Raw genomic sequence first — 110369 nt, forward strand, 5'->3', positions numbered from 1 at the left:
GTTATCACACATATCTGCAGGGTTAGAACACTCCTCAACCAGTCGGATTGTGAACTAACTGTTGTATAATTGGCGAATAATCATTTAGTGTTAGAAGGGGAGGGATAACTGTGAATTTTGATTAGACATAAATTTAAGTAGATTTCTCGATGGGACCAATTAGGTTTACAAATTTATATGTAATTCATTGGCCCTTTGGCGAGCTACTCGGAAAGGGGTGGCGAGCTACTGGTAGCTCGCGAGCGACGTGTTGGAGACCCCTGGTGTAGATGTATGACTAGGTGTAGAAGGTGTAGATGACTGACTAGGTGTAGAAGATGTAGATGTATGACTAGGTGTAGAAGGTGTAGATGTATGACTAGGTGTAGAAGATGTAGATGTATGACTAGGTGTAGAAGGTGTAGATGTATGACTAGGTGTAGAAGGTGTAGATGTATGACTAGATGTAGATGTATGACTAGTTGTAGAAGGTGTAGATGTATGACTAGGTGGAGAAGGTGTAGATGTATGACTAGGTGTAGAAGATGTAGATCTATGACTAGGTGTAGAAGATGTAGATGTATGACTAGGTGTAGAAGGTGTAGATGTATGACTAGGTGTAGAATGTGTAGGTGTAGAATGTGTAGATGTATGACTAGGTGTAGAAGGTGTAGATGTATGACTAGGTGTAGATGGTGTAGATGTATGACTAGGTGTAGAAGGTGTAGATCAGGGGTCTCCAACCTTTTTGAAACTGGGAGCTACTTTTCGGATACCAATTATTGCACCAGATTAGATCAATTGAACGAAAGTTGTTGAGCGGGGGGGGGGGGGGGGGGGGGGGTGGCGAACGAAAGTTGCATGTGTGAGTGTCAGTTGCTAAGCGGGAAGACCGCTAGCAACCGTGGACAATCTATAATAGTAGCAAAAACATAAACGATGCAGCGCTTTGGTGCATGGCACTATAGTGAGCTATTTTTAAAACAAGCCCGCGGGCGACTCATGACGTGGGTGACCCCTGGTTTATTCAATATTGACGGCAGCCTAACTTTTTGATTGACAGCTAATTGAGCAATAGAACACGAGAGGGAGTGTGTTATCGTGAATATATATATGCCGTTACTTGACAACGCGTCCGCGGAGTGATACAGAGAATGAGAATACCGTGCTGTTATCACACATATCTGCAGGGTTAGAACACTCCTCAACCAGTCGGATTGTGAACTAACTGTTGTATAATTGGCGAATAATCATTTAGTGTTAGAAGGGGAGGGATAACTGTGAATTTTGATTAGACATAAATTTAAGTAGATTTCTCGATGGGACCAATTAGGTTTACAAATTTATATGTAATTCATTGGCCCTTTGGCGAGCTACTCGGAAAGGGGTGGCGAGCTACTGGTAGCTCGCGAGCGACGTGTTGGAGACTCCTGGTGTAGATGTATGACTAGGTGTAGAAGGTGTAGATGACTGACTAGGTGTAGAAGATGTAGATGTATGACTAGGTGTAGAAGGTGTAGATGTATGACTAGGTGTAGAAGATGTAGATGTATGACTAGGTGTAGAAGGTGTAGATGTATGACTAGATGTAGATGTATGACTAGTTGTAGAAGGTGTAGATGTATGACTAGGTGTAGAAGGTGTAGATGTATGACTAGGTGTAGAAGATGTAGATGTATGACTAGGTGTAGAAGGTGTAGATGTATGACTAGGTGTAGAAGGTGTAGATGTATGACTAGATGTAGATGTATGACTAGTTGTAGAAGGTGTAGATGTATGACTAGGTGTAGATGGTGTAGATATATGACTAGGTGTAGAAGATGTAAACGTATGACTAGGTGTAGAAGGTGTAGATGTATGACTAGGTGTAGAAGGTGTAGATCCATGACTAGGTGTAGAATGTGTAGATGTATGACTAGGTGTAGAAGGTGTAGATGTATGACTAGGTGTAGAAGGTGTAGATGTATGACTAGATGTAGAAGATGTAGATGTATGACTAGGTGTAGAAGATGTAGATGTAAGACTGGTGTAGAAGATGTAGATGTATGACTAGGTGTAGCTGTATGACTAGGTGTAGATGTATGACTAGGTGTAGAAGGTGTAGATGTATGACTAGGTGTAGAAGGTGTAGATGTATGACTAGGTGTAGATGGTGTAGATGTATGACTAGGTGGAGAAGGTGTAGATGTATGACTAGGTATAGAAGATGTAGATCTATGACTAGGTGTAGAAGATGTAGATGTATGACTAGGTGTAGAAGGTGTAGATGTATGACTAGGTGTAGAATGTGTAGGTGTAGAATGTGTAGATGTATGACTAGGTGTAGAAGGTGTAGATGTATGACTAGGTGTAGATGGTGTAGATGTATGACTAGGTGTAGATGGTGTAGATGTATGACTAGGTGTAGAAGGTGTAGATCAGGGGTCTCCAACCTTTTTGAAACTGGGAGCTACTTTTCGGATGCCAATTATTGCGGAGAGCTACCAGATTAGTGCGCATCAAGCGAACAAAAGTTGCGTGTGCGAGTGTCAGTTGCTAAGCGGGAACCGCGGACAATCTATAATAGTAGCAAAAACATGACGTGGCGACTCATGACGTGGGTGACCCCTGGTTTATTCAATATTGACGGCAGCCTAACTTTTTGATTGACAGCTAATTGAGCAATAGAACACGAGAGGGAGTGTGTTATCGTGAATATGTGCATATGCCGTTACTTGACAACGCGTCCGCGGAGTGATACAGAGAATGAGAATACCGTGCTGTTATCACACATATCTGCAGGGTTAGAACACTTCTCAACCAGTCGGATTGTGAACTAACTGTTGTATAATTGGCAAATAATCATTTAGTTTTAGAAGGGGAGGGATAACTGTGAATTTTGATTAGACATAAATTTAAGTAGATTTCTCGATGGGACCAATTAGGTTTACAAATTTATATGTAATTCATTGGCCCTTTGGCGAGCTACTCGGAAAGGGGTGGCGAGCTACTGGTAGCTCGCGAGCGACGTGTTGGAGACCCCTGGTGTAGATGTATGACTAGGTGTAGAAGGTGTAGATGACTGACTAGGTGTAGAAGGTGTAGATGTATGACTAGATGTAGATGTATGACTAGTTGTAGAAGATGTAGATGTATGACTAGGTGTAGATGGTGTAGATATATGACTAGGTGTAGAAGGTGTAGATGTATGACTAGGTGTAGAAGGTGTAGATGTATGACTAGGTGTAGAAGGTGTAGATGTATGACTAGGTGTAGATGGTGTAGATGTATGACTAGGTGTAGGTGTAGATGTATGACTAGGTGTAGAAGGTGTAGATGTATGACTAGGTGTAGAAGATGTAGATGTATGACTAGGTGTAGAAGGTGTAGATGTATGACTAGGTGTAGAAGGTGTAGATGTATGACTAGATGTAGATGTATGACTAGTTGTAGAAGGTGTAGATGTATGACTAGGTGTAGATGGTGTAGATATATGACTAGGTGTAGAAGATGTAGATGTATGACTAGGTGTAGAAGGTGTAGATGTATGACTAGGTGTAGATGGTGTAGATATATGACTAGGTGTAGAAGGTGTAGATGTATGACTAGGTGTAGAAGGTGTAGATGTATGACTAGGTGTAGATGGTGTAGATGTATGACTAGGTGTAGAAGGTGTAGATGTATGACTAGGTGTAGAAGGTGTAGATGTATGACTAGATGTAGATGTATGACTAGTTGTAGAAGGTGTAGATGTATGACTAGGTGTAGATGGTGTAGATATATGACTAGGTGTAGAAGATGTAGATGTATGACTAGGTGTAGAAGGTGTAGATGTATGACTAGGTGTAGAAGGTGTAGATCCATGACTAGGTGTAGAATGTGTAGATGTATGACTAGGTGTAGAAGGTGTAGATGTATGACTAGGTGTAAAAGGTGTAGATGTATGACTAGATGTAGAAGATGTAGATGTATGACTAGGTGTAGAAGATGTAGATGTAAGACTGGTGTAGAAGATGTAGATGTATGACTAGGTGTAGATGGTGTAGATGTATGACTAGGTGTAGAAGACGTAGATGTATGACTAGGTGTAGAAGGTGTAGATGTATGACTAGGTGTAGAAGACGTAGATGTATGACTAGGTGTAGAAGGTGTAGATGTATGACTAGGTGTAGATGGTGTAGATGTATGACTAGGTGTAGAAGATGTAGATGTATGACTAGGTGTAGAAGGTGTAGATGTATGACTAGGTGTAGATGGTGTAGATGTATGACTAGGTGTAGAAGATGTAGATGTATGACTAGGTGTAGAATGTGTAGATGTATGACTAGGTGTAGAAGATGTAGATGTATGACTAGGTGTAGAAGGTGTAGATGTATGACTAGGTGTAGAAGACATAGATGTATGACTAGGTGTAGAAGGTGTAGATGTATGACTAGGTGTAGAAGGTGTAGATGTATGACTAGGTGTAGAAGGTGTAGATGTATGACTACGTGTAGAAGATGTAGATGTATGACTAGGTGTAGAATGTGTAGATGTATGACTAGGTGTAGAAGGTGTAGATGTTTGACTTCATAGATGTATGAAGGTGTGTGTGTGTGTGTGTGTGTACCTACAGTACCACCCCCTCCTTTCAGTTGTCTCTTTAACTGAAAAGGCTAGCAGGAATCTAATGGCGCATTTCCACTAGGGCCTGCTTGGCGCGGTACGGTTCGATACGGGTCGATTCGCAACGGAACGGTACGGTCGCGTTGTGTTTCCATTACAATGGTGGACCAACACAATGTGGGTGGAGTCGCTGTTGGCGCGCGGGTTGTAGTGTCGTGACATCATTTGTATGCGACCACAACACCGGTCGATGCCCCTTAACACATAGCATTATTTTATCTTATTTATCTTTATCTTCATTATTGTATGTGGTTGCTCTAATTATTGATAATAATTTGGTATTACTCAAACAGGCTGAACACACCCTGCATAAAAAGCATCAGTCATACAATCAAATGAAATCACTTTATTATGAAATATAGATATTTAAAGTACAACATATGTAAATATAGTTATAGTTCAAAAACGTGCAAAAGCAAATATATACGTATAGCTTTATATGAAATAAATATTTATAGTACTACAAGCAACATTTTGTGTGCTTTTACTGGCGTCTGTCTCGCATGATGTTCACAAGTTCGCCAAGCACCCGAGGAAAGCCCGGTTGAAGGAAACATTTTCCGCCAACTCCGCTCGCCTCGTCAGTGGAAGGGGAATCTTGAACGTAAAAAATAACAAATATTAAACACAAGCATTCCCGTGAAAGCAACAACGATATAGCGTAACTGCACAAACTGTGTAGCACGTCATCGCTGCTTATGCTGTGTTTATGGCTACAGCTAACTAGCAACTAGCAAGGCTAAGAGCTAGCTATTGTACAGTAGTGACTGTAGTGGTAACATTAACTACAAACACAGCTCTAAATTCCTGCGTTTACAATAGATGTGTTCATATTACGTTCATATTACATCTTTTACGAGCCTAGTAAAACTGAAATCACAATACACTCACCATTCTCCGTGGCCTCCAGCACCGACATTGTGGTGTCCAGCACGTTTTCTCTTCCGTTACTGGCTGGCCGGTGACCGTATATGGCATCCATTTGCTGGAACCATTTCCAGTCTTTGCGGTTTGCTCCGCTGCGTCCGTTATGGTCCTTCACCACCCGGTAATTGCTTTTAAGCTTTTTTAGCTTGGACCGACCGGCACTGCTGAACGGACCGCTGGTAGCCATGAGTGGCCATTAGCGCGGAAACCTCGCTAAAAACCTTTACATTTCTAGTGGCCCCGTCCAGTTCGCCCTGGATTTTTTGATCGCTGATTATTAACAGAAAGCTTTGTACCTCGGCGTTTGACCAGGGAACAGACTTCGCTCCTTGGGTTTTAAAAATGGCTGAGGAGTCCATAGCATAGCGGAGGAGTCGGTCTCCTGACGCAACCTGTGACGACACTCCCTGGCCAATCAGTGTCATGCTGTTCCTCCACGTCACAGAACTGTACCGCTTCGGAACGGTTAGAACCTCGAGCGAGCAGGTACGAAAATAGTACCCGAAAGTACCGGCTTAGTGGGACCTGGTACTAATGGAAACACTCACAAACCGTCGCGAATCGAACCGTACCGCACCAAGCAGGCCCTAGTGGAAATGCGCCATAAATGCTTCAAGATACTGCCATTTGGCATTGTGATGTATTGTGTGTGTGTGTGTGTGTGTGTGTGTGTGTGTGTGTGTGTGTGTGTGTGTCAGTGGGGAACCGTCAGGGCCCTCTACGCCCTCTCAGAGGGCCTAAAATATTCATAAAATATAAATATATAATATATAATTTTTTTTTTATATTTAAAAAATGTTATCTACTTACAGTTTGACAATCAACATCTAATTACAGAAATATAAGCAAATAAATTATTCACCCGTGTCTATTCAATCTGTGTTGGAAGGTGAGGGGTTAAGTGGAAGCCTGTGAGCCTGTGTCTCCCCCTATCAGGACTGTAACGCCCCCTTTTCGTTTACAGAGGGCATTCAGCGGAATACCAGTTTCAAATGACAGCAAAATTGACCAATCATATATTCCCTCTTAGTGGGTGGGCTTAACTGTATGATAATTTCCGCCCGCTGTGGCGACTGTCGTTAGCGTACCACCGCTAGCTAGTTTCGATTCATTCCTTTGATGTCCTCGTGCGCGTTGTTTACATACGGAGCTGTGAACCTTATTTTGTTGGAACCTTATATTGCTTAAGAGATATTATTGTTTATTGCGTTTCTAAAGCTGTACTGTCGTCTCAGTTTTTTATTTTTTATTTATTGCAGTTAATTAGGAAAGGAAACAATTTTTTTTCCGGGGGGGGGGGGGGGGGGTGTTGCGGGCCCAGGTTTAACGGTCACGGTTCACTACTGGTGTGTGTGTGTGTGTGTGTGTGTGTGTGTGTGTGTGCGTAATGTCCCATTTACTCCATTTATTATATAATGGTATTTTTATGAGCTAATGGGGGTTTGAATCTTATTGTGATGACTGGATTAGTTTCATCTGACTGTAACATAATCCAGTTGTGATGTAAAGATGAAGCAGTGAAATTATATTCTATAATAGTTCAACAGTACAGATGATAATACACAATAATAATGTTGCGTTAGCAGCTGTAGAATAAATACTCAGTACCACCATAATGGATATTAACAAATGTACATGTATTTCCCCCCCAATATCCAATCAATCTCCTGTACTTCATTCATCACCCCAAACCCTCTCTCCCCTCCTCTCTCACTCACTCTCTCTCTCCCCCTCTCCCCCCTTTCTCTCTCTCAAGACTAAACCATGATAATCTGAGGGGGACCAGCGGCGTTAGCTGAGGAGTTTCATTATTACTCATAATCCTACAGCTGGATTAACACAGCACATGGTCCGCTGAGCAGGACTGAAGCACGTGAGCCTCACGACAGCGCGGGGGGGGGAGCGTCCTGCCCTGTGTCTCCCCGCGGCTCCCTCACGACTCCCCTCAAAGCCAGTGAGCCTGCCTGAGACGGAACCCGAACAAAGCAGTGAGGGAGAGCAAGAGAGGGTGAGGGATAGTGATGGGATTTTCGGCTCTATTTTGAGATGCGGTTCTAATGGCTCTTCTTACTGTGGAGAGCCGGCTCTTTCTGCTCCCAAACGGCTCCCCATATATATTTTACATTATTAATTAATTGATAGCTTAAACCTAATTTTATAACATTTTGTTTTATTATTGACATTGTTAAGCACTTGTGATGAGTAAAAATACTGCATAACAATGCTTTATAAATAAAACTTTTATTATAACCAATTATTAAATTATCACAAAATAGCACCAAAATAGAACACAATACAGCTTGGCGAATTGCCTGCCTGTTTCCACAAAAAAAGTGGATATAACCTTTTTTCTCAGTGTTTTACATTATTAATTGAAAGCTGCGTGTGATTGTTCAGATGTGTGGAGCAGATGCGTGGTTTTCACGCCAAATTGGGCTTGTTTGAAAATCCAGCCTCGGGTAAAAATTCTGGGGTGGCGGGGTGTGTTTTTTGGGGTGGGTTTTTTGGGTGGGGTTCTATTTAGTTGGGCTACCGCGGGAGTTACAAGTCAAACGTGTACAAGTCAACACTAAGAACCAGGAGAACATAACGACATAAGGGAGGACAGTGTGAAATGGAGGGAGGGAGGGAGAGAGAGAAAGCAAGCAAATATGGTATGGGGGAATATTTCATGTCATATTTAATTTAAAACACATTACTTGTGTTTCTGTTACACTAGGACTCCCAGCATTTTAATTCCAAACTTTTTCTACCTGGCCTCCACCAGGGGGCAGTTCTGGGGACATTTGCATCCCATTAGGCCACCCTTTGTTATGCACATGCAGCCACTTATAGGTAGACGGGGAGTGGGTGATGGTGTGAAATATGTGGATTCATTGACTCAGATGTAGAGAAGAAAAAACCCTGGCCTCCCCTTGAGGAGACTGAAAAAAAAGCCAAACACAATCACCGACTACAACAGCCTAAAATGTGGTGTGGATATCATGGACCAGATGGTAGGAAAGTACACTGTATGTTCAGGAACACGGCGTTGGCCGGTCGCTGTGTTTTATAACATGATTAACATTTCATGCCTGAATGGATATATGCATTTTCATGCATGCACTGGGGTAAAAGGGAGACGGGCGGACTTCTTGGTGAAGCTTGCAAGAGAGCTTGCACAGGCTCATTTGGCAGCCAAGGAGGTGTGTAAGGAAAACGTTCAGCAGCAACCACCCACACCTGACACAGGGGAAAGGGCGTTGTGCCAGGTTAAGTGTTGCTGCAAGGGTAACCGTGCCACTAATCGTTGTGTTTCTTGTAGTAAGTTCACATGTGGCAAGTGGAGAAAGGAGATGATGTGGCAGTGCCAGGTGTGCTTAGAGAATTTATAAATGTGCTGAGTCTATTGACTGTATGTACATAAGCTTATAGTTTATGATTCTGTGATATTGTTATGTTTCTTGTTATATTGTTGCAGTGGCTGACCATGAACACTGAACACTGACCCTCTTTTTTCTCCTCCTCTTTTCTCTGTATGGCCCACCTAACCCCAATTATTTTTATCACTATTGTACAGTATTTTACAGAATTGTTTTCTTTTGATTCTTACATAAAATAAAGTTGTCCTCCAAAGATGGGGGGGGGGGCAAAAAAAGAGAGTAGTGACTGAAATCTCTTCTGGTAAGATGTCCTAAATGTCCTATTTTTGTTTGCCGGTTATGGCTGTTGTGTTTTTGGAAGAGACACACTGTAAAAAGTTCCATCTTGATAAGTAAAAATTGCTCAAGATTATAATTCTATTTCAAGTAGCTGAGGGTTCTTTGTATAAATATATGTAAAAATATCTTTACCTATTGGCAGTTTTTCAAAAGACAAAAACTACTGAAAATAAGGTTAAAAAATTCAGTGCCATTTTGAATAATCAATATGCCACTGTGATGATGTAGACCTATACACCTACACATCACCAATAGACATGGTTATGATTATGATTGTGATTATGATTTATAAGTATACTTACCTGTGACCAGTCTGTATCCATCCGACTAAAAGAGTAGGAGTGTAAAAATCAGGCTTTTACTTACCTGGGCAGGTGCAACCTCTGCAGAAGAGGAGGGATGAACTTAAAACTGTATGGAGGTGATTGCATATGCATGTGCACATGTGAAGTGAAACTATGTAAAATGGAACAATGTCATAACATGAAAAGATGTGACTAAAGCTGTTTATTCAATCGTATGTTGATAGCAATTAGAATGTTTTATATTCTTTGTCCCCGTTGTACCGGTAGCAGGAATGGAATGTTCTGTGGGAGGGGCTTATAGAATATAATGCGGTGTAATTAGTAGAGTAGGAAAACGAGCCCGGGAGAGCAGGCTCGAAATGTATGTGATGACGGGATCGATGTGACTTTGCAGTCACCGATCTGTAGACTCTGATTAAGAGGACTCAATTTAATATTGTTTTATTTCTTTCCATGAACGCGCGTTGTAAATATGTATATAGCTGTAGGCGTCTAAAATAAATGTGCAAAGGAAAAAGGCAAAGTTTCGACCTCTTGTACGGATCTATTCCAGGCCACAAGGCCCTCGCCCGACACTACCCATAGAGTGCAACCCCCTCCTCCTACACACCTGAGGGGTTCAGGGTCACGCTTTATCACAGCCACTTATATGCCACTATAATTCAAATATTACGTTTGTGACTTCTGACTTTGTGACTTCTTGCAAGAGAGCTTGCAGTCTCTTGTGGCAGGCATCCAAAGGTGTGTATTGAAGCAGCAACCACCCAGACCTGAGACACGCCTCATTTACATAACACTGGAGGTAAGAAGGGCTTATCACACCTGCCAACCTCTGCCTTTTAGAAATGCTTTGGTACGTGGCAGGTATGACTGCATTTTGGCAAAGGTTGGGCCACTCCAGTGTCCAGTTGTGAATTTAGGCCCTGATTGTCCACTAGATGTCACTGTGGCATGTAATGATTCGAACGTTTCACAAGATTGAATCATTTTCCGAATCAATTGGTTCATATGATTCGATCTCCCAAAAGTCCCACTTTTGCCATCACTAATCTCTAGTGGTGTCAAACTCAAAATGCGAAATCGAACTGAATCGATTCATTTGAATCACGGTATTTCGAAACATTGTTTCGAAGTCTGTATCAAAAGGGGAAAGTCACTTGACTGTTCCAAAAACAGGTTTCGTTATGTCACGCAGTTTTGAAACGTTTCAAATCTTTTCCCGTTTTAGTCCGCATTTAAGTTCAAGCAGCTGGTCTGAGATCAGAATGTTTACTAATTACTTGTAATCAGTTGTGATTACAACTGAATACTTGTAATGTTTAATAAATAAAGGATTACACAAGCATTTCCGTACCTTGCAATGTAAAATGAATAATGTCAGCTATATCAATCCACTGACTAACAGTGTATCATTATGAAAAATACATCTTAATGACATAATTAAAACAACCCTCTTTTCATGACTAAAATTTATTTAGGAACACAATATGCTTTGGGGGAATATTTCATGTCAATTTTCATTAAAAAACACATTACTTCTGTTTCTGTTATGATGTTGTGGATTTAGGCCCTGGTTGCCCACTAGATGTCACTGTGGCGTGTGATGATTCGAACGTTTCACAAGATCGAATCATTTTCCGAATCAATTGGTTCATTTGATTCGATCTCCCAAAAGCCCCACTTTTGCCATCACTACTAATCTCCCCCATACGCCTGACTAGGCTTTTTATACTTATAGCCCCGCCCCCGGCTAAACCAACTTCCCTCACAAGGGACGTCCTATAGACTAGACATAAAACACATTTCACAGATACAGATACATACATACATATATAGTGTCCCCAACCACTATCCCAAAACAATAATGTGTTTTAATGATATTTAAAAAGCTTTATATAAAAATATAAAAAGCGCTATACAAATATATTTGATTTGACTTTACTATTTACTAGGGACTCTCGTCACCCCTGCAGGTGGATCCATCCCTGCTGGGATAAGTAACTCCCTCTATATCAGCAGTTCTGTTTTGTGTCCATGGTTCAGTGATGGGCTAACTTGCACCATCACACAAACCCAAGAACCTGCGCACACAAAGCAAAGAATAGAAACCTCCACCAAAATGGCTGCCTTCATTAAATAAGGGACAGACAGACAGCTGCAGGTCACCACTGCAGATTGCCAGCCCTGTCAAGATCAATAAGTTGAACATAACTCTGATTAGTTTTTAGACAGAACCTGGGGTAGAGGGGTTTAGTGAATTTATCATAGATTTTCTGGAGGAGCTCTATGTTGTTAGAGACACTGTAAAAGGCCAGAATTCCTGCCTTGTGATCCAGATATACTCCTATTCTAGAGGACTGAACAGAGGAACATAGCATCCAAAAGCGATCCTTTATGCTGGTTCCAATTCCAAGATTGGCAAAAATGTTCCAGTTATTGTCATACGAGAGCATTACTGAAACATCCCCATTTATCTCAACCTCCCAGTAACAACGTTCAGACAGACCCTCATTACATATGACCTCATACTGGTACTGTTGCTTTAAGCCATGATATAACTGAGGTGTTACTGATGCTCTCTTGTAGTGATTTGATATCGTAAGTTCTCCTCTTCTCGTATCTGGGTTTAATGTGAGATTACAGGAATCTGAAGGGGGGGAGATACAACCATGTTAATGATTTTAGTACAATTTCCTTCTTTTTTGCAGGTTATGCCTTCAGTTATGTTTGTTACAGGAATAGTGGATGGAGGTGCTTTGTGAACCTGGCCAAGAGTTCTGGGAAGCCTAGCCAGACAGGGTGAGCAATGAGAAAAGGAAGACTTGGGGTGTGAAATACTGTTGCAAAGAAAGGGAGAGGGTTTGAGTGTCTCGGGAGCGGACAGGGAAGAGTATCTTGGGAGTGGAGAGGGTTTGAATGTCAGATGTGACAGAAATGACATTTCTTTTTTTAAATCAATAACTATTTAACAAAGATTTTATCTTTGTAACAAAAGCCAGTGAGCTGGCTCTTTAGTCTAGTTATCAGAAAACATATTAAGTGCCTGGAAGACTAAGGTTTGAACCTGGGGTGTGGTGGTTGCAATCAGCCTTCATTCAAATTATTTCAGAAGTGGGATAGTATCAAGAGGACACCAAGTTTGGCCATGTTTAAAGGAAATCCCCCTGCCGTGAGAGGATGGTGTGGTTGCTGCCTTCACCATCTGTTTCTTATGTATTCATAATCCAAATATGTTTTCAGAATTTCTGTGACCCAAAGTTTATTATTCCATTACTAGAATGTCATGTATAAAAGAAGGAAGTGCGAACAAACTTTTTCTGCATGCTAAAAGAGATGAAAGGGATGTTCCTTTAGGAAAAGTGTTGGTGAAATTCACCTGTACATTTTATAAATAGGTTTGTTCATAAATGTATTTACATGTAATATATAATTACTGTTAAATGAATTGCTCTATCATATTATCTATGCATTCATATTGAATGTAAAATGTATTAGGAAGTCCACCTATATTAGTTTGTGCATTCCTAGTACTCACATTTCAAAAACTCCTCTCTGGTCTTTGGTTCCCATGGTGAGATAACGTGAACTATTGAATGAAAAATTAAAATACTTAAATCTTCTTATTTGCTCCCCTCCTGCTTTTTGTTGCCAAAAATATAATAATCCCGCACTATTCATTTACACTTCATTTATGAAAATGATACAGGAGCATCTTTACAACAAATAAATGTGTTAAGGCTTTTTGTCATACCTTGACCTGTGTTTTTGACCAGATCCAATTTGTTCAGTTTATTAACACATCCGATGAACTCAGTGCCAATTTTCTTCACAAATTCTAAATAAAATGTGGGCTTGGTGTTGATAATGGATATATCTACAGGAACCACAGAAACGGCAGAGGGGAAGCTCTGTAGATAGATGAGACAACCAGCAAATGAGAAGATTAGTGAAGAGGAGCTCCGTTTCAGAAGGAAGAACATACAGTAAGTGAATGTTACCTGGAGGAAGAGGATGTCATCATCTGTAAGTGATAGCTTCTCCAGCTCAGCGTCTCTCCTCCTCAGATCAGTGATCTCCTGCTCCACGTTCCTCACAAGTTCTTCAATGTGATTCAATTCAGTTATTTCCTGAGCTCTGATCAGCTCTTTCACCTGTGACTGTATTTTCTTAACTGACTCAATCAGCTCAGTAAACAGCTTCTCACTCTCCTCCACTGCTGTCTGCGCTGAGCACTGTTAGGAGACACAGAAACACAGAGAGAGAAATACTCAGACATGGAGCATCTCACTACCTGACAGGAGAAAAGATCTGAATGATTCTGTCTGGAAAAGCCACCAGTTCCCCAGCAACCAGCTTTCCTCTTTATTCTGTAGTCACCTGGAGAAATGTCATAGCTTCTTTTAACATCTTTGTTTTTCGCTCTCCCTGCTTGATTCTTGCTGTGTTGTCCTGTTGCATTTTCTGCAACTTTGTCTAGACAAACAAGGCAGATGTTAAATTCACTTCACAATCAAGTATATATATATTTCCACCAGTCTACTACATAGACCAATAGATGAGTGCAGAAAACAGAGCAACACTGGAAACACTTTCAGAACACTGGAAATTCTTTAATTTTGGAAGCTTTGCTCAGGATATTGGAAGAATAAGAAGAACTGAAGTAAATCAGAAGATGTTTTTAATACCATTTAAGATGGTAGACTTTTTCTTTAATTCCCCAGGCCTCTGCCACAGCCATTGTAATGTAATATATATATATATATATATATATATATATATATATATATATATATATATATATATATATATTTTTTTTTTTTTTTTTTTTTTTTGTGAAGATGTTACTTTGACATGCACCAACTCCCTACAAATTATTACAATCCAAGTGTGTATTGTGACGTCTCAGACGCGGAGACAGAGGCGGCCGGAGGCGAGGGTTGAAACTGAGGAAGTTTATTATCCATAGGATTTATAGAAAAGGCAAACAAAAACAGCACTGCAAACAGACAGTTTTAGCACTTCTTTAAGCAAAGGACAAGCACGCAAAGGTAGCGGCAGCGGAGAGAGGTCCAGCGTGGATACTCCAGTGGGGCAATGTGCAGCAAGAGACCGAACAACCTGCGGGAATTAAAAGGGTGCACAACCTAATGGGGAACAGGTGCTAGTACTCAGGTGAACGGGACGGTAGGAGTGGTTTAGTGCTCGGGGGCGTGTGTTGTGAGTGATGACGAACGGGAACACGCGCCCTCTGGTGGCGACCCGGCCTCCCGACCGTGACATGTATGACAATTACATTCCCTATGGCAGTGACTTTCGGCAAGTATATGCACCACACTACAAATATTGTTCGAGTAAGGCAGGGATGGCCAACACGCGGCTCGCGAGCCGCATGCGGCTCTTTGCCTGGTTTCATGCGGCTCCCCAGACGGTCCGCGGGCTCACCTGCACTAAAAGGGCGACACACTGCTACATCTTCGTGGTGCGCGGTTTGTTTACAAGCCTAGCGAGCCGCTAATACTTTTAAAACCGGCATAGTGGAAAACACGCATTTGACTGTCTTCACAGCTAATAATTTACACTCGCCCCCCCCACCCCCCCCGCTCAACAGATTACACTCGCCCATGTACGATGTGGCTCTTTGCCGTAACACAGTAAGAAAAGTGGCTCTTGGTCTATGACGGGTTGGCCACCCCTGGAGTAACGTAATGGTTCAAAGTTGACTTGGCTTCCAAATTCCATAGATCTCAATCTGATAAAGCATGGATGCCCCGCCTTGTAACTTAAATGACTCAAAGACATAAAGGATCTACTCCTAACATCTTGGTGCCAGATACCATAGGGCACCATCAGGGACTTTGTGGAGTCAGTCCCTTGATAAATCAGCTGTTTTCGTGGTGTGAGAGGGACCTGCACAATATAAGGCAGCTGGTTCTAATGTTATAACTTGTCATAACGTAATGGATCTGGGACACTACATGTCAATAGTAGCTATTGGAGGTGTTATGAGCTTAATTCAGCAGAATCCAGATGATGGGAGGTGCCCATGGTTTGGTGTCTAATGGTTTGACCCAAGGGTTTTGATATCTCATCTTATATCTATTTACATTTGTTTAAAAAATAATGTTTTTTCTAAATGCAATATGAAGACTTCAGACATTTCTTGTCTAATTGTCATACAGCCCTACCAAGAAGACTACAGCCCCCAGAATGCCCAGCATCACCTCACTATCTCCTCCTCCCGTGAGTATTGACTTACAAATGTTTCATCACGTCATGTATTTAAACTGCCAACCCTCCTTGCAAAGTATTGCCTACCATTGTTGGACGGCATTCCGAGCGGGCTTTTCCTTTCTGCTTTCCCTTTATGGTTTTGTGCACTGTTTTCCTTTCTCAGATTAGCCCCTCTGTACGTTTGCCCTGTTTCTACTGCTACTTGTTTAATCCTGACCCGGACCGTATCGACACTGAGTCTGAATTGTGTATTTCTCCCTGTTCCCCAGGAGCTACTTTCTAATAAACCTCACAGGTTTACATCTGTCTGCTATCCTCTGCTTCCCATCATGTACACAACACACTGATCCTTATATTTGCTCTGCTGAATGTGTTGATTTGTGCCATTACCATATTGTAACAAATCAACTCTAGTAAACAGATTGATAATCCATTAATTTTTTGTAAATAAATGTTTTTGTAGATAAATTTCACTGCGCTTTTGAGCTGCTTTAGGATTAACCATGCGAGCTTAGATGTGAAGCCCAACATTATCCTGTTTAGTACAGTAACGTTTAGCTCCGCCCCCTTTGTGGGTATTCTGCCTTCGTTCCCTCCTTAGTTTTCCTTTGGTTGAATTGTTATGATTTGTCACTCCCCTGTTGTTAATCCCTGCCCAATGTTATTCCTATCAGCTGTTTTAAGTTATTTGGGTTGTGATTAGTTTGTAATATAGTCTGTGTGAGTTCATGCTTTCCTTGTGGGTCTATTTTGTTAGGTTGGTTCATGTCTGTTATTTTGTTCTTCTGCCTCCTTGTTATTCCAGTTTCTAGGCCTTCCATGATCAGTCTTGTTTTGAGTTGTCAAGATCTGTTTGAACTTCTAGTTTGTATCTCTGTGTCATCCTTGTCTATTCAGGTTGTTTGTTGAATTTCTTATGTTGGTATAAGTAAATGCTTTTATAGTCTGGTCTATGCTGTTTACTTATCCTCCGTATGTATTATGTCTTTTTTTGGTTTAGTTGTAATGTGTCTTCAGTCTCGCCTGTGTTGTTTGGTTGTTCTTTCTGTATGATACTTATACTTAAGCTTTTGCGATGTTCTCCGTATGTCTTGCTTGTCAGTTGTTAGACATTGTGATCTGAATTTGTTACTTTTCTATTACTGTTGTCTGAGTGGTTATTGCTGTCCTTGGGTCAGTGTGTGTGATTCTGTGTAGGATTTTGTGTGAATGTTTGATCAATATGCCATGCTGAACTCATGAGATATGTGTTGGTAAGGTTGAGGTCACAGGAGTTGGCCCCGCCTCTGATTTAAATAAATGTAGTTCTCTGCAGTGATTGTGTACGCCTCCTGACTCTGCATCATTACAAGTACTTAATCAGTTAGTTTTGATCTTTGGTTAAATTGTAATGTTATGTTTTTAATTGAAAAATCAGTAAACTTTTCAAAGATCGCCAGTGGTTCACAAAGTCATTCATCGTAGTTCCTCAGTTCTTACCTGCTTTGCATTTCGTTCTGCTTTAGCTGAGACCACCTCATGATTAGTGTGAGAGTCCATGCACAGAAGACACATGAGCTTCTTATCTCTACGACAGAAGACCTCCAGGAGTCTGTCATGTTGAGCACAGATCTTTTCCTGGAGATTCATCGAGGCCTCAATCAGTTTGTGTTTCTTGTACGCAGGAGATTCATAATGATTCTGAACATGTGCTTCACAGAAGGACAGCAGACATGTCAGGCAGGACTTGACAGCTTTGCGTTTTCTCTCAGTGCAGACGTCACACTCCACATCTCCAGGTCCAACAGAAGAGTCAACAGGCACAACATCTTGGAGTTTCGTCTTCCTCAGTTTGTCAGTCAGTTCAGCCAGCATGGTGTTCTTGTTGAGAACAGGTCTTGGTGTGAAGCTGTGTCTGCACTGGGGGCAGCTGTAGGATCCCTTCTGATCATCCTGATCCCAGCAGTCATTGATACATCCCCGACAGAAACTGTGTCCACAGGGAATAGTCACCGGATCCGTCAGCAAATCCAGACAGACTGGGCAGTTGAACAAATCCTGAGTTGTGAGGATAGCTTCTGCCATTTTAATGCACTCAAAGGCTGGATAGACAGAGAAAACGAAAGAGTGTGAGTGAGAAAAAACATTTGGACTTTCGTTTTTCCAGAACTGTAAGTGTTCTCTCTAAGGGAGTGGCTATGACTCACTGTAGGAATTCAGAACACCCATTTGCATACACACCACCTTTCCCCATTCCTGGTTCTGTTCTCCCCTACATTAAGTTCACAGGTGTCTGCATCGGATGCTGTACTTTGGTTGAGTCTCACTGCTGAGTCTGTGCTATGAGTACGTGCTCCTGGTATGCTGCTTTCAGCTTTAGCGGTTCAGCCTGCTCGTCACTGCTTTGTTTCCTGTTGGAGTTCATTATGGAGAACTAAGAAACTCCCATTGCAGTCATCTCTCTCCCTCCATTCTGGAATCACACTCAGGGTTGCCAACTCTCACGCATTGAGAGTGAGACACATGCAATTGACCGTCTTCACACGCTCACACGCCACACATCCGATTTCTCACGTCGAAAAAAAAAACTATTTATGAACCTCTGATCCATATCTATGATTCAGTGAGTTACTAGTTAGCTCTGGCGACAACCACCGGCGATCGATCGACCGCGAAGCGGAATCTGTTTACTAACAAACACTGTCCAGTTCTAGCTCCCCTAAGAAGTTAGCGGGGATAGCTTGGAGTGTCTCCATATTGTTGTCCAGTGGTAGATCACAGGAGTTCCAGAAAAAATCCCGATTGACTCGATTTATTGTAATAGTCCATGTTTATATTCTGCATGTTGGTGTTCATGATGTATAATTTGCTAACTTGTTTGTTTCCTACAACTAAAATAATTATGATGTTTATCACCTTTTTTTGTAGAGATACCTGCTGTTAGCTGGAGGAAGTGGCCTGGAACCTGCACCATTTTCTGGCCTGTGCTGGATAGATAATGTAAAGAAAAGCCCAGCAAGTTACAGACCAAGAAGTAGAGTGATGTTAGCAAAATCATTTCATATATACACCAGAAATCAGTGGTGGACAGTAGCAAATTCGTTATTGTACTTAAGTTGTACTTTTTAAACTACTTTTACTTCACTACATTATGCGAAATCTGTCGTTACAAAGTAACGTCAAAACAAAAGAAATACAAAGCAAAAGCACGTGCACCAGTCAACGTTCGATTCAACAGCGCTGCAAGCGCACTAGCTTACAGTTCAACGGTAACGTAACAACATACCTATTTGAAAAAAAAAACCTACTTAAAAAATAGATTAATCTACTGATTGTAACGCGCCACACAATCCATGGCCTTATTTGAGCAATTTTTTTGAAGTAGTCGAGGTTTTCAAGTGCATTTTGAAAAAAAAATTATTTCTTCCTCCAAAAATTCCCCATCCAATTTAAGGAAGCATGTAGAGGCAAGAATTGCATAGGCAGACTGGTTTTATCTGACACACGAACTTTTAATCTTAAAACCAATTTGAGATTTAACTAACTTAATAATGTTTCCTTTAAGTATCACCTTTAAATCATGTGTTCTAAATAAATTATTTTCCTAACAAATAAATTCTCAACAATTGTATACATGGTGTAAGGGAATTTGTGATTTACTGTCTGTGACCCTCAGACAGAACACTATGACATTCAGTCCACTCCCTTATCTGTGTGTCTGCTCCTCAGTTAGAACCTCACTCTGTCTCACTCTCCCCCTGTATTTTTCCACTACCCCTATCTACTGTGCCTCCTCTTCTGTTAAGGAGAACACCAATCATACATATGTTTTATTATTCTTACCCAATTGTGTTGACACATCTTTTTATTGTATACATTTATTGTATTTATTGTAGTGTTTTGTTGTGAGATTGCTCCATGCTGCATATTTTGTACATTGTACTGTTACCCTGCCGCACTTTATGTTGTCTGTTGTACTGTTGATCTGTGTTGTAAATTTCGCTACACTGTGTACCTGTACTGAGATGTAACGACAATAAAAAGCCACTTGACTTGACTTGAGGGGTTGAGCTGAATATGTCAACAAACGAGTGCCAGTAGTGTGAAGCAGTCGAGGTTCACACATGGTCACGTGGACACTAGTGAACCTGTGTGCTTCTGTGGTCAGCTGGCCGTGACGTTCTTCATGAGGCAACAACAATACAGATTTCAATGTTAGAAATGCTAGAAAAGACTGAGTTTGAACTCGACACTAGTAGTTTAAAGAAAGTTTTCAGGAATTGGCAGTGGTTAGGAGAAAAACCTCAGAAGTACCAGACCAACATAGAACAGAATAGTTACAGACCAGGCACAGACTAGCTCCACCATCTGGCTGAATCAAATATGACAAAATAGAAGAAAGTTCCTATGACTCAGTGGTAGTTTGAACAAAATATCCACAAGTTACAGTGGCGCTTAATGGTGTGAATTGGGTGAGCGTGACCACAGCTGAAACGGTCACGCAGACCAGAGCAAATGTCCGCTGGAAGTGTCCTGGGATCTACAGCAGTGTTTACCTGCTTCTCCACTCTCTCTCCTGCAGCTGAGACTATCTATTACTGCTGTGCTCATCCATTACACATGAGTAACAAATGAACATCTGATCAGCGCAGTAAAGAATCTCCAGGAGCTCGTTGTTGGGGTCAGATCTTCTCAGGGAGATTCATGGAGACCTCAGACAGCTTGTGCGTCTTGTAGGCAGGGAACTTGTAGAGAACTTTGTGACTGAGTTTAGATATGGTGTGGGAAAACAGCTGTTTTCCTTCCTGTAGATACCTAGACTACTTCAGCAAGCGCTTAAGTGTTTTCTTGGTGATTATCATCTTGTTTACTGCTTGTATGCCTTATCATAATGACATAACAACCCCCTGACATTACATAATGACATAATGAGACATAACTCTTCTCCTAGTCACCCATGTCTGTACTGTTAGGGCACTGGAATGAGGGTCAACACAAAGTCATCAAAGAGGTAGCAGATCGAACGTTAATCTTGCCAAGACCTGTCAATCAGGTGCATCATATGACTCTGTAAAGGTCAGAGGTCAGTGCAGATTTCCACATTTCAAAGCATAGTGGTTATAGTGCACAACAGATGAGTATGACTGAAATATGAACATACTGTATAATTCCCACGATAGTGTAAAAGAGTGTTGGAATCATTGGCTAACACACACAGAAGCAGAACAAAAAGCACAATACTCTTTTTCCTAGCAAGTTAATGTTAATGAACGTAAATGCATTCATTAAAATACATACATGTATATTAAGAAACATACATGTAGGCCTATTAAGCGCAGGTGTTAAGTTTATGCAGTAAGGCATGAACAAACAGTACGACTGGCAGGCTAATCTTATAGCCTACTATAAATGGCACGATTCATTTGCATTTATATAAAAATATAATCTGGAAACTAACCGTTAATCTATGATTTCAAAAGGTATGTAATAAGCAAAAATGCAGTACCCATTCAAAACAAAGCTGATAAAAACCATACAAAGGTGCTCACAGCAGACTTGTTTCTATAAATAAATAAAAGATATATCAGCACCATTTTCAAACCGCAGCAGATTTCAAACGTATATCGAACATTTTAAACTGCCCGAGAAGAAGTCAAATTTAGCCTTGCAAATCGACACATGGAGTTAGTTCAGAGTGCGCTGCAATGACAGTGCATGTGTCTGTAACTGAATCGTTTGTGCTTCAACCTCGATCACAGGCCGTTGAAAGGTTCAGGGACCTGGTGCTTCCAGCAGGGGGCGCACCAGAATGCATTTCTTGTGGGACATTACAGCATATATACTGCATAAAGTTTAAACGATATGTCTGTAATAATGTAACCATCATAATTTCATATATTTCTAAAAACACGTACAGTATATCTTAGCCCACGTTATTGTTCTATACATGTATGTGAAATATTACTCCTGCTTATCGCTTCCTACATCAAAATATCATATGAAATGTTTCATAAAACACTGAAAATGTATTTTATATGGACGAATTTACAACCGAATTATTTGTTTAATTAAAAAAACTAAAAACTACAGCACACTACCCGTCCTCGATCAAAAAAAAAAAAAAAAAAAAAAAAAACCCCAAGGCTGCCCGCTGACGTCAGGACGTATTGAGGACTACAATGACCAGATATGCTGCGTGGACGTTGTAGTCCACTCCGGCTTCGGATCACTGTCGATCATTATTACTTCGATATTTTCATAGTGCAGTCTAGTCGTTTTCCATATGCTGCAGCACTGCATCTGACGGTTTGGTGATCGTTATAAGAGAAAGCAAGGCGAGCCATATGCTTTGTCGCCAGTTTCTAGAGAGCCTGCATTTCCTGGTTTTTGGGTCGTGCGTGTCCGTCTGTATTTTCTTGAGGATCATAGACGAATCAATGACGGAGGGATAACATCCACTCTGGAGACGTGAGGCACCAACCGTGGATGCAAGTCAGGACAGTTAATGGTTATACTAGACGTTTTAATAACGAATCGTGAGCAGTCTGTGAACGGCAGCAGTGTTATGTCTCAGCAGTGTTAAGTTGAGATCGTTGGCAGAGATCGTTTGCTTGCAAGTGACTTCAATGAAGACCTTCTGCTCCCTAATTTACTGAAGACTTGGAGAGATCGCATGGCTTCCCCTGTACCAGTAAACACAGTATTGACACCAACGCCTCTTCTACGTGTTGTCTTTATCGGATCTCCAGGATATCTGCTCGCTGGGCCCCTAAATAACGAGGCGAGCGATGTTTGGACTCGTGACTCGCCCAAGAAGTAGACCAGCCACACGGACCGCTCTGCAAACGCCGCCACCTAAATAGCGAAGAGTTGAACATCTGGAGCGGTCTGTTCGTTTGACTGTCTCAGCAGACCGTCTCAGTTTGTTTCACGGACCTGTCATTTTCTCACATTGATCCAGCGGTATTTATTATTTAGCTACTGCGTGAACTTGACAGCTGCTCTCCATTAGAGCTGGAGATCTTCACCACACTCTTCTGCGCCGCACCTTCAGTGCATGTCCTCCGACTTTGAATTAGCGCCGTCTTTAAAACTGGTGGATGTTGCGCGGATCCTCGGGCTTGTGATTCATGTTATATAACTGATATAAACTGTCCCGTACGAGTGACGATGAAGAAGTTTTTCGATTCTCGACGGGAAATGGTGAGTTCGGGGCCCGGTTCGGGAGTTGGTGGAGGTAGCACGGGTTCGTCCAGCGGTGGTTCCTTCATTGGGAAGGTTTTCACCATCGGCCGGTATCAAGTAACCGTGGAGGAAACGGTAGCGGAAGGTAAGATGTGTAGATTTCAAAATAATAATAACATTCTGTTGTGTGTGTGTGTGTGTGTGTGTTTATGGACCAAATGTTACATTAAAAAGTAATAACTCGAGTACAGTCTAAAAGGAGACAGCTGTACATTGTGCTAATCTGGTCATAAGTAATTTTGTTTTATTTTAAGCTGTTTTACCAACAGCCATGTTTATTGCTAGTATAGGCACACCCCTGATTAACCGTGACGTGTGTGTGATAGATGGCTGTCGCGTTGGGTTGGGGAGCAGCAGTTGACTGGTTTTGTCATCAGTCTATGAGGAGTCCAAATGAGACGCCTTCAGCTGCGCTGCTATCTGTGTGTGAGCAGAATTTTTCGCCATGACTCACGGCCTGTGTCTGAGGTTTTAAGGAACCGTGTGTAAATTTTATAGAGTGAAAAAGAATTTGTGTCGAATTTTGATGTCGTCTAATGTCTGAATGGAAGAAGAATCGGAGAATGACATTTCTACTCAAGGACAGCTCATTTATTGCAAGGTGAAGTCTTTAAACAGACAAACAAACAGAAAAGAAAACTGTTCTGTGGAGGAAATGGTGGGAAGATAACAAAAGATAAAATGAAAATATGTGACTGTGACTAAAACATTCCAAAGTCTCATAAACTGCAGAAGAGACAACTGCACAGACCATATACAGCAAACTCAACAGCTGAGCAGCTATAGCTAAAACATCTACAGGGGGCCGTGTCCCCTCAGGGCTGTGTCCCCTCAGGGCTGTGTCCTTGCCCTGACCGCCACAACGGTCTGTCTGTTTGGTGATCTAGTCAGCTACAGTCTCTCTTTCTCGTGCCAGTGCAGGTCAAGCCAGTGGTTGGTGCAGTGTGGACACCCCACAGGGATCTGATGTACCACTTCACCCGGGAGATCCCCCATGACACAGGGACCCTCTCTTAGTGAAATGAGTCTGGAAGAGACTGTACATTCGAACACTAATAAGGCAGAGGAGAGACACAGCTGCACAACTCCTACGTTTAAAGCATTACATGTGCACTAAATAAATATGCGAGGTACACAGCGTTCTGGCCACAATGTGTTCCTCTCCGCTCCCTCAACAATGGGCCAGCAGCCCGAGGTCCGTGCCAGACATTCTTTAATGTGTGTTAATCCACACAAGTTTGGGTTTCCCCCGCATTAAAGAGCTTTAGAGGCCTCTGCACGTGTGACGTTCTCATTAATGTGTTTATCGGATTCCTTTATCTGATGCACCTTGCACCAAAATGAAAAAAACGTGAGATGCAAAAACACACACCGGGCACAGGAGTCACTTTCGTTACCATAAAGTCTCCAGCAGCTGATGAGATGAGAGGGTGATGGGACATACCGCTGCTTCAGTTCCAGTCCCATGTTCATCTGTTCTGGCTAATTATTCAACCTTGTACTTAGGGAAGCCGTAAATATAGTGGTAGGTTGTGTCATTAGGAATCCATATTGTGTCATTAGGAATTCGTATTGCCGTTAGGAATTCTTATTGTGTCGTTAGGAATTCTTATTGTGTCATTAGGAATTCGTAAGACAGGCACGGAGGTTTCAGGATCTCGATGACTTCACTGGAATTCTTAGGTGTCGTGACTGTAGCAGATGTGTTGGCCTCACTGTGCGGACAGACCAAACTCAAAACTCTTGTTAACGCAAGCCTCCCGTCAGACTGCTTTGCTAGTCAGATGTAACTCTGTTGTTAACATTGACCTCTTGGGCCTCCAGAGCAGGAGGGTCGCGGTGACGTGTTCAAAAGCGAGTGATATTTGACCTGTTTTAGCTCATAGAGAAGATGGACACCCAGCTTCAGGGTGATGCATCCTGCTGTTAATCCCTCCTCAGGAGTCATGGGCTTCACATCACTGGTGTCCTCACATGTACATTTTACACAACTGGCGTTCAGCAGGAATTCTTATATGGAGAGACGTACAAAAGTGCTTCAGTTGGCTACTCGGTGATTCCTTAGCTAGCACAAATAGGCTAGAGCCCAAAAATACCCTTAACCCAGACACTGAGCATGTATCAGTAACCGTAAGTATCAGTGCTGAAACTTACAATGTGAGATGCACTACGAGACTCGAATGCAACACAACGTGAGGGGAATTAATAAATAAAATGTTCAGTTGATTTTGGATTATTAAGTTTAGTTTAATGTGTCCCATACTGTACAGATTATTTTGCATCAAGAGCCAGAATTGTTTAAAAACAAAAGGTTGAGAAGTGCCATGTCCTTGGGCAGACCATAAATGTCTTATAAAGTGATCTTGAGCTATAAATAATACAAGAACCTGACCCGCCTAATATAAAATCATATATAGCATGTGAACGGTTCCAGGAAGAGGCAGATATCAGCTCATCAGGTTAAAACTTCAGTTTGGATTCTCTTTTTAAGTTTGTGTGTGTGTGTGTGTGTGTGTGTGTGTGTGTGTGTGTGTGTGTGTGTGTTTTGATGCTTTGCTTATCCGTTGCACCTTTAGTAATGACTACACAGGCTAATTGCAGGGTGGATGGCCATGGTTTTCTAGGCTCTGGCCACAGGAGAACCACATGCCTCCTGTGATGGAATGGGGCGGAGATGTGGCTGAACGTCACGGTGCTTCTAACGGTCTCTGGACTCTGTGCCCAACAGCTGCAAGTGTGCAAGCGTGCAAGTGTGGTGGCTTTGACCACTTGCCCAGCGAGGAAGATGATCTCTTGGCCATGCTGTTCTTGTGTGGCCATCAGGAATTTATGTAGCTCATTTTACACACCCACGCGTGCGCGCGCACACACACACACACACACACACACACACACACACACACACACACATACGTGCTCCTATTCTCCTCCAGGCAATCTCTGTTGCATTATAGTGGCTATTCATAGCCGTAATAAAGGTACCAGGCAGAATGTTCGTGGTGTTCTCCCAGGATGAATGATGCGGATCAGATTTCATAGACCTCTCTGTACCTTTACTTTGTAGCTCTCTTCTTGTGTGTGTGTGTCTCTCTCTCTCTCTCTCTCTCTCTCTCTCTCTCTCTCTCTCTCTCTCTCTCTCTCTCTCTCTCACACACACACACACACACACACACACACACAGTCAGTGTAAGCAAGGCCTACTTTTCCTCCTTGACTGTACTGTAACAGTAGCGAATAGTGTGAGACTGCTAGTTACTCGCCTAGCTAGTGTGAAACTCAGCAGAGGACAGCCAGCTGGCCCGTGTGGTTCTGTTCAGCTAGGTGACACCCTGGTCTGTGTGGTTCTGTTCAGCTAGGTGACACGCTGGCCCATGTGGTTCTGTTCAGCTAGGTGACACGCTGGTCTGTGTGGTTCTGTTCAGCTAGGTGACACCCTGGTCTGTGTGGTTCTGTTCAGCTAGGTGACACGCTGGTCTGTGTGGTTCTGTTCAGCTAGGTGACACGCTGGACTGTGTGGTTCTGTTCAGCTAGGTGACACCCTGGTCTGTGTGGTTCTGTTCAGCTAGGTGACACGCTGGCCCGTGTGGTTCTGTTCAGCTAGGTGACACGCTGGCCCGTGTGGTTCTGTTCAGAACATATAGTGCTTCCTCTCTGAGCTTCAGCTGCACTGTGATCTGACCAGTCATGGTCTGACCCCTACCTGCACACCTGACCCCTCAGAGTCTGACCCTACCTGCACACCTGACCCCTCAGGGTCTGACCCCTACCTGCACACCTGACCCTTGACCCCTGACCTCTACCTGCACACCGGACCCCTCAGGGTCCCTGCCCTATCTGCATACTACATGGCAAAATCTTAAATGTTACCATAAAAAGAGCTCTTCTGCTTATCCACTATTAAATACATTTCCCATTACTATTAGTAGTAGTAGAATTGTTAGTATTGTATTGTAATACCGTGGGCATTTTTCATAAACGATTACCATAGCAACAGTATAGAAGTCTAAACAGCTGGCTAATCTTCTCCCAAGGCATTCTGAAGTTAAGTAGATTAAAGGTAAAGGTAGATTATGATGAAGAGGAGGAGGAGGAGGAGGAGTAGGAGGAGGAGGAGATGGATTACCCTTCTGACCCCTGTGGCTGTAAACATGTATCATGTGTCTCTTGGTACTTTTTAATATGATGGTGGCTGTGTGTGATGATAGCAGGGGCCCATGTTAGACCGAAAGTCCCGAGACCCGCACAGCTCCACATGATACCACACGGGCCTTCAGGACCTCTGCTCCGCTCCGAACCCGCTCTACACAGTACAGCTGCCTCACTGAAGTATTTTGTCCTGAGATGATTTCATTTGTAAATTAGCGTCAAGCCTAATGGATAGGGCAGGTTTTGTGAAGAACAAATGAAGTGTGTGTGTGTGTGTGTGTGTGTGTGTGTGTGTGTGTGTGTGTGTGTGTGTGTGTGTGTGTGTGTGTGTGTGTGTGTGTGTGTATGTGTGTGTGTGTGTGTGTGTGTGAATAATAGATGGTCAACAACTGATTTATTCATTACTGTCTGTCACTGATGGCCACCATCTGTCAGTCCCCAACCTGTGTGTGTATGTGCGTGTTTAGTCCTGAAGCATAGCGAGGAGCTGTGGAGGAAAATAATGGTACAGTCATGCAGGTTTTATTGGAAACCCTCCTCAGATTGCAGTAGTATACTGAATGACCAAATGACAAGAAAATGACAGCAGCAAGGAAAGATCATGTTGTGATGTTATTCCAGACTCTCCTACGAAGGCATTGTAAAGGAAAGGATTGTCCTGTCGATTTCGGAAGCTCTTATGTAAAGCTCTCTCATCCTATTGGTTAGCACTCCACATGATGTCATAAAGGAGCAGTGAAGAGGAGGAGGGGTTTGACCGGAGCCCTCCCTCCTCTGACTGGGATTACCTTACACGCAGTGAAGTTAGGTGGGCCTGTGTGCCCACTGAGGTGTGTAACATCCCTGGTGCTCAGAGGTTGCTATTAACTTTCACTGTTAGCAGGTGGCTCGCCTTGCAACTTGAGGGTGGTGCTGCTGAAACAGACTTTAAACTGTACTTTAAAACACACACACACACACAGGAGGAGTGTGAGTGAAAGAAAGGAAGTGATATCTCCTCTCCAGTAGGGCAGACAGTTCAAATTTAACTAAGTCCCAGAGGGATCCGAGTCACTGTGTGTGTGTGTGTGTGTGTGTGTGTGTGTGTACAAACACACCGTTCAGATTTTGTTGGATTTTATCTTATAGTTCCCACTGTAAGGCTGTAAATATCTTTATCTGTTGACTTCTGTTGGTGCTCTTTCACTGAGGATTGCTGACTGGGGTTGCTCAGTGCTCACTGGATCATGTGGTGACTGAAGTAAATCCTGGTTTGTGTCGTTCCTTGATTGGCTAGATGTGAGTGATTGACATTGTAAGTCTCCTGCTTCCTCTTACTGTCACCTGGAAATGTGGGTGGAGTCTGCTAGAAATTGTCTTCGCTCCCATCCACTCAGCATGACACCACTAAGAAGGACACACACACACACACACACACACACACGTCTGTACACAGTAACAGGAGGCTCTTAGGGCTTCTTTGTATGAAGCCATATAAACAAGCCATGAGCTGATATTTATAGACTATTACATAAGTCTTCTCACCATGATGATAAATTTACTTCACACCGTTGTGTGTGTGTGTGTGTGTTGTGCATGCGTGCGTGCGTGCGTTGGGGTGGTGTGTGTGTGTGTGTGTGTTTGTGTTTGCTTGTGTAAGCAGACCAGGTCTTAATGTGACTCATTGCCCAGGGCTGCACACTACTCTCATTGCTCTCTGAAAAAAGAACATGGATGCCCTTCCTCTGTGTGTGTGTGTGTGTGTGTGTGTGTGTGTGTGTGTGTGTGTGTGTGTGTGTGTGTGTGTGTGTGTGTGTGTGTGTGTGTGTGTGTGTGTGTGTGTGTGTGTGTGTGTGTGTGTGTGTGTGTGTGTGTGTGTGTGTGAATGTAATTTATGATGCCCTAGACAAGTCCTAGTATAATTTTAAATCTCAAAGGTGATCATACAAAATGTGATGTGATCATACACACACACACGTGCACAGACCAATGGCTGGTGTGTAGATGTACCCCAGGTTGTATGATGGACACACACTGACTACATGGACTACGTTTCACATGGGATCGCTGGGGATGTCGGAGACTTCACCTTTGAACCTGAGGTTCACCCGGGACTGGGATATGCATAGTTAGTGTGTGTGTGTGTGTGTGTGTGTGTGTGTGAGGAGGGGGGAGGGAGGTGGTGTAGTTTGAGGCGAGGGTACTGCTGGACTGTGAGAACAGACAGGGCCGGGACAGGGATCACATGGAGCTGGACGCAAATGCATCTGGATGGAGAGACGGAGACAGAAGGACAGGAGAGCCGGAGGGGACGGCAGAGGCCTTGACCAGGCATGTCTGACCGAAGAGGAGACACGGGGGACGTTACTGCAGGAGGAGCTTGACCTGGAACTTGTCCTCCGTTTATGTGTTTTCTCTGTTTAGGTGTTCTCTCCCCCCCACTTGTTCTTCAACATAATAATAAAGTAAAGTAAATACTCATAAATCCTGAGTTCAGGGCACAGTGAGTAAGCAATGCTTAACTGGCCGATTTCTGACCTCGCTGGGATGTTCAGATATTTTCGTGACTCAGGCTCGCGTGGACAGCTCAGGGGCAGGCAGGTGGGTGGGGCAACGAGTGGGCGGGCAGGTGGGCGTGTCCTCCAAAACACCCGCCTCTCACGAGCATTCAGCACTTGTCAAGCCTGCATGTTACCCTCCGTGGCTCCGTCACCACGGCCTCTCATGCCTCACTTTACATCATCCCGGATCGGTGGCTATGGCAACAAGGACAAAAATGCAGCGACGTCATGTTTTTGTTACAACAATAACATGCCTGTTAACTGTAATCGACTGTTTTTAAGCCTCCTGAATAGTAGCCTCTGCAGTACAAAGTACGAAGGAGACCATTTAATTATCTCTACTCCCTTACCTACTCAGTCCTGCTCCTTGATATTATGGTGATGTTTGTGTATGTGTCCGTCTGGGTGCAGCCCCGTTTCTTCGCTTCTGATCAGGATCTGAGCTTGTTCAAGGCATCGTGACTGAGGGAGGTGGCGTTGTGGGAGGGGCTGTGGGAGGAGCTGGGAGGTGATTGGGTTTCTTGACTCACTCTCTGTGGAATGCTCACACAGCTGGTAAGAGTGGCCCAAAAAGTATTTTTCTCCATATATGACATTTGTCATTTGAATGTCAGTAGGAGAATCTTCAGTTCTCAGTTTTAGTTCTGGTTTTGGGTCACTGGTACTGAAATCTGATATGCATGTGATATGTGGCAATGCGACTCAACAGCCAGATGGGAATTCATGACTTGTGTGTCAGTCCAGCTCAACATTTGTTATAATGTTGTACTGTGGGGAAGGTGTGACAGCAGTGAGATGAGCTTTCAGTGAGGCGAGCTTTCAGTGAGACGAGCTTTCAGTGAGGCGAGCTTTCAGGGGCAGGACAGTGAGCTAACAGGCCTCATGGTCATTTGGCGGGTGAAATGACGCCATCATTAAGATCTTGGCGTTCTTCTCTCTTGTGTTTCCTTCCTCTCATGTTTGATTTTGAATTTGCAGTCAGCCTTCACTGCACATCGAGTTTGCGTTAGTTGTGTGTTTGTCACTGTTGACTTATTTTGATTGTTTACATTTTGATCTGGATGAGCGCGCCCCATGTGAAGCGTTGTTCTTTTAGGATTTAGGATTACGAGTGTGATCTGTTCAGATTAGTGTGTGATTACAACAATCTTGTGAACAGCCTGACACAAAATTTGGATTTTACCAAAAATAATCTGATTTGGGCCACGTTTCCCTGCTGTGTGAACGCAGTGTAGGGGGATGTGAAGCTAAGATCTCCTGCTTCTCTTTCCCCAGGTGGCTTCGCCATTGTGTTCCTGGTACGTACCCATCAGGGCTCGCGGTGCGCTCTGAAGAGGATGTACGTGAACAACGAATACGACCTTCAAGTCTGCCAGAGAGAGATCCACATCATGGTGAGAACTTCACATGTTCACTCTGTGTGTGTGTGTGTGTGTGTGTGTGTGTGTGTGTGTGTGTGTGTGTGTGTGTGTGTGTGTGCTTGCGCACTCTGCCTGAAGGACGTCTCATTGTGGGGACGGAGGAGCTGATGGGGGGGGGGGTCCTCAGCGGCCATGGATGCACAGAATTACTCATCATTAACTCTCGAAGGAGTCTTCCTGTCAGTCAGAGCAATGCCAGCCAATCACAGATGCCCGTTGGGTCACATGACCAGAACTTTGTAGTTAGTTTACTAACGATGTTGTGTGATTGACAGCCTAGAAAGACACAGTGATTTCCCCACTCCTTATACAAGGGAAGACCCACCTCATGGGTCAAAATTAGCAACACACATATCTGAGGAGATGGCGGGGGGGGATGAAGAATAAAGATTTAAAACAAACAAAACAAATAGCTCACCGCTTCTGGGGCAACTGATTTGGAAGTAGTACTCGCGCTGAATGAAATGGCTTCTTTTATTTGCACTAAATCAAACACGTAGTAGCACAGAGTGTGAGTGAGTTACTGGGACCCTGTTCACAGACACCAGTTGTCCGGTAAGAACAGCAGTAGTCAGTGGCGAGAGAAAGAGGCTGTTGTTTGGCGTTGTAAGGAGCCGCATCTGGGGACCCTCGCTCGTCCGTAACAGAGACGCCTTCTTTTCACACTCTTTTGGAACACTGGTTCGGTTTTCCCGCTACGTGTCCTCACAACCCCTCCCCCCTCTCCTCCCCAACCACCCCCCCCCCCCCCCCCCTCACCTCCGCCCTTCACCCCCCATCACACCCCATCGTAGGGAGGCTGCAGCCATGGTGGGAGAGGGCAGGTGGGCGTGGCTGGTGGGAGAGGGCAGGTGGGCGTGGCTGGTGGGAGAGGGCAGGTGGGCGTGGCTGGTGGGAGAGGGGGAGGTGGGCGTGGCTGGTGGGAGAGGGGGAGGTGGGCGTGGCTGGTGGGAGAGGGGAGGTGGGTGTGGCCGGTGGGAGAGGGGGAGGTGGGCATGGCCAGTGGGAGAGGGGAGGTAGGCGTCGCGGGTGGGGAGGGGTGGTGGGCGTAGCTAGTGGGAAAGGGGAGGTGGTCGTGGCTGGTTGGCGTGGCCGGTGGGAGAGGGGTGGTGGGCGTGGCCGGTGGGAGAGGGGAGGTGGGCGTTGTGGGTGGAGCTTGGCGTCGGGTGTAGCTGCTCCAGCAAGTTACAGCCGGTGCCGCTGCAACCATGACAACTCAGCACTTTCAGCTGTTTAATCCTGCGGCAGTCCTGTAGGTCGTTAGTGCTGAGCTACGCTGTGTGTGTGTGTGTGTGTGTGTGTGTGTGTGTGTGTGTGTGTGTGTGTGTGTGTGTGTGTGTGTGTGTGTGTGTGTGTGTGTGTGTGTGTGTGTGTGTCTATCTGTCTGTCTTTCTACAGAGGGATCTGGCGGGCCACAAAAACATAGTGGCCTTCCTGGACGCTACCATCACAGCAGTAGGTTCAGGGGACGTTTGGGAGGTTCTTATCCTGATGGATTTCTGCAGAGGTACACAGCCTCCTCCCCACAGCAGCCTCCTTCTGTCTTATTCACACCGCGTCTCCTGAATCATCCTCTCGTAATAAGTCCTCTCAGCGTAGTCTCCGCCACTCTAGTGTCTTCCATTACAGAAATGATCTAGTGCACTGGGACTCTTATCCCTTAATGATACGCCACAGTGTCCTGCAAGACGTATGCCCTAATCAGAGGGGCATGTCCCAGAATGCATTGCAGAGCACATCAACTGACAAATTCATTTAGAGTGCTTCACGGCATACAGACCTAAGGGTGCTTTATTCCCAGTGTTTTGGTAATAAATCATCGTGTGTGTGTGTGTGTGTGTGTATGTGTGTATGTGTGTGTGTGTGCGCGCACGTGCGTTCCCCCCCAGGTGGTCAGGTGGTGAACCTGATGAACCAGCGTCTGCAGACGGGCTTCAGTGAGCAGGAGGTTCTGCACATCTTCTGTGACGTGTGTGAGGCAGTGGCACGACTCCACCAGCGCAAATCTCCCATCATCCACCGTGACCTCAAAGTATGAGGGACACTGCCCCCCAACACACACACACACACACACACAGCTTCGATTCATCACCCCATCTCTCCTGTCTGTCTCTCTCTCTCTCTCTCTCTCTCTCTCTCTCTCTTGTGCTCTTAAATAAGCTGTGAGTCTTTTATTCCTACATGGAAGGAGGCAGTGAGTGACCTCTGACCCACAGTGCAGTGGACCGTTAGCACTGCTTGGGATTGAACATTCTTGGATCTTTGTATGAAATTAAAGTGTTGGCTGTTCTTTATTTGTGACAAGGGCATAAGAACAGCAATACAGCAGACACACACACACACACACACACACACACACACACACACACATATCTCGCATTTCTCTGCTGTCTCTACACACTCTGACATTTCTCGTTCTTGACATTCTTAATGGATCTCCCAGTATGCCCATGTGTGTGAGTGTGAGTGTGTGTGTGTGTGTGTGTTTGACTTCTACAGACATGGTCTCTCCCTCTCTATCCACCACCACCTCTTCTCCACCCTTCATCCTTCTCTGTCTGCTCTCACCTGTCCAGGTGGAGAACATTCTGGTGCATGACCAAGGTCACTACGTCCTGTGTGATTTTGGCAGTGCCACAAACCGCTTCCAGGACCCTCAGGCGGAGGGAGTGGCTACTGTGGAGGAGGAGATTAAGAAGTGAGCTTCCATTCCTTAAGACCATTTAGAGTTACATCATTTGATAATGTTTGTGTATGTGCCCTTATTTACGTATTCCTGTGCTGTGTGTGTGTGTGTGTGTGTGTGTGTGTGTGTGTGTGTGTGAATGCAAACAGGTACACCACACTCTCATACAGGTCTCCAGAGATGGTGAACCTGTACAGTGGGAAGGTGATCACCCCTAAAGCAGATATCTGGGTGAGCTGCAGAGGACGATACATTATGTCATGTCAGATTTAACGTACCTGAGACCTCAGTGCAGTTCCGCCAGGTCCCATGTAGGGGGCACTGCTGTATGGGTTCCACTCTTTGGCCTAGTGAGTCTCACAAGCACTAGGCCAGCACTTTAAACTGCTGTATATGCAGCAGGGCTAAAGCCGATACGATACGTTTACGCTGATGTGATATCTTGATTTATTTATTTCATATGAAAAATTGCGGAGTGAGCAGAGATGAGGAAGTCTAAAGGTGTGATGTGTATTTAATAGTGCAAGTGTGTGTGTGTCACCTCTCCCTGCAGGCTCTGGGATGTTTGCTCTATAAGCTGTGCTTCTTCACGCTGCCGTTTGGAGAGAGTCAGGTCGCCATCTGCGACGGCAGCTTCACGATTCCGGACACATCCCGCTACTCTCACGACCTTCACTGCCTCATACGTGAGTCGTATCTCACTCCCACGACCTTCACTGCCTCATAAGTGAGTCGTATCTCACTCCCACGATGTGCACTGCCTCATACGTGAGTCGTATCTCACTCCCACGACATGCACTGCCTCATACGTGAGTCGTATCTCACTCCCACGACGTGCACTGCCTCATACGTGAGTCGTATCTCACTCCCACGACGTGCACTGCCTCATACGTGAGTCGTATCTCACTCCCACGACGTGCACTGCCTCATACGTGAGTCATATCTCACTCCCACGACGTGCACTGCCTCATACGTGAGTCGTATCTCACTCCCACGACGTGCACTGCCTCATACGTGAGTCGTATCTCACTCCCACGATGTGCACTGCCTCATACGTGAGTCGTATCTCACTCCCACGACGTGCACTGCCTCATACGTGAGTTGTATCTCACTCCCACGACGTGCACTGCCTCATACGTGAGTCATATCTCACTCCCACGACGTGCACTGCCTCATGTGAGTGTATATCACTCCCACGACGTGCACTGCCTCATACGTGAGTCGTATCTCACTCCCATGACGTGCACTGCCTCATACGTGAGTGTATATCACTCCCACGACGTGCACTGCCTCATGCGTGAGTCGTATCTCACTCCCACGACGTGCACTGCCTCATACGTGAGTCATATCTCACTCCCACGACGTGCACTGCCTCATACGTGAGTGTATATCACTCCCACGACATGCACTGCCTCATACGTGAGTCGTATCTCACTCCCACGACGTGCACTGCCTCATACGTGAGTCGTATCTCACTCCCACGACGTGCACTGCCTCATACGTGAGTGTATATCACTCCCACGACGTGCACTGCCTCATGCGTGAGTCGTATCTCACTCCCACGACGTGCACTGCCTCATACGTGAGTCATATCTCACTCCCACGAAGTGCACTGCCTCATACGTGAGTGTGTATCAACCCCACGACATGCACTGCCTCATACGTGAGTCGTATCTCACTCCCACGACGTGCACTGCCTCATACGTGAGTGTATATCACTCCCACGACATGCACTGCCTCATGCGTGAGTCGTATCTCACTCCCACGACGTGCACTGCCTCATACGTGAGTCGTATCTCACTCTGACGACGTGCACTGCCTCATGCGTGAGTCGTATCTCACTCCCACGACGTGCACTGCCTCATACGTGAGTCGTATCTCACTCTGACGACGTGCACTGCCTCATACGTGAGTGTATATCACTCCCACGACGTGCACTGCCTCATGCGTGAGTCGTATCTCACTCCCACGACGTGCACTGCCTCATACGTGAGTCGTATCTCACTCTGACGACGTGCACTGCCTCATACGTGAGTCATATCTCACTCCCACGACATGCACTGCCTCATACGTGAGTCATATCTCACTCCCACGACGTGCACTGCCTCATACGTGAGTGTATATCACTCCCACGACATGCACTGCCTCATACGTGAGTCATATCTCACTCCCACGACATGCACTGCCTCATACGTGAGTCATATCTCACTCCCACGACGTGCACTGCCTCATACGTGAGTCATATCTCACTCCCACGACGTGCACTGCCTCATACGTGAGTCGTATCTCACTCCCACGACGTGCACTGCCTCATACGTGAGTCGTATCTCACTCCCACGACGTGCACTGCCTCATACTTGAGTCGTATCTCACTCCCACAACGTGCACTGCCTCATACGTGAGTCGTATCTCACTCCCACGACGTGCACTGCCTCATACGTGAGTTGTATCTCACTCCCACAACGTGCACTGCCTCATACGTGAGTCGTATCTCACTCCCACGACGTGCACTGCCTCATACGTGAGTCGTATCTCACTCCCACGACGTGCACTGCCTCATACGTTAGTCATATCTCACTCTCACAATCTATTCATTTCATTCGTTTAACAATTAGGTATTAACTCTGTGCACATGGAAATACCCATACCTTATTCAGCAAATCTGTCTTTCTGTCTCTCTCTCTCTCTGTCTCACTCTCTGTCTGTCTGTCTGTACCGTTGTTTTCTTTGGGCTAAGGTTACATGCTGGAGCCAGATCCCGACCTGAGACCAGACATCTATCTGGTGTCACATTTCTCCTTCAAGCTGGTGCGCAAAGACTGCCCCGTCCAGAACGTTCATGTGAGTGTGTGTGAGTGTGTGTGTGCTTTATGGCAGTGAGTGGTCTGCACTTTCGCATTGTCACTAATCACAACCAGAATGTGTGGAAAGACACAGCAACAACCACAGCGATGTGGTTTTTATGGTATCGTGTCACGCTATGTCTGAAAAACCCACATATACCATGTACAATGCACTATATGTGTGTATATATGTGTATATAGTGCATTGTTATAGCGCCCCCTACAGATCACTCCTTGCATGTTCACTGCACTCCATAGCCACCCATATCCTTTCTCAAAGTTACTCTTAATCTTAATTGTACAGTCTACATCAAGAGTGGGATACTGATTGGCTGCTGATTGGCTGTGCTCTCGCAGGCCCCTCCCCCTAGCAGTTGTATTTTGTTAGCACAGCACGTTGTGACCCGCTGCGGTTGCTAATCGCTGTCGGTGCTAGTGCTGTGAACATTTAGGTGCAGATACGACCTCCGAGTGCAAGTTTGCACATGTAAATATTTGCTTACTAAAGTTTTGTGCTTGGGATATTGCTACTGTTCTATGATCTGTTTATGTTTTCTGCGTTCTTATTCCTGCCCAAACAGAACTCGCCCATCCCTGCGAAGCTTCCTGAGCCAATCAGAGCAAGCGAGGCCGTAGCCAAGAAGAGTCAGACTAAAGCCAGGTGAGGGCATACAGTGGCTTACTACATTACCCACAATGCAGTTTTGAAGCGGCTGAATTTCCATAAGGCTGAGCTTATGAGTTAAATGACAAGGGATGTTTATAATTAATATTAACAATTATTATCTTTGAAGTGTGTACATGTCAAAATTCCTCTTTTCACCTTCAGACTAACCGATCCAGTCCCCACAACCGAAACCTCCATAGCGCCACGGCAACGACCCAAAGCTGGCCAGGCTCAGCCAGTCACAGGCATCCTTCCCATACAGCCCGCCCTCACCCCACGGAAGAGACCCAATGCGCCCGCAGGATCCGCCCAGCCTCTCAGTGGGTGTCTCCGCCCTCTTGTGTAGCAGCTGCTCCACATACTACACTCCGCATACTTCACAACATACTTGTGTGTTTGTGTGTGTTGCCCTGTAGGTGTGGGCGTGGCCCCCCAGCCTGGTACCGCTGGTCAACAACAGAAGGCCCATACTCAGCAGCCTGTCCCGGTTGCTCAGCAACAAGCCACTCCCACCCCACTGCAGGCCACTCCCTCCCCGCCTCAGGCCACTCCCCAGCATGGACAGCTTTTTGTGCAGCCGCAAGCTACTGCTTTCTTCTCGCCCCAAACACAGGTACGACCCTCATGGGTCACTGCTGAACACTGAATCTTCACACTTACTCTGGCCCTGAAAATAGATTATGATTTGGTGCCAAATGTATGAACTCTAACCCCAGTTTGTTCACAGGTTGAGGTGTTCCTTTTTATTAAATTCATGTTCTGTGATAGTGTTTGTCTTCCTATACTGAATAATAATCTATTGTTTCAGTACTTATCTGCTTATCTCCGTATTTTGACACTATCTACTTCATTGTAGCTGCCGCACCATGTCCAGACTTTCTACCCACCCCATCATCAAAACACCACGTTGCCTGTGCAGACCAACACATCTGTGCTGGCCAAAGTTAAAGCCAAAGCTCCGCCTCCACCCCTACAGAACTTTCAACCCGGCAGCCCCGCCCCCGCCCCAGCCCCAGCCCCACCCATGGTGGAGGCCAAGCCCAAACCCATGGCTCCTCCCCCTCCTGCCCAGCTTCCTCACACCCTGCACGCAAAAAATAAAACCACTGCTCCGCCCACAGCTCCGCCCACCCAGCAGCCATCAGTTCATTTCACTGCTACTAGTGTACCATCCCATGAAACTCCCCCAGTTGCACCTCCAGTCCTGCAGGGGGTGCCAGCTCCAGACGTGGACTCTGAGGAGACGGTAATTCACATATGGTGACAGCTGCCGCAACGATGTGTGCAGTGATCGAGCTTGCCGGGCTAAAGGTTTCTGGGAACTTTTCTAGAATCTTCCACCTGTTGTGTGGCTGTTGTCATAGGACATATTAGGCTTAGGACATACACAGGGACTTTTTGAAAGCCAATTTTACAAGCTTTCCACTATAACTGCAAGAAGTGAGAATTGGGCACACACAACTGAAGTGGAATGATTCCTAACATCTTGTGGCTAAAGTTCACCTGTATAAACTATTTTATTTAATGCCTTAGTCTGATTCAGTAGTAAAATCATATATATATTTATATATTATCATCACTGTTTCACAGGTGAACTTTGAGCTTTTGACGTCGTGGGCGGTCATTACTGGTACAGCTTGAGTAGAGAAACTGCTTCTGAGTTCTGATTCACGTCTTCTCCCTGTCATACTAAGTGTGGTCCCGTGCACCTGTAGGACCCTGATAACCTCTCAGGTCCAACGTCCCGGCCATGCCCCCTCTAACCAGTGGGCAGTTCTAATGGGAGCGGGCTTTCGTCTCTGTGTGACTGTGCCAACTCACTGTATGACGTCATCTGTTAATTTTCTCCAGACACTCCTTTTTGCCTCAGTATTCTCTCTCTCTCTCTCTCTCTCTCTCTCTCCGTTTAATTTCCTACACGTTTCACATCATTTCTTCGGTTCTGCTAAACAACTGTCCCATCTCGCCCGCTTTCCTTTTTTTCTCCTCAGTCGTTCGATTGTGGGCGGCCCGCTCACAGGGTGGGCTCCTTGACTCCGCCCTCCTCCCCTAAGACGACCTCTCGGGGGGGTCACAGGCGCATTCTGAGCGATGTCACACACAGCACCATTTTTGGAGTTCCTGTCAGCAAGTCCACTCAGCTGCTGCAGACGGCGGCTGCCGAGGCCAGCCTCAACAAGTCCAAGTGAGCTCTACCCGTCCGCGCGTCTGTCTGTCCATTCATCTGTCCGCCCATCCATCCATCCATTCGTTTATCGCACTACATGTGCATCTGTCCGTCCTGTCATCGGTCCTGTTTTATTTTTGACTACGTAGCAGCTCTGTAGCTATGCTCGCCTTGTGTTTCTGCTCCAGGTCAGCCAGCACCACCCCCTCGGGTTCCCCAAGCTCGTCCCAGCAAAGCGTGTACCCGGCGGGGGAGGCCAGGGGCCCGTCGGCCTCCCTCAGAGCGGGCCCTGGTGCGCAGCCCTCCTGGAACCCCTTCGGCGATGACAACTTCTCCAAACTCACAGCTGAGGAGCTGCTCAACAGGGACTTTGCTAAACTTGATGGTAAGACTTTTAACATGAAAATCATTTTCTGGATGGGCGTGAGATGTTTTTAATAAATCCTGCCGTGTGTGTGTGTGTGTGTGTGTGTGTGTGTGTGTGTTCACAGCTAAACCTCCTGAGAAGTCCTCGACAGAAAATCTCATTTCCGCTTTACAACCTACAGTCCCCAACAAAGGGTGTCCCCAGGGGACAGGTACGGGCCGGTCCCTTCATCTCCCTTCAGTGTGTCTCTCTCTCTCTCTACTTCCTGTCCTTCTGCTCTTCCCAAGAAGAGTGTCGTCCCCCTGTCCCCCTGTCCTTCTGTGTCTGTCTTCAGTTCATTCCAGTGGTTTGTGTCTTTTACCCACTACCTATGCCCAGCCGCAGTGAGACCAGTTCGATTCCCCGTCCAGCGAGAACATTGGGGTCTGGAGCGCTTCTATCTCACAACTGTTTCTGTCGCAGACCACTGTTTGCGTTATTAGCAATTTCTACTTTGTCGGTCCTCGCCAGGCCTGTGGTAGTCTGAGGGGAACCTGTGCCTCTACCGGGACAGACAGGCTGAGGGTGCGGCCCTGTCTGTTTGTTCTGTATGAATGCTGGCGGGTTGGGCGGGGCCAGACCAGCCCTCCCAGTTCTTACGTAAGCAGTGCTTGGCTAAGCCTTTAAATGTGTCCCTGCGTTTGCAGTAACCACGTCAGAGGTAGAGGCCAGAGAAGTTATGACCCCTCCTTGAAACTGACTGCCCTGTGGTCTTCCCCTGTGGGGAAGAATAACCCTTTGGTTTCCCTGGTGACTGTACTTCCTGGTTCAACCTTTCACCTTTTTTTTCACCCCAGCAAAGGGCACAAAGCATCGGGTCTGCTGCTCTTTGTCCTGAGTGGCCATGACCTTCCCCTGAACCATGACCCCTGACCCCTGACCTTAAAGTCCCATCAATCCTGTAAGTATGGTCAGACAGGACAGAGAAATGCAGCTTTGTGGAACAGTTTAGCTTTTTGTTGTATCAAAGAACAGGTTCATCAATTTTTCAAAAACATTCCTTGCGAACTAGTCTGTTGAGTCAATGGCAAGTCAGCACTTTATGTTTCTACATTTTGAACTGTTAAATAGTCACAGCTGCACAAAACGCAACCATTCCAAACTCACCCAACTCTTAGCCTGAAGGTTGAAAGAAAAACCTTTGAAGAATTGGTGAACCTTAACCTCGGGGTCACCCAGCCTAGGGTCGTTTACCTGGACGCAACACTTGGGCAGTGACCCGATCTGCGATGTACTGACACGCATGTACAAGACCTGACTGGAAACCGTGGTGACCACTCCACCAATGGTGACCGCTCTCTCCCTCCGAAGCGTAACTCCTAACTCCTCCACCTGCTAGTGTAAGCGTGTGCCTGTCTCCTGTCTTTGGACTTCACAGGTTTGTTCCAGTAACAGTGTTTCCTCTTCAGTTCACGGTGCTCATCAGTGTTATTCATAACGGCGGGAAACACGGAAGGCTTGTTTCTCCGTCCAGTGCTTGTATAACCCCCGTGTGCCTGAAACCGAGTGCAGGCGTCTAACGCGGCAGCCGCCATGTTTGTCTCCATGTCCTCGTCTGAACGTGCCTGTGTCGTCTCGCTCTTGATTCGTAGCCGTCTACCGTGATGCCTCCTAAATGCATGATGTCTTTGAATCTGCATCGTTCACTTGAGCATCCCCCGATGTTTCTCTGTGTCTTTGTCTTTTGTGAATCAGTCTTGGTTTTATCATTATAGCTTCTTGTGTAGAAGGTTCACAATGTTGAGATACTGGAAAAGCATGAGAGTCACTTGAAGTTCACCAGAACCTGAATTCATTAATTCGTTAAAAAGTCGGTTAAAACTTTTGACTTCTCTCCTCTTCTCTCCTCTGGCGAATAGAGAAGTTGATAGAAGGATTGAAGTCCCCAGAACCTTCCTCCTCCTCTTCCTCCCTGCTAATCCCCGACCTCGCCCCCAACGACCCCTTCAGCCCAGCAGACGGCAGCCATGGTAACCTCCCCCCACCTTGACCTTTCTCTCAGTCATCGAGGAAAATAACCGATTTGTCTGGTTGCCTTCCCTGCAGACTTAATTCCTGTTTAAGAGCAGAGGATGGACGTTCCAGCAGACATTTGCTGGTCTTCTTAACCCATGCTTTGCAGACTTATTGTTTTTTGTCTTGTATAACGGTGTGTACCAGCCTTGCTGATGGCTTCAGTACTGGGAGCCTTGCTTCTCACCGCCATTCATTTTCATCTCTCAGTGCTTCAGTTGTCAGTAGAGCTGTGCTACTCTGGACTATCAAGCACAGGGAAACAACATTTTGAATTAGGCGTGGGTTAGGAAACGGTGAATGTCTCTATTGATATCTCACCATTAAAAGAAACATCTCTTTCACACTCTTCCTGTATACTAGCCACTATATCCACGGCATCCACCTGTCTGCTGGTGCACGAGTCTGATGGAGCACAGCTCAGCGTTGTGGTCTCTTGTAATTGAAGAACGCCAAAAGGCCTCACCATGTATGAGAACTGCCTGCTGCAGGTTCACGCACGCTTACGTAATCCCTCTCTGTGCACACAGCAGGACCGGATGCTCTGATACCCAGTCTGGAGTCCCTGCAGCCTGCTCGTGTGTCTGTGTTGCCAGGTCAGCAGAAATACCTCAATTTGTTCCACCTCTCTCTCTCTCTCTCTCTCTCTCTCTCTCTCTCTCTCTCTCTCTCTCTTTGTGTTGTTAAATTTGTTATTCCAGACTGTGGTGGAACGGGGGAGTCGGGCATTTGAGATCCGGAATGTTCCCTGAATCCTGTCCAGTTCACGTTTGATGGGAGTCTGTATTGTGGGTTGGCGTGTTGCATTGATGACGCACATCCGTGTGAGACAGCAGGGAGGAGGGGAGGAGCCTGTCAGGGAGGAGGGGAGGAGCCTGTGCACACAGAGTCATTAATTAGTAACTTTGGGATGGGCAGGTTTTGCCAAAGTCAACTCTGGGAACCGTGTGGTCTTCCGAAGTTTGAATTTGAGCTTCTGTGACATTGTCGGCTTTCAGATCCCCCCAGTTCGAATTGCTCTCCTTTCTCCAGATAACGTCCATCATAATTTTCTTTTCTCCTCTTACTGTCTCTATTAAGTGCTCAGTAGTGCCACCTGGTGACCGATCCAAGCAATTATAACTATACATGCACAGACTTCATGCTGCCTGTCCAGCCAAATGAGAGAACTGGTTGAGTTTTAAGTCTGGTTGTGTTGTTCATGGGCTTAAATGCCCCTGCCCTCCGCTTACAGCTCAGATCTTTCTCTTTTCACCTCTCTTCATTCCTCTCTTCCCAAATCTCCAATCACACCTTCCATTTCTCCCACTTTGCTTTTATCCGCCATCCCTCCATCCCTCCTCCTCCTCCTCACACTGCGTTGCCTTCTACCTGATGATCTCTGACGCTCTCCACGCGTTATCAGTCTGATACGACCCACAACACCTTTCTCCACCCTGTCCTCCAGACTCTCTGGGTGGAGGGGACTCTCTGCTGGGCGGTCCCTTGCTCACTCACCCTTCCTCTGGGGTCCAGATGCTGGCCTCGCCCCTATCGTCCACGCCGGCTCCGCCCCTGGACCAGCCCCCCACTGCTCCGCTGGCCCGCGCACTGCCCCACCCGGGTAAGGAACGCACACACGGGCCTTTTGAAATGGGATCCGGTCGGCCTGGTTACAACCTTCCATTGAATTCAGTGTTTCGACAGGAAATGCTGCTCGTCACTGTTTTGGTTAGAAAGAGAAGATTTCTGAGAACATATAAAAAGCTTCTCTTGCTTCTTTGCCCAACTGCTCAATTTCATTTTTATGATTTCTCTCTCTCTCTCCTTCTCTCTCTCCCTCTCTCTCCTCCTCTTTGGTCTGCTTTGGCGTTCCCTCGCCTTACCCCCCTCGTATCTCCGCCTCAGCCTCGGACACGACTCAGGACGAGAGCCCTGACAGCCAGTTCGACCCCATCCCAGTGCGCCTCGTCCGAACGCCAAGCCAAGGTAAGGCCCAGATCCAGGTGGGCAGGCTTAGGCTAGAACCGCACCCACCCGACCCCCTGACCTCATCCCGTTCCCGGTCACACAACACACAGGCTCTCGCTTAGCACCTCTGCACGGCCATGCCCGTATTTTCAGATTTTGGAGGCAGCTTCATGAGATCTTCTCCTGTAACTCCCCTGTAGAACTAGCATCGCTGAGGTCATGTCCGTCCCACTCATATCCATACTCATTAATATTCATTAGTCACTCTTGATCAGAGTGTCTGCCACATGCTGAAAATGTAAATAGAAATGTAAATGACATCACTTGTGCTGATGGCGTCCAAAGAGCGTCTTATTCCTGATTGTGACACGTTGAGAAGAACTTACGTTTTTGTCACACAGAAATATAGTAATATCAGTAGTGCACCTTTTTTCCTGTTGTGGACTGAGACATGAGGTTAAGGGTTAAAGGTCAAAGGTATTCTTCTTAGGTTTTTTTGTGACCATCTCTAAAATGCTTTCGCTACTCACAAATAACCACACTTATGTTTCTCTTTATTTCCCCCCCCCTCCTTCTCCATAATCCCTTTTAACATACAACCTTTCCAATTGTTTATTTCTTACATTTTTCTTGTCTTTCAATTTTTTGTCATGGTTTTTCATGCTTGCTACTAATGTTTTTTTTTGCTCTTCATTTTTTCTTTATCTTGTTTTCTGCCTCCCTCTCTCCTCTGCCTTCCTCACCCGTCTTCTCTTCCCTCTCTCCGTCCTCTCTCTGTTCCTTCATCGCCATCTGCCTTGACTCCCCACCCCCCTTCACTCATTCTGCACCTGCCCCCTCTTCTGCTTCTCTCCTCTCTCAACCCCCCCATCACCACCCCCCCCCCCCCCCAACCCGCCTCTTTCCGGCATGTTCTAGGTGGTAGCAACAGTGGCAGCTCAGAGTCCAGTCTGCCCACACTGGCGCGCTCCCTGCTATTGGTGGACCAGCTCATCGACTTGTAGAAGACACAAAGAGAGAGGGAGGGAGGGAGGGAGAGAGAGAGAGAGAGAGAAGCTATAGAGAGAGGGGTGCAGTACTTGAACATAGAGAGAGTGTAGTTTGTGGATGAGACTGAAAGTCCTTTCTACATCCCAACAGACTGCGTTCTGAGGTTCAACCCTTACATTGACTTGACACCCTCCCCTCACATGTCTGTCTGCTGCTCACGTTTGCATTCTGTGTGACATTCTTTGCTTTCGGTTGTTTGGTGTCATTTCCATGCTATTCTCATGCTTTATCTGTTTTTGGTCCATTGGGCAGTACTCCAAATTCATTCCGTAGAGCAGTGTTCTAGGCATGTTCCGTAGAGCAGTGTTCTAGGCATGTTCCGTAGAGCAGTGTTCTAGGCATGTTCCGTAGAGCAGTGTTCTAGGCATGTTCCGTAGAGCAGTGTTCTAGGCATGTTCCGTAGAGCAGTGTTCTGAATCTGTAAAAAAAAAACAGTACAGTGCTCACACTATGTTCAATAGAGAAGTGCAGTGTTTCAAATGTGTTCTATGAAGCAGTTCAGTTTTATAAATTTGTTCCATAGAGCACTCCGGTCCTCTGAATGTAGATCATGGAGTGGTTCAAAAGGGTCTCACTAACCTGTGACCTGTCTGAATGTGGTAACATGGTAAGATCCTAAACGCAGAGATCTCAGAGAGCTTTAAGAGAGCCGGTGTTCCTTTTAAACCAGAACATAAGCTCGAACTTGTCCAAAGACTTATGCCAAACTTCTTCTCTTACTGCATGAACTTAAGTGACACATTAAAGAGCACAGACATTGCAGGGTTCCAGGGCATCTCACCGCAGAGCCCCAAGGTTCTTGACGCTACCCGTGATCGCTTATGCTCCCTCCCGCTTTGTGTTCAGTGAGCGACCTTTGACCCAGCTGGTTAAACTCCGTCCTTGTTTTGTACCAGGCCTTGCATGTGCGTGTTTACCCGTGGACGTGTGACCACCGGCACAGTATGCTGCTCCATCACGTGATACATTTATGCTACTGTGTACGTGCTTCTGTGAACATGAAAACCTGACGATCTGAGGATCTGAATTTGGACCTTTAGCTTCACTGGTGTTCTCAGGTCGCTTCCTTGCTGCGTGCTGAAATGTTTGTTTATCCATCCCCTCGTTCGCCCTCGTCCGTGTTTCCGTCCATTCCGTTGTTCGTTCCGTTGTTTGTCCCCTGGGATTGTGCTGCTGCCCGTGCTTCCTCCGTCGTTCACTTTTTCGAGCAAGTCAAGGTATCGTTAATAACACAAACTGTTTAATGACGTTCAAGTATGTTCACCCATGTCCGTATTTCCTCGTGTAAGATGTCGTTAGATGGCGTTTTGACGCTTTGAGGCACGTTATTATGTTGATAGCGCTATTGATGACTGTATGAAGTGAGCATCTATATGAAATCCGCATTATTCTTATGTTGACACATTTATTAAAGTTGATGAAGCACTTTATTTCCACACTATCATTTGAGAGAGCAAACATCTGCTGTCAGTTCTTCTTTGTCTCCTGAATTGCAAGATTGAGCTATTTTAATGCTCTTTAACATTTATTCGTTGCCGTCAATCATTGTAGTGATGGGAGACCATTTGGAAACCTTTGATCCTTATCAGAACACCTTAGATTTGGTATGCTGGAAAACTTAACAGCTGAAGTCAAGAGGCTTTATGTGCCTGCTGTCTCTGATATGTAAGCAAGTTTCTTCCATTTTGTCTCCGTTCGACTCCCTCTGGTTTTGAGAGAGTACAGCAGGCCTGGCGGGTGGCAGAGAGGTGGTGTTTGCAGCTCCTCGTTGGGTGTATGGTGGAATAGATTTCCTGAGGTCACTTCTCTGCTTCCTCGTTTTATGCGAGGTCCCTGCTTTCTCCCCAAATGTTGAACAGCCAGTTCCCCTCTCTTGTTCTCCGAGTCTTTCCTCTCAGGCAGCCGTAGGGAATACGATATCGGTCTAAGAGCCTGGCTCACCAGGAGAGCCCGAGGAGCCACCTCTAAGACATGGCCCACTGTCGCACATCTCGTACTAGTTATGACACCTTCACATTCATGCTAGCGTCAGCTGAAACCTTTTAGAGTGTTGGAATCCCCATAGTTTCCATTGAGATGTTATTGCAAGAAGACTTTAAATCAAAGAGTTTTTTTAATTTATTTTATCAATAAGCATTTTTTGTTTCACTTTTTTCTTTTTTTTTTTGCGCTGATGCAAACAAATGGATGTAAAACATGTTTATATAGTCAGTGAGCCATGTACAATGTTGTCGGCTTCTTCTTCTGCCCTTCTGTGGGTCAAACCTTTAGGTCATTTGCAGGTTTATAACGTGGCTAACCTATGCAACTCCACAGCAGCCCTTCATGGTCCTCATAGAACAACCCCTCCCCCCTCCAGTGGTGTGTCCTTGTTAGCATAGCTGCTAGTCGCACCTTTTTTTTGTGATGCAGTGTATAGCTCTGCCTATTCCCGTCTGCAAAAAGATTAATAACTGTTATGCAATAAAATGTAATTGATCATTTCTTTTTCTGGAGAAAAGATGTGTTCTCTGTCAGCGTATTCCTTCTATTTTTATGAGATGATGATGAATTGAATTCCAAAAGGGAGTGGGTGGGTGAATAAACTTGTAAATGCGAACCCATTAGGAGTGTGTTAAGTGTGTCATGTAAATGCAAAGCAAATGGGAATGTTTTGTGTGTGTGTGTGTGTGTGTAAATGCAAACTCATTTGCAGTTTGTGATGAGTGTGTTTGGTGATAGAGAACACGTGCGTACCATGGCTTGTGTCAAAAAATCTCACTCCCCCACCCAAATTATTTTTGACCTCTTTTTGACCTCCCTATAGATTTGTGGCATTCTGATGGGTTCTAATGATGTTATTGGTGACTGCGGCCTGCAGCTGTGCACACATCCAGTATTATAGAACTTTTGGCTGAAATGAGGAGTCCCAATTGCTCTTAGAACACTTACTGAGAACGCCATTCTGTAAAACACTTTTATCAAAGCAATTTGGGGGTAAAAATGTTTCGATAACCAAAACAAAAGCTTCCAAGCAGGATTTCCTGACCACAATGGCCAACCCGACTGCACACTCCCAGAATGCTTGCTGTCCTTTTCTCTCAATCTTCCCGCAAGTCACATTTGACTTTTTATTTATCTGCAACTCTTCCTGAAATTCTGGTTCCGCGCTTCCTACCACAAATAGAGAATAGTTTGTCTCACCTGACCCTGCAGTATACGTCTAGGACATATATACCGATCGGGGGATGGGGAGGGTTTATGATTACGCCAGCTACATCTGTCCATCTCAGAGGAAGCAAAGAAACCTCTAGTGGGTTAGAACTAAACTCTAGACTGATGCTACATTAACCCTTTCCTACATATGCTGCCCTTTGCCCACAGTCTGAAGGTAAGAGTCCATCTGTGTACATATCTGTAAATCGGTCTCTGTGTTGCATTCCTCATTTTCATGGTTCTTATTATTACAAATAACTTTGGTCATGGTACAGTATCACGGCTAAAGAAACCACCAGCCGAGGGCTGAACCACCCGCAGTGATGACCCATTTCCACTGTGTCGTCATATTTTGTTAGTTTGGCTTGTTCCTGTCAGTACTTTTTGCACCAAGACATGGTTCTGTGTTTTTAGGTTTTGACAGCTTTTCACAGTTTATGGAATCAAGGCTGTAGACTGTGGCCTGTGGTAGCTGTGCTTTGTGGGTTGGTATGTGGCAGGGTTGTGTTTGTCCAATGCATTGGTGTGGGGTTTTGCTTGCAAATGTTTAGTGTTTGTGTACGTGTTTTAAAAAAAATGATTCAATTTATACTTCATTTGTGTTGTGAATTCAATTACAAACATCTCCAGCATAGAACACTGCTGTAGCTGAAAACACTGTCTCATGATTGAGGGTGTTTTTAAGGTGGACTCAGCAAAATGGAATCAAAAGGATTTGTGCTATTAAAGCTCTAATGTATATCTGTCACCACCTGATCCCTCGGAATAAGAACTCTTCCATAGACCTTAAGAATAAGTGCGTCAGGCTCCAGGAGCCTGTAATGTTTGTAATGACGCCATCTTGCTGAGTCTACGATAGTTTGCGAGTGTTCCCGTGCAGGGACTCTGCGTTCTGGGACTGACGTGATTTCTTCGGCTTTCTTCCTGTTCTGCAGAGGGCAAGGGGACGAACGGCTACGGCGAGCTTCTGGAGGGCGGCGAAGCGGAGATCCCCGCCGAGGGCTGCTTGCATTCCAGCGATGAAGAGGAGGAGGAGGAGGAAGGGGAGGAGGAGGAAGGCAAAGGCAAGGAGACGCGGCTGAGCGGCAGCGGGTCCCGTCCGCTGCTGCAGGACTCGGACGAAGACGAGCGCGAGACGGCGGATTCGGGGCACGTCCTCGCGCCCTCCAGCCTGCCGCCTGCCGCTATCCCACAGTCCTTTGTGCTGTCCCATCAACCCCTTCAGCACCAGCACACCCCCGGGCAGGCGGGTTGTTCGGAACCCAATGCCGACGTCTTCTCGAGAGCTCCGTTCCGGATGGCGCAGAAGGCGGACGGTGGCGACGACGTGTTTGCCAACGCACCGTTCCACCGCCCCTCTGCTCTGCCTCCGCCACCGGACGTCTTCCTCCAAGCCCCCTTCAGCAGGCCAAAAGAAACCCAGGGCTCCTTGTACACCCATCCGGTTGCCAGGTCTGGCAAACTGCACCCCCACCCGGTGACCTCTAACCCCGCAGGCCACGATCCCAGTGTTCTCAGCCAGGTGGCCCCTCAGCCCTTTCGACCGCAGGCCTTAGCCAAATACTCCAGACATTATGAGGGGCCCCTTGCCTCAGAGCCCGAGGGGGCCCATTTAGGGGATTCCAGCGTGGGCAAGAAGGGTCCGCTTGCTTCCCTGCACACCTGGACACCTGACGCAAACGATCCATTTGTTTCTGCGCCCTTCCACCTTAAAGGCCCTCAGGAGAAGCACTGACACCCTGACAGCCCACACGTCCCATATGCTGTGCTCAAAAAGACAGGGCGTCCTCCCCCTTAAAGCTGGACTGGACCTTTACAGCTCGCACCCAGTTTATTATGTTTCACGATCCATCCGTTAAGAGCCCAACTGCGTGTCGAGATTCTAAGACGGGCGTGAATCCCTTTGACTAAAGGCTGCTCAGTGAATAATTAGCAACCATTATCGTCAAAGAATGAAACGCGCTCATGTCTTGTGGACATGTCTTATCCGTTCTTTGCCTACCTCAGTTTATTCGTATGCTGAGAGAGATTGTCATTGAGGTGTAGTGCATGTCTAAATAGTGCATAATTAAGGGTTTTGCGTTGCTCTGAGGTCGACCATCTTATAGGTTTTGGAGCCCCTCCCCCCTCCTTCCCTATGGTCATGTGACTTATTGAAATTATGTTCACTCCTCCCCTACGTCTCTTTTGTCACTACTGGTGATGGAAATCACGATCCATTTGACACTTTGAGGATGTCCTCATTAAGAATTTCACTGACCTACACTACAGTAGAAAGTTGAGCTGTTATGACCCAAATGACCCCACGTTTCACTTTTTAAACATAGCCACTGACTGTCCTTTAATGTTTCCATATGGATTAGTAAATCTTTTTCTTCTTGATTTGTTAGTTTTACCGAGGCTTCCATCCTGCTGTGGTTTAGGGCCCTGGTAATTTAGTATTTAGGTAGTAATTACTTCTCCCATTGTAGGTACTGATTGACTTGCTGTGCATGTTGTTACATTCTTCTTACATAATTCCTGTAACAACCTGCCGATTAAGTCCATGCGGTAGACACACCAAAGTGCAGCCAAACTGGTTGGACTTACACGGTAATCACGATGTGCTGGTACCACATCGTTGGTAAACAGTGGCCTCTGGGACTATGCTGATGTTGGCAATGACTCCTATATGCTGGATTGACCTGCAGATTGTGAATTAGACCACACTTGTCATCTTATCTGTAGTGCAGTAGATGAATTAATAATTGATTATTGATTGACTATTGGTGACCATGATAAATGTGAATAGCACAGATCGTGGGATTGCATTTGCTGGAAATTATGTCCACTTTATTGCTATATTCAGCAATATTTCCTATAGCTGCATGAACACATGAGCTTATCATACACCCAAGCACCCTCACTAGATTGTGTCAGTACATACATGTACATATCTGTTGATGTATGTACATTTACATTTATGTTGATGTATTCTGCAAGATTTCTTGGTCTTGCCATTTTGAAATAAGATTTTTCCCTTTTTTGTTTTCTTTGATTTATTTTTTTGCTTATGTATTCCTTCAAAATGTGGTGTGTCACTGTGAGAACTCAACACCTTGCTGTAATTTCAGACTTTGCACATTGATGTGACTGTACTGAGACATTCAGGTTGGGGTTTTGGACAGAGATGATCAGCAGTTCTGGGTGGCACAGAAAGCTTAGTGTGGCGTTTGTATGACGAGGTGTTTGGTGACATTTTGAAGTGTGTGCTGATTTGAACATATCGAAGAGAGGTGTGCGTGTGTGTGTGTTTGGGGTTTGTGCATGATTTTGTGTTTAACATCTATCCAGACTATCCAGTAAGGTCGAGTCTGTGGATGACGGCACACGTTTTGAAATACTTGAGTTATCCAAAACACCTCCTAGTTGTTGACAACTATCATACGAGCGCTGACTTCAATAAAAGACAGGAACTGAAGAATCATCAATAAATGTGTGGAACATTATTTACTCTGAATTACCACATGGCTGTGTTGGTTATGAATAATACATTTTAGTCATTTATAATACAAATTTATAATATGCGTAATATAAGGAAAAAACTAGTAATAGCTGGGCATTCTGAGTACCCTGGAAAGATTAACAATGAACTCTAGCCCTAAAGTACAGTAGCTTATTCTATTTAAAAAATACAACTATTATTGAATGCTGTGTTGTTTTCATAACTGAACACCGTGGAGTACACCACAATAATATGAAATTACACTAACAATTAAAAAATCCAGGGCAAGCAAAGACCAAATTTCAATCAATCGTAAGGCACACGTGAATGGGTCGGTAATGTTCTGTCCACTGGAGGGGCTACAACACACACACACACACACACACACACACACGCTTCACGTTCTTGTTCCGGAAGCAGCGGATATGACGTCTGTTTTGGCCTGACTGTCATGGCGGCGTATGGGCGTGCGAGACTTTTACGGAGTGTTTACTCCCTCGTAACCGAATCGTAAGTTGTACCTTTGTAATGATGTTTTGTTTAAGCACTGGACATAACGTAGACTATCACGTATAATATAACGTGGTTGTCAGTGTCCTCAAAAGGTCTATGTGACATAGAGACGTGGGTAACCTCGCTAGCCTAGCTTGCTAGCACTGTTAATCCCCACTCCTGTCATGTCCTTTTGTCTAAATATAACGTTATGTCTAGGTTATTAAAAAAATTACTTATTTATCTATTAAATGTACTCATTAAAACAGCCTACCTGCGTGCGGTTACCACAGAGCGGTTCTTAGCAGGCCATACTTCAACAAGAACCTCCTCACACCTGTACTACCACAGCCACAAACAAGTGTGTTTAGTAAGTATCCGCACCAAACCATCTGTAAGTCTCAAAACACTGTTTTTGCTCATTTAGACCAAAGTGAGTCCTTGCCAGGCTGCATATGCAAGCATATGTCTTTCTGTGTGTCTAGTGAGGAACATATTTATTCAAACTCAAGACACTCCAAACCCAAATAGCCTGAAATTCTTGCCTGGCTGTATGGTTTTGGAGTCCGGCACCTTGGACTTTGCTGCTCCCAGAGACGCCCACTGCTCTCCGCTGGCCCGGTGAGTGTTGCAATATACGCAACCTTTTTCTCTCACAGTGAAAATGGATGTGTTTGTTGTTAAACTCGGGGTGTGAATCTATTAAAACGGTGTGATTGTGCCGTTAGTACGGTTTGATAGAGCAAGTAATTTTTTGACCGAGTCCTCTGAAGCAGGTCGGACTCGGTCCAATTGCGAACAAGCTTGAGTGCGGTGTGTTTGAAGTACAGTATGCAACGCTGCATGCCACCTGAGACAACAGCGTGATAGTAAACATGAGCTGAGGGTAAATGTAGTATGGAAGAAACTCAATCATTGACATGCAGCATTTTCAGTGTGAACGCTAAGAGAACCAGGAATAAAATGCAGCACTGCATCATTTTCTGCTCTGGACCTGACCTAGTGCAAACACAAATGCAAATATACCTTAATGTGTGTGATGTCCACAGGCAGCTTTTTCGAATTGATGGTGTCAAAGGTGTCTTCTTAGGCCCAGACTTCATAACCATCACAAAGGTTGGTAAAATGAAAATGTACTTCAGATCTTTCTTTCCGAAAAGGTTACCATATTTAGATGAATAACTGTAATCACCTGTGTTGATGTAAGACCCATTCGGACGTAGAATGGAAGGTGATCAAACCTGATGTCTTTGCAACCATTATGGACTTCTTCACATCTGGTCTTCCTGTTATTAACGAAGATGCAACTCCTCGGGCAGACACTGGTAATGTGAAATTGGCATGTGCATTAATTTATCTCTTGTTCATTGAATCTGAATCAGTGTGTGCTTTATTATTAAAGCTATTGCATACCTTTTGGTCAAAGCATTCGTGTTCATAAGATTTAAGGGAGCTGTTAAGTTTTGCTACTTGTGTTTTGTGATAATGACAACTGATCTTTCTCATTGTGGACATATGTGTGAAGGTTTTCCGTAAATCTTTAACGTGACGTTACTCTGAAGAGTTCTTCTGATTCCTCTTAACAACGTCACTCTGTAGCTCCATCAGAAGATGATGATGAGGTTGTTTCCATAATCAAAGAGTTGTTGGACACGCGCATCAGGTGTGGTGACACGTTCCTCTGTCTGTTACAGTTCGAATTACTGAATTATTCCCAAAACGCGTGTTTGGTTACTGACTACCTGAAAGAGTGCACATTAAAGTAGAGCTCCTCAGCAACAGGACTGGCCACCTGAGAGATGTAGTAATAATATGTTAGACTTGTAATAACATCTTTCAAGCAGCTATAATCCTCTCCGCTGCAGGCCCACGGTGCAGGAGGACGGAGGCGATGTCCTGTATCAGGGCTTCGAGGACGGCATCGTGAAGCTCAAACTGCAGGGCTCATGCACCAGCTGCCCCAGTTCCATAGTCACGCTCAAGAACGGCATCCAGAACATGCTGCAGTTCTACGTCCCCGAGGTGGAGGGGGTGGAGCAGGTGAGGAACCCAATAAACAAGTAACAAGACGGTATTTAATTTGCGTTTACTGCTGGTTGATTGCTGCTAACTTTCATGTGTTATTAGCAGCGGGAATGAGCTTTTCAGTGGATGAAGCATTGTTTTAGGCATACAGCCGGGGGAGGACTCGGGATACATTGTCGCTCACCTGACGTCTTTGTCACAGGTGAAGGATGAAGATGCAGAGGTTGAAAAGGAAGTCCACCAGTGATTGTTGCTAGGCAGGAATCTTGGAAGTGGACTACTTTCCTGCTGCCTGCAGTACCCAGCTGCCCCTGCACATGTCACTGTCCAATCAAGTCAATGAGAGGGCTGTGCGTCCTAGAAGCTGCTCAGTAGTGGTGGTGGGGGGGGGATATCTTGGGAGATCTTGAAAACAATAGCTGTACATTGCAGGGAGGCGACATACGGGCTGTTTGACAGATTTATCTTTGTAACATCAGCATGTCCAAATCCCAATTGTGTATGTACAGTGTCTACATTTAGAGTTTCTTGTTAGAATATTTTACCTCAGTGTACATAAAATCTACGTTTGTAAAATGAATGAATATTAAAAGTGTACACCTAAACAGTGATGACTATTTTCTCTCTTTTGATTAAGAAAGCATTGTCTGTAAGCAACCACCATTTGTAATAATACAAACCATTTGTTTTGCCTCTGCTCCATTGGACTTAGATTTTATATGTCGCAGTTTTAGAGTTTAAAACATAACCTCACCCCTATTACTAACTTTTACATTATGGTCCAAAATTACATTTTGTACTTATTTTCAGCTGTTATTTGGTTGAAAAATAACAAACAAATAATATTAATCAACAGTCTTGTTAAATACAAGCATCGACAGTGTCTGTACATGGTGTGACTGTGTGTTTCATGGATGGCGCACTTTACATGCTGTGTACCACATTTTCCAAACTCGTGACAATGACAGCAAGTATATCTACGTCTGAACAAGGCCGGGTGTGACGGCCATAAAAGCTAATTCACGGATTAAACTTCATATCACTTTTTTCCATATATGGCTCACTATGCAAACGGAATATAAGTGAACTGATACAACACTGGTGTCACTTGTATGCTTTGCAAAGAAGGTGTTGGCATACATGGACGCATCCTGCTGCCACGTCAAAACTGCATCCGTCGGCAGGTAGTGCAAAAAAGTGACGTCGCGCTCTACCAATCACAGACGCGTACGAGGGCACGGTGTGGTTCCGGGCCAATAGGATTCGAGGAGGAGGGACGTGTGCGACACGGATTCAAGGCGCTGACTGGAAACCAAACACTAGTTTGAGAAATATCGAAGACATGTGTGGTGAGTATGACATTTATCTGAAACTACCATCGTTCCCTCACGCCTGTGGACCACCGCAGGTATTCACGAGAGGGGTCAGACGCGAACCAGCTCGTTTTATTTCGTCTTGTGAACGTGAGACGGCGTCTTTGGATGAATGCGCCGTATCACGTCAGCTATAGCCGCCCCAGTAACTGCTAGCCAGTCGGCTAACAAACATGGCGCGCGCGATGTGCGCTCGCGGCTGTGTGTCATTTACTGTAATTTAGGGTGTGTTGTTGGGTAGTTGATGTACAAATTACTTACACACTAAAGTCACTCTGTGCCAAACCTAAGGGGAAAGAAAAAATAATAATAATAGCGTGCTAGCTTGAAAGCCAGTTCGTGTAGCCTGTTGGGAGATGGAAAACGGTATTTTAGGACGAGTTAAGATACAGACGGGATGGGAGACACGGGTATAATGTGAGTCTTGAAGGACGATATATCAGGAGGTTGGAGGGCGGTGGTGTCTTCTGAAAAGAGACCCGGTGATAAAGGATGTCTGTAGTGTTCAGTGTAGAGATACCGGTACCTGCACATCGTTTGAAATACTTTGGGTCTTTTACTCTAATATTCTTACTTGACAGAGCCATCCCATCTCTGGTTCATTTTCCGTAATCATCTTCGCTTACAAACGGCCTTGTGAGCTACCCGTAACACCACAGACAGAGACAGACAGACAGAGACAGACAGACAGAGACAGACAGACAGAGACAGACAGAGACAGACAGACAGAGACAGACAGACAGAGACAGACAGACAGAGACAGACAGACAGAGACAGACAGACAGAGACAGACAGAGACAGACAGACGGAGACAGACACACACAGAGACAGACAGACACACACAGAGACAGACAGACACACACACACACAGAGACAGACACACAGAGACACGCACACACACAGACACACACACAAGCAAGCCCATTTCGGTGTGTAGTCCACAGCACTACTCAATGATGCTTCTGTTGCATTTCTTTCCACACAGTGCTCTCTCTCTCTCTCTCTCTCTCTCTCTCTCTCTCTCTCTCTCTCTCTCTCTCTCTCTCTCATTCACTAATGAGTTATTTCATTGACCAGATTTCTGCATATACAGTGTCTTCAGTCGGGCATCATATGGCTTTTGTGGCCTCATAAATCACCAATGAACAAATAATCTTGTTAAGACATATTACAAGACAAATGTTTCCTGGAATAAGATGGGACCAGCCATGTCTGTTGGTCTGATGCCTTCTGAAATGAACCCAGTTAGAGGCTCTACTGTAAAAGCTTAAGAGACTATATCTATATCTGGAAAGGTATTTTTAAGGCATTGTTGCTGGGCATGCTTTTTAAAAACGAACAGGTCTGTAGAAACCATGACACAAGTTTTGTGAAACAATACGCATTCAGCTCAAATATCTATTGTATGAGCAACCGTCTAAATCCAGCTGCAGACTAGTACTACGGGTTATAGTGGGACAATCATCCGCCTGTGTTTTGGGTTAAACCAGTTCTCCTCTGGTCTCTCTCACCGTCTCCATCTCAGATAGGGGGGGGGGGGGGGGGGGGGGGGGGGGGGGGGGGGGGGGTTGGGAGATAAGGTGGAAAATGTTTGTTCAGTGGTTATTTGTGCCACCAAAGCCGATACTGCTGTGGGACTGTGGGCTTCATGGGTATTTATAGATAGGCCTAGTTTTTAAGGATTGTCTGAGTTCTTCAGCTGGGCCTTTGTTTCTTTGCTGCCTGAATATTTTTAGCTTAATCAGTTCATTCAGATTCAGGTCTTGTCTGAAACAAGTGAATTTTTCTCACTGTTTGGAATTCTAAGTCCTTGACATGAAAATTACTGCTTGTGGTTTGACTGTAAGACTTGACCTGACTGTAGACGACTGTTGCCACATTATTCTGACAGAAAAGGAAGATCGGACTGTCAACTTACCAGTGAACCCAGACTGTGATCTTACCAATCAATCCAGAACCCATGAACCAGTCTTTACTGTGAATTACTTTTTGGAAGCTATTTTATTCGTCTTTGTCAACTGTGACGATTAGAATAGATCAGACTTCGATGTCTATGTTATCTGGTTATCTGGTGCATTGAGTTTTTCAGTTGAGCAAACCACCCTGATGTACAAGTAGCGAGACATCCTGTCTGAGTGTGTGTGTGTGTGTGTGTGAGAGGTGAACTGTCTTCCCTCTCTGCAGGAATCTTTGCGTATCTGAACTATCACGTGCCTCGCACTCGCCGTGATATCCTTGAGGTCCTCCTCAAAGGTCTCCGGCGGTTGGAGTACCGCGGCTACGACTCCGCAGGTACACACACACACACACACACACACACACACACACTCCCCTTGCCAAATCACACAGTCTTTCTTAGGCAGCAGGAACTGCTGCTGTTGAGCACACACTGAGCTGGGTTGGGTGTCTGGGCCTACAGGAGTGGGTATTGACGGAGGCAACAGTAAGGAATGGGAGAGTAATGCCAAGAGCATCCATCTTATCAAACAACGAGGCAAAGTCAAGGTCCTGGACGAGGAGATCCACAGTAAGATCCAGACACACCGTTGCACATTTTATATCGGAGCTGTCACTCCTGGCAAACCGAAATGTGGTGTTATTCTTAGCTGAGAATAACCCTGTGTGTGTGTGTGTGTGTGTGTGTGTGGACTCCTACAGAGCAGCAGGATATTGATCTAGATGTGGAGCTTGATGTGCACCTCGGCATTGCACACACTCGCTGGGCCACACACGGTGTCCCCAGTCCTGTCAACAGTCACCCCCAGAGATCCGACAAGCACAACGGTAGCGCTGCTTCAAGACTACTTAAAGGAGCTCCCCAGTGTTAACACTAAAGCATATCTGTGTGGTTCAGAAGTTGAAGTCGGTTAAATGTTTGTGTCGTGTGTTGAGTTACAAATTGAGAAAACACAAACGCGACCTCCATTTGAACTTCACCTGCAACTAAAACCTCACTCAGTGGTGTGTTGTGTCTGATCATTGGTCTCAAATGTCTTCATATGACGTGCTGGTTTCTGCTCCGAACAGAATTCATTGTCATTCATAATGGAATCATCACCAACTACAAAGATCTGAGAAAGTTCTTGGTAAGTGAAACATTTGCTGTTTATATGACCCAGACTTTTTATATTTCCCTTCCTTCTCTGGTTGTTCACCCATCTCTAATGTGTGTGTGTGTTTCCAGGAGAGTAAAGGCTATGAGTTTGAGTCGGAGACAGACACGGAGTCTATCGCTAAACTGGTGAAGTACATGTACGACAACCGGGAGAGCAACGATGTAAGCTTCGCCACGCTCGTAGAGCAGGTCACCCAGCAGCTGGTGAGAGTCCCACATTCTGTCCGTCACCCCACGAGCGTTCAGAAAGTGAATTCAGAACGCGAAGGCTCACCGAGATCCCCCCCCCCCCCCCCTCTGTCTTTGATTGTCAGGAGGGAGCGTTCGCCCTCGTCTTCAAGAGTGTTCACTTCCCAGGAGAGGCCGTGGGAACAAGGTGCTACACCTCAGACGAACTGAATCGGACATTTTGTGGGACAGCACATTTGTACCGTTTTAGCGGGCTGGATCGTTTGCGTCTGTGCTGTACTGCTTTAGCGTGATATCTGGCTTTGTGACGTCACCGCCTGCTTCCTGTGTCCCAGGAGAGGAAGTCCGCTTCTGATGGGAGTGAAGAGTGACTATAAGCTCTCCACGGATCACATCCCCATCCTGTACCGATGTGGTGAGTGGCACACGGGCTCCGGGGCCCGAGCCGCGTCCCGAGTGTCGAGTCTTGTTCCCGCGTTTACGCGATCGAACCTTTTTAAGTGGTCGCGTCGTCGTCTGCACGAACTGGTCTGTGAACCTCGAGTTGTTTTTGTTTGCGTGAACATCTCGGTATCGTCTCTCTCAGCTGGGAAGGACAAGAAGGGCTGCACGACCCTCCCCAGGATGGACCAGGACACCTGCCTGTTCCCCGTGGACGAGAAGGCTGTGGAGTACTACTTCGCCTCAGATGCCAGGTGTGTCTCTCTCTCTCTCTCTCTCTCTCTCTCTCTCTCTCTCCATGTCTCTCTCTCTCTCGATGTCTCTCTCTCTCTCGATGTCTCTGAATTGAGCAAGATTTCAACTAACACACCCCCTTCCAGTGCCGTGATCGAGCACACCAACCGCGTCATCTTTCTGGAGGACGACGACATCGCCGCGGTGATGGAAGGGCGTCTGTCTATCCACCGTATCAAGCGCACGGCCGGCGACCACCCGGCACGTGCCATTCAGACCCTGCAGATGGAGCTTCAGCAGATCATGAAGGGTGAGGGGGAACAGGGTGGGCACTAGGACCTGGCAGCGCAGTCCCCGCGTTCTTGGAGGGTTGAGGGACCTCACCTGTTTTTGGTTTGCTCTCTGATTTATGAATGTTTTGAAGGGGAAACTTTTTGACCTGGTTTTGTTGGCTTTGAGGTCCTTGTTTGTGAGGATGAAAAAAAAACATTCTTTAAAACCATCATCCTTCTAGGAATGGAGTTAAAATGTAAACCCCTCTGGGCCATCCCCTGCACCGAGTGGTAGCTAGTTCAGATTTATACTCCTGCTCATGTGACGGTCACATGACCCCACCTCTTTTTCCTGTAAAAACCAGATTCCAAGAATTAAAATTCATTAGGAATTGAACAACAAATTCTTGGTATCAGTATCAGCTCAAAGTGTCAAATTTAAGATTCCAAGAACATTAAATGTTTGATCAGATGCTCGGGCCTTTTGGAAATAGACACTTGTATTTCTGAACACTAATGATGAATTACCACAATTCCCCCCCTGGGGTCAATAAATAATTTCTGATTCTGAAAAGAGGATTTAAATTCAGGTTGTTGGGTGACAAACAGGTTTTCTCGTCATGTGTCCTCTACGACATTTGAAGTTCATTTGATTTCATTGTCTTAGTCTGATCAGGTCCCCAACCAGGAGTGTGTAGGAACAGGACTAAGGTATATCGAGGGCAAGGACCCTGACCACTGACTACCTGTTTAAACCCTGCGTGTTTACAGGACGGAGGCACACTAACATCAGGATAGCTCCCCTAACTAGACCAACTCGTTGAACTCCAAGAAATTGGCATGTTTGCTGCTGGCTTGATCTGGATCTTAACTTATTTTTTTTTATTTTGAGTTCCAACTTTGATCTTGGACACCAGGGGGCAGTAGTACTCCCCCACTCACCACTCCCCCTAACTTCTTTCTCTCCCTCGTTCCTCTGGCACCCTCTGTCTCTCCCCAGAGCTGGTGAGGTAGCCCCGTTCTCCTGACCTACATTTCATCTGGGCCGGGCTGCACCCCAGATGCCCTGCCCCCTGTACCTGAAACTCCGCCCCCATCCCTTCGGTCTCTCCATGACTGTTTCCCCCTCGCGGGTTGAAGAGCAGCCCCTCTGCTCGGGGTCAGGCCGGTGCCTAAACCCTTCGTTCTCGCCACGACGCAGCTGTGTTGCTGACGACCGTGAACTTGCTCTCCGTTTCCTCCGAGGGCCTTTTAAGCCGAGAGGGGTCCGAGCTGCCGGAACGCAATGTTACACTCCAGTTAGATTGTTTGGCTTTTTTTCCCGATGTTATTTTCCCTTCTTCACCAGGAACTCATCACCCCTGAAAATAACAGAGCTACTTGTATAGACAAACTGTACAAAGTGGATCCACGGTGTGTTATTGGACAGGTTGTGCTGATCTGGGGTCAGCACTCAGACATGTTTATATTTTTGGCCAATGAATGTCACCATGGTGCAGCTCTCGGTCTGGTGAATCGTACTGAACTGGTCTTTCTCTGACTCCTTCTCCCTTATACCACTGCCAGGTAACTACAGCTCCTTCATGCAGAAGGAGATATTCGAGCAGCCCGAGTCTGTGGTGAACACCATGAGAGGCAGAGTCAACTTTGACGATAACACGGGTGAGAAGATGCCCTCCCTTACCCCAAACACACACACACACACAACATTCTCTTCAGAAAGTTGTAAACAGTCTGGCCGTGGCCTGCGAGAGACAGCAGGGCTTACAGTGAGACCGGTCTAGATCCTCCTCTGTCCTCCAGAAAGGAATGTTATTTAAGTTTACCAAAAAAAAAATACTTGAATCATGAAATTGATATTGGTAATGTGTGTGTGTGTGTGTGTGCGTGCGTGCGTGTAGTGACGTTGGGAGGTCTGAAGGATCACATTAAGGAGATCCAGCGGTGTAGGAGACTCATCCTCATCGCGTGTGGAACCAGCTACCATGCAGGCGTTGCAGTGAGTGCAGACACACACACACAGAAGAACCAACCGGAGCGTTTTATGCAGCCCCTTCACAGTGAAGAAGCTGCAGATGTTCAGATTTATTGGTCCTTCTGTGAGAGCTGCTGTGTTCTTTCTGTCAGACCCGTCAGGTGCTGGAGGAGCTGACCGAGCTGCCCGTCATGGTGGAACTGGCCAGCGACTTCCTGGACCGCAACACGCCCGTGTTCAGGGACGACGTCTGCTTCTTCATCAGCCAATCAGGTGCAAGAAATGCATCTTCTGTCTTTCCCATCGTGGGGTTGTTTTTTTTTTTTTGTTTGTTTTTAGATTTTACATGGTTAATTTTTTTTTTGTTCAGGCGAAACGGCGGACAGCCTGTTGGCACTACGGTACTGTAAGGAGCGCGGGGCCCTGACGGTGGGCATCACCAACACGGTGGGCAGCTCTATCTCCCGCGAGACCGACTGTGGTGTTCACATCAATGCCGGCCCTGAGATCGGAGTAGCCAGCACTAAGGTGGAGCCCTGCCACACACACACACACACACACACAACCACACACACACACTCTTGTATATACACACAGACAGATGCTGTGATGCTTATTAATTTCCAAGCCCATTCAACTGACACAAATGCAAATTACAATCTGATTTTCACACAAACCCTGAAAATGGATAGAAATGCACATTTTATTTATTAAGGAACCTGATCCAATGTCATCTCACTTGATAAATTAACTTTGTGTGTCAATGTTTCCTCAACACAATTCACTCAACATAAGTGGTACTGCATAAGTTCAAATGTTTTGGGAGACCTTTTATAGTGTAGACATGTATACGAGACCTTTCTAGCTTTTTGGCTTGACCGCAATACCATAATGTGTAATATAAACTGTGCACTACTTGCAATAACCTAATTTATTCTTAGTTTCAAGCTGCTCCGCAGCTGTGTGGAGGTAGAAGTCGCCCCTCGCTGCGCCTTCAGGTTTCCCAGTCCCCCCAAACCCCCTGGGAAGGTTGCCCAGTCCCCCCAGACCCCCGGGGAAGGTTACCCAGTCCCCCCAGACCCCCGGGGAAGGTTACCCAGACCCCTGAGGAAGGTTACCCAGTCCCCCCAGACCCCCGGGGAAGGTTGCCCAGTCCCCCCAGACCCCCGGGGAAGGTTACCCAGTCCCCCCAGACCCCCGGGGAAGGTTGCCCAGTCCCCCCAGACCCCCGGGGAAGGTTTTCCCGTCCGCCGAGCGTCGGCTGTGGTCGTGGAGTGGCAGGACCGTCTCCGACCCCCACGGCGCTCAGACACGCTCCGCTTGTCTCTGGAAATGCTGCAGGAGCTAATAGAGCTTTTAATAGAGCTTTTAATGAAGGTGCAGGACACCACATACGTGTGCTCTTCCCGTAAAAGACGCCCCCAACACCACCTGTGGGGCTCAGATGTGTTCGCTTCTGTATCGGCCGATGTCATTTTCACAGTGGCTTTCGTACTTTGATCCACTGCGGAAGAGGGTTTTCGGTTCTCGGACACATTCTCCTGACTTTAATAAGGTAATAATATCTTTATAAGGTTGTTTAAAGTCTTATTTTGTTCTGAACAGTGGTGAGCATTGTGTTGAAGTTTAAACTGCCATGCTTTGAAAGCTACATAATAAACATTATTATTGTAGCGGTTCATTTATAGCTACTAGTTATGTTGCATAAACAGTGAGCACAATAGAGGCATTAGGGAATTATGGGAATGTTGTTGGGAATGCAAAGAATGCAGTATGTGGAGTTGGCAGTGACTTGGCATTATCCTTATTAGCAGAATCGAAACAACATTCTCGATCTGTATTGATTGGTCGGACGTGTGTTCATGGCATGCGTGGGGGGAGGGGGGTGAAGGATCTGTTATGTGGGACCCAGTCCTACAGCTCGGAGCACTCTGAGAACGACTCTACCTTTTGTCTTTTCCTTTGATGGAAGAGTAGAAACACATTCATCCTTTCTCTGGTGGTTTTTTTGTTTGTTTTTGTAACCTCTTTCCCAAATTGCCCCCCCACCCACCAGCCTGGGTTGCCAGATTGAGTCCGTGAAGACTTTAAAGCTGTTAAACGTGGCCCGCCTTAGTTGCCTGGCCTCCATGAGGTAATGAATCCCTCCTGGGATGTTCCAATCGGAGAGCTCGAACCAGAGACGGCAACTCTGCTTAAAAGCCCTCAGTGGCCCTACAGCCAAACGCAGTCTAGTAAACTTATGGAAGCGCTGGTTAACGTCAAAGTAAAATTCAAATGGAGACCCTCTGTGTTTGGTTTAAAAGCCGCGTCTAACCACAGGCTGTGAGTGCCGACACCATAAATAGTGCTGTCAAAGATCATGGAGTAATACCGTGGACTAAAATGGTGGACTGTTGGGTCGGGTCGGGTCGGGGGGTGAAGAGAACGACTCCTCTTCCATTCCTCTGCTAACCCTGCTGTTTACTGCGGAGAGTGTGTCTGTGAGGGTGGGGCCAGCCGTGGTGGTGCTGAGGCGGGGAGAACCCCACCCATCATCTCGGCTCTTCTGTGGTCAGGGTGGATGTGAGGTATGATGGAGATATCTGGCCCCGCCCCCTGGTCCTCTGCCTCCTGCTATTCGCTGGTTTTATTTTCCATCCTGTAGACGATGACAGACTGTACTGGTTAAGCTCTTTAGGGTTCTGTTTAGTTTTCCCTGGATACTTTGGAAAGACTGTAAATGTTTTTGATTGTGGTGCTGTGTTGCGTATTAGAGATTTACAGTTGAAGACTTAGCCCGGGGCGGGGCTATGTGGGCGGGGCTATGTGCGCTGTGGCACTGGAGATGTGGTTTCGGTTGGGTTAATGGACCCGGCTCCTCTCGCGGGGTTCTTGTGTACGGTGACCTCCACCCTTACAGGGGGCTGCAGTATTTCACTTCTTTATTGTCACCATATTAGACACATATCACGCACATCACAAAAGACTATTGTATACAAAAGGGACCACACTCCCTTAAAGCACATTATAAAGTTCCTGTATTATGTTGTCATAGGTCATCGTGTGTGTTTGCGTGTGTGTGTGTGTGTGTGTGTGTGTGTGTGTGTGTGTGTGTGTGTTTTGCAGGCATACACCAGCCAGTTTGTGGCCCTCATCATGTTTGCTCTGCTCATGTGTGATGACAGAATCTCTGTGCAGCCTCGGAGACGGGAGATTATTCAAGGACTCAAAATACTTCCAGGTGAAAAGACTCAAGCTGTTCACGCCACATTTTCTGTTTACTGCTCTGTTTGGCATGAGAGATGTACCACTTGATTTTTTAAAATCAAGTTTTTATTGATAAAATAGGAATGTGGGCATAGCTGTAGCTCTATAGTCTTTAATCATAATTTTTACAAGTGACAACATGACGCGTGTAAAAACACGCCCCATATGTGTTATTTCCATGTGTTGATTGTCCTGTCAGTCTACTTACATGGAAGTTCTCAGTGATGTGATTCTGGCACAAGCTAGTGTTGTTGGAACTCTCTCCCTGATGGGAATCTCTCTCTCTCCTGATGACTGAAAACATGTATAGGAACGCTGCTCTGGTGCTTGTTTTTAAAATGTGATAGGGTGAGGGTTAGCATCATTACACACAGTAATACACAAGTCTATGTAAATACCTATAGGGGGGGACGGGGAACACACACACACACACACACACTCAGCCAGATCTGAGCGTCACTGCTGGAACTCTCCTCTGGACCACAAGTGTCTGATGGGAAGTCCCTTCCCCCATATCACCCCCACACACACACACACACACACACACACACACACACACACACACTCTCTCCCTCCCTCTCCCCACTTCCTCTGCATGTCTCTGGAGTTTAATAGTTGTTCTGAAGCCAATTGGGTCAGTAAAGTGCTGGCACTGTGAAGCTACAGTTCCTCATAGTCCAGCTGCCCACTATTCACATTAAACTACCGATGTTATCTCCGTCTCACACACCCCACTGGCCTGTCTCTCACGCACTGTGTGTGTGTGTGTGTGTGTGTGTGTGACTGAGTGAAAGACCGAGATGAATTGCGTTAGTCTTTTCCTGTTTTCTCCTCCCTAACTCTGATCTGTGGTTTGATTTGTTTTGCTACATACTTCTGGAGGGAGAGAGGGGGAGGTCAACCACGTGGGGAGTCTCGGGCCTTTTCCTCTCGCTGTCGTGTTTCAAAGATCTTTACCTAATAATAATAATGTTTGTTTGTATAGCACCTTTCTCAGACTCAGGGTCACCGCAAAATACGAACAGAACAGCAAACAAGCAGAGGCAAAAAAGAGGGGGGGGGTCTCATGTACCAGGAAGAGCCTTTGAAGAGAAGAAGAAAGATGAACCCTGAGTTGGGGTTTAGGTGGGGTTTAGGGAGGTGGGGTTTAGGTGGGGTTTAGGTGGGGTTTAGGGAGGTGGGGTTTAGGTGGGCTTTAGGGAGGTGGGGTTGAGTTGTGGTTTGGAGGCTCAGGTAAAGGTGAAATCCCAGAGATTTTGAGGGAGCAGACCAACGTTGTATTCTCTTCCTTTATTCTCTCTGTTTTTCTCTAACTCTTTCTTTCTCTGTTCAGATCTGATAAAGGAGGTGTTGAGTCTGGACGATGAGATCCAGAAGCTTGCCACCGAGCTGTACCAGCAGAAGAGCGTCCTCATAATGGGCAGAGGGTACCACTACGCTACCTGCCTGGAGGGGGCGCTGGTGAGGCCACTCCCTCCTCCCTCCCATGTAGTGGTGCGGTTTAGGTCGTCGCCCGGCTCGGCTGCGTATCACAGCGGCAGCACGTTAGTACGCAGCCATTTTAGGGGAACTTCCTGCGGGTCGTTTACCGGGCCCCTATTTGTCCTTCAAGCTTGTACATTTCTGAAGTTGTGAGGACCGTGTTTCTGCAGCCTTAATCAACTCCTGCTGAGTTCGCACGCTGTTTTACTGAGCAGAACAGAGGCGGAGGGGTGAGACTTTCAGTAGAGACCGGGCCAGGTCAGACACGGTCCGCGCCGGCCCGACTGCGCTGGCCAGCTCATCAAACAAAAATGCACCGGCCAGCAACCCACGACCCGTTCCGCTGAAGCAGCCAACCCTCCGCACCCCTGGGCAGGCCCACCGGGACTGCTGCTAAAGTTTCTGCCTTTATGGGATCTGTGGTCCGGAAGAATAGAGTAATCACTGTAGTCCGGATATAGAGTGATGTGCTCCCACGAGCAGCAGTACCTGTGACCGTGTGTGTGTGTGTGTGTGTGTGTGTGTAGAAAATCAAGGAGATCACGTACATGCACTCCGAGGGCATCCTGGCCGGGGAGCTGAAGCACGGGCCCTTGGCTCTGGTGGACAAACTCATGCCAGTAATCATGATCATCATGAGGGATCACACGTACAGCAAGTGTCAGAACGCCCTGCAGCAGGTGGTGGCGAGACAGGTACACACAAACACAGACACACACGCACACACACACACACACACTCCGAGCATCCCCCCCGTGTATGACCGCTCTCGCTGGTGTGTCCCAGGGTCGGCCCATTGTGATTTGCGATCGGGACGACTACGAGACCATCAAGAACTCCAGTCGCACCATCAAGGTCCCGCACTGTGTGGACTGTCTGCAGGGCATCCTCAGTGTCATTCCCCTGCAGCTCCTGTCTTTCCATCTGGCCGTGCTCCGAGGATATGACGTGAGGGCCCGCACACACACACACACACACACACTGTTCGTTCTTGTTTTCTGTCTTCCTCTGTCTCTTCTCTGTCGTTCTCCACCCAGCCTCTGCACAGTCTCACCTCATTCCAGTCTCACCTCATTCCAGTCTCACCTCATTCCAGTCTCATCAATGCACCGAGTGTTCTCACCGAGTCTATTTATCAGATTTCATTTGTTTTCTCAATGCAGGTGGATTGTCCAAGGAACCTCGCCAAGAGTGTCACAGTGGAATAAGCCTCTCACTTTCTGAGGAACGAACACGCGCACACACACACACACACACACACAGACACACGAGTAAGAATACTGAAAGTTAACAAAGTCGTCTCCACTTCTCCGGTTTTATACAGGTCTTGCCAGAGTCTCTGTACTTCATCTGTTCTGTCTTGAACCGCTCTGCACTTTGACTTCCACTGCTCGTCTTTCTCTTGCGGGGGCCGTCCGAGGCGGCTCTGGGCCCCGTGATGGCGTAAGCCCACCTTGGCGTGTGTGCTCCAGCAGATGCCCACATCTCGCCCCGAAGCCGTTGCCTTTCCGTGCGTGTCGGGACAGAGCCGGGCCCTAGACGCCCAGCGGTCCCTATCCACCCTTAAAGTCCCGCAGGCTCTTGGCCACTCTAGCGAGCTCTTCTTGGAACTAGAGTTCAGCGCAGTTGCGAAAAGGCATTTCAGCGAGCCGCTGTGTGTCACTGACCGCACTGATCACACTTGTGCATTTTCAAGAAATAATGATCCAGAAGTAAGAGACACGTTTATTTTTTTCATCTATTTATTTGTCTGATCTAGATCTCAGCATAGTTTAGCAGTCACACAATTTTAAAGCATGGGTGAGCCGTCATTTATCTTAATGTATTCCCAAAACGGGCTACAACAGTCAGATTTTCTGGATCAGACGCTTTCTGTCCCATAGAGCTGTTGTACGGGTTCTGTTCTGATGCTGCCGGGTATGTTTTTCTCCTTGCGATCCTTCTGAAGATTTTAAAGATGTTTTTAATGCAGAGGTTATTAACACTGTTGTTATGAAGAGAAACGAGTGTGTGAAGTATAACGGCCCCGTGAAGTGAAGCTCTCTCGCGCGCCCGGCTGTCCCGCCCTTCGGCCGTCAGGAATCTGGTGCGCCGTAGCCGTAACGGCGTAGCGAGGCACCACAGTTACCGCCGCCACGCGTCCAGAACTCTGCTGCTACGTCCCGCCAGCAGGGAATCCAAGCATGACTCTCTCTACGTTTTCTTCGGGTCGTGGAGTTTTTTTTTCCGGTACCTGGTCATTTCAGTTTTAAACAAACGTGGCGTTCCTTCGAGACGAGAGCCGCGACCACATGGATGTTTTGTTTAGTTTCGTTACTTGATTGACATTGTGATGACGTTGTGAACATGGTTGCTGATGATGGTCTTTACCTATGATGAGATCATGTGACTGGGCTGTACTACGGAGCTGAATGGAGACGGCTGGCCTGATGTTCCGGGGGGGGGGGGGGGGGGGGGATGGTCAGCTGCTGATCCCAGCACTTTGGCTACATAGTACAACCCTCTTGGGGGGGGGGGGGGGGGGGGGAGTAGTGGGAGTAGCAGGGTGTGGGTGATACCAAGTACCATGACATTGATTCCTTTTTATTGTTACCATGGGACCATATTCATTCTTTTTTTTTTTCATTTATATCCACTTGGTACTAGGTATAGAAGGGTTATATTTTTATTGTTGTAATTATTATACTTTTTTTTGTTCAGAATGTCATTACTTTCGACATTCACAATTACCACACTTGTACAATCATTATTATAATGTCTGGCTTGAATGTCTTTGTTTAGAAGGATCATATGGGTCTAAACCAGATGCACCTAATGACATGTAACCAAAGACTCGCTTTGCTCTGGGTGTGTGAGACAGACGCCTTCAGGGGGCCGAGGCGTCTAAACCACCCGTCCTGCCCCCGACACCTCGGTCCTGGTCCCTCCGTGTGTGGCCACCGGTCAGCATCCTGGCCTTCTCTCTATGTAGCGTGATGCCGAACTCAACACCGCGTGTTTGTTGATGTCTGAAGTCGCTCACAAGTGCACCGTGAGGAAAGTTTTCTCTTTTTACATTGCGGTGTCCATGCCCTCATTTCTTAAGCGTCTGCTTCCTCTGTGGGTTTGATTAATGTCACTCCTAACGGTCAGGTGAAAGTGTCTGGACCAACAGCGGCTTCCCACTACAAACTCCCAACATGTAAAGTTTAAAAGTGGAAAATACCATACCAGCTTTCCAGCAGAGTAAGTAGACCTTAGTAATGAATGGAGCTGAGTGTCTGGTGAGGACTTCTACAGCCTTAGGCCATCATTAAGGTGATGGCACTGTCTAAGACCATTGTGTTTTGGATGTGGGATTTTATTTACAACCAGAGTAGTTGCAATAAAATGCTGATTATTTCTCGTATGGTTCCCTTGTGGTTTTTTTAAGATCATGGAACAGTTGTTGTTTGTTTTTTTTTACTTCCCAATTGCTGTATAGTTTAGAAAGATGACTACTTTGTCTAAAAACCAAACAGAAGTGGCTCGAGTTCGGCGTGGGACGTGAACAGGGAGGGCTCAGTGCATTCTGGGGAATTTAACATTCGGAACCTGATTTCATCCAGACAGACGGGATGAAACACTACCGACTGAAATGCTCTTAAAGATAAGAAACTTGAAGTGTTTTAAACTAGTACAATTTAGACAAAAAAACTACTTATGCACATCTAAAATCCCTCTTGTAATTGCACTCGAATAATGCAGTAATGCGATGTAATGCCAAAAAACATTGCACAAGCTACTGGGAATGTGCGCTGGGAGTCCGGCTGGGTTGGATTTGACCGGCTGGGTTGTGGTGGCTTCCAGCAAATAACCGGGACAGACACAGACAGACCTGCCCATGATCACAACCCTTCAAAGTAACGCTTCTTGCCTTCAAGTATTCAGCGTTTGTTCACTTTAAAGCGACACGCTCATTAACCGGACCACCGTCTTTAACGCCACGTTTCCCAACAGCACCAGTCACGTGAGAAAAACGTTTCATTTAACGTCACACGTTGATGGTAAGCGAGTTCTTACGTCATCCAGGAGACGCGTGCCTCCTACAGTCTTGTTTTCACCGGGCAGGTGTGTTTATTTTCCCCCGAAGCCTTCTGCTCGCTTATAGTGGATTAAATGGGACATTTATGAACCTTGGAGAACGCAGGCAGTACTTACCGACTTCCAAGAAAACGAGCGGCTTCGGTTATTAGGGCCGCTGTTTCCCCCACAGGAGCGTTCTGCCCTTTAAAAGTGCATTACTAGCTTTGTGCAGACTGGCTTTCGGCTCTTATTTTGATGGCGCTCTCGGTGTTAAGTCAGCCAGCAACTCTTGGATCATTGTACTTGCTCCTCCGTGCAGATACTCTAAGATGACTGAAAGGATTGATATTATATTTCCACCTTTTTTGCATATCAAAGGTTATTATTGCATTTTCCACTGGTAGTTGAAAGCGCTATACTTCAGTTTGATTCTAGCTGCCAGGCCACCTATAGGTCTTCTCTACATCTTTGAAGACCAAGAAGCTTACACCCCACTGCCCAGGAAAACAAACCCTTTTGCGAACCCTTCTTCTTGTCACCCACTAGCATATCATACCAGGTTCCCTTCAAACAGTAACCAGCTTTAAAGTCAACCTGCAGTGCACTACACATCGTTTCACAGCGTCGTGTTCAGTGTCTCTGCAGAATGACAACAGTATTCACCACCCACTATGGTCTTGGCAGATGCAGCCATGTGGTGAACGCAGTCACTTTGTGGTCAGCCATGATCTGCAACTCCCCAGGGTGTTTCGAGAGTTTAAGAAAGTTTGCAGGCATTGTTCATAACATCCGAGGGTTTCTCCTTTTTATCTTAGTTTTTTGGTGTACCACACTTCATTGCTGTGACAGTTTGGCAACATGCACGTTCATATATACGCCCTGAAAGACTCATTAAGAAGACGGGGCTCTCTTTTTCAGTCGGTCTGGAATTGAGATCAGTGGAAACAAGGTTTGGAAAAAGCAGTTCACCGTGTTGCAGCAGCGGTCGTGAGAGCAGGAGTGTGTCCATAGGAAGTCTTCGGGAGTCAGCTGTTGTAACAAAGGTGCTCTTATGATTAATGAGGCTCGGGACACCCAAGATCCTTCTCTTGCGTTTTTACTAAAGACACTGAGACTTTCCAGACATGCATGTCTCAAAGCCCCCCCGGGGTCTGGCCTGGAAGACTGGAAGAAAAAGAACACGTCAGAGTCCCTAGTGCTCTCCATCAGCAAGTGAACTAGAGAAAACAAGACAAACCCTTAGTACACAATGCTTACATAATGAGTGCTTAAAATCCATATAATGTACATTAGTTAAGTTGTGTTGCATGTTTTAAGAATTAGGCTACTGTTATGATTGTTTAACCTTATGACAATTTTAATATTAAGCGTACTTCTTCAGATTTCACAATTTATAAAGAAACCTGCACTGCCCACCCAGTGCATCTGAAGACATTTAAGACTCCGCCTCTCAGCTTCGTTCCCGAAACACATTTCGCAGTAGTTATGCTGCTGCTTCTCTGGAAGAACCAGTGACGTCTGAGAGCGATTAAGTAGCAAGCAAAGGGGGTCAGTAATTGATGCTAGTGCCTCTTATTTTAACATTAATCATCTGGTTCTTTCCACTATGGAGGAAACGCAGCTCTAAAGAACGCTGATTAAAAAAGAATGTACCACAAATATTAACCTGACCCTGGCAGTAAATATCCAGCTTTATTCACAATGCATTACTATTTTTCCCATTTCCCATTGAAGTCCCATTCAACCTGGTGGTTTCAGTTGGGGGGGGGGGGGGGGGTACTGTATTATACGCTTCCTGTCTAAATACCTACGTTTCAAATGGGTTACTAATTTCTCTCTCTCTCTCACACACACACTATAAAATACACACCAGATAAGATGTTATACTAACTGGTTCCTCTTACTACTAATTCAGAACCACTTAGCTTGCACAGTTGATGAAGGACCTCTGTCCAAAACATTACTGGACATCATGAATCCATCCTGCCTTTTATCAGCAGTTCAGGGTGCTGGTGGTGTAATGGTCTGGGGGACAGTTTCTTGTAACACTTTGGGCCCCTTAATAACAACTTAGCAAAAACGCCTATACCTTTAAGTCTCTTGTTATTTCTGAATTAAACATCTTATTTATCAACTCTGCTTAGTTTGTTTGAATTTGTTAGATTCCCAGCTTCCTTTTGACGCTAGGGCAATGGCTAGCATTTCAAAATAGGAGTGAGGCTATGGTTGAGTGTAGTGCGGTTACGTTTTGGTTGCACTGTTGTGTCCCCTGTGGTTTAGCTTTAACTGTGTGTGTTTTGGAGTGAGCAGGGGGCTTTTGTGTTGCACGGTTGGGTTTGGGGCATTGAGGTGTGGTTGTCTATAAAGCATATGAGCTAACTTTGTTTTCCCTTAGTGGGTTTTCATGGGTTTTGGCTGCAGTATTGGTAGTTTTGGTGAGGTTCTTGTTACGAGATCCAAAAATATGGTTATCTGTCTGCTGGTTTCAAAGTGTTCAAACGCAAAGTTTTTATTCATTTATATAGAGTGCATAAAAGAATGGAAAAGACAGCGAGGAGGCAACGGCCACAGGCCTCGTCTCCAAAAGTGAATTTTATCAATCTTAACCGAAAACAAGTTCCTGATGGTGACCCAAAATGTCAGAGACATGCATAAACTTTATAGAAGCGCCAGGAAGCCCACTGAGATCTAGACAACACAGAATCCCAAAAGCATTTGCATACTGTATGTTTAATGTCTTTAATATCACATTAATGCCTATCTTTGGCATTGTCCTTGGCTTGTCATGAGAGAGTTTGTGCTACAGACACACATCACAGGAATTTGTTTAATACAGGATGAAACGCACTCCTCACATTCTTTGAAATCGGAAACGTCCACGGTGGCTCTTTTCAGGGCTCTATGTGCCCGTGTGAGTGTCCGTCCATGTGTGGGGTATTGTGGGGTATTGTGGGGCAGGACCTGCCTTGCCCATAGCGGAGTAAGATCAGAGCGATGGCGAGACACCTCAAATGACTTCAGAAGAGTACAGCTCGGAGAAAAAGTCTGCGCGAATGAAAACGATAGCTTGCAAATATGTAATATGAATTGATAAACACGCACAAACATACGTGTGTGCCAAAACGCACGCGCACACACACACACACACACACACACACACACACACACACACACACACACACACACACACACACACACATCTGCAACAGCTGATGCATATCCAGTGTGTGTTTCTCTGCAGAGTTAAAGAATTCTTAAACACATGATTAGTCATAGTTTCCTTCAATTTCAAAGGCGATGAGAGTCTCGTCCAGTTGAGGGTTAGCGCCTGGCCCTCCCTCATTTAGTCAGACGGCTCTTGCCAAAGGAAAAATGAAACCCAACTGTTATTTATCACAATATTAGTGAACATCGCACAGCCAGAGGAACGTCTCGAAATCAGTCTGGGAGTGATGCATGCCATCCTAGTTCAGGTTTAGTACACACACGGTGGTTGGGGTGATTCCTCAGAATTGGCTAGCATGTAAAACCACTACCTCCTCAAGAAAACAGGATTTGAGTGTCATGACAAACAGTTCCGGGCACTGAAATAACTTAGAAGTGAGCGTATGTAACATGGCAAGAAACCGAAAGGTGAGAGTCAGTCTCTGATAACAGCAGGGTTATGGGATGTATGTACAGCGGGTACAGAGGAAGCAAAACTCTGCCCCCCACACACACACACACACACTTTCTGTAGGCATATACTTGCCTGTGAGTGGAAAAACGAGATCTCCAACACATGATGTGATGCCGTGAGATAATGGAGATGAGGCTAATTCAAACGTACAGCTGTGCTGTAAACTGCAGAAATGTTGGAAACCTCAGATTCCTGATGCTGTTCACAATCACAACCTGACACACCTCAACCTGACAAACCTAAGAGCTAAAATGGCGTCCAAAAAAAGTTTGTTGCATCACAACAGGTCACAAAAAGCAAGGAGATACATATATTTACATAATGCATGTATGAAAGTATGTGATAAATTACACTAGTTTCTGGTAATTGTGCACTCGTACACCATTACAAATGTGGGTTGTGCAGAATAAGTCTTTGTTGAATAGGGCTGTGTTGCTTTTACGCTGATATTTCTGTGTAATACAAGTTACACCCAGTCCCCGTCCCTGGCTCAACTTGCTCTTCAAAACTACAAATTCTCTAATTTCTCTACTAAACGTATATTTTCATAAGACCTCCAGTCACCACATTCTAATAAACACCTTAAACTCACTATTGCACAAGCAACTTAATAATAATAAAAACACATAACTAAGAAAATATGTATTTTTGGTAATTCTTTTCTGAATTAATGGTTAAAAAAAATATTGGTCTGTTAGAAACTGAATTTGAACTCAAAAACCATCAATGCATATGGGAACTCCCAGGAGCTGAAACAATCGACTACTCTTACTACTGAAACATCATGTGTAGTTTATCTACACACACACACTCCCTTGGCCACATTGGTGACTGAAACGTGCACGTCACGTGTGCTGTCCCTTCTGTTGTGTGATTCTGTAGCTCTGTGGAGTTCGTCTTTGTGCAGCGAAATGCTGTGTGCACATCCGTAACACTATCACAGACCACTATGAGTCCAAAGAGTCCACGAACAAGCAAATGGCTTCAAAATCAAAGTCCATTTAATCCTGCTGTCATGTCCAGGGAAGGGCCAGTGGTCCATTTGTGAGAGTTTATCTGTACAAGCTGGTGTTGTGTTCAGTGGTGTTCAGACAGGCCTGTACGTTTGGGCTGTGGTCTGTGTAGTTGTACCAGCTGAACAGTGTGGCATCCTTCCAATGGCTGCTTTGCTCCTTGTAGTGGGTCCATATGTTAAAGGTTTTAATGTCAACGTTCACACACACACAGCCTTACTGTGGTTTTGCAAATAAAGAACGAAATTGGAAATTGAGTCACCGGTTGACTTCCTGTCCCCAGGTCTTACTTTGTAGAATTACCTGACTCCGCCCCCAGCCCCCCCCAAAGTCTAACCTGCAGCCCTAGAGAGAGGGGCGGGGTGGTGGACGCTCAGGGGGAGGAGCTCTCCCCGGAGGCGGTGCTTGAGGGGGCGGAGGCAGAGATCCTGCAGGTGAGGCCGGGGAAGGCGGCTGGGATGTGGGCGGAGTGAAGAAAAGAGCCGAAGAGGGCGGAGACCAGGCTGAGGGAGGGGAATACGCAGGAGGCGGAGTCACGGGCGGGAACGGGGGGATGGAAGGTGGAGGGGTGGAGGGTAAAGGAGGGAGGCTGGAGAGGGTAGAGGAGGGAGTGCTGTGGGGAGCAGGGGGCAGCTGGCTCTTGGGGGCGGGGGGTGTGCTACAGCCTTGCTGGGGGGTGTAGATTGGAGTGGAGTGGGTGTAGGCAGGGTAACTGTGGGCGTGTGCAGACTGGCCCCGGGAGAAGTTTATACAGCGACCCTGCAACAGATTAAAGAGGAGCATGAAACGTTTGTATATTGAAAATCAGGAATACAGAATTTAAATGTTGAATTGGTGGCATGTGTAATTGTCACTTTTACACTAATTATCAATAGTCATGAATAGTCACAGAGTAATACACGATAGTAATGACAGTCAACACGTGCATAATTGTTGGGTTTTGCTGTTTTCAGATCAGGAGACCTTCACATGCTGCGTTTTCACAGGGCTTTTGTGATTTACTTTAAAATTCCATCCTAAAAAGTCATGACCATTAAAAATGAAGTGTGTGTTTGTTCTCTGTATTTCTTTGCTTGGATAACAGTCACACCGGATCAGTGTGTCAAAGGTGAGAGTGTTCTTTATGACCTGAATGAGTTATTGGAGTTCAGGGCCACAGAGGCAGGTAAATGAACACACAACCCCTCACCCTAACCTCCGCTAACCCTAACAATAACCTTAATCCTAACCTTCCATAACTCTACCTTTAACCTTAACCTTAACCTCCCCTAACCCTAGAGTGTGTGAAGGTGTGGGTGTATGTGGGGGTGTAGGGTGTGTGAGGGTGTGTGGGGGTGTGGGGCAAGGTGTCAGGTCTGGAGCCAGTATTTCATGCAGCTACACTGATAATATGGAAGCCATAAAAGCCAGACCTAAACCATAATGAGAGAGAGAAGGGAGAGAGAGTGTTCAAAAACACTGAAGGCAAATTCTAGAGTTTAGCTTCCTGGAGGCACATGGTGGCATGGGGAGGCTAATGAAGATGTTTATGGAGAGCAGCGTGAAGCTCCCCTGAATCCTCCTCCAACACACGCCGTTGTTCCACTACTCCAGCGTAAACGTCAGGAACCATTTCAGAGCTTGTAGGAGCTACTCAACGTCAAGATGAGAACCAGTAACGTCAATTTGAGTTGACCACCTTTCATTATGTACTCCAACTCTACATGTAAATGATGTATATTAACCAGGACTTTGTCGCACACTTTCGATTGACTTACAGGGTCAATCAATAATCACTTTTGATTGATAGGGTCAATCAATAATGTTTTTTCCGCACGTAGTGGCACATCTATATTCTTATTTTTTGTGTTCTTCAGTGATGTTGAGAGAAAACGTACTTTCTAGTTTCATTTTCCTACGATTGAGCCAGGTTCCTCTCTCTCTCTCTCTCTCGTCTCTCTCTCTCCTCTCCTCTCTCTCCTCTCTCTCTCTCTCTCTCTCTCTCCTCTCTCTCACTCTCTCTCTCTCTCTCTCTCTCTCTCTCTCTCTCTCTCTCTCTCTCTCTCTCTCTCTCTCTCTCTCTCTCTCTCTCTCTCTCTCTCTCTCTCTCTTTGTCTCAGTAGGCTTCCCTCAATGCTGTTTTTTAAATCTAAATTCCTCTCTTCTCCAGTTCAAGGGTTACATAATAATGAGGCTCAAGTCGGCCGTCGTTGCCTGTGTTCTGCTGGGCCGGCTGTCCTGATGACACCCCCAACCCCACATGCACTCTCCGTTTGGGGGAGGAGGAGAATATTTACAGATCAGCCTTAATCGGGTCATACATTCTACTGCAGCTTCACCGGACACACTTTTATTTAAGATGGAACCGGGACAAATTCGCCTCACTCATCTAACCAGGACACGGATCTTCTGTGCACGCAGTGCGGTGACCTTCGAGATCTGTGTTGGGGCTCAGTCACTGGTGGAGGACGCTTGAAGTTTATTAAAGCCTTCAAGTCCACGGCACAGATCCAGAGTTGCTGAGTGTGCACATGATTTTCAGTGCCTGAGTGTTGAGTGTGCCCTGGGGTTTGGGCTGCCTGAGTGTTGAGTGTGCCCTGGGGTTGGGCTGGAGACCCTCACCCCCACAGTCTACCTCTCCGAGACGCTTTTCCTCTTACGGCAGGAGTAGAGAGCAGAGGGTGGGTGGCAGTGGTAGTTTGGGGGGTGGGCATTAATCTCCTTCACAAACCACACCGTGCTGTTACCCCCTCCGTGCCTTCCAGAGCTGAGGAGACCAGAGGCACTCTAGGCACTGGGGCATGTTTTAAAATAAGAGTGGGCACTTCGAACGATTGTCCCACACAGGGCTGCAATGAACTGATTAAATTAGCTGCAAGGTATGCATTTACAGTACAGTACATGTACCATAGCACAATGTGTGTGTGTGTGTGTGTGTGTGTGTGTGTGTGTGTGTGTGTTTTAGTGCTCACAGCTGCTTCCCCTCTGGTACACACACAATTCCATGATTCATAGACAAGAGGGCCGCTCAACTAAAACGAACCCTCAGAAACATAAAAAAACATACAATGTCTACATTTATAAAGTCAGTCACTCACTTTGGGCTTCAGCGCCTCATTACCTGACAACCACATTCTAAAACAAAGTCCAGGAGTATCTGCCCACTACAGCCAGCCAGAGTAGGAACACCAACCAGGTTGAGCTGGCGAACCCTCTCTGCAGCCGGGCCACGGCACCGCCAGGGCAACCGCATCACCAGGGCAACCGCATCACCAGGGCAACACCAATGCCTGGGTGACACAGGAACTGGGGGTGGAGCCAGAGCTGGAGCATCTCTCTGCAGCATCAGTGTTACCACCCTTCATTCTGTGTTAAAGGAAAAATCTTCGCTGTTCGGAAAAGCATTTCGCTTGATTACGTGTGTTCTCATTAACGGCTCTTATGAGCAGCAGCTGTTTGACGCATTACATAACTGCACATTAGTCCTCGTCAGTGGATCCAGTATATCACACTGGATTACTGTGTTTTTGTAATACATTTAGTACTTACATTTTGCTTAGTTATACTAAAAATGAAGTAAAGCATAGTCTAGTATAGTCTGGTATGGTCCCGTATAGTCTAGTATAGTCTAGTATGATCTACGGTGGTCTTTACATGATCATTATTGGAACTCCAGACCTCAGTTTGCAGATGGATCTTTTACATAAGCAAGATATCTGTTTTTTATTTTGTTTATGGATGGTGAAATGTACATTTATTAATATCACGAGATATTCTCATGAGAGGACGTTTTTTGCTACCTTATTACTGATGACAATTGAAAGATTTTAGCTGCAAAACATTCAGCTGACGTCCATGGCTACCAAGATGTTAAAGACTGCAACTCTTCAATTTACAAAATGGCAAAAGCTGTAACTTTAAACATTCAGTTTACAAAACTGTAAACTATCTGTTAAGTCTTCCATTTCAATCTGAAGTCGAGCTCTACAACTGACCTCCTGTCCGAACACCACCCACGGATACATAGGATATGCTGGCTTGGCCCTCAGCTCGGATTATTCCCCAGATCTGTCCTTTCTGCATCTATGCTAAACACACACTGACTGTTTGTCTGTCAGCGGGAATCTGGGATTCATTTCCTCTTTCTGGCTGTAGGACGTTGCCGTGTTCTCTTGATCTTATCCGGCCTGCCTAGAAAACATGAAGCCATGTCTCATGGAGGGTGACTGGTAGGTTTAAATGGGGGGGGGGGGGGGGGGGGGGGTCTAGCACATCGTCATGGTTGACTGGGAGAAGAGGATCGTGGATTAGATTTGCATGCTATGCAAACCTTTTTAAAGCTGCTCAACTAACCGAGAGTGTGTTTACAGCTGTGGCTCTAGAAGATATAATTTTATGACAGCCATTGCTAGAGAAAGATCACATTTTGGCAGTGTTTGATATCAGTATTTTTCCCCCACACATGACTGGAACATCACTGGAATCAAACCTGGGTCCCAGTAATAAACGTGAAATCTTCTTGGTTGGATTCCAGCGGTGAACTTTCAGATATCAGGAGCTCATGGCTTGTTGCTTGTCCAACCCACACTGACTCGCATTCGCTGCCATGTGCCATTATGTGCTTGAGCGGTTATGTGGTTATATGTTTACGTGGTTATGTGCTCTTGTGTTTATGTGCTCGCGTGATTTTGTGCTCGCGTGGTCATGTTCTCACGTGGTCGTGTCTCACGTGGTCATGTGCTCGCGTGGTCATGTTCTCACGTGGTCATGTTCTCACGTGGTCATGTGCTCACGTGGTCATGTGCTCACGTGGTCATGTGCTCGCGTGGTCATGTGCTCGCGTGGTCATGTGCTCACGTGGTCATGTGCTCACGTGGTCATGTGCTCGCGTGGTCATGTGCTCGCGTGGTCATGTGCTCGCGTGGTCATGTTCTCGCGTGGTCATGTTCTCGCGTGGTCATGTTCTCGCGTGGTCATGTTCTCGCGTGGTCATGTTCTCGCGTGGTCGTGTTCTCACGTGGTCGTGTGGCAGGCTGCAGGTTCTCACCTTGTCTCCTGGTTGAGGTCGCATGATGGACACACGGTCATATCCCTTCTTCAGCAGCACCCACAGAGCATCCAGTTTCCCCTAAACCAACCAGCAGAGCAGAGCAGTGTTACCACGGAGAGGCTGCTCAAATAACAGGCTGCTCATGCTAACATTTGGGCAGGCGACGCTGGGTAATACTAAGTTATAAGTAGTCAGCGATGTTCTTCACATGGCGACAATAGTACGTTCACGCATTTACACACATGACACGCTAATACATGCCTGACCTACATTGTCAGACCTCATTTAAGCCCTTAATAGGCTGCAGGAATCGTGGCAGCTACCTCAGACAAGTGTCTCTCCTCAGAACTGATCAGCATTCGTAATCAAGACAGATAACACACTTCAGGCCATAGACGGAGTAGTAGAAATTGTCCGTGTACACAGCGCAAGGTAACAAACCTTAAACGTTAATCATAAAAGTGTAAAAGGAGACTGAAATTATTCTCCCTTGGCCTCCGGTCAGTCCTCCTGCAGCTGTGCTAAACCTTCGCCTGCGCACGACGGGAAACCCTCCAAGCCACGTTCCGTATCGGACCCGAGCTCAGGTCCAAGATACGTAGCGCATTGCGGCTTTATGACGTCCAGCGTTTCGCGCCGCGCTCTAGGCCGCATCGAACGTGAACCCGTCACGTCAGCAGGCTGCATGCATGCGGGGTGACGTACGCCACACCCAGGGGGCCTCTCCAGCTCCACGCGGACAGCTGCGATGGAGCGCTCGCTTAAGGGGAAGGACGCGGGACGCGGGGCGCACCCGAAGACCCGGGCCTTTATGCAACTTCTAGGAATCTCATTACCCTGATGGCTTTTATGATTATCTGTGAGTGTTTATGAATCTCCAGGTGAAGGTTGTGTATGATAGTGGTGTATTTTAGAGCGCTACGCCTACAATTCTGAGGTAATGGCTCTACGAAAACAGTATTTTCTGTAGAACATTTGACCCGTGTCCCGACGCTCACCTTAATAGGAGAATACCACTTGTGGGGGGCAGGTGGTTTGCGCATGCCGTTGTTAAGGATACGGGTGGGTGGAGCTTCGAGCTCTTGTTCCGGCATCTTCACCCTGGCGTTCTTCGCCTTTTCCAGTTTGGCGCCCTCTTCAGTCGACCCTTTCTCACCCCAGCGCACCTGAAGCCGGTAAAGAGGAGGCGACTGAGGCAGGTGTTCTGGGCCTGCTCACGCGTATACCACCACACCTGTTTGCGTTCGGATACGGTCGTAAGTCTCTAGGACAAAGATTGTTTGCCAAAGAGCAGAACCTAATCGGATTAAGGGCGTGGTGCGGACCTGACGGGCTGTCTTCACCGGGAACCCTGACACGTCTTCCTGTGTGAGAAGGATTTTATGGGCTACGGCCTATTCACACGTTCAGCAGAAAGCAGCTGTGTCCCACAGACAGGTTATGGGGGACGTTTTGGTGCGGTGTTGTAGATGCTGGCCTAATGCCCCCTCACTTGCCCCTGGTCAGAGCTGCTTCTGTAAACCACACCCTCCAGAATCTTGGGCCTGGTCAGCCCTGGAGTTGTTTTAGACAGATGGACGTATGAGTTACAACACCCCATCATTCAAGAATACCGTTTGACATGGGTTGACTTCTTATGACTTATGAAAACGTTTATGGGTCATAGACACTGAATCAATCTGAGGGCCTTGGAAAAATGTTCCGTGCAAAGCCGTCTGTGTGGATATCATTCATACGGTGGTGTGTGTCAACTACAGAGGAGTAAAGTGTTATGGAGTCGTACCTCCATGCGCTTAATCCCACCAACTCCTCTCCCCCCGTAGTAGGACGCGTCCACGGTGGGCCATTTCTTCTTTGGAACCCCGTCTTCCTCTTCATCCTTATAAAGCAAATCACGGTGAGTGGCGCAAGTGATCCATCACGCCAAAGACACCGCGGCACTCTTTACCAATCGCGCAGTTCGGGTTTTTAGGTCATTCAGTGACGCCGACGTGGACCAGGGTGTTGCCAAAATGAGGTGTGACTCCGTCTCTTTGACATTTTCGCTTGGCTCTCACGGCGCCCCACCCCGCCTGCAGCAGGACGTCCCGCAGGACGTCCCGCCGTATGTCCTGAGCCAGAAGACTCGGCTCGAGGCGACTTGCCCGAGTCATGACTTCACTTTTCCAGAGCTGTGCAGACCTCATTCCTTCATTTGTCCTTTGGAGGAAAATTTAAGCCTTTTCTCTTTTTTAACCCTTTCACGCCCGAATTCCTGTCAGTTTGCAAAACATCGACTGGCTCGGAGAACGAACATTCAGCATTAGCGTCTGCAGATGCTTACCATGGATTTTCTTTTATAACAGTTCAGATGAGATGTTACAGACCATGTGAAACCCACAGCACAGAGACATCGCCCTGACTGACCTTAAGTTGGGGGCCGTCATACTGTCAGAGCAAAGCTGTAGGTGATCATTAATATGCTGACAACTGTAGAGAGCTGAGACGTCTGGAGTGCATTATGGTTTCAGAGTGTTTGTAGCACAATGTTCAAGTTTAAAAAATACTTTAACATATCCAGTATATCCAGGTTTAACATGTGTGTACTCAGCATTTTTTGGGAGGGGGGGGGTTGTTGGGGGAATCTGAGTGTAATGTTATCTTTAGAAGAACACTTCTTTGAAAAACCACTGTCCAGTATAGAAAACATATTAAATATGCAGGAATAACAACAGATGCGTAATTGAATCAGGCAATCTGTTGTTTATTTGTTTCTCTGAACTATTCATCTGATTCTTATTCTCACATATTAAAATGTTTCAATATCTTAATTAGTAATGCAGTGTTCATAATAATCATAATTAACATGCAGTGTTCGTTATACAGAGAGAAACAAAACTCTAGTCATACTATTTAATTTTTCTGGAGTTATTAAAATGATCACTGATGGTTTGAAGCCTTCACGCATTAATTTCATACTAGCAAAATGAATGTTATGAAGAATTAGCAGATTTATTTTTTATCCAAATACACATGTTAAGCAAGAAGTGTTTTGTTTTAGTAGTAAGCATAGGCGAAGAACGCTGGTTTGAAAACAGAAACATATTTCATACTTCATCACTGCTGGCACAGACGCAGCCGCAATCCAAGATAATAATTCAGAAACACATGTTCACTGAAGCCATTCAGACTGGTCTACTGACATCCACAATGGTCTACTGAGAGGTCTATAATTGCTGTAGATTTAAAAGGTTCAGTAAATGATAAAGAATAGCTATTCCACATGACAGAAAAGCAAAAGGTCAAAAAATTCACTATCATCGTTGTGTGTGTGTGTGTCTGTGTGTGTGTGTTTGTGTGTAATTCTCCGTCATACTCTTGCAGAATTAGGCTATGTGGAAAACACTTCTATGCACTGGCTGTGTGAGCATATAGAATAAAAGCTGACACTTGCATTGCAGACATGGGTTCCCCTCCCAAGACAGGCCAGCCGAGCTTATACCGTCATCTCATTTATTGCTATATGACTCATTTAATTAGATTAAATTACAGAAGAATCCACCCAGGGACTGATATAAAGAAATAGGGCAAACGGTCTTACCGAACTCTCTTCGATCGGGGGTGGAGGGGGCTCATGGATGATCTAGTGAGACAGAGAGACAGAACAGAGACAGACAGAAAGAGAGGTGAGTGAGATTAGCTGGCTCACGTGTACACCTCACTCAGCTATCTCATGTTTACCCCCTCACTCCGCTATCTCACGTTTACCCCCTCACTCGGCTATCTCACATTTACCCCCTCACTCGGCTATCTCACATTTACCCCCTCACTCGGGTATCTCACGTTTACCCCCTCACTCCGGTATCTCACGTTTACCCCCTCACTCCGCTATCTCACGTTTACCCCCTCACTCGGCTATCTCACGTTTACCCCCTCACTCGGCTATCTCACGTTTACCCCCTCACTCGGCTATCTCACGTTTACCCCCTCACTCGGCTATCTCACATTTACCCCCTCACTCGGCTATCTCACATTTACCCCCTCACTCGGCTATCTCACATTTACCCCCTCACTCGGCTATCTCACATTTACCCCCTCACTCGGCTATCTCACGTTTACCCCCTCACTCGGCTATCTCACGTTTACCCCCTCACTCGGCTATCTCACGTTTACCCCCTCACTCGGCTATCTCACGTTTACCCCCTCACTCGGCTATCTCACGTTTACCCCCTCACTCCGCTATCTCACGTTTACCCCCTCACTCCGCTATCTCACGTTTACCCCCTCACTCCGCTATCTCACGTTTACCCCCTCACTCCGCTATCTCACGTTTACCCCCTCACTCCGCTATCTCACGTTTACCCCCTCACTCCGCTATCTCACGTTTACCCCCTCACTCCGCTATCTCACGTTTACCCCCTCACTCCGCTATCTCACGTTTACCCCCTCACTCTGCTATCTCACGTTTACCCCCTCACTCTGCTATTTCACATATACACCTCACTCTGCTATCTCACGTTTACCCCCTCACTCTGCTATCTCACGTTTACCCCCTCACTCTGGTATGTCAGGCCACATGATCTCCAAAGACAATAACATGTCAAAAAGTCCTAGTAACACATTCAGCCTGTAACCGGAAAACAGAACCGCACAAAAGCACGTCGTCACGGTAATGTTTTCTTCCACTTTGCCTGTCTTTTTTGAGTCTATTTACAAGCAGGTTCGGATGACCTAGAAATATGTGGGCCAGAACCCCTGACGCTGGCACAGGAGGAGGGAGGCACAAGAAAGGAGCAGAAATCCCACTCGGCTGCACGCAAGTGGCGAGTCACATGCTGGTGTTTGTCCCGGCTGCTGTTATGGGGCTGTGTGCTCTTCTGACATGCTGGGACATTTCTGAGAATCACGTGTGAGAGGCGTTTCAAGGAAAAGGGCCGTTTGTGAAAAACATGTTGCGATGATATAAGCAGGTCTGCTCCATGTCATTTCCTGTTCTGGGCTTCGTAGGAAAACTATTTTGATTAATCGAAAATTTGTTTTACAAACTTTGGCTTTCCTGCGTCTTCCTCTGTTTGGTCTCGTAACAAACATTGTTTTGAACATCTAGCCCATGTGTTCAAAGGGACAGCGATCTCAGAGCCTGATATTAAATCTTACAAACATGGCCGTATCTCATGTCATGTATGCCATACATGTTAGCGTGCAATTAGTCTCTTTCACCCACAAGTCTCAAGCTTGTAAACACGTGTTTGCTGTAAATTCCAACACGATCTACAAGACGTGACCTGTGCTCTGCAAAGACTACTCTGAACATTTAGAGATGAGCTGTGAATGTTACACGAAGGTGACCTAAGCATCTCAGTGATCACCACGCCACAGGGAGTGTGTTTGGCAGGTTTCGGAAACAGCTTTGACAGATGAACATCTCAGGCTTGGAGTGGCCATCATTCCAGGACTCCGAGCAGGAGTGAGCAGCTTGTCTTCTTATCTTCCCAAACCTACATTCCTCTCTTATAGTCCTTCAGAAATGACCTCACTCTGTGCTGTTGGATAGCCGTGCTTCCAAAGGAATTGAATAAGCTCTTAGGGCACATTCATTTGCAGAAGGCACAGTGTAGAAGTTCTGTCCTTACACGTTAAATACATTTCCTACAGTTCAAAATAACGGGCTTTTGCTTTTATCTTGTTTATACCATTCACTAGCAAATATAGGAACTCCTTTATCAGAACAATTCTCACTGAAAGCTAAGCACACCAGGTCTGCCTCACTCTAAAGACACCAGAAGTGATGCATGTTGTTTCACTCCTACACCCGGAGTGCAAAGCCAGATGTATATTCTCCTTTGACCATGACCCCATGGACCTCGGAGAATCTGAGGACCCAAGGAGAGCTGCATAAATTCACCCGCTAACCAGTGCATGTAGATAATGGACCCAGTGAAGCCTTGATGGCCAGTTAAAGGGCAAACAGGGGATGATGGTGGGTCTCATAAGACACTCAGGGAATTCTGGACCTTGGGACCCATTCTGGGACCCAGTAAAGTGCCTTGCAAGTAGAGAGAATACAAAACCGAGACATATTCGTGACCAGGTGACCTCCGTTAAATGCCAAAGCATGTCGTCCCTCAGAGGATCCAGCCCCGATAGCACAATGAGGTGTTTCTTAAGAAAAAGCCCACACAAGTCAAGATAAAAACCCCTCTATGAGCCAAAATGTTTACACACACACATCATGCTCGATTGCTCATTGTAACATGATGAATGTCATGTCAAAGACCGCGGTTCAAACATTACGTAAGGAAGGAGATCGCCAATGAAATATGCTTTTGGCATGTTGAGGTTAGATGCTGCAAAATCAGACTGATTCTCACAGATGGAGCAGTTACTGTACATTGCTGAATCTTTCTAACAGACCTAATTTGTGTCATGTAGGGATCAACAAGTCAGAATTAATATCTGTGTTCAGGACAGACTCAACTTCTTGAAGTAATTTCAAGTCATTACATATATATGCCTGAACTCTGCACCAGAAAGAACATACCACTCAGAGTGAACCTCATCAAATTAAATGAAGCAACATTATATAAATATATATATACTGAATAGTACACTTGTTTTTACATGTAAGATGCTGTTCCACCATAATCAGTCTCTGTAACATGCTGTTTCAGATTGAATTTGAAGGAAAGACTTACCACAGTGCAGCACAGGGGCCAGAACCACCACAGCAGGGCCAGCAGAAGCAGAATCATCAGAATCAGAAGAGCTATGGCCAAGATTGTGCCATCCGACTATAAAGACACACAACGGACAACCATCTGAGCCAAAGACATGGGATCAAAGACAGCCCAAGTAGTGTGACATCAACACGGACGCATGAAACCATGCTGTCTGGGATGGGGGGGGTACAATAAATATCATCAAGTCTTTCATATGAAGAGATTTCTGGCCTAGAAGTACCAGATGATTCATAATTGCTGGGGGACATGGTTACTAGACCTTGAGCAGGGCAATGAGGAGTCACGGCGAGAGACTACACCCATGTGTTTCTGGGAAAAAATTGGACCCCTACAGTTTGGCAGGTGAGGAATCTATTGTGTGTCTTAAAGACTTATAACTGGCACTGATTTACAAGTGGCAGGGATGCCAACGACCCATTGATTTTTACACATTTTTGTGCTTGTTTTTTTAAAGATGGTGTTCCTTCCTCTCTACTTATGCATGCAAAAAATAAAATATTCTATGAATATTCTTCACAAAGTTACATACATTTTGGACTGTAGTTGCAATGTATAGATATGTTATCAGATCAGATAATTTTTTTAGGGAAAGTACTTACACAGCCCACAGTGGTGATGGTCACAGAACTGGAGATGAAGCTAAGGCCTTCGTTCATGCTGACGTAAAGAGAAGCTGCCCTAAGATAGATCAGGCGTGAAACTGTTAGAGTCCCTGCACAGCTGATGCAGTCAATCAGACACACTCAATCAGGCAGCCCCAGAGTGTGATGTGGAGAAGCAGGTTGGATGGACTCCAGTCAGACATGTTTAACTTTCTGAGGAGTACAACTTACGTTCCCTCTTCTTGAAGAACTGGTGCAGGACATAGCAGGTATGTGTCTTCCACTACTAGTGGCTTCACCACTGCAGAAACAAAGAGACGAGACCTAATGAGACTTTTTACACAGCACTAAATGTGCACGAGGCAATTCAGGATTGGTGAGAATCCTGTTTTTGCTTAAAAACTGAGACCAATTTTGTGATAAATGCCACATCTAAAAGGCTGATGATGTTGTTGTAGTTCATGAAAAGCACAGAGATATTCACGTAATATCCATGATGGAAAACTGAGTCCTTTAGTTCTGTAGCCGAAAGGCTTGATTGTTTGTTCTGGCCAGCATCTGACATACCACAGCTCTGAGGAAACAGACACGTCGCCTACATCCACCGCTGAAAGGGCAGCCATGACGTAGAGATGTAGGAGCCGTCCGGCGTTAGGAGATGCAGTGCCTCCGTACCCACTAGACCCAAACCATCACGAGCTCCAAGACAAACCCAGTGAGATATCAGATGTTTTGAGTTCATCACCTCCGTCACACAGCGGATTGTGAAGGATAAGGATGGAGAGAATGAGGTGGAGCAGGGTGTTAAGAGGCGACTCCCAGAAGGCATACTTGTGTAAGTGATCCTCTAGTTTCTTCCTTAGTCTGCTGGGAAAGGATCTGACTCCAGCCAACACTACAGTGGTCACCGTTTCTTTGATGAAACGGCAGAAGAATTAGCATTCTGGAGCTGTGTCCTGTAGTGTGTTGCTATGTTTCATTGGATTGTTTACCCATAGCATGGGAGGCAATGTCCTATTTAACAGCTAAGTAAAGACATGTGCTGAGGGTTCAGAATTACTGACACTGCAGATTTCATCACTGAGCTCTGAGTGGGAGATCTTCTGAAGCAAGCCCAGGCCCTGGTGGTGCATGTGAGAAGAGAAGTGTGCTTTTTGTAAGCGGCTGACACATTTAGAGCATCCATACGATGTCTTCCCGTGAGCCATAATCCATAATATAAATCGATGGCCAACAGTTGCATCTACTTTCACAATTTTTTGCAACTTCTGATTAACTGACATGGGCAACAGCAGAGTTACTGGTGGTTATACTGTGAGAGTGCACGAATGCAGCTATATGTACAGTGGTCAGTTTCCAACACTTAACATGGTCAGTTTCCAACACTTAACACAGTCCACTTCCAATACTTAACACGGTCAATTCCCAATAACACAGACGTGCTCGACAATTCAGCTTCTCCAACTCCAACTCCAAGGTTCAGCTGCTTAACACATGTAGCCACACATGGTTCCTTTCCGTTGTGGTCCTTTAATCCTAAAGGGGGGGGTTGAAGGAGGAGGAGGAAACAAGCACTAGCACCTCCAGGAGGAATACTACGTCCTGCAGTATTTCACGAAGGAGTGGAATATTGCATGAGGTAGGGATACCAGTGGATCCATCTGGGCAGGAATGGCCTACTTCTGTTTTTGGACAAATAGGATGCATGTGGGTATAACAGTGGCAAGGTGTAAACAAATAATCTGCATCGCCAAAAATAATAAGAAGTTGTTCTCTGTGGTTTGCAGAACTGGTTTGGGGAAAGGAAAAGTGGGGCAGCTCGGCTGCAGAGAGGCTGGTAGGGGGGCCGGATAAAGGCATTTCCCTGTTTTTTTTCAAATTGCTTCCATATATCAGGCCTGTTCTTATTTTCTTCCAGGGGTTCTGGCATTTAATTGGACGTAAACAATTAGGGCAGTGCCTCGTCGGAGCAGGAAGAGGAGGAACCCAGAGTAGGAACCCTGAAGATGGTGCCAGTGAGACTGAAGGCAGATGAAGGCTTTGATCTTGAAGGTTCCCGTTGTAATGGGATTACTATTGCTTGGCGTACTCGATACCTTCTTCAAGGTATAATTATCTTGCGTGGTTGAGAGATGGAATAACGGATTATACACCAAGGTGCACAGTGGGTAGCCACTGGGACTCCAGATAAAACTGAAAATGGCAGATTTTGGCTTTGCTTCAAGGCCTTTGCTATGGCCAGTCTGAACCACTCTGTGGTTGTTTCTTTTATGTTGGATATATGGGAAGCACTTAATCGCTAATCATGCACTTATTGGATCTTATTCAAGGGCTGCCAGCCACATGCTAGCCACAGAAGCTAGTCAGAAAGATGTATGTAGGCCTAACTTTCAAGTGTGATTGCCATTTGTTAGTTATAACATGCATTATATATCCAAAACACCATTAGGTGAAAATGGTTCTCATGTTTACCGACTGGTTAGCTTTACTTCATCATTTATTTTATTGTTATTTTAGCTATAATACAGAGAACAGAGAAGACTGGTTAGCTACACTACATATTTTTAATAGCAGGTCTGCCAAATTGAACGGTTTGGTAAGAGATTGTCCCTTACAACTGTTAACAACATCCTACAAGTTTGCACTAGCAACATAGAAGGTTTACTTACTCCTAGTGAGGGTGTCATTGAGTCTGAAGCTGCAAAGGACCTTATCCACATTTCTGGCATGGAGGAACCCGTTACCTCTTACAACAACCTGGAACGACTCTGTGGAAGAAGAAGATATGGTGGACAGCAATTCTACACCATGAATGAATTCCAACAATTCCATCACTCTGAAGATGAAGTCATGGGCTCGTTCACCGGTAGGTGTGATATATTAGAGTGTGAGGTAAGTACAGTGTCATGTGAAGAAAGATGCTTGTCTGAAAGGAACAATAACAAACTTTAATTACTTTCAACATTGTTGTCTGGGACTTTAGCTCTTGTACTGCGGAATTTCCGAAGTTCAGGCATTTTTTTGCGAGGTTAGATTTTCTACTACTCGGAAGCCTCCACATTCTGACCATAGTGGTTTTGAAAAACAGGCACACTGCGGTAAGTGAGGTTTTGTAGTTTCAGCATTAACACTATGACAAGTCCGAGGAGCACAAAGTCTTCACATTTAGGTTTGCAGTCCACAGGAAACACAGGACTACCGCACACTACTGACAGCTGCTGCTTTCTGCATTGTGCTACCTAAGCAGATCTATTTAAGGAAATTGTGTCAAAAGTTCACATCTTGTTTCGGGATTGAGGTTCTTATCCTGGGCCAAAAGCTACAAAGCCTAGCACACAAGTGTTGTTCATGTGAAGGATTCAGTTCAATTTATTATTGTATTATATTTAATAAATCAATGCCTTTATTTGAGTTTGAACGCTGATACTAACCCCTTATTTTGTAAATGGTCACTGCCACAATTCTCTTACTACTACATGAATGTTCAGGTGCTTATCCCATAAACTCACATGGTACGTTCCTGACTTGGTACATACCAGCTCACATCCACAGAACTCTCCGGCACCTTTGCTAACTAGCCACACAGTTTTTACACAGGTCTTATTTATCTCCACTGACACAGTAGTAACAGTCTCATGGGCCTAAGTTGAAGGTTGACTTGGAGTGAGGCCCCTGTTATGCAACGTTTCGCAGGAAGAGGCTGGACACCAAAACCTGTAAAAATCACTACTCACCTCCTGCACAGATACTGGAAGGTTCTGCTGCAAGGATCTCGATGCAAGACCTCCTGAGGATCTGAAAGAACACAGAAGTGTGAGTTAGGGCACAAAAACAAAGACAAATCCACTTTAGGATTTCAGTATGCATGTTGGGGATAAACTCAGTTTCCTTTAAGAAAGCTGGATAAACATGTATACTTTCACTTCCAAAAGCTTCTTTTGACCTACTGCTAAAGACCATGGATATAAGTGTAAGAAGGAAATTACTAGTGTCCCTGAGGGTCTCACGGCCCTGAAATTCAGTTAATATCTCATGGTATAATTTCATTATGCGCCATTTTGTAAATGGCTGTTCTGGTGAGCGCCAACGCATCCCTGCATGTGATGCATGCTGTGGTGTTTGGCCCCTGTCTTCTTTTTTTGAGTCTTCCATACTAACCCCTGCATGGGGGGGGGCACTCCTCTCATCAACACACTCGCTTTCCTTATCAACTCATCCTGCAGAGTCCCCCCCCCCCCCAACAAAATTGCAGTCCTCCATCTTGTCCCTCAGAGCTTGAGTCAGGATCTTTCAGCGCAGTGTTAATTGGCAGCAGATGTCGTCTGACCACAGTCACCCCAGTCTCCGTTCAGAGACCCACCTACCCACTACCCACCTGACCAGCTAAGTCTTGGCTCTAAAGACACCTCTTTTATTTCTGCCTCAGCCCCTCACAATGCTAGACCAACTGGTAAATGTAAATTAAAGTCTCTGAAGGCAGACGGAAAGGGCTGAGAGAGTAAATACACTTTGATCCTTTTTTGGGTAGGCTCCAGGGTACTGTGGGATCACAGCTCTGGCAGAAACACAGCATAGCAGAGCGTCTCTGCAGTCTCTTCCTAGTGCAAGTCCAGCAACCTTGACCACAACTGACTGAATATTCCTGTTTGTTATTTATCATTTCCGTGTTTTTCAATGCTTCCTTTCATTAAGAAAGTCTGTCTGGAATCTAGTAAGACTGTGAACAAATCAGGCACAAACACAAGAATTCTCTTTGTATTCCTTTCTGGTTCTTTAGTGCTCTTCTAACATCATGTATTTTCACACCCCCCCCCCCCCCCCCCCCCCAAGTTATTGTGGTTGTATAATTGGCAGTAGGTAGTGTGGTCTTTGAATGTACATTAGGCTACAGATTAGACCTTGATCAGTGTGTTTGGAGCCAACATGGATACTAACCGAGTCAATGACACTATGTAGAGCCTCAAACCCATCATTGACTGGAAAGACGTGGTCTTTGCTGTCTGCTATCTTGGCCAGCTGTGATGAAATGACAAATATTATAATAGAGTTTAGCTTCAGAAATAAAGACGCTGCACTTTGTATTTCAATTTCCAAGTTTGTGCGTAATGATATAGAAAACATCCGCCACACACCTGTGTTTCGTTGAAGTCCTTCACCCCTACACAGAAGACAGAGGCTCCCAAGCTACGGGACCGATTGGCCTGACGAGATGAACATAAGGAGAACCCAAGCAGCTGAGAAACTATGGACTTGAAGATTGAATGCTAAATTATTAAGCTTAAGCATAAGTTATTATAAGTTGGGAGTCTTAAATAGTTGAGCATATCCTCAGGATCTTTCAGTGCAAGTAAGTTTACATTTGCAGTGTGAACCTTCTTTAAGCAAAGGAATTTGGGCTGTTTTTCCAGATTAATTAGAGAAATGAAGTGTGTAAACACACAGAATAATCTAACACAGTCTAATAAACAAGTGAAGGTTGTTTAGGCTGCAAGTCTTCAGAGAACCTGTAAACCAAATCTGAAACAGGACCCATTCTGGCCTGGTGTGAACATAAACCGCTAGCTAGCCACTCCTGGTGAGCATGGTTTAGAAGAGGAGCCATGACTAACCCTTTTTCTGCATTGCAGAATAGGCAGAGGGAAAGAATGTAAATTACTGGTAGCTCCTGACCCTCTTTTTCATCTCGTGGACATCAAAGTGTTGGCCGGTGATGGATGAGAACAGCGACGCCATTTAAACACGTCTGTGTAGGGTAGGGGTGGGGGGGGGGGGGGGGGGGGGGGGGTTGATTTATCTTCTCCACCTATTTTCCTCTTCTCCATGTGCTCTTATTTACTTGCTGTGCCAGTACAGGGGCCTCCGCTTCTTTTTGCCCCACTCGGCCATATGGTTGGGCACAGACTGAACACATTACCTGAAGTATGTTACTACCAAGTTGGACTTTTAAAGGAGGAGCATGTGGTGTTTCATACCAGCTGGAACGTGACCTCACGTGAGACCAGTTTTGTCCCAAACTCCCCCCCCCCCTCTCTATCTGTCTCTCCCTCTCTCCTTCCCTCCACCATGCGCCTACCTCTCTCTCTGCATAGTAGAAGAGATCTTCGTGTAGTTCTCCATCGGTGAGAGCGATGATGACGCTAGCTGTTCGGTAGCCTGTTCAAAACGATACACGCTAACGCCGTGATTCCTCAGGGAAAAAACGTTCCTCACGTGGACATTGGCAAGCATATCGTAGAAACATGCAGATTAGGTGCTGAGTGGTATTTATTTCATGAACGTACCCTCAGAATTCCCGTAGTAAATCTGTTCACTCGCCTGTAAAACAAAGCTGAAGTCAGCACTGACACGAGGTACTAAATATAAAAAACTTCCTGCAAACTGAACTTCTGTGATGACTCTTAACAAGCAAGGGAAGGAACGAGCTCAGCTGCTAAAGTCATTAACGCAACACATAAGTGACATCTGTTTCAGTACTGGACATTATAGGGCCAAGAATGTGTCATCCATTTTGGAGCAATGGACGAGCACCTCTACTGAGCCAAGATGGCCACCGTCATTGACTCACCCTTTGAATGCCCTCGTGCATGAACGTGTCTCCTCCTGGCTGAACCCTGTGGAGCTCTTCCAGACCTTTGCGAATTTTGTCCCTGACAAAAGAGATATGCACTAAATGTGGAATGCTGAGAAAACTGTGGAATGTATAACTACAACACAAAATTAAAATTGCCCCAACTTGGACCTTTGACTTGAACATTTGTAGCAGTTCACACACTTGTATTACTTCTTCTCTTAAGGAACTTAAGTCTGAATACCCAGCAGAATCTCAGGCGACATGAAGGTCCTTCCAAGTCCTAATTGCACTATGTTCAATTCACAAGTCTCAGTGTGTGGGATCTAAGTGTTTGTGTGCAGTTGGTTGGAAAATATACTTCAGTAGCCACATCTGCATGGTTCCACTGATAAAACCCATTTAGAAATGCTGAGTAAAAATGTAACATTGATTTATGGCGTATATATAGAGAACGTGTCGTGGTCCTTGGCAGTATAAGAGCCAGCTAAGCAATGGATGCGGTGGGACATTGTGAGATCACCTTTGCTGGATCAAGTAGTGCGTTTTATAATAATATGTGTTTGAATTCCTCACTTCAACCCGACGGATGTATTCTGCCTCCCGTTAGAGGTTGCTACTGGCTGTTGCTGGCACCAAAATCAAACGAGGCAGATGGCAAGGAAATCAGGCATGTATGAAACGGCACAGCAGGAAGGCTGTAAACACGTTACGCTTCTCCCAGACGCACGAGCCTTTCTCACAGAGACTATTGGCGTATCCAGCTCACAGGAGTGGCCCTTTTTTAATGGAACTGGGAAACGTGTTGAGGCCTCAAACAGGCATATCGAAGGCCTGGGGATAATGGTGACATCAGTGGAGCGCTTCCAGCTGTTGGGCCATTCTGCCCCATACTGTATGGGTGATTAACCTCAGGTCAGGTTTGGGGTGTTCAGGCCAGTTGGAACTACACCTCAGTGATGAAAGTGTGAAATTGTTCATTACTATTTTCTGTGTGAAACCTCTAATCCAGTATAGCAACAAAATCTGTTGCTAAACTGGGTGTTACGGGATGTTACAGGATGTTACAGGGTGTTTATGGGGTGTTTACGGGGTGTTTACGGGGTCAAAGATGTTTCAAAGTCATGTTTAACTTGAAGCCATAATTTGCATTTGAAAAGTAAGTGATTTGACACAAATGTTCTGCAGGTCGTGTATGGTCCCATATAAACATTAAAAGCCCTGTCTGATGCATTTGTATGCAATCACGAATGTTATAAAAACGAAGAAGTTCATACGTATGTTATTTGTGTACTTATTTGTGTGCAAACGCACTCACCTGTCTTCCGTCAGCCGCATGAGAACCTTGCCCTCGGTGGAGAAGACGATGAAAGACATTCGTAGCTGTGGACTGAGATCATCACAGTGAGGTAAGGTGCTGAGAGTGCAGAAGGCTCCTGCTCCAGTGTAACTCTAACATATCACACTGAGATCAGAAGCACCTGCACCACTCCTTCCCTACCTTATAAACTTATGAGCCAGATGTTCCACAAAGCCATAGATCTCGTTCCAGTGGTTCTGCACACTTCCTGACCTGCGGGCAAGACCAGACACCAAGTCAGAGTTAAGAGCGTAGGTTCTACAATATGAAGGTGAGGTGGCTGTGAACTGTTTGGATCTTTGGCTTAGACAACACAGACGCACCCGCGTTAAACGGGTGAGGAGCATTTCTGCCGCAGATGTAGAAAGTGGTGAAGCTGTCGCTGTCCTTTCATAAATGAGAAAGCATTACATTAATAAGACAGCACACGAGAGACTTTCTGCAGGATTCGTGTGGATGGTGGCCGCCATCTTGCTCTGCTCGCATCTGTTGGGTCTTTAATCGTGTTCTCACTGACCAGATTTCTTTCTGAGCCCTACAGTGAGAACTCTCTGGCTCGAGTGTAAAACCCTCCTCAGCTGCACAAAGAAATCTCCAAAAGCAATTCTATTTCCCACAAATCACCACTGCCTCTGCCCTAACCAGAGTCGTATTTCAAAACATTTTCCTCCGTCTCCAAAGAATGGGGCGCCCATTTTCACGTTGGCCTTCTAACAAACCAAATAGCATTCATATGTATGTTCCTCTTTTCAAACAAGGACCCATACTGCATATGACACAATGCAACTGTACCTTAAAGCCGGGGTTCTGCCTGCTAGCGTCTCATACTGTCTGATGTTTCCCCGATGACGTGGCAGTGGCATTCAAGCAAAAAAATCTCTTCTTGATGGATTGCCATGACCTCATTGTCTCATTAGTGCAGTTTTTCTATTTAATGTCCCAGTAATTCTTACATCATGAAGCCAGTCTGGTGAATGTATCTGTCTCTGTGCCCCAGGCCCCAGTGCCTTGTCTGGTGGGGGGAAGGTTTTAGGCTGAAATAGGACAATCATCAGTTTTACACCACACCCCTGTGAAAGGAACTGGGAGATATGACACGTCTGACCTGTTCAGATAAGAATTGAGCTGCAGAGTTATACAAATGCCACTGGCATCCACAGTTGCTCATGGATTTTACCTCTGGGGAAACGTCAACTTTGCCCCAAAGTGGTCGAGCCTCCCCAGCGAACAAGTCCCTGACAGAACAAAGCCCTCTTTAGTTTCTGGATAAGAGCATCTGCCGTAAATGTAAATGTAGTTTCGTTAATGCAGTCGATGACGCAGTGCGTACCCTCCAAGGTTCCACTCGTTAAGGGTCGGTTTGCCAAGCAGAGTCTAGCTACAGCGTGGGACACGTTCTCGTTATGGGTCAGTTTGCCAAGCAGAGTTTAGCTACAGCGTGGGACACGTTCTCGTTATGGGTCAGTTTGCCAAGCAGAGTCTAGCTACAGCGTGGGACACGTTCTTGTTATGGGTCAGTTTGCCAAGCAGAGTTTAGCTACATCGTGGGACACATTTTCGTTAAGTGTCGGTTTGCCAAGCAGAGTTTAGCTACATCGTGGGACACGTTCTCGTTAAGGGTCGGTTTGCCAAGCACAGCCCAGCTATGGCGTGGGACACGTTCTCGTTATGGGTCGGTTTGCCAAGCACAGCCCAGCTATGGCGTGGGACACGTTGTTGTTATGGGTCGGTTTGCATACTCTCTGCCTGACGTGATGAGTCAGTGAGGACAGGGCTTAGGCGCTTCAGTTCAGCTTCACTCACAACTCTCAGAACTTTTTTTCACAGTTCTTCACAACAAGATTTGTGATCACTTCATTCCCTCCACCACATCTGATCGACCCAAAAGAGCATAACAACGCCATGCAGGAATGAATGTGGACCAAAGTCGTTGTGGCCAGAGGGTGATGAAAATATTATACAGATGCACCATCTCCATCTACCCCACCCCCACCCCCACCCCAAACCACCCTCACCCCCACCACCTGTTGTTTGTTTTTTCCACAGTTGCTAAGATACAAACCCATCTGTGGAACTGCTGACCAAGAAAAGCCACACGTTTGGAATATCTGGTGAAAGGGTTCAACAGGGGAGAAGAAACAGGCAAAGATACAGTAACATGCAGAAACCAGCAAATAAACTGTAATTAGGGGCAAACTGAATCTATTATTGCAATATGAATATTGATTAAAAAATATCAGACAATCTAAGATGTAAAAAATGTAATGTAAATGTGGAGGTCAGTCACAATAATATGCAGAAAATCTGCTTTGAACTTTATCAACATCATCATCCTCTTGGCAGGGATTGTATGTATGTGTGTGTGTCTGTGTGTATATATATATATATATATATATATATATATATATATATATATATATATATATATATATATACGCATACATGCATACAATACGTGGCCTGCAACGAGGATGATGATGTTGATAAAGTTTCACAACTGTATTAGTTGCACAGGTGGCGTCCTATCACAGTTCCACGCTGGAATTCACTGAGCTCCTGAGAGCGACCCATTCTTTCACATTCTTTCACCATTCTTTCAGGAGAGACAGCAAAACTGTTCCCAAATCAGTGTGAACATGTAGCTTCTGGCAGGACTGCAGCGGTTTGCAGTGAAGCGTGACGCCGTGTGAACAGGAGAGCAGGACCCACGAGGCTCTTTCAGGAGGCCAGGATGCCCTGCACTAAGTGCTCACCAGGATGCCCTACACAATCCATATACACCCTTGAGCAGGACACGTAACCACAAATGCTCTGGGCATGTGTGTACCATTGTCTCCTGGTGATCGACACCTAGGGTATGTTATAATTGTTTGCCATTTGCATCACATCTTGAGATGCCATAGGATGTCTGGGTGGATATGGGAAATTAAATGTTCTTCTCAGGAACCGGTGAGCACTAGTGAGCACATGAGCTGGCCCAGAGTTGCACTCAGAAAGAATTTACCTAAGTGTCAGTACAGAGTTGGTGTTTTCCCCATAGCTGTCCAATTGTACATGTACAAGGATCCATTTCATCGATGGTGGAAGGCTGAACTCAGACATACATCGAAGTGTTTTCTACATACTATTTTGAGATACTAACTTTATAAAATTCAGTACAGCATAGCAAATGGCTACTTATGTAATCTGGTCCTTCGCAATAAAATGTTACATAATCATTAAACGTCTGGCCTGGCAATGTTCCTTAATTAGATTCAGCATGGATATGGGAAATAAGAGTAAAGAACTTAGATCTTATATACACCCAGAGAAATAAGGGCAAACTAATTTATATGGCCTTCCATCACCAAAGTGACTTTTACAAATGCTTTTGTTGTTTACATCAAGCCAGACATGAGCAGCTGATAACGAAAGCGCGAGAAGCCACCAATCTAAAAGTCTGACTGCTAACAAGGAGCTTCTACAATCAGAACCAGATGATGCTCCATTTGTCTGTCCATTAACTGGGTCTGGCCCTGGGCTTAGCTTCACAGAACTGTCTCAATACTTCTGCTTCTCCATGCCGAAGCAGGCGGTGTGGCACAGCGTAATTACACAATCAGGCCAATAACCAAGTCAAGATGTCAGCCCATCATGTATCTACCAAACCTGAGCCTTGGAAGATGTGGATTGCAAATATGACAAAGAACCGATGGTATTTAATATTACTGACCCTCTCTACCAAGATTACCATGGAAGAATGAATGTCAAAACTTACTTCCATGATAAAGGAGAAGGAGAGGTACTGCCTGTAAAACATGTCCTCACATTAAAAGAACGCCCATGTCTGCACTGAGGAGGAATATTCTTTTAGAATAAATTAGAATAAAGAAATTTCTTTCAGAGCCTTTTTTTGCTAATAGAACTGAGATAAAATATGGCCAAGGTGTGCATGTGCATTATCCACAAACAACGGTGCCCACATTAACACTGGCTTTAGTTTAATGGGTTTTCAAGAAGCACATGTGATTGATTTTCCATGTGTTCCTCTGACCCAGTTCTAGTCAAGGATCTTTTCTAGTAACTGTACGCTGCTCACTGTCTGTACTAATGCAGACGTGTCAGACACCCAAAGGGCACAAATACAAGGAGCAGTAAAAAAACACCCATATCTTCTCCTGCAAACCTGGGCCATCATGGTGATGCCCTCCAGGGACAGCACATGAAGTTTTAGGTAGTTTAAGTACCAAGGTGCACATCTGCATGCTAACAATAGAGGGCGCTGTTCAGAGCAAGTCAGCATGACCGCATTGACCCATAAGAGGCGTCATTGTTTCTGGATAGGGTAATTGTAATAAAGGTGGGCAGGACCAGCCGCGGCTGGTGCCAATAGTCACATCATAGATTACATTATCCATGACAAAGGTTAAAAGCGCTCAATAACTAAGAGATTGTTTTCTGTCGACCAGGTGAAAATACCACCTTAAGAACTAGGTTTGCTCTGGTTGTCGACCTGGCCAGAATAAATACTGGTGTTTCAATCTGAAGTTTTATTTATCCCTCAAGGTCTGCAGACTCAGAAATACTCAAAAACGCATGCATCTTTGCACTGCCAAGGACTAATTATCATAACACTAATTATCATAAGACTACTTTTTATGAGACTAATTACCATAAGAATAATTTTCAGGTTTAAAAGCTGGAATTATATTAGGGGCTTGATTTTGCAAAATGAAAAAATCTCAATCTACATTTATACATTTTTTTAAGGGCCTAATCTCTCTTAATCTCAAACAAATGTAAATGTGGAGGTCAGTCACAATAACATGCAGAAAATCTACAGAAAGAATTCTGCTTGTAATTCATTTTGTCAACACCATCATCATCCTCTTGACTGAGACATGTAGCTGTGCACAGGAGACGTACTACAGAACCAGCGCGACTGTATATGACCCTGTGCATGTGATACACAGTGATACACAATTAGTTTGGCACTGCGATTTATCTGCAGTAAACAAAAGCTACAGTCACGCTCTACACCTGAACCTTACAGTCGCAGCCCTGCACAGTGAAGCAGCCTAGAAGAGAGAGACGAGGGTCACTCACTTGTCCAGTACGAAGTAGAGGTCAAACCCCCCGTAGCAGGAGTGAGCCGCGACTCCTCTCTCGGGAGGTAAGCCCGCGCTGCCGTTGGCCACCAGCGCACACACAAAGCCCAGCACCCAGCATGTCACCGCAAACCACCAGCGTTTCCCCACGCTGGGAACCATGGTGCTGGCGCGCGCTCCTCAGAAAGCAGGCAGCAGACGCACGCGGGGAACTGTGGCTGAAATCATAAGGGAAGAGAGCGGAGATGCGGGGCGACCCAGAGGGCTGCGAGCGCGCCTCCCGTGATGAAGACGACCCTCTCTCTGCAGCTCTGCATATGGGGTCTGCTTAAAGCATCCTGGAAAAGGTTTGACTGCTTTTAAAGTTTAGTTCAGGGAGTCCAGCAGCAGGGAGAAAGATCAAAGATGCTGTTAGTGGTCCAGGATATTTATGAACTAATTTTCCGTTGAAGTTCTTTTAAAGAACAAAATAAAAACAAATGAATAAAATCAAATTTAAAGGCAAATGCATACAAGCAAACACACGCACTGCAGTCAAGCGCTTGTCACGGTTCTCACTGACCCAGTTTCACTCTTAGAGAGAGAAAATGTGTCTGTGTGCTTGTTCATCTAAATTACTGCCCCCAGCCTCCAATCCCAGTCTGAAACTTTCCTCCTCTTTCCAACAGAGAGTAAAGGAGGGAAAGAATGAGCGTGTCTAGGTAGTGCCATCTACTGGCAGAGAGGCGCAATGACTGGCGCTCTAGTGACTCATGAGATACAAAATGATTCTGCCTTATACATCTTCAGTTAAACTGGTAGTCTGTTCCACTCATTTGTTAGAACAGATTAGATACAGACCAGAACAGATTATCCTTTTGATTTATCACCCATATTTATACATCCTACATATGAACGAATGGCAGACCTTTTATTGAATCATACTTTTATAAAAACGCAGCTGACACAAGGATTTTTAAAATCAGACAATTATTTGGATGTGTTGGATGTGTTTTGATGGAGAGACTTGAAATTTTATTTAGTGCTGCAGAGATCATTTGAGGACAAACTAAATGAAACAAAAGCTATGGTCTTATTGATTACAGATTGATTGACAACCACCCAATGCAGCTGGGTGAAGTAAATGTGTGGCATGACAATGGTGAATAGAAGTGTAAGACCATTGAAAAACTCAGTTATTAGTCATGACAAATCTGACAACATGTGTGTTTCATTTGTGAAGAAAAAAGGAATATGAAGAAATAAAGACAAACACACAAAGGCAATAGAAACATATTTGCAAAAGGTTTGTATACTTCCATATTTATTATGGATTTAAAGAATTTCCGTTTTGTCTTACAGATCTTCATTTAAACGTCTTGTGCTGTACAAGATTTAAGAAGTCAATGATTAACCTGAGAGTGTCTCCTACATGTTACTGCGTGTTACAGGAGTGCTACTCTAGTGTGTGTAAGCTGTGATTGTTCTGTTAGATAATCCCTACTGATGTGTCTAATTTACATTAATCCCCACTGACGTGCCCAATGCCGGAAATCCTCCTTGGTTTCTATGCAGGTCAATCACTTTCCGCTAGCAGAATATAAGCACCCGATTTCTGGGTTGTCCTTTTTGAAAACGTCATATGTACAGGCTTCATAATCATATTTCACCTCACAGCCAGGAGGGAGGAATACCTTTGGTAAGCTGTAAAGTAAAACAAACAAACAAAAAAAGAATTAACTGTAGAAAATGTTTGAAAACATAAAAGGTTTCATATGATTAAAATATCTGATCATAAAATGTTTCAAATGATTACTATTATTATTATTTAGAACACCAATGAACATTAACCTATATACAGAATAAGATGAGATGCTACAGTTTTATACAGTATGGGCATCATTTAAGTCAATTAAATCATCAATAAGTATGTGCATATTGTGTATGGCTGAGTGTGTCTTTACCCATCACAGCAGCTGAATAATGTCGGCGTACAACTACACTTGTGACATAAGCTGTTGGTCCAAGATGAGCCCATTGAGTGCCAGTTCTTATCCACAGCATCCCGGCAACGAGTCGCACCTGTCCAGAGTGAGAAGTTCACTGTGAAAAGCCCGGTGTGTGTGTGTGTGTGTGTGTGTGTGTGTGTGTGTGTGTGTGTGTGTGTGTGTGTGTGTGTGTGTGTGTGGTAAAAAGGAAGTTCATTTTTATCAGTAATTACTGAAACACAGCATTGTTCAGAGGAATCTAAATGAGACTAATTAGCGCAGAGATACGAGTCCAAACCATGGACTGTACATACAGGTGGACTGACCGACCCCGGGGGGGAAAGTGGAGCCATTATGTGTCTGATGCCCTCTACTGGGTGGCGGTAGTACAAGTTTTAACTCGCCAATTCACATGCAAGTGAACGGCGCAAACGACAAACTTTTAATTCAAATAGCACATCTAATATTTTTTTTTGGGGGGGGGGGGATGTGTTCTATAAGTTCGCCCCGCGTTAACATATCTTCGAATGCTTGTCTTTTTTATGTAAGTTTTTTTATTATACTTAATGGGTTGTGGCTTTTTAGAAACCCAATTACAATGTCAATAACGTTAACTGTTCGATTTGGTCGATTAAAGTAAATCAGGTGTTTTGGGTCAAGTTCTTATCGGTTTTGTGTTGAAGTAAAGAACTTTATTCCAGACACCTGCGAGCGGAGTTCGGGCGAAAAGTCTGTCTACAGTCTTTAGTGTGTGTGTGTGTGTGTGTGTGTGTGTGTGTGTGTGTGTGTGTGTGTGTGTACCATTTTTCAGGCGCTCTGTCCAGCAAGCAGCATGGTTCAGAGGAATGAGTCCACACAGTACTAACACCACAAACACTGAACACTTCATTGTGGACTTTGGAATCAAAAGCAAAGAAAATATATTAGTACTGCTGTGCTTCTCTTGAATGTTTTCACATTTTCAAACATACATTTACATCTCATATTTATTTATTGCATTCACAGCTAGATTTTAAATTTCTATTTGAATTTTTTATTTTTTTATTTAAATATTTCTAACAGAATGTTTCTAAATGGGATACAATATATTCAAACTTGTCATAACAATTAAGATTCCAGTGTATATAACAGATCAAGACATTTATAGATATTAAACAGATAAAGAACACAGTGGAATTTGGGTTCACTTACCATGGTTTGATACTAAGTGGAAGATTTTCCAGAAGTTGCAAATGCTTCTTTTTAAACAGCGCGGAGTGGGCAGGGTTAGTGACGATAGGCGGATTTAATCCTTAAAACAGCGCTCCCCACAACATTTCTGCGCCACGGACGACGAAATAAAACGACTGGCATAAAACAAATATAAACCGCACAAAAATAAACCTCACCAGACGGATGTAATTGGGAGAGAATGCCAATTGATTTTATATTTTCAAAATAAATCATCGTATATATATGGTGACCGCTGCTTTAAAAGACCTGCGGCATCTTTCAGATTTAGGTTAAATCGAGCAAATTCAAGTCCAAGGACTTCTCACAATATGGAATTTCACTCAAATCAGCATGCTCACGTTATGCATCACTTCTCGAACTTTATTCTTATAATCTCCAAAATGGACCACAGACGAATGCCAAATTTGACACGATTGCTCTATAAAAACTTAATTCAGCTAATATTAACATGTAATTGTATAAGTGATTTAAATGATTGATAAATGAATTAGCATTATATTTGGAATTGCTGTGAAAGGAATATACCAATACTGGTATGTGTGTGTGTGTGTGTGTGTGTGTGTGTGTGTGTGTGTGTGTGTGTGTGTGTGTGTGTGTGTGTGTGTGTGTGTTATTTGTTATTGTATAAAATAAAAATGAAGAAATAAAGACAAACACAGAAAGACAATAGAAACAAACAGATCTTTGCAAAACGTTTGTATGTAGGCTACTGGATTTTAGAACTCAGTGATTAATCTGAGAGTGTCTACATCCTGCTAACTGCGTGTTACAGGGTTGCTACACTGGTATTCAGTTTTCCCCTTTTGAAAACTTTACATGTATGGGTATGATAATCATAGTTCACCTCACAGTTATGAGGTATATGATTGAAACGTCAGATTAAAAACGTTTCAAATGACTACTTTATAACAACAAATGAGCCGTGAGTGGTTCATGTGATCACTTCAGATCTCTCTATTTATCCCAGTGTATTATTGATCTTGGAGGGTGTGTGTTCCCACGCATTGCTGGGTTGTGTGTTTACCTATCACAGCAGTGCAAGGCACTATGAAGGCATGTGCAGCTCTGGCATTTTGCTATTGGTCTAGGACAGGGGTGGGCAATTAATTTTTACAAGGGGCCACATGAGAAACCTGAATTGTGTCAGAGGGCCACACAAACAATAATGACGTCATCACAGTGGCTCCGCCCACCTCACGCAAACTTCCGCGAGTGTTCTCCGAAACGATGTGTGTTGGTATAAAGAAACACCCCTCAAAAACAGGGGAAGGAATATTTACCTGACCAATTTTAATGTTGCTTTTTGTTTCAGATTTGAAAAGTGCTGGAATTTAGGCTAAATACTTGAAAATGTTTGAAATTGTAACTACTTCGTTTCACAACAAATAGCCATCTGAATGAACAGTTTTTTTGTATTACGTTAACAAATACGAGCTTCTTGTAATTCCAGGACGAAACATGAGAGAACGTGAAGACGTTAAGATTGGGCGTTTTGAAAATAAACAACAATTAAATAATGTGATAAAAAAGCGAATTATTTCGGATCATTTCGAATATATGTATAAATATTTAACTTAATTAAGTTTAACGTGCTGGGAAATATTGAAATGGACATTGAAAGTGACGTTAATTCTCGCACATCTCACACACACACGCAGGTACGTCCACACGGAATTAACGCAAACGTAGCGCTTTCAAAATAAAAGCGTCACAGTTGTATTGCACGCAGGACATAGATATTTGTTTCATTTATGATTGGCCTCCCGTGGGCCGGATGTGGCCCGCGGGCCGTAGTTTGCCCAGGTCTGGTCTAGGAGGTGCCCTCGGGGTCATAGAGGTAAAAACACGCTTGACCACATTGATATTGCCATGACAGATCAGAGATTAAGTCAGCACATCCTGAAATAATATGGCATTCATAACTAAGATTATGTGTATATGTAATGTTCTTCTAAAGCTTTGTGTTTGGAGCTGTTACACAATGAAAGGACCAGACAGGTGTGTTTACCAGCATGGTTCTGAGGAATGAGTCCACACACAACACTGCAAACACTGCAAACACTGATCACGCCAGCATGGACATTGGAATAAAAAAGTCAAATGAATGTTTTAGTTTTTTTTATTTTAAGAGGAAAGTGGAGCAAAAGTCATATATTTCCATGGCCTTACTAGAACATGCATATAAGACAAAAAGTACAACAGGTCTCTTACAGTATTTCAAGTGCACTCTGTCTAAAGTCTAACTTACTTACAATCAGCAAAACTGTCTTAAAATCAGGTGTAGCACAGTAACATTGTAGGTCTGTTGCTCTCAGAAGATTAAAGAAACCAAATTTCATACCTTATACCCTATTAGATTTACCATGGGTGCTCACACAAATGATTATACAATCTAGAAATAGAAGGTTCATACGCTTGACAAAACAATAAGCAGTGCTCATAATTCATATTACAAAGCACTACACATCAGAACAATCCAGCCTCTCCATATTTCATTTGTAATAATCACAGTCCACCCTCTGTACACACACACACACACACACACACACACACACACACACACACACACACACACACACACACACACACACACACAAAAACCCCACCTCAATGGTTCTTTGATGTTCCTCATAGGTCCTCTTCAGTGGAAGAGGGTGCCAATGTGAAGCTCTGTGCTGACCCTGCATGACCCCTACGGTCTCCCAAATGGTGTCCCTACTAGTCATGAAAATGTCATGCAGTGTTGTATGGGGAACTCCTGCAGGTGAGAAAACACAAGGGAACAGCCACACAGATGCTCTTCTAAATGAGAAAAGCAGCCCTGATAGCTCTTTTTTGTTAGTGTGACCCAGTCTTATGTAGTAGGTCCAGCACTGGGCTTTCCACGTTAACCATATGGATGTTAAATATGTGCACGATAGCAGGAACCCTTTTGATTCAGCAAAAATGTTGTTAGAACCCAGTGAGCACATGGGTTTAGATCAGGGATGCACAACTTGAAGGAGGAGCCGGGCCACAAATAAAGTTAAAGCTGCTCGATGGGCCACCAATGGCCGCAAATGGCCCGCGAGCCGTATGTTGTGCACCCCTGGTTTAGATAAACAGTTGGGAGAAATTACTCATCAGCAGTGTTGGGAACGTTACTTAAAAAAGTAATTAGTTATAGTTACTCACTACTTGTTCAAAAAAGTAACTGAGTTAGTAACTGAATTACTCTATAATAAAAGTAACCCATTACAGGAAAAAAAAAAGTTATGAATAAGGATTTTTTGAAAAAGCAGTTTTTACAGTCAGTTGAAATGAGTATTTATTGCACATCAACAGACCAGTGCAAGATAAAATCCTTTAAAATCTCAAATCTTTGTAAAAAAAAAAAAAAAAGCAAAAGTAAACAGTTACACTGTGACGGGCAGGGAGTGCGAAATAAAATGGAAGCGATCACGCCAAGTCTCAGGGAAAAAGGATGGTTTAATTGAAAGTGCGCAAACCAAAAACCCGTGACATAGATCCAAATGAAGGATATAATGACCAGCGGTCAACTGGTACGAAGACAAGACATATATAGGCAAACAAAGGACCCTCAGGTGAGATGGATCACGGGCTCCGCCCACCTGAGGGACGCACACAACGCAACAAAACAACAACAACAGCCGCTGTGGACGGAGGCGACCGGTAGGGCAGTGTTTCCAATCCCCCCCGCCTGAAAAAAAGCTCACGCCCACCAAACTTGAGAGATCTGATCATATGAAATACATTTTAATGATTTTTAAAGCATATAATAACTTCAATTTTTAAAACTATAGTTTTTTATTTCACATCAGAATATTTTGACGGCACCCCCGATGAAGACAGATGGCACCCCAGGGTGCCGTGGCACCCCGGTTGAGAAACGCTGCGGTAGGGGACCGCCTCACCCTGACATACACTAGCTATATAAAGAGCATTTACATCTATCAAATTAAATTAAATTCTCTCAACCTGAGACAACTGGTTTGTTCACAACAGAAGTAAACTTAACAATAAAACCGCTATTCTTAATTAAATAAATCAAATACCCAGTCTGGTAGACATTCAGAAACTTCAAGTATTTTCTTAAATAATGTTTATTTCGCCACCTTGAAAATGCACATTTTTCTTCAGCTTGCTCCTGACTCGCCATTTCTGCCTCTTCACCGTTTGTGTCGTGTGTCACTGGCGTGCTTTGGCACGCGTGTAAAAATACTGGCTCTGATTGGCTACCATAACGCTGCCCTAGCCAATCGCTTACTGACTTGTTAAGTTAAACAGGTGTTACACCGAGAAATGTGACCTATCAAGATGGGTGGGGGGTGGCGAACGTAATTTTTCTCCGTGGAGAGATGGGCCGCGGGCCGGATCAAGTTCATCCGTGGGCCGGATCAAGTTCATCCGCGGGCCGGATCTGGCCTCCGGGCTGCCAGTTGAATAGCCCTGGTGTATACATACCATGATTCGAAGTGTAGATGTGATATGGGCTTGGTTATTGACACTGGGTAAGCTGGCACTAAAACTAGGGTCATGACCTGAAAGGCAGGTGCCTATTAAACTCCACAAACAAAAACCAAACACTTGAACGTCTCATACATGAGGGACACAAAGCCAGGGATCACCTCCCAGATGCCAGTCATGCAGTTCTGACTGGAGCAAACATACCTCATGATCCCCAATCAAACATTATGAAACTCACCGAAGGCTTTTTGCTTACCTTACATGCCCCCAAACTGTTGCTTGCTATGACGTCTTTATTACTGTTGCAGTCATCCTGTATCGATATGTTTGGTTTCATATATTCAAGTTTGAGACTGATGGTCTGTTTGTTAATGCATTCTGCTGTTTAACAAAAGTAAGCATGAATTGACTTAAACGTAAGTGCACTAAATTGGACTGAACCATTGCCCTAAGCAGCCCAACTGGGACTGACAGTAAACTAGAATAATCAATAGTCTTCAGCATGCAACATTATTTTGACTCAAACTTCACAACAGGTCATTTAAAACTCACACTGATGAGCTTGCCAAAAAAAACCCAGAAGTATTCTCTCCATGTAACCTTTATGCACAAATTATTCTGATTTAACTGAACACATATGTCTCTGCCTTGAAACTACTTCACTGACATGTTCTCTCATCACATTTTAATTAAAATCCTAGGCAACAGTGTAAAATATTTTTAAAGTCTAAATAGAAAAAAGATTGCGATGCCACTCAACCAAAGATGTGCATAATGATATAAGTAGGTACAGTTGGGATGGCTTAACCCTGCATGTAGCAATGACCGATTAATATTATAATTAGCATGTTCAATTGACATCACCACTTACCAATGCCAATTTTAAAATCATCAAAAGAGCTCAGCCCTGCTTGCTTAGACTGGAAGAGCACTTTGAATAACAAACAAATGGTTTTGATCAAAGCCATCTGGCCATCAGCCTTGTGGCTGCACAGGGTAAAGTGTGCACAAGCTTAGCCAAGATTATGATCACCCAAATTCAGGGAAAGGGGAGATCTCTGGAGAAGCAGCCTACATAAAGACGTTAGGAAGTGGCCAGCTATTCATACTTTGTACATGCACACTGTTTTCCTACAAAACCAACACTGACAACACTGAAGATGGCAATGTGACTACGAAAGAGATTAGAACACCTGATTCCGATAATTTGGATGGGTGAGCGAATACTTTTGGCAATATAATGTATATGCATGTCCAGTCGGTTCATGTAGGCCTGAACACAAGCAAAAATAGTATAGAGATTATGTAAAGAAACTGTAAAAATATTATGCACTAAAGGAACAGTGAAGTCTGTGTGCGGGTTCATGTGGACTCCATGTAATTCTCTCTACTCTACGTTTCATCAGGGCAGTGATTTTTGCAACAGAAAGGTCTTGTTTATTAAATATTACAAGTATTACACATCTGGATGGAATAAGAAATCTGTAATGTCATGTGGATATCTGCTATCATTCTTAGCCCACACAGTGTAGTTTCACAGTCCCGAAGATGCCCACTGACACGGAGCAGCACAAACAAGACCAAACTACAGCAAACATGAAACTTGTGAGGCCTCAAAACACAGGAATTTCTGTTTTAGAAGATAAGGCCCTTGAAGTAAGATATGCTGATCTCATGTGGGGTTAGCAGAAGGAACCATGAAAAACAAGTTGCAAAATATGTATGATATGAAGAACTTAGAAGTTCATATTGGGTATTAAGAGAAGATTGCACAAGGCACAGAGAGTCACATGTTCTGGTATAAATAACTGTTTAGACTGTTAATTTTCAGATGTTACTACCTGCTAGAAGTGCACACTGTGATGTGCTGTAAGATCTCCAAAGTTACATTATATTGCCAAAAGTATTCGCTCACCCATCTAAATTATCGCAATCAGGTGTTCCAATGACTTCCATGGCCACAGGTGTATAAAATTAAGCACCTAGGCTTTCAGGCTGTTTTTACAAACATTTGTGAAAGAATGGGTCACTCTCAGGAGCTCAGTGAATTCCGGGAACTGTGATAGGATGCCACCTGTGCAACAAATCCAATTGTGACATTTCCTCGCTCCCTAAATATTCCAGTCAACTGTCAGCTGTATTATAAAAAATGGAAGTGTTTGGGAATGACAGCAA

The 110369-nt window shown here is 45.2% G+C and overlaps 6 protein-coding genes and 2 long non-coding RNA genes across 14 annotated transcripts; 5 read left to right on the plus strand and 3 right to left on the minus strand.

Annotated features, from left to right (window-relative positions):
• Positions 1 to 10992: 10992 nt before the first annotated feature.
• Positions 10993 to 17921, minus strand: LOC143491367 (E3 ubiquitin/ISG15 ligase TRIM25-like). Of its 2 annotated transcripts, XM_076990286.1 has the most exons (6): positions 17267 to 17921; positions 13934 to 14029; positions 13555 to 13788; positions 13308 to 13464; positions 13092 to 13142; positions 10993 to 12203 (listed from the first exon to the last, which is right to left on the minus strand). In XM_076990286.1, exons 1-6 carry the CDS (start codon positions 17849 to 17851, stop codon positions 11719 to 11721), a joined length of 1608 nt encoding a protein of 535 aa, XP_076846401.1. In that variant the 5' UTR covers positions 17852 to 17921; the 3' UTR covers positions 10993 to 11718. The 2 variants fall into 2 exon arrangements, with proteins under 2 accessions (XP_076846401.1, XP_076846402.1); XM_076990287.1 differs by lacking the exon at positions 13934 to 14029.
• LOC143491369 (uncharacterized) lies at positions 14797 to 17093 on the plus strand. The gene is made up of 3 exons (XR_013125182.1): positions 14797 to 14872; positions 15736 to 15796; positions 16057 to 17093. It is a non-coding gene; the product is annotated as an uncharacterized LOC143491369 (long non-coding RNA).
• A 4015-nt stretch (positions 17922 to 21936) lies between the features above and the next one.
• aak1a (AP2 associated kinase 1a) lies at positions 21937 to 51576 on the plus strand. 6 transcript variants are annotated; one of them, XM_076990280.1, is made up of 20 exons: positions 21937 to 23096; positions 30973 to 31091; positions 32517 to 32625; positions 33008 to 33150; positions 33695 to 33816; positions 33954 to 34035; positions 34358 to 34490; positions 36542 to 36645; positions 37229 to 37308; positions 37477 to 37634; positions 37731 to 37927; positions 38171 to 38560; positions 39306 to 39499; positions 39670 to 39866; positions 39973 to 40059; positions 41747 to 41857; positions 42431 to 42496; positions 43348 to 43503; positions 43788 to 43868; positions 49031 to 51576. In XM_076990280.1, the coding sequence occupies exons 1-20, from the start codon at positions 22937 to 22939 to the stop codon at positions 49828 to 49830; spliced, it is 3489 nt and encodes a 1162-aa protein (XP_076846395.1). In that variant the 5' UTR covers positions 21937 to 22936; the 3' UTR covers positions 49831 to 51576. The 6 variants fall into 6 exon arrangements, with proteins under 6 accessions (XP_076846395.1, XP_076846396.1, XP_076846397.1 ...); XM_076990281.1 differs by having other exon boundaries at positions 42434 to 42496; XM_076990282.1 differs by lacking the exon at positions 41747 to 41857.
• A 353-nt stretch (positions 51577 to 51929) lies between these two features.
• On the plus strand, positions 51930 to 54701 carry nfu1 (NFU1 iron-sulfur cluster scaffold homolog (S. cerevisiae)). Its single transcript, XM_076990289.1, has 8 exons — positions 51930 to 52089; positions 52341 to 52441; positions 52557 to 52692; positions 53121 to 53187; positions 53279 to 53396; positions 53671 to 53734; positions 53937 to 54111; positions 54299 to 54701. The coding sequence occupies exons 1-8, from the start codon at positions 52031 to 52033 to the stop codon at positions 54341 to 54343; spliced, it is 765 nt and encodes a 254-aa protein (XP_076846404.1). The 5' UTR covers positions 51930 to 52030; the 3' UTR covers positions 54344 to 54701.
• A 619-nt stretch (positions 54702 to 55320) lies between these two features.
• Positions 55321 to 68859, plus strand: gfpt1 (glutamine--fructose-6-phosphate transaminase 1). Its single transcript, XM_076990246.1, has 19 exons — positions 55321 to 55445; positions 57654 to 57761; positions 57889 to 57996; positions 58128 to 58253; positions 58497 to 58555; positions 58654 to 58788; positions 58899 to 58960; positions 59109 to 59188; positions 59360 to 59468; positions 59595 to 59758; positions 61287 to 61382; positions 61622 to 61719; positions 61848 to 61968; positions 62066 to 62223; positions 64804 to 64918; positions 66278 to 66405; positions 66954 to 67121; positions 67213 to 67374; positions 67590 to 68859. Exons 1-19 carry the CDS (start codon positions 55439 to 55441, stop codon positions 67632 to 67634), a joined length of 2049 nt encoding a protein of 682 aa, XP_076846361.1. The 5' UTR covers positions 55321 to 55438; the 3' UTR covers positions 67635 to 68859.
• A 5577-nt stretch (positions 68860 to 74436) lies between these two features.
• On the minus strand, positions 74437 to 101151 carry antxr1a (ANTXR cell adhesion molecule 1a). Its single transcript, XM_076990267.1, has 18 exons — positions 100526 to 101151; positions 95582 to 95653; positions 95399 to 95470; positions 94078 to 94159; positions 93794 to 93827; positions 93586 to 93665; positions 92645 to 92713; positions 92448 to 92528; positions 91247 to 91307; positions 90182 to 90280; positions 87744 to 87813; positions 87510 to 87588; positions 86866 to 86961; positions 83772 to 83813; positions 81975 to 82070; positions 81190 to 81357; positions 80189 to 80269; positions 74437 to 75921 (listed from the first exon to the last, which is right to left on the minus strand). Exons 1-18 carry the CDS (start codon positions 100687 to 100689, stop codon positions 75508 to 75510), a joined length of 1860 nt encoding a protein of 619 aa, XP_076846382.1. The 5' UTR covers positions 100690 to 101151; the 3' UTR covers positions 74437 to 75507.
• On the plus strand, positions 94085 to 98551 carry LOC143491358 (uncharacterized). Its single transcript, XR_013125181.1, has 3 exons — positions 94085 to 97383; positions 97487 to 97621; positions 98041 to 98551. It is a non-coding gene; the product is annotated as an uncharacterized LOC143491358 (long non-coding RNA).
• Positions 101152 to 101802: 651 nt separating the features above from the next.
• On the minus strand, positions 101803 to 103728 carry msmbl (microseminoprotein, beta-like). The gene is made up of 4 exons (XM_076990266.1): positions 103686 to 103728; positions 103296 to 103389; positions 102471 to 102588; positions 101803 to 102210 (listed from the first exon to the last, which is right to left on the minus strand). Exons 1-4 carry the CDS (start codon positions 103686 to 103688, stop codon positions 102087 to 102089), a joined length of 339 nt encoding a protein of 112 aa, XP_076846381.1. The 5' UTR covers positions 103689 to 103728; the 3' UTR covers positions 101803 to 102086.
• Positions 103729 to 110369: the final 6641 nt, after the last annotated feature.

Source organism: Brachyhypopomus gauderio, unplaced genomic scaffold (assembly GCF_052324685.1).
Source record: "Brachyhypopomus gauderio isolate BG-103 unplaced genomic scaffold, BGAUD_0.2 sc74, whole genome shotgun sequence".
Lineage (NCBI taxonomy): Eukaryota > Metazoa > Chordata > Actinopteri > Gymnotiformes > Hypopomidae > Brachyhypopomus > Brachyhypopomus gauderio.

Bases quoted from the DNA above. Each gene is read 5' to 3' on its own strand.
- msmbl (XM_076990266.1), bottom strand. The intron at 102,589-103,295 runs GTACACACACAC...CACTCTGGACAG, and splicing joins GACAGAGCGCCTGAAAAATG to GTGCGACTCGTTGCCGGGAT. The intron at 102,211-102,470 runs GTAAAGACACAC...TTTACTTTACAG, and splicing joins TTATTCAGCTGCTGTGATGG to CTTACCAAAGGTATTCCTCC.
- gfpt1 (XM_076990246.1), top strand. The intron at 57,762-57,888 runs GTACACACACAC...CTGGGCCTACAG, and splicing joins CCGCGGCTACGACTCCGCAG to GAGTGGGTATTGACGGAGGC. The intron at 58,556-58,653 runs GTAAGTGAAACA...GTGTGTTTCCAG, and splicing joins AAGATCTGAGAAAGTTCTTG to GAGAGTAAAGGCTATGAGTT.
- antxr1a (XM_076990267.1), bottom strand. From the start codon at position 100,689: ATGGTTCCCAGCGTGGGGAAACGCTGGTGGTTTGCGGTGACATGCTGG. The intron at 95,471-95,581 runs GTAGGGAAGGAG...TGATGATCTCAG, and splicing joins CTGGCTCATAAGTTTATAAG to TCCACAGCTACGAATGTCTT. The intron at 92,714-93,585 runs GTAGGCGCATGG...TCATCTCGTCAG, and splicing joins TCTACTATGCAGAGAGAGAG to GCCAATCGGTCCCGTAGCTT.
- LOC143491367 (XM_076990286.1), bottom strand. From the start codon at position 17,851: ATGGCAGAAGCTATCCTCACAACTCAGGATTTGTTCAACTGCCCAGTC. The intron at 13,789-13,933 runs GTGACTACAGAA...GTCTCCTAACAG, and splicing joins AAGCTATGACATTTCTCCAG to TGCTCAGCGCAGACAGCAGT. The intron at 12,204-13,091 runs GTGAGTACTAGG...CCCCCCCTTCAG, and splicing joins CAGAGAGGAGTTTTTGAAAT to ATTCCTGTAATCTCACATTA.
- nfu1 (XM_076990289.1), top strand. From the start codon at position 52,031: ATGGCGGCGTATGGGCGTGCGAGACTTTTACGGAGTGTTTACTCCCTC. The intron at 53,397-53,670 runs GTAATGTGAAAT...GTCACTCTGTAG, and splicing joins AACTCCTCGGGCAGACACTG to CTCCATCAGAAGATGATGAT. The intron at 53,735-53,936 runs GTGTGGTGACAC...TCTCCGCTGCAG, and splicing joins TTGTTGGACACGCGCATCAG to GCCCACGGTGCAGGAGGACG.
- aak1a (XM_076990280.1), top strand. From the start codon at position 22,937: ATGAAGAAGTTTTTCGATTCTCGACGGGAAATGGTGAGTTCGGGGCCC. The intron at 37,928-38,170 runs GTACGACCCTCA...ACTTCATTGTAG, and splicing joins TCTTCTCGCCCCAAACACAG to CTGCCGCACCATGTCCAGAC. The intron at 38,561-39,305 runs GTAATTCACATA...TTTTCTCCTCAG, and splicing joins ACGTGGACTCTGAGGAGACG to TCGTTCGATTGTGGGCGGCC.